Source organism: Taudactylus pleione, unplaced genomic scaffold, assembly GCF_031769625.1.
Source record: "Taudactylus pleione unplaced genomic scaffold, aTauple2 ptg001021l, whole genome shotgun sequence".
In the NCBI taxonomy this organism is placed as follows: Eukaryota; Metazoa; Chordata; class Amphibia; order Anura; family Myobatrachidae; genus Taudactylus; species Taudactylus pleione.
In genome coordinates this window covers 304,238-448,416 of record NW_028285422.1, presented here as the reverse complement: position 1 = coordinate 448,416, position 144,179 = coordinate 304,238, and the positions used below count along the sequence as shown (strand labels likewise).

Genomic DNA, 144,179 nt, shown 5'->3' with positions numbered 1-144,179 from the left:
ATAAACAGCATAATAAATCCATGTTGTGTAAAGGCTAAATTTTCAGCTAGTGAGATAATGGCATAGCTATCCTATTATTGCCAAATAAAATCAATGAGGCCTATGTTTACAGAGCTTTTTTGAAATGTTAACTATGTGGGTATCTTGACAACTTTTGGTTAATACTAGAATTATAGACTTTTGAATAAAGATATCTCATGTTCAATTTATGGTATAATAATTGTTGTCTAATCACCATGCCAAAGCTGATGAAATTTGTTAATTTGCTTTTTTTCGCTTTTTTTCTGGTAGACCATCTTAATCAATTGTATTGAAGTTTTGCTTGAAGTGACATCTGTAGCAGTGATATTTAAAGGAAAAGAAACAATTGTTTTATTTTTGGGGGGATACAACTGGGTAAACTTTTTCACTAATAAATACCATATAACAAAAAAAAAATCCCACTGTGTGTAACATTGTCTTAATAAACTTCCATTTTTTTTTTATTTTTCAAAAACAATTTTTTTATTTTATATACTCATAAGTGCAAACATATATGTATATGTATATCTATACAAACAGACAGATATATTACATAAATCCATATACACATATATACAGAACTGCAATCTGTGCAAACAAATACATTTCAAGTGCAACGTCAAACAAATACATTCTGTCTGTAGGAAAAAGCTAGTCAAAAATGACTGTTAAACATAAGCACAGAGACAAAATATATAATTCAAATAAAACCATAATAATAGAAAACAAAAACAAATTATATATGTATAAAGTAAAATAAAATAAACACATACACCCCTCTCCCCCTCCCCCCCGAGCCCTGGTGCAGCTTGTTCCCTTTCCATTGATCGGATACTCCTACACTGGAGGAAATATCATTGTTCCTCTACAGGAGACAAAAGAATCTTATCCCCTGACCCATAAATATAAGATTTAAAGACCTAAATATACAACATCACTCCAAATTACGAAGAAGTGACCAATTCGTAGTCTCAAATAATCTCATCATATGAGTTCTAACATCAGAATCCAGGGATTCGATATATATACCCCATTTAGCGTAAAAGAGAACCACCCCCTTCTCAACATCAGGTATAGTTGCTCTTCTATCAAAATAAAGTATTTGTAGCAATATGGTTTTAACTGCTTGAAGAGATGGTGCTGTGGAAACTGTCCAGTTACGGAGGATAGCTTTCTTCGCCACAGTTACCACTATCGTAAGAAAGGGCAATAATTCCAATTTACGACCTTGCAGGTCCCAATTTATAAAATTAGCGCATAATATAGCCAATGGGTCTTTCATAAGATGTAATGCGCATATCTTATTTATAAATACCATAATCTTATCCCAAAACTTTCTAATTTTCCCACATATTATGAAAGAAAGTAGCTTGTGAAAATTTACACTTCGGGCAGCAGCCTGACTCCTCCTCAACAACATGTTTCCTCTGACTCTGGGACATATATGCCCTATGAATGGTCCTAAAATGCACTTCCTGCCAAATAGCTGAATGGAGAATTCTTAAAGTCTTCTCAGTATGCTTTAATAAAACATTGGGGGAGTCTACTTGTGGTATTTCTGAGGACCAATGTTGGATGCAACTCTCCCATAGAGCCTCAGTTGTCGCAGGAAGCAAGTAGGGGTATAACAACCGTGTCTTGTAATACCCAGTATTGGATAACTTAAATAAGGGCCGTAAAATATCATTATCTTCCTCCCTCAACATAGGAGGGGGTAAAGATTGTATAAAATGACAAAGTTGCAGAAACATAAAAAAGTCTCTATTAGTAAGAAAAAATTTAGATTTCAAATCTTGAAAAGAATACATTTGGCCACCTGTATCAAACACATCACGAATGGCAGCGATACCCCTCACCCTCCTGACCAGGTATTCAGCGTATTGTAAGCCAGGAATAAACAGGATTATCCCAGAACGTATTATACTGAGATACAGTGTGGCGCCTGTGAAGCTTTCAGTTTATTTGTAACCAGACTAGGTAAGTGTCAAAAAATTGAATATTATTTCGCATCAATGGTGGGAGATGTGATTTGGGAGTATGAAGTAGAGCAGACAAAGAATAGGGAGAAGCTGTTTCTTCCTCCAGGGATTTATGGGTATATGTTTAACAACCTGTCAACCAATCACGTATATATCGAAAAAATACTGCATTGGTGAATGCAGAGACATGCGGAACAGCTAATCCACCATCAGGTTTACCCAAATACATCTTAGCTCTAGATATACGTGGTTTCCCACCCCTCCATAAGAACTTAAAAAATAGGAGAGTAATTTGAATAATATCGAAACGGGTTAATCGTATTGGCAACGTTTGTATAGGATAGGTCAGTTTAGGAAATATGACAGATTTCAACAATGCAACTCTTCCCAGGAGAGATAATGGAAGGTGTCACCAAATGTCCAATAGTTTAGTTATGTCAGCTATCACTGGGGTGAAATTAACCATATACAACTTAGAGATATTAGCCGGGATATAGATTCCAAGATATTTTATAGCTTGCTGAGCCAATTGAAAATTATCCAAGCATATAGCAGAAAGAGACAAAGGCGGGGACCCTGAATCATGCATATAAAGGACCTCCGATTTATGTAGATTAATCTTATACCCAGCAAAAGAACCAAATTGAGACAGTAATTCCAAAATAGCAGGAACAGAGTTTGTGAGATCTGACACAAACAAGAGCATGTCATCCGCAAAGAGACACACCTTCAAAATTACTTTTCCAATAGAAATCCCTCTAAATCCCTCATGCTGATGAAGGGCTATCGCAAGAGGCTCCAGGGCCAGTGCAAATAACAGGGGTGAGAGAGGACAACCTTGTCGAGTGCCTTTCTGAACTTTAAAAGGGGTAGACAAGTAAACATTTGTAGAAACCTGCGTAATTGGGTCACGATACAAAGTTTATAATATTGACACAAACTCATCAGGGAATCCAAATCTCTTCAATGTTTCAAGCAGGTGGTCCCAAGTGACAAGGTCAAAAGCCTTTTCGGCATCCATAGAAATTATAGCCTGAGACCTAGAACCACCTGAGAAACCAAGAGCTTGTACGGCTGCCAGCACTTTCCGAATATTAACTACCGAATGGTGACCCATGATAAATCCTGTCTGGTCATTGGAAACAATAGTAGGTAAAATGTATTTCAAACGATCCGACAAGATTTTAGTTAACAATTTGTAGTCGACATCCAGCAGTGATATTGGACGATATGATCCTGGATCCTCCGGATCTCGTTTGGGTTTGGGCAGAACTCTGACAACTGCAGAGTTAAAATATAAGGGTAATCTATGCTCTTTCAAGATGGAATTGAAGACCAAACACAATGTGTCACTCTTATTAGCTAATAATTTGTAGAATTCCCCGGAAAGACCGTCCGGCCCCGGGGCCTTAAGAGGCTTCAATCCCACAATAGTCTTAAGGATTTCTTCCTTAGTAATTAGGGCAAGCAAGGACTCAGCCTGTTCTTCAGAAATACGAGGAGTGGCAAATATCTGTCCAAAAAGTAGCTTTTTGGAGTTCATCAATAGGACCATGTGAGTAAAGAGAGGCATAGAAGTCTCTAAAAGCTTCATTTATATCTTTCCCTTTATAAATTAGAGTACCATCCGGCTTTTTCAAAGCAGAGACTACAGTGGAAGAGCGTGTGGTCCTCACTAAATGCCTATAAAATTGAAAATTAGTAGAGAAGGTATGTCGAATCGACTGTTATTCTAAATACTCAGTTGCAGGGATATCCAAATTACTTTACTTTATTATATAAGCATAGATGGATGGTATTATGCGATACAGATGATTTGTGCTTTATATACATGCTGGACCCTGTTTTCTGTCTCTCTATTAACTGCTGACTACCTCAGGACTAGTAATTCTCTCATTGTGGGTCCAATGCTTAATCAGTAAGACCCACAAAAGCAGAAACGAACATCTGAGAAAAATCACTATTATTCTGTTGTTTCTATGGGTAATCTGTTATTTATGGTCACTCACTCCTCATAGATGGACTCAGTTCCGGGTGAGGAGTAGCAGAATCACAAATTAACGGCTCCTATACCCTGACCATCCTTACACTTTATTTTCTTCTATATACAGTATAATGTAGATAAATTTATTGAAGTCCATGATATGTATTGGTGTTTTGAAAATTATAGAATTCACTGTGCAATATTTCGCCATTATTACAAAACAAAGGGAATATCTTTTTGTACGCTTTTCCTAAATCTTCAGTGCTTGTTTTTGAATGTATATAATAATCAGTTTAAATAGCATTGGAGTATATCTTTCCTTCCTGTTGAACTTTTCTTGTCGTTTTAATATTGCCTATTAAAAGTTAATTTTTAAATCCTTATACTACATAAATTGAGTGCTCACAAAACAGAGTTCTTTTCTATATTTCTTCCGTGTTATTCATACATTATAACTCTAGTGAGCACCACCGTTACCACATAAAACATCCACTATTGATAGAATATATGATAGGAATAGCGGTTTGTTACAACTATTCATAATATTTGGTCAGTGCGACGATCTTTCCCCTTCCCCTTTCCCTTAAGTATAGAGTCAACTGTTGTGCCAACACCTCTTCAAACTGAATCTTTGCCTGTATATAAGCGTCTTTGTTACTAGGGGATGGGGAGGATTTAAAATTTACATAAGCGGCAGTTAATCTTTCCTGGGATTGCAGATATAAAGCTGAAATATCTTTCCTAAATTTGGAAACATAAGAAATAATTTCTCCACGCAAAACAGACTTTGCAGTCTGCCAAAACAATAAAGGGTCAGAAACATGTTCCCGGTTATCATGAACATATTCCTGCCACTTCGCTTCTATCATATTCTGGAATTTTATGGAGGAAGAAAGGTATGATGGGATGCGCCACTGGCGACAAGATCCCACATCTACTGATGTTGCAATAGTGCACCATATAAGTGCATGATCAGATAAACATATAGGTGCAATCCCTGTATCTAATACTTTAGAAAATAAAAATTTGGTCGGCAAAATATAGTCGATACGGGACAAGGTACCGTGTGCTGCTGACAGGCACGTGAAGTCCCTATCAGTAGGATGATGCATCCTCCAACTATCCACTAAACCCAATTGAGAAATAAAAATTTGTAAACCTAATTTCGGAGGAGTGGGAATCCATTTAGGGTTATGAGATTTATCCATAGCAGGTAATACCGTTAAATTAAAATCCCCGGCCACCAATAACTGCGAATCAGTGAATGGGTATAGCTTTGCTAACAATCTCCGGAAGAAAACTTTAGAATAAACTGTGTGAGCATAAATGTTACAAAGCACCAGAGTCTCAGACAAAATAGATATATTGCTAATAACATATCGGCCTTCAGGGTCGACTATATTAGATTGAACCTGGGGAGATAAATCTTTCCTGACCAGTATCGCTACCCCTCTGGCCTTGGAGTTGTAAGACGCATGCACCACCAATGTAAAACATACATATTTCACATCTAATAGTGAGCAGAAATAGACCATACACTGCACCATGGCCCTCAACAAAACATAAAAAAAAATGAAAAATAAAAAAAACTAAGAAAAATAAAAACGGACAAAAAAGGAAAAAAGAAAATAAAAAACACAAAAACAGAAAACATGTAATTGAAAAAAAATAGAAGCATCGTCAACATCTAGTGGACATAGTTATAGAACATGACAAATATTAAGAACCAATAGACCAATATTAAATCGGAACAGCAAAACTATGTGAGAATACACTTCAAAAGAAGATAAAGGTTACAATCAATAATATATTCAAAACCAATATGTTAGATTCGTGTAATGTAAAAGGCATAATGCTGATAAGTAGAAGTATATATATAAGCATATACCTATACGTGGACAGACGTATCTGTGAAGGCAATCTAGGTACAGTGAGCCAAAAACGCTCAATTGTGGACTATACAAAGAAAAATGCCATCCAAATAAATGAGGGATCGAACGCCGACCAACCATTTAAAATAGTAGGCAATAAAAGCAAGGCATATACATTACAGAACAATATACTCAAGTATTTTGATCCATATCGGAGGACGGTGCGGCGCCTTCCTCTTCCTGAAGATAAGCCTGCGCATCAGTTACATTGGTGAAGTCTCTAGGACCTTGTGAAGTAAATACTCGTAGCCGAGCCGGATATAGAAGAGCAAATCCTTTACTAGCTTGAATAAGTTGAGAGCAAACCAGAGACATCTCTCTGCGAGCTCTAGAGATCTCTGCAGAGTAGTCCTGGAAAATAGAGACACGCTTGCCATCCCAGGCAAGAGGGCCCTTCTTTTTGGCTGTAGACCAAATGAGTTCCTTATGGCGAAAATTTAGACACTTGAAGATGACTGCACGTGGCCTGGTGTTATGAGAGTCACGAAAAGGGCCTAAACGATGTGCTTGTTCAATCTCCATATGCTGTAATTCTTCTGAAATGCCAAGGAGCTCAGGAAGGTCCGATAGTAGAAATTTAGCAATATCCGGGCCTCTGATAGATTCGCTCAGGCCTATCAGACGTAGATTATTACGTCGCGACCTATTTTCAAGATCGTTGACCTTCTAGAGCAACTGTTGCTGTGTGGTAGTAAGTGAGGACACTTGCTGTTTTAACTCCGCAATGTCGTGAAAATTAGCCCCGATACGATTTTCATTTTTAGAGATTTGATGGGACATAGAGGACAATTGAGATTTTATGTCCGCTACTGCGCCCATAAATTTGTCAGCTTGTGTTTGTAATAACGGTCCAACAGTTTCTTGAATGGCTCTGACCACCTCCGCATACGATAAAGGAACGGGGGATACCAGAGAGTCTGAAGCTGGAGGGGTGGCATTAGAGTCGTAGGAGCATTTTCAGTACGCTGCAAGTTGGAGTCCACACGTTTGGCTCCACTTTTACCCCGCTGATTTTTAGGAGCGGGTGTTGAAGCCACGTATTTGTCCATTTTTCTGAATAAAGTGTCAAAGGGCCAAAATCACAAACGAGGATCTTCAAATCTCTTTGGTCTTGCAATATATACTACGACCAATAGATGGCTTGTAATTCACATTATATCAAAGAACATATTCTTTATAATATTTAACCAAGTCCAGCAAAATTAGGATTCCTCGTGATTTAATATGAGGACTGCAATCACACAGGAGAAGATTCCAAAATTAGTGACCTGGCCAGCAGTGTCACCAGTATAGTAAGCTGACAGGTGAGGGTGATGGTGATGGTGCCTGTCAGAACAAAATAAATCACTCCAGCAGTGAAGCATGAACCACGGGTTTGGGGGGAGGCAAGATGGTGAAGCCTGTGTAGCAGGCTGAGTGAAAAATCAGGCAGGACAACAACTACAGCCACAGGAGATAGAAGGGAAGCAGCGCAGCCCAGCCCAGCCCAGCCCAGCAGAAGTCAGTGCCTGCTGAGCTGGATTCTCACCCTCCGGATGAGACAGCCCCAGGCTTATCAGAGCACCGTGCTCCCTCACATCCCCCCGCAGCAGGAGTCAGCCAGTCCCCACCAGGAGCACACGCAGCGTTTGAATCAGGCAGTAGAGAGCGGGACTCGGAGGAAGAAGTCTCCCGCGGGCAGGGCCGGCTCCAGGTGTTCCAGCACCCTGTGCGAGAAATGTTGGAGCCCCCCCCCCAATTTACATTTGAAGCTGAATCACCCCATTAGTAATGACTTCTGCACAAATGTTTGCTTGTTTTTATGACAGTGCTGAGCAAAGTTACTTGCCACAGAAAAATCTTGAATAGCCTCACACAAGAACTGGTTAAACTGTCCTATAACTTTCACATGAAACTGTGACCATCTGACGATAGCTATCTATAAAGGTGCATACTACAGTATATAGATGGCAGTACACATAAATAAAGTAAATAATACTTCATTAATTACCATGAAAAAATTTTTTTTAATCAATAATAAGTGGTGAAGAAACAAATACCTGCCTACTCTTTACCTAATCCTATTCCACTCAAATATACACAAACTCCTCATCCACACCGAGAGCTTGCTGCAACTATTTACACCTGGACAAACACTGAAAAACTGGAAATAGGATCTTTTCCAAAGACAATTATCTTAAGAAAAAAAAATATTTTATACTTGGACCTTTGGAATTATTTACTGACACACACAACACACATGCTTTGGTGAAAATAAAATGGTCACATACACACAGCTTGTATTAAAAAATGAGCTCCACATATTTATATTACATAGTACAGTATTTTTTAAATACATATCCTCAATACACAGGGAAGCTGGGAACTTGTAATTGACTAATCTCCCAGCCTGACCTGCATGGGACTGAGGGCCACTAGCTGGACCTCGTCTTGCAGAAGGCACCAGGGTGTAGGGGGGGCCCTAAAACACTGTATTGTATAGTGGATAGGACAGCCCTCTCTCATAGATATTGAAAAAGGGCAGCTAAAAAGCTGTAAAATGGCAGCTAAAGTATATTTGGATTCTTTTCCTCTAGTCCAGGGGTGGGGAACCTTTTTTCTGCTGAGGGCCATTTTGATATATATAACTTTATTCGCGGGCATGGTGCAGATGTCACACGGGGCGGGGCCACAATCTCTGATGATTACAGCAATGCCTGGAGTATCCTGAGGATGCTCTGAGGAGCTGTAAGGACAGCGGTGTGACCGTTTGAAGCGTCCTAAGGATGCTCCAGGCAGCACTGCTGCATAGATTTTGGCTGCAGGGTGCTATTCTAGGCACCCTGCTAGCCAGACGAGGCTAGCAGAAAAAAGCTCTGAGGGCCAGACCAAATGATTCCGGGGGCCTCATGCGGCCCCCGGGCCTGAGGTTCCCCATCCCTGATCTAGTCTAACAGGAGGCAATTTTGAAAAGATTTGAATTCACTGAAAGGTTATTACTACATCAAATCTGACTTTCTAGATGTATTAGTTACAGCCTGGTGTGCCTGCCAGTGCCAGCCCATGAGTATAAAAAACAGTGAAGTGTGTTGTGTGGAGTGCACAACACACTTTACCGTTTTTTTTACTCATGGGCAGGCACCGACAGGCAAGCTGTAGGTGGTGGGGTGCGGCACGCCAGCAGTGCACACTGCGTACACACACGCACACACAGCCTGCCTGCCAGTGCCAGCCCATGATGAGCGCATTCACTTACCGAGGCCGAGCGAGTCTTAACAGCCCTGCTGGAACCTCCCATTACCAAATGTCTAGTTTCGCCTATGAACATTGATGATAAGCCAGTTTTGTTAGAGCTTTTATTCTTTGGCCTGGAAGATGCTGAGTGTTAGCTCTTGTGTAAACAGGTCTAGTTGTTACTTGCTGTGGTAGAATCTATGTTTCAATGAAATGTCACTGATTTAAACGTGGCAGTTTTAGTAAGTAACTATGGACCTTATTCTCAGACGAATGCTGGAAAAGGCAGGCGGACCTCGTGGATATCTGCATACTATGCATGTGCCGTAAAATAAAATTGGTGACTGAGTATGTACAAGACCAGGCATAAGCACATGAATGGCGATTGCAAATGTGTACAGATATTGCTGGAGCGTTCTTTCAGTGAATTGGGTGTTTTTTCTGGGCGGTAACTGGGTAGCGACTATGTTAGCAGTAGCTTTCAATATTGACCAACTGCACAATGAAGTTCCCCTCCTTACTGCATTATTAGTGAAAGAGAATATATAATGTAATTCTATAAGTGGTTAGTTAATCTATCAATAACATTTTATAGCAAATTGCAATCACTCTCATTCATCTTAACACTTAGGGATGTAGGAATATTTTAGGGACACTGACTTCCATATTGCCAATACGTCCATACAGCTTCACATGCTGTCAACCCAACATGCCCTATAGCCTATATGCCAGAATATAATTAGTATGTCCAATATAGCCAGTATGCTTATTTAGCCTCACAAGGGGATGAGTCAATATCCCGACCACTGGAATCCCGAAGGTAAGTAGCGGTGTTAGGGGGAGTGTTAGAGTTAGGGGTTAGGCACTAGGGGGAGAGTTAGGGGTTAGGCACTAGGGGGAGGGTTAGTTTTAGGGTGCGGGGAGGGGAAGATTAGGTTTAGGCATCCCATCACCTCACTAGCCCCAGTTATCCAAGATGTGTTTATATATTATTACATAGTTGTATATGGGGACATATGAGGGTATAAAATATATCCTCATACAGCCATTTTCGCCCCTCATCCCCTTTACCCTATATTGCATAAGGTACTGCTCTTACTCCTATTCTGCTGTGGCTACAGCAAGTCAAATTGTGGTATAGACACAGCGCCTGCAGTATTGAATTGTATTACACCACTCTGTACCTCTTATTCCCTCTCTCCCCAGTTCCCCTTCTGCTTAATTTAGCGCAGAAAGCATGGGGACAGAGGAGGGAAGGTCTGTGGCAATTATTATACTTCTCTCAGCCAATATGCCAGCCTCAAAACACAATGATTCACACAGTACCATGTACTATTAATGGACTCTCCTTTAACCCTGAACTACATTCAACCTCACTGATGCAGGAAACAGCAGTATATTCCTGACTCCTATCAGAGTGTGGTACTGTGATGTATGTGGGAGAGATTCCTAGGTCTCTGCTTTCCCTATGGATCCAATTATCACATGGATGTCCAGTAGGACACCAATACACAAATGTAAGTTGGATACTGTTGGCCTTCTAAAAATGACAAGAGGAGAGAGGTGGGCAAGGCCTGAGCGTCCAAAATGGGAGGTTGTGGCTACTATACTAATACTGACCGTCTCCGTCCATCAGGCTCCGCTGCGCTCCGTGTCCACTCAGTGCTCAGGGCGCAGACTGGTGACATTGAGCCTCACGCAGTGGTCCCGGCCGGTGGCTGTCGGTCCGCCCGTGCTAGCACTTAAGCCAGTGTCCGCCGTCATCGCCCGCCAGAATCGGAGCTACGCGGGCAGGGATGGCGTGTGACGTCACACCCAGCCCGCCCAGTCCAATCTTGGAGGAGGGACTGGCAGCGGCTGGTGGTGTTATAGGGCGGCTGTGGCACCATGGGTGTGTCCAATGTGAAAGCGCAGCAGCGGGGTGGGTGGGCAGAGCCCGGCATGACAGCACACAGCAATGACAGGGCCGGCCAGGGAAAATGGCAGCAGAAAATCGGCGCGCCCACTGTAGGTGGTGCCCTTGTTCGGCCGCTCAGGTGGAACATGCCTAGAGCTGGCCCTGCCCGCGGGTAAGTGTGCAGCAGCAGGCCGCTCCGGCGGCGGGGAGAAATCAAGGCCGCGGCTTCAGCACGGCACGCAGGCCCCAGCGCCGGACACCACCAGCGGGGACCAGGAAACGATCCGGCTGCAGCGGGGATGTCCAGGAGCAGAAGCCCCACGAAGGCAAGGTAAGTAGGGGTGAGAAGGGGCCTCCAGTATTTAATAAGGCAGGAGCTCCTGAGCCTCGCGTCCTACCCGATCGGCAGCCAAGCCACGCCCCAAACTTCCATTTTTTTTAAAGTAAAAAGTATTTGGGTTTGATTGTATTAATAAGCTATTTATTGGGTTGTTAGTCTTATCCGGATATTGTTTGTATATATTTATTAAATGAGTAATGACGAGTAAAATCCTTAATGTGAGTTATGTGGTGCTGGACAGCTTTAAAACGTCCTTTATGAACATTTACTCACATTACAATGTAGTGAAAAAAATTGTTGTAGTCCAGGACAACTAAGCTACGGCACCTCTGCAAGTGTCCAAAAGACCACCCGGGTGCCCCTGTACACAGATTATAAATGCATGCTTTAGGTTTTTAAGGTGAGGCAAGAAACTTTGAATGTGGTAAGATGATGTGTTTAACTGGGTACACCCCTGATTTTTTATTTTTTTTTAGCTATATGTCAGTGAACGTAGGGCCTGATTCAGCCCTGCACGCAAGCGGGTGGATTGTGTGCCAGTGCGTGCATGAGCCTCGGAGCGAACGCATAAAGCACTTCCTCCTGCGCTCGCATCCAGAAGGGGCGGCAATGACACCCTAGCGCAAGGGTCTTGTCGCAAGCCCGATGAATGCGATGGTGTTGACCATGGCGACCATCACCTGACTGCTCGTTAAAGCTGTGGGTGGTCACCCACAGCTTAGCGAGCGACTAGGAGGCCAGCTTGAAAAAAAAAAAAAAAAAACCCTGATTCAGAGCGAGCGCTCTGTTGTAGGTCTTAAAGGCGTCATTTGTACCACGTCCACATCCTCTTCACCCTGTGATTCCAGAAGATCTGGTCTGAAGTATGGTCCGATATTTAAAAAAACACCTCCACTGGTTGTTGGTCCGACGTTTTCTATAGAAAAGAGACAAAATAACACTTTTTAAACAAATAATTCTGAACATTTATACAAACTACAACTATTTGCTATTATTTTAAAAATAAAAACAAAATCTATGGAGTGAAGTACTCTATTTTTAATGGTATTGAGTTTAGACCTAAAATGATTAAAAAATATTTAATCTATTGCCTAAAGGTTCCGAAGAGTCTTGCACACCTATGCACAAATCTTCTTGTGCATAGGTGTGCAAATCCTTTCTTCAAATCCAGGTCCTCTTCTTATTTCTTCAACAATCGAGACTTCTAATTAGGACAAGGGTAAAAATAATAAAAATTAGGCTATTAAAAGTTATAGAATAAATTACACAAAATATAACAATCAACACACTACTGTACTATGTATAATATGAATGAAGATCAACTGTGGAGGATCCTCCCGGAAGACTTTTACCCGTGAGCAATGTACAATAAACTTTTTTTTTTACAATTTGGAACTGCAGACAATTTTGACAAACTGTAACAAATCTTTCTATTTCAAATGTCATTCTAATTAAAGAATATTAATAACAAATCAACTTGGTGTTTTTAAGTGTGAAAATTTTACCCTCGATCCTTGTTTGAGTTCGGGGTGTTTGTTCCACAGATTGCACGACGCTCGCATGTCTTTCTTCTTCTGGACGCCTGGTAGGCCTGATCCTGGCGGTTTGATGTGCTTTGTGCCGAGAAATCCCCTTTGATGTTTTTCCAGCTGAAGTTTTTAGAAAAAAAAACAAAAACAAATAAAAATTGCTTATTACAAACAAATACCCAAAGCACAAATTCTTACTTTTTTCATTTGAGGTCCCTCTCGGCACGTCAGGAGCATTCAAACTTGTCCTCTGAACTATGGATACTGCTCCTCTGTCTTCAGTTCTTCCTCCAGTCTTTTGGATTCTTCTTTGAGGAATTGTCTCTATTTTTATTATATTAATTTTTGTTGTAAATATTGTCAAGGTAATGTAATAAACAATTAAAAAAAAAAAATGACAACTTACCGTCCACAGTAGAAGTACCGGAGTCACGGCTATCTATTAAGCCACTGACACCAGAAACCATTATTGGGTTCATCTGTATGCGAATCTTCTCCTCCCATGGCAGCCAATGAATGGAAAGTTCTGGTCCACCGCCAGTTCCTCTCTCGTGCTCTCTCTGCTTGTTCATCTTCTCCTTTGTTTGGCGTTTGCAGTCTCTGTACCTATAAAAAAAAATTATGAAGTCAGGTAAACATTTAGACCAAGATAAACAGGTAGACCAAGAAATCTAACATCTTAAGATTTTCCATGCGTCATGCAAAATTGATCCTTGACAATAAAAAAACTTTATTATATTCAAAAAAAATATATAAAACAATGTACTTTCTAATCAGCGTAAGACCAGTGATGGGTGTAAATTCCATTTTGTCCATGCAACAATCTGTAAATAAAAACTAAAACCATTTATCCTTTACGTTTACCTCTTCTTGCAAACTGCTCCATCACGTGTTTGGCCAGATGTTGCTGTAACCCTCGAGGCTATCTCATCCCAGACTGCCTTCTTCTCCCTTCCAGTGGTACTCTGTTCTCGTTGTCCGTAGATGTTCGCGTAGTGACGGTGGACTCCTTCAACGAGGGTGTTATTCTCCGATTCACTGAAGCAAATTTTTCTTTGTTTTTCCTGTTGTCTGCAAAGTATCTGCTGTCCGAGGCAAGAAGGAATTTTAAAATACAACATTTTATTTGGGTTTAACAACATTTTTTAAAACATACTTTAAAAATTTCAGATTAGTTTAGGTTAAAAAAAAAAAAAAAAACATGCATTTTGAATGGTACACAAGGAAAAAGTAATCATCTGAAAAGTGAAAACTGACAGGTGGGTTCAATCCTTTAAAACAAACAACATGGTTCCTTCGTTAAAAAAAAAAATCAGCTCACGTGGGAACTGTCAGTCACCGGAGCCAATCAGTGAGCGCACTACGGTCAGCGCGACCGCTAATTGCCTCACGAGACATGCAAGCTCTGTGCAGTCCCGTCAGCAGCCATTCGGGAGCTATCAGTATGTGTGGCAACACACATACTGATAGCCGGTACATGGATTGGGTAAGATCGTTCTTTTGTTTTAAAAATGCCATGGATTACTGCGGAGACCAGCGCCTGGATATAGGAGAGTATGAAATCTTTCTTGCCAGGCCAGTCATCACAGATTTCTACTGGACAAGGGGACCAAAACATCTGGTATAGGTAAGTATGTGTGAATGGGTAGGTGTGTGTTATAAAGTTATACTGGACACGGTGTGTGTGGTTTTTTTTTATAACTATTTATTTTACAGTGAAGTTACAGGTGCCGCATGTCTGCTGGTACTTGTAGTTCCACAAGTGCAAAATGGCAGGCATGCTTGCACTTGTAGTTCCGCTGTAAAGTACAATAGTATTACATTTCTTGGCACCCCCAAAAACCCCAATTCTCATTGCTCCAGGGGTATGGGGAAGAGCCCCGGGCTTCAGCGTAAGCCTGTGGTGCTCAGGAGAGGGGGACCCGACTCCCCCGAGATCACTGGCTTGCACTGACCATCTTGGGGTGCTAATGCTTTGGACCTGGAGCCCCAGGGATTGGGTCTCCGTGCTGTGGCATTACACCTCAGTCAGTTGGGTCTGGTGCTGGTCTTAAATATAGGGGTAACCCCACATCTTTTTTGCCCCCTATATTTAAAACCAGCACTAGTCCCTGCAGCCTGGTGTTGGTTTCTAAAATACGGTGGAACCCTACACATTTTGTTCCCCTTATTTTTAGAAACCTGAACTGGCTGGCAAGCCTGGGGCTGGTTTGGCTTCTGGTGGGGGGAGGGGGCCCTATGTAATTTTTTTTTTCACTTTTTTCCCGTTTTTTTACAGGTAGAAACAAAATGGGTAATTTAAAAAAAAATTCTGGGAAACACTGCAAAGATGTGTAGACATAAGGGATGACTATGGGTACCCCCATTTTTTTTTTCCTGAAGGATAGTCAGGGTCAGTAATAGCCGCCGGCAGGTGCATTTTTGCAGAATTTATAAAATTACCTTTAGGGACTTAAAAATATATTTACGCCCATTTTTATGTACCCCAAATTTGACGGTACCTCTTTTAAAAATGAAATAAAAAATATAAGTGCTCTTCTGCATCACTTCTTCAATGTCGGGAAAAATCCACCTGCCGCAATCTATTTAAAAAGCCGTCTTGTTCCCGTAGTGATTTGGACATCTTTAGGGGGGTCCTACAATTATTTCCCGAAAATTCCCTTTTTTTTCCCACAAACCAAATTCGCCGGGTCCCGTTTTTGCTGCTTTTAAATTGAATAAGGGGATAAAGCGGGCATGCGCCCGATACTTTATCCCAGGAAAAGTTCCGATGTGGAGCGAAAAGTCCAGCACTGACTTTTTGCTCCCATATTCAAGACCCCTCTATAATATGTGTTTTGGATTTTGCAGCCGAATTCAAATTTGCAGCCAAAAGTCCCTGCTGGACTTTTCCCTCCACATCGGAGCTTTTCCTGGGATAAAGTATTGGGCGCGTGCCCGCTTTATCACAGTATTCAATTTAAAACTTACAAAACGTGACCCGGTGAATTAGGATCAGCAATAAAAAACAAGATTTCTCTGGAATTAATTGTAGGACCCCCCTAAAACTGTAAAGACATGGGGGATCACAATGGGTACTCCTGTTTTTTCCTGCAAAAGAAAGTCGCCATTTTAAATTGCAGCGGCAGGTGTTTTTTTTCCCACAATGAAGAAGGGATGCAGAAGAGCACTTAGGTTATTTTTTTCGTTTTTTTAAGTGGTCCCTTCAAATTTGGCCTACATGAAAATGGGTACTAGCAAATTTTTATATCCCTAAAGTATTTTTTAAATAATTGTGCAAAAATTCACCTGCCGCTAATAACCTCTTCTAGAAAACTCCTGCCGCATATTTGCAGAATAGCCCTGAACCTATTTCCCTATTTTTAAAATCTGTTTTGACTATTATTTTTGCAACCCAAATTTAAAATGTAATTTTTGGGGGTGTCCTGATTTTTTATTTTTTTTTAAAGATTTTTAGACACAGTTCATTTTTAAATGTAATTGCCAGGGGTGCGCGCTATTTTTTTTTTAACACTGCACCTCTAAACCCCAATTCTGCACTTTTTTACGCCATGTAAAACATGGTGAAAGGTTATCCCCTTTTTTTTTTCAAAGACTTTTCAAACATGGAAAAAATCTTTGAAAATTTAATACAGGGATAATTGAAATAGGCAAAAATGCCGTCATTGGCGATAATTTATCCCCAATTCCGACTTTTCACTCAAAATAGAATACCCCTATTGTTTTGGTGTGAAAAACAACATTACCTGTGAAGGCTGATAGCCGAGGTCCTGTGATGACGTCGTCTCCACCGCACCACTCTCCCTCTGTCTTGACCCATCTTCCTGTTACGCCTGCCACTCGTCACCGGTGTCCGGAGTCTGATCAGAGGATGAGGCCGAGAGGGGTACTCGGTGTCTCTTCTCCGTTGGCATTTCTTATCTGTTCCTGAAAAGAAAATCAATTATTAATGTGTTTTTACAGCTCAAGGATTTAATATGCAAGTATATTTTCATATGATGCTCTTAGCCTAATGCCTGAAAAACAATTAAATACACCTATAAGGGTGTACAACTAAATTTATATTAGAATAAGTCAGTGTGCTATGGGCAAAATGTACTAAGTTATAAAATACAGGAAAAAAAATTTAAAAAACAGATTGCAGTGTTTAGTGCTAGTGATACTACGTCAAAAAATTATAAGCCCCACAATTGGATGCCTGAACTTTTGAAAATGACGTTACGCAAGAGCAACCTTTTTGTTTGGCCTTACAAAATAGGCAAGGCCCTTCTGTTTGAGACGCTGCCACCTAAGGATGGATCTGATCCCTGCCTTTTGCCGCTGCGCCCCAGAACCATCAGCGCTTGCACAAAAGAACACCATTGGCCAGTGGTGCTTAACCGTGGCACTCCAACAGTTGTGGAAGTACTTGTGGAAGTACTTATCCCAGAATGCACTGCTACATTTATGCAATAACAACATGCTATAACAGTGCAAGTGCATGCTGGTAAAAGTAGTTCCACAACATCTTCAGTACCAAGTTTAGCCAGCACTGGCATAAGGACTTTGCATTGTTACAACCATGAAAACCCCCATACTTGCCTACTTTTGAAAAAGCATTTCAGGGAGATTGTGAAAGCAGCACCTATGAGCACATGTTACAGTGGGCGTGTACTGCTACATCTGAGAGGCGTGTCCTAAACCTGACTTACATCCAAATGTAAACCCAGCCCAAAAGCAATTAGTAAGATCTATTTGTTGATGAAAACACACTAATACTTTTCAGAAATTCATAGGGATCATTGTCCCATTTGAATGTATATACAGTCAGGTGCATAAATATTGGGACATTGACAGAATTTTCATATTTTGGCCTCTATTCACCACCACAATGGCTTTGAAATGAAACAAACAAGATGTGCTTTAACTGTAGACTTTCAGATTTAATTTGAGGGTAATTACATCCAAATCAGGTGAACGGTGTAGGAATTACAATGGTTTCTATATGTGCCTCCCACTTTTTAAAGGGCCAAAAGTAATGGGACTATCAACTCAAAAGCTATTTCATGGACAGGTGTGGGCTATTCCCTCGTTATTTCATTATCAATTAAGCAGGTAAAAGGTCTGGAGTTGATTCTAGGTGTGACATTTGCATTTGGAATCATTTGCTGTCGACTCTCAATATGAGATCCAAAGAGCTGTCACTATCAGTGAAGCAAGCCATCGTTAGGCTGAAAAAGCAAAACAAACCCATCAGAGAGATAGCAAAAACATTAGGTGTGGCCAAATCAACTGTTTGGAACATTCTTAAAAAGAAAGAACGCACCGGAGAGCTCAGCAACACCAAAAGACCTGGAAGACCATGGAACACAACTGTGGAGGATGACAGAATAATTATTTCCCTGGTGAAGAAACACCCCTTCACAACAGTTGGCCAAATCAAGAACACTCTCCAAGAGGTAGGTGTGTATGTGTCAAAGTCAACAATCAAGAGAAGACTTCACAAGAGTGAATATAGAGGGTTCACCACAAGATGTAAACCATTGGTGAGCCTCAAAAACAGGAAGACCAGATTAGAGTTTGCCAAACAACATCTAAAAAAGCCATTACAGTTTTGGAACAACATCCTATGGACAGATGAGACAAAAGATCAACTTGTACCAGAGTGATGGAAAGAGAAGAGTATGGAGAAGGAAAGGAACTGCTCATGATCCAAAACATACCACCTCATCAGTGAAGCATGATGGTGGTAGTGTCATGGCGTGGGCATGTATGGCTGCCAATGGAACTGGTTCCCTTGTATTTATTGATGATGTGACTGCTGACAAAAGCAGCAGAATTAATTCTGAAGTGTTTTGGGCAATATTATATGCTCATATTCAGTCAAATGCTTCAGAACTCATTGGACGGTACTTCATAGTGCAGATGGACAATGACCCTGCAAAAGCAACCAAAGAGTTTTTTAAGGCCCAAAAGTGGAATGTTATGCAATGGCCAAGTCAATCCCCTGACCTGAATCTGATTGAGCATGCATTTCACTTGATGAAGACAAAACTGAAGGGAAAATGCCCCAAGAACAAGCAGGAACTGAAGACATTTGCAGTAGAGGCCTGGCAGAGCATCACCAGGGATGAAACCCAGCGTCTGGTGATGTCTCTGCGTTCCAGACTTCAGGCTGTAATTGCCTGCAAAGGATTTGCAACAAAGTATTAAAAAGTGAAAGTTAGATTTAGGATTGTTTCGTTTGTCCCATTACTTTTGGCCCCTTATAAAGTGGGAGGCACATATAGAAACCGTTGTAATTCCTACACCGTTCACCTGATTTTGATGTAATTACCCTCAAATTAAATCTGAAAGTCTGCAGTTAAAGAACATCTTGTTTGTTTCATTTCAAAGCCATTGTGGTGGTGAATAGAGGCCAAAACATGAAAATTCTGTCAATGTCCCAATATTTATGCACATGACTGTATATCTGTTTTTTTAATATAACAGCTTCATAATGGGGGTAAGGATGAAATGAGGGAGATTGCTAGACTCTTCAGGGAGACAGGGAGATTGCTACTATTTCATGGAGTCTCCCTGATAATGAGGGAGAGTTGGCAAGTATGCCCTAATCCCTGCAGCATCACATCTGGACAGGGATCCATTGAAAATTTATGGTACATATGTGCCAGAAAAAAGTATTGGTGCACCCCTCTATTTTCAAAGGGACATAATGCACCCAGAAAAAAGGAGAATGGCCACATGAGGAAGGGCCAGGAAAAAGATTGGAGAGGCTAGGAGATGCCGAGGATTAAATAAGAGGAAGCTACTAGTCTAGCTACGGCCCTGACGGTAACAAACCGCAGTAAGTATATGAATGGCAGCCCACATTTACCGCAACACTAAACTATTGTTAAGTTCACTCTACATGATCACATTTAATACAAAAAAAAAATGGAAAAAAATCTTTCACAATTAATCAGTGCTTTATAAACATTCTAGGTACTGAAAGTGTACATATGTTTTGAAGGAATATGGGATTATAGATGTACATCACTGCCTATGTGAGTGCATGGGGCATGTGACTGCTTGGTATTGCAGTGCATGTGCTTACAGGGGACAAGGCACTATAGGCTTACTAATTTGGCTATGAGTACATGTAGCATGGTTGATGTTAGTATACATGTGTTTACAAGGGACAAGGGCACTGTTGCTGTTCAATAAAAAGTATTGGAGTTCATGGGCCTGGATGGACTTACAAGCCAGAGGTCACTATTAATTAACAACATTGGTTGTGACAGTGCCAGGGTCAGGGTGCTATTAGTATGCATGACTTTACATAACAAGTCTTTAACCTATGGCCCTGCAACTGCTGTGGAACTGCACATCCTATCATGCCCTGCCGCCATTTTGAACATAACAGCACTAAAATTGTGGCAGGACATCCTGGGATCTGTAGTTCCACAGCAGCTGGAGGGCCATAGGTTAAAGACTCGTGCCTTACATGGTGGGGTGTGTGTTAAGAGGGGAGGGGGTGATTTTGTAATACTGCAAAAAGTATAAGGCTCAGGGTGTGGCTAAGGGTAGGGTCTCTAGGCTATAGGGACCGATTGCATATACCTGTGCAAATAGGAAAAAAAACAGATCTTTTTCTCCACGGGCTGGCTCCTCTGCTCCCAGTCGCTGTCTTCTCTCCTCTGGATCCTGGATTGCTGGTCACTGCTACTGCTGCTGTCTCTCTTGCTAACTTTGTTCACCAACAGGTGCCCTTGTCAGCAAGCCAAATTGATCAGGGACACTGCACTCTCCACACTGCAGGCTGATCAAAATGGTGGCTCACCAACAGCCAATCAGAGACTTATATAGCCGGGAGAAAAGGGCGCCAAGCCGCAGATAAGTTTCCGCCCCCCTTGCAAATCCGGGGTTAAGTTTCCGCCCACCGTCAAAAGTCCCTTCCTCCCGATACGCGGCATTGACCACTTTCCGCGTCTTTGGGCGTTTCGCCTATTCCAAATTGAATTAGGCCGAAACGGACCCGACGTAAAGTTTCCGCGACCCGCGATGACTGCGGAAACGGGATTCCGCCATCATCGGCGATAACGCGGCTCCAAATTGAATAAGGCTGTAAGTCTCAAGAGTCAAGACTTACCGTCCTTGTCGCCTTGAAGAATGCTCCTTTCTTCTGGCTTCTTCTCCTCCAGGTCGGGCTGGCACTGCTCCTCACGCATCACGGCTCCTCTTCCTTCCAGCAGCTTGGTGTGATGTCATGAAGTCACGCGCGCCGACAGCAAAGAGTAAAAAAAGAATTATTGAACTGGGGCAAACACAGGATTTTCTGGGGGGAAGGGGTTCTAAAATAAATAAATATATATATATATATATATATATATAAAACAATAGAAAAAGAACGCACTTACCAGGGCTTCTCTTCAGGTTACAAAAAAGTTAGCAACCTACTTTAATATTCATGGCATAATAAACTTGTCACAGAGTCGACGTTTCGACCACACAAACGCGGTCTTCATCAGGACACAAGCAGGTAAGGCACAGGACACACATGCACACCCTCCATCTCCACCACATTATATACCCTTAGCAATCAATGTAAGTCATGGCTCCACCCCCACCATCCCTCCGGGACCGGAAGTGACAATTGCGGGATGGAAACAGCCTAACAAGCATAAAACAGCTAACATACAATTGCCGGGCTCACCTCTACATTAATCAGACTCCCATTGAAGCAGGCACATTCAGACAGGGACTAAATAGACTGTGCTTATAGTCACATCCCTGTTGCAGGCCGCGCACTTCCGGTATGCATTCCAGCAATACCGGAAGTCATGCGTTCCATGTCACTTCCGGTTTTCGTGCTAATATGTCTGGAAACTAAGCTGTTGTTTCCAAGTTCCTACAGACTAATCTATATACAGTATCTATCTTACTTAAAGAGGCCAAACATTTTAGAATCTCATGTCATTCAGTCTTAAAGTTTTTAAAACGCGATTTAGCCCAGTAATTCCTTTTTAAGTCCTCTTATGGGGACTACATCCAGCAATCACAATTAATAATGTATAACCAAACATATATATCCACATATAAGCCTGTATGGCGATATTCCAAAGGTACAACCATGGCTTTAAGGAGGGTATAGCAACATTAATCACAAATATCAGACATAATACAAAAAACACATAACCTGGTAATTAAACCAATAATCACCACAAAAAACTAATGTAAGATAATCAAAAAACATAGTGAGTATCTGAGAGCAGACATGTTATAGTGTTATTCCCAAAAAATAGAAACACTTGAAAAACAATAGAAAAAGGTAATAGAAAAAAGTCCAAGTCAGAAGTGTTGGGCAGTAGTAGACAATATTTAGATGAAATGATTCAAATAATTATATTCATTAAGCCCCATTGGGGCCAATGTTCCCAATTTATGTATCCAAAATTATTCTTTTTTTTTTAAAAGTAGAAGGTCACGATCACCACTTGCAGGAGGCGGGATCCAGTCAATCATCATATACTTTAATGATGCCACTTGATGGCTTTTAAGCAAAAACAGGTTTATCCGTATTTTGTTTATCATGTGCCAATCTAATATCAGATCTGTGCTGGGCCATACGTTCGCGGAAAGATCTCACAGTTTTTCTGACATACATAAGGCTACATGGACAATATAGAATATAAATAATGTGATCCATTTGGCAGGATAGCCGATATTTAATGTTGATTCGTTTCCCACTGTGTGGATGTGGAAAAGATGTCCCAACTAATAAGGCTCTGCTCGTGGTGCAGCCCAGGAAACGGTAGCATCCATTTTTCTTAGACAGCCAACCCTCTTGTTGTTTCTTCAGGGTCATCCTATTGGTCCTATACAAAAGATCTTTCAAATTAGTTCCTCTCCGTACACTTAATAGAGGTGGCTTGGATCCAAGGCCCTTTAAAACTGGGTCTGTCTGTATGAGAGGCCAATGTTTCCTCACTGATTTTTGCACTGCACTTAGACAAGTGTGTGCCATCGTGGGCATTACAGGGATCCTTAGATCTTACGTCTTCATCTGTGGAGGCCAGTTTTCTTGCCTTGGTGAGGCATCTTTCAACTACTTTCTTAGCGTTGCCTCGTGCATAAAACCTTTGACAGATCTCAGTCCGCTGGGTCTCCATCAAGTTGGGTTCAGAGTTATTCCTGAAAACCCGCAAAAACTTTGATATCGGTAAATTATGCTTTAGTCCATCTGGATGATGACTGGTGGCTAGTAATGTGTTTTTGTCAGTAGGTTTTCTGTTTAACATATAGGCCAACTGACCTTATTTTTTAAAAATTGATACATCGAGGAAATTCATTCGTTTACCATCTATTGCACCTGTAAATCGTACAGGGCTATCAAGTGAATTTAAAGTGTCCATCATCATATTGAAAGACTGAATATTGCCCTGCCATACAACAAAAATATCATCAATATAACATCGATAATGTATAATATTATCCTGATAGTGAGACAAAATATGACGCCATTCGTATTGGTCCATATAAAGGTTTGCATAGGCTGGGGCCATATTAGACCCTGTTAAGGAAAATAAATGGATCCCAGCAATCCTATCCTGCAATATAATTTATTTGTTCTCATAGGCAATATATAAATGTGTTTGTGACATGCGTGACAAATAAGTTGGTCTTTCTTTGCTTTTGGTAAGCTTCATCACGCTATTTCATAAACCCTGCACCCTCTATCTCGAATACAGTAACAGATGGCTTTCGATAAGGATCACCACCCTGGAAGCCTACTTGGATTGGTCCAGCCATGGGTGGAGGGGTGCTGGAGTGTGTGTGTATATTGTAAGCTGTGTGAGTTGAGCAATGGAAGCAGTAGCAGCGGCCGCACATATGATAATTACCTGTAAGTGAACTGTGTCACTTAATTGTAATCATTGCTTCTGCAAGAAAACAAATACATATTTCGATTTGACAGCAGCTGTTTATGTTGTCTTTATTTTCCACAACAATTTGGTGCCGAAACCCGGACCTGAAAGCAACTGAAACGGAATCAGAACAGGAGCGGAGGACTGGAGACTAGACTGGAGCCATTCAAAAAGGTGAGAACATTTGTGTCTCTCTCTCTGCTCTCCCTCCTCCGATCCTGAACCCTCTGTTTCATTGTCGTGCGTACAGGTCCCAATCGCCTGAACAGCTGTGTTTTGTGTCCTAACATCCTTTGGATATGCATGTGTGAGTGTATGTGGATGTTGGCACATCGCCACATCAGCGTGAAAGAGGTCCTTTACGGCTGAGTGATTGCGCTGCCTCAAGACGCACCTCCACGGAGAGAGCATGGTGGTGGCAGGGTAGTAAAAAATAAGAGGACCCCACCGTCCTCGGACACGAATGTTTTCTGTTTTCTGAGTTTGTCAAGTAATACTGTCAATAACATTGTCTAACTGGCAGAGTGACAAAAAAAGGTCATAGGAGAATAAGTGTTGGTGAGAGTAGTGGTCTTTGCCGGTCTGCCTGTCTTGCTTGTCAGTACAGATCCCTGGGCAACCCCCCTCACCGGGGGCTCTCTCCTTGGAACAGGAGCGATTCGATCTCTGATCACCTCCTAACGTGCTGACAGCTCCGGGTACACTGGCTTTGCATTGCTTATCACTACACTGAAGGGCGTGTCCCGAAGCTGCAGTCTTGTGAGCTGAGTCTCTCATGAAGAATCATATTTCTGGTGTAGAAAACCCCTTACTTGCATGGTTTGACATAGATAACATTAGAGGGCAGATATTGTTTGGCATCTGTTCCTTGTTGGTTTTCATTTGGCTCTGTTGGAAAAGTTGTAGGGACCAAAAGTGGGGATTCGCTGTGTGGGACTTCCCCTAACAGCCAATAGCCATATAATATAGTGCTGTGGGAAAACTGAGAGAGGGGGTAAGAGCCTCCTCCACCATAGCCGGGCTATGGGAAACAGTCACAGCAGACGAGGATTTGGCCGATCACCAATTCAGAGTAATGGGCGTCCTGAATCTCCTCGTACCCCACAGGAGGATATGAATAAGAAATATGGCAAATGGGTCAGCCGGCATTTACCTAAGTGGGGCAGGCTGACTAGGGGGATGGATTGTGGCATCCTAAAAGAGGGAACCTTTGAGTTATCCCGCTGGGCAACTCTCTACAAAAATTATAAAACAAAATTAACAGAGCCAAATGAGCTGCCAGCATGGAGCAGGTGGATGGTAGAATCTTATAAGAAACAGCAAAAAGCCCATGGTACTTTTACATTAGAAACAAAAAAGGAGGGGTCAAATCAGCGAGGGGGGGAGGCACAGCCAGAACAGAATGAGGAAGAGGGAGAGGAAGTAGAACAACTAGCAGTATCTTTAGTAGAACCCACTGCAGTTAGTCTGGAGACCTCTCATTTAAGCACCCAGGGAACTCTAATACGTGAAGGGACAAAACCAAAGAAGCCCCCTAGTTTCAAGGCAATATACCCCACTGCAGACCTGACATCCATAATAAATCCTGGCACTCTACCACCACCTAGGTATGCGGAGTCCCAGGTCCAGGCTACTGCCCCTGAATATGCACCTCCTCACTCTACCCCCACCTCTTGGCAGAATATATCTGATCCAAGGGGAGGAAGGGTTTTGAGTGGAGTGGAGGGTGAGCTTCTCATCACTCCCAAAGTAACTCAAAATGAGATAGATGAGATGGCTGAGGAACATCGCTTGTCTCAAGCCTCAGCTTACCCGGTTAGAGAGCAATTTATCCCTGGTACAAATGGACAGGCAGATCGGAGAGTGACCCAACATGTCCCGTGGACACCTGGGGAGATGAAAGGATTTCTTTCATCTGTCCCTAAACCACGAAATAATCCATATGGGTTTGCAAATGAACTGCATAATATTGCAGTCAGTTACAATCCAACATGGAGAGATCTGCTACAGATAATAAAATCAGTAGCCGGACAGATCGACACTGCCGCTATTTGTACCAAACTCACCCTACCATCAGACCCATCAGAACAAGAGAACACTCCCCTTAGGGCATTAGAATATGTTACCCACATAAAGGGCAAGATTGGGGAAGTGTTTCACCCACACTCCTGGGTCCGGGTAACCAATATTCAACAAAAGGTTAAAGGAGCAGTGGAGGATTATTTTGAGAGATTTAGACAGGCAGTAGAAGAAGCAGGGGGGGATTTAGAGGAGCAAGGTATGGGAAAGATGCTGACTGCCACATTAGTCTCGGGACTTAATACAAGCTGGTTTCAGCCCATGCTGACTGGCGAGACAAATCAGTCCCGGCACTAATAAATGTAGCCAGCTCAATCCAGAGAAACATACAAGAAGTACAGGAGAAAAAGGCCCAGAAGGTGATGATAGTTGACACCTCCAGCAACCCCCAGAGGGGTAGGTTTAGAGGGAGGAATAATTGGGAGCCCAGAAGAAAGAAGTGCTACAATTGTGGAAAACAGGGCCACATTGCAAGGAACTGTCCAGCTCCAAAAAAAGGAGGGCAGGACAGCGCCTGACAGAGAGGGCTTCCAGTGTTACCAGTCATCTCTGAGAGTAGGGGGGTGATGCCTTTGTCCACTTGACCCTCCCTGAAATGCCTTTTTACTTGGTGGAGTGCCTGGTGGACAGCAGAGCAGCACGTAGCGTTCTCAAAAGATCTGAAGCCCCAAATTTTTAAATTTCAGGATTAATAGATGCTGTAGGACTGGAAGGTAACCCCATCACACTGAGGGAGACTGCAGAGACCCCTGTAAATATAGGCCCAGTCAGCACCTCCCTTTCCTTTGTTCTCAGTGACACTGTCCCTTGCAACTTGCTGGGAAGAGATGCACTGATGATTAAAGGCAACTATTCAATACATGGAGGATGGGCCTATTGTGACTACATCTGAGGGATCGGAGGACCAGAACACTCTGGAAAGTCTGGTCCCTCTGATGGCAGTTCAGCATCCTCCAGATCAGGAGATCTCTCCTGACCTGAGGGATGTACCCCAAGAGGTATGGGCTGTTAAGGGTTGACCGGTGGGCTTGATCAAGCAGGCAGACCCAGTGGTCATCAAGCTCAGACCCGTAGCTAAATTACGCAGGGTTCCTCAGTATCCCCTTAGTGCGAAGCAACTTAATGGTGTGAGAAATCAAATCAAAACCTTCGTGGACCAGGGGACCCTGGTCCCTATAAAATCCCCAGTCAACACACCCCTATATCCAGTAGCCAAGCCTGGAAAACCAGGCCAGTGCCGTGTATGCCAAGATCTGCGGGCAGTGAATAAGATTATTCAAGAGGATGCTCCGCTCGTCCCAAATCCTCACACTATTCTAGGAGAGATCACACCAGACGCCTCCTGGTTTAGTGTGATAGATTTGGTTGATGCTTTTTTCAGTGTACCTGTTTGCCTTCACCTTTGAGGGACAGCAGTATACTTGGACTCGGTTGCCACAGGGAATGGTCTCCTCACCGTCTAAATTTGGTCAGGTGATGAAACAAGTCCTGGATAGGTGGCAATCGCCAGCAGGGGTCACTATTGTATAATATGTTGATGACCTCCTGCTGACAGCCACCTCAAAGGAGCAGTGCATTAATGCAACCGCTTCTCTACTTTCCCACTTGAGTGTTGAAGGATGCAAAGCATCCTCTAGCAAGCTACAATTTTGTCAGGAAAAGGTAATTTTCCTAGGCCACTGTATTTCACAGGGCTCTAAACACATAACTGTGGACAGAGTCTCAGTAATACAGAAAGCGCCATACCCACAGAGTGCCAAACAAATCAGAGGTTTTTTGGGATTAGTTTCATATTGCAGACAATGGATACCAAACATGTCTCAAATCGCTGCCCCCCTATACGCTCTGACCACTCATGCTGGATGCATAGAGCTGTCTGAGGAAGGAAAACAGGCTGTGGACCAGTTGAAGGCGGCCATACTCAGTGCCCTCTCACTTGCACTCCCAAACTACACTAAGCCATTCAGCCTGTTCTGTCATGAACAGGAAGGACAGGCTTCGGGAGTACTTACTCAAAAATATGGAGGGAGACAGAAGCCAGTAGGGTACTTTAGTACCAAACTGGACTCAGTGATTTCAGCGGTCGCCGCATGTGTAAAGTCAGTCGCATCAGCAGCCCTGCTAGTTGAAAAGACTGCCAATATTGTCCTGGGGAATAGACTATTTCTTATGGTTCCCCATACTGTACAAGCAGTTCTCCACAGCCTAACCACCAGACACTCTCTGCTGCCAGATTGACCAAATATGAAATTTCTCTGCTTGCACCATCTAACATCACTGTACTTCGGTGCAATGTGTTAAACCCAGCTACCCTTTTACCACTCCATGACACGGGAAGTGGGCCGAGCCCAGAACATGATTGTGAGCAGGAGGTGGAACTCTTCTACACCCCTCCCGGTCCTGTTCTGGACGAGCCCATTCCGAATGCAGAAATGACCCTCTATGTAGACGGGTCCAGACTACAAAAGCCAGAGGGAGGGTTTGCTGCAGGTTTTGCTATAGCAGACGACACCTCTATTTTGTACTCTGGGCAGAATGTACACCAGGATCAAGTGCTTCAAAGTGCAGAATTGATCGCCCCAATCAAGGCATGTGAACTGGCGGAGGGAAAGACTGTAAACATATATACAGACTCCCGCTATGTATATGGAATTATACATGATTTTGGCTTTCTGTGGAAACATAGAGGCTTCCTGACATCCAGTGGGAAAGTTGTAAAACATGCAAATCTGATCCAGGACCTTTTAGAAAAGGTAACATTGCCTAAAGCTGTAGCAGTTATCAAGTGTCAAGCACATCAACGAGCAACTGATCCTATAACTATGAGTAACAGAAAAGCAGATGAAGGAGCCAGGCAGGCAGCCATAATGCTTCTCCAAGAATCCCCAAAAGATACAGAAAGTATGTCAATGGACACCCTAATAACCCTGCAAAATCAGGCAGGTCCCCAAACACTTGGCAAATGGAGGAGGGCCGGGTGCAAACAAATAAATTATGTTTGGAAACAAGGAGATGGTCGATTGTGTGCACCCACATCTCTGTATCCCATTCTAGCAAGCTTGTCTCATCTCCCCTCACATGTTTCCAAAGGGGGAATGATTGCTAGTGTCAATAAATTTTGGTTCGCACCGGGCTTTCCACAGTTTGCAACAGAGTGGTGTAAGAAATCTATGATTTGTGCTAAACACAATCCAGGCAAAATGACTAAGGTAGAAATGAAACACCTTGTAAAACCTGACTACCCGTTTCAAAGGTTGCATATAGACTACATTCAGCTACCAAAATGTGGGGTCTATGAATTTATATTAGTGTGCGTGGATATGTTCTCGTCATGGGTGGAGGCGTGGCCTGTTGCCAAGGCAACCGCCGTGGTAACAGCAAAGAAATTAATATCTGAAATCGTGTGCAAGTATGGACTACCTGAGACGGTAGAATCAGACAGAGGAACGCACTTTACATGACAGGTATTTGTGGAAATGTTAAAAGGGTTGCAAATTGAACAGCATCTTCACACTCCATATCGTTCTCAGGCGTCAGCCAAGGTTGAGAGAGCCAATGGCGTTTTAAAAAACAAAATAGCTAAGATATGTGAGCAAACAAAACTTACATGGTTACAAGCGTTACCGATAGCTCTTTTTGCTATTAGGCATACCCCAAAGGGATTACATGGACTTTCACCGTTTGAGATACTGTTTGGCAGGCCACCACCAACAGGCCTTTTCTTTCCACAAGAATTACATGGACAGTACGCCTCTCTTACTGATTATGTTGTTCAGCTTAACAAGCAACTGACTAACTTGCATGGAAAGGTGTTTTCTTCTTTACCAGATCCACAAGACACATCTGGAACCCACCACCTACAACCCGGAGACTGGTTGGTAATCAAAAGACACATGAGAAAACATCATGAACCCCGATTTGACGGCCCATTCCAGGTGCTACTGACCACAGCTACCTCAATCAAGGTAGAAGGGAAGCCTAACTGGGTACATGCTTCTCATTGTAAGAAAATTAACTTTCAGGTCAATGGCGCAGACCGGCTCCAAAGGGGTGAGGCCGCTCGGGGAAAAGGGGAGCAGATGGACTGCTAAGATGCGCTTGTTGTTCTGCCTGCTCGGTTGTGCTTTATATCCTTGCATGCAGGTGAAAGGAGAAAAACAAAAGAACTCTATATGGCTCCTGCATCAGCAGACGGCCAAGCAGCTGAACTCCACTAACTGTTGGATCTGTTCTCATGTTCCTGCCAACCATAAAGGAATCCCTTTGCTTGGTATCCCTATATCAATGAACGATCTTAACCTCACAGACTATAGCTATAATGTTGAATTAGATATAAATCACACTGCTCACAATGCTATCTCAGACCTAGGAATATACTTAGAAATTGCTGGTATAATCTCTCCACCCACTATGTGTATAGGGCCTATGTACGTTAACCATGTGGCCGAACTAAAAGGTCACCTAGTCAACTTGCCCAAGGTAAATGTTGGAGAAACTAATTGTAGGAATGCTACCTTAGTGTTTAATATGGAATACAAGGAAGCTACATGTGACAAGGTGGATGGGAACTGTAATAATCAATGTTGGTGTGCAACTATGAAAGCTCTTTGTGCCCCTAGGTGTGCCTGTCCTGACCAGAAGGATGAGGATGATGTGGAGTGTAGGACCCAAATGTACAAAAATATGGTATGGTTTCAGAGCTTGTTGGGAAACCATGGTAAGATAATTCCCAGGGTATTGAAGCAAGGGCTTTATTATATTTGTGGTAATAGAGCCTACTCCTGGCTTCCTATGGGGGCATGGGGTAACTGCACTATATGAAGAGTTGTACCAGCCATAAGGCAACGTGCAAATGTCTCTTTTCCCAATATAATAGAAACAGGCCCTAGGGAAACTCGATACAAGAGGGAATTGTTTATTACAGCAGATAAAGCCTGGATGTGGTTCCCTGCCTGGACAGGTTGGGGAATTGAATTAGCAAATAAATTGAATAAATATGCAAACATTATGGATGGGATGATTAATGAAACCACAAGTGCCATCCATGCTAGAAATGAAGAAATGGCCCAAATTAGGAAAGTGACCTTACAAAATAGAATGGGTCTTGATTACTTGTTAGCCATAGAGGGAGGAACTTGTGCTATCATAGGTGAGGAATGTTGCACTTGGATTGAGGATACACATGACCCCATAGAGGCGCACATGAATAAAGTAAAAGAATTACAGAAAAAAACTAGAGACATATCCAAGGAGGGATGGAATCCCTTCTCCTGGATGGGGACAATTGGTGTCTGGTTTAATAATATGTTGTCAGATCTGATAAAACCCATAGTGATAGTGATAGGATTGATTGTATTTCTTTTGATTGCTTGGAAAATTCTAATGTGCTATATTTTGCATTGCAGGAAAGGTGTGGATCCACTCATTTAATAGGAAGAATGATAACAGCCACAGAGATGACCGTCTGACGGCCTAGCCCAACTGCCCATATCTTCTGAAAGATCCCTCAGCTGTTGTAAAGATCTGGGTGGAAGACATCATCTCTGAAAGAGGGTCCCGCAGGTGCACTTTGTCAGTTTGGACACCGCCCAGAGGAAGTTTTCCCCCTTGCGAGTGAGTTCGACAAGTCAGTCATCTTGATTCCAGCTAATTCACCGAGTGGTCTCTGTGCCCTAGTGCACCTCCGGCTGCTGTTATAGTTCTTATTGATAGAGAGTGTTTGTGTGAGATTGCTTAATAAAGATGTGTGAATGCTGACCTGGATGGTGGCAAGGGCGGTACTTTAGCCAGAGGGTCCTTTTGCTCATACCCTGTCTCAATTGCACTTTGTCATCCTATAAGACCTGGGGGCATCAGAGTACTGGGTGGGCCTAATCCGCCTGGGAAAAGCGGCTGCTATAGGTGAAGACATTAACCTGCGGGTGCAATTGACTGCGGGGTATATGGCAACAGAGTCAGTGTAGTCCCAGTTGTCTAGGTGGTGTGGACTATCCCATCACCTTCCCTATCTCAGTAGTACTGCCATTGCTGCCATTTCAGGTGGTGTTTATATGTGTGATAATGAAATTATCAAAAGGGTGAGAATTGTTAAGGAAATAAATGGATCCCAGCAATCCTATCCTGCAATATCATTTGATTGTTCTCATAGGCAATATATAAATGTGTTTGTGACATGCGTGACAAATAAGTTGGTCTTTCTTTGCTTTTGGTAAGCTTCATCACGCTATTTCATAAACCCTGCACCCTCTATCTCAAATACAGTAACAGATGGCTTTCGATAAGGATCACCACCCTGGAAGCCTACTTGGATTGGTCCAGCCATGGGTGGAGGGGTGCTGGAGTGTGTGTGTATATTGTAAGCTGTGTGAGTTGAGCAATGGAAGCAGTAGCAGCGGCCGCACATATGATAATTACCTGTAAGTGAACTGTGTCACTTAATTGTAATCATTGCTTCTGCAAAAAAATAAATAAATATATATTTTGATTTAACAGCAGCTGTTTACGTTGACTTTATTTTCCACAACAACCCCATAGCCATCCCAGACTTCTGCATATAGTAATTATCCTCATAAAAAAAATGATTACATTCCAACACAGTTCTTAAAAGTGTGAGTAGAAATTCAATCGGTGGCCCAACGTATGGGCCAAGCAACAAGCTCTGGCGAACTGCCTCTACACCACCATTATGTGGGATGATGGTGTAGAGGGAGCAGACATCCATCGTGGCCAGGTAACATTCATCAGGGATACTGGATAATGCACCTATAGCTTCCAAGAAATGACTAGTGTCTCTGGTATATGTCTTAGAACTTGGAAACAACAGCTTAGTTTCCAGACATATTAGCATGGACACCGGAAGTGACATGACCGGGTGTATGGAACGCTTGACTTCCGGTATTGCTGGAATGCATACTGGAAGTGCGCGGCCTGCAACAGGGATGTGACTATAAGCACAGTCTATTTAGTCCTTGTCTGAATGTGCCTGCTTCAATGGGAGTCTGATTAATGTAGAGGTGAGCCCGGCAATTGTATGTTTACTGTTTTATGCTTGTTAGGCTGTTTCCATCCCGCAATTGTCACTTCCGGTCCCGGAGGGATGGTGGGGGTGGAGCCATGACTTACATTGATTGCTAAGGGTATATAATGTGGTGGAGATGGAGGGTGTGCATGTGTGTCCTGTGCCTTACCTGTTTGTGTCCTCATGAAGACCGTGTTTGTGTGGTGTCGAAACATCGATACTGTGACAAGTTTATTATGCCATGAATAATAAAGTAGGTTGCTAACTTTTTTGTAACCTGAAGAGAAGCCCTGGTGAGTGCGTTCTTTTTCTATTGTTACATTTTTTGATACCAGATGGATATCAGTGAATGGTCACCCTAGGCATTTTTTTGGGTCATTAGAAGTGAGTGCTGACCCTTTCTGGATATATATATATATATATATATATATATATATTTACACACACACACACACAAATATATATATATATATATATATATACACACCATGTATATAATATATATAACACACATATATACACATTAACCCATACATACATACACATATACACGCTAACACATATGCAGTATAAACACACTAACACATATATACACAGTAACATACATACCCAGGTTTGATATGAATAGCCAGCGGCTGAATAGCCTCCAGTTCAAATACTAATGCCAGAAGCCCAATCATCTACAATCCTGACTGGGCGGTAAGTACCCTAACCCTTCCCCTCTCCCCCCTAACCCTCCCTTTTTGGTGCCTAACCCTAAACCCCCATTCCCACAGCCCAAACCTCACCCTCCCCAGGGAAATGCCTATCCCTAACCCTCCTCCCCATAGCCTAACCCTCCCCGGGGGGGAGCATTTAAGCCTAACCCCCCCATCCCAGGCTAAGTATCATACTTACCCATATACTTATCTTCGGGTTGGTGGGGCTCAGAATGCTGATGTCAGTATAATGATGTCTTCAGAATATCGTCATCAGCATTATGCTGGGCACCGGGACTCCGGCGTCGGTATATCGACATCCGGGATCCTGTCTGCAGGCATATTAAACATATACCACATACACATATATACACACTAACATACATACACAGTAACACATACATACACACTACGTACACACTAACATACATAAATATACATACATACTAACATCCAAGAACAGTTTGGTGACAAACAATGCCTTCTCAGCATGATGGAGCACCTTGCCATAAGACAAAAGTGATAAACAAGTGACTCTGGGAACAAAACATCGACATTTTGAGTCCATGGCCAGGAAACTCCCCAGACCTTAATCCCATTGAGAACTTGTGGTCAATCCTCTAGAGGCGGGTGGACAAACAAAAACCCACGAATTCGGACAAACTCCAAGCATTGATTAGGCAAGAATGGGCGGCCATCAGTCAGTATGTGACCCAGAATTTGATTGACAGCATGCCAGGTCGAATTGCAGAGGTTTTGAAAAAGAAGGGTCAACACTGCAGATATTGACTCTTTGCATAAACTTAATGTAATTGTCAATAAAAGCCTATGATACTTATGAAATGCTTGTAATTTTACTTCAGCATACCATAGTAACATCTGACAAAAAGGTCTAAAAACACTAAGGGCTCTATTTACTACAATCCGCACATTGAATGCAGATTGTAGTGTGATAATAACGACTGAATTCGCATTGCGAATTCAAGCAATATCACAGGGATTTACTACAAATCCCTTGCAGGGACAGAGCTTGCAATAACACATCGCTTACACATACAAAAAAAAATACTTACCTTAAACCCCGCTCCTGTGACCGCCGCCGTCGGGTCTGCCAGGCTGCTCCTTGGAACTATGGCAGAGATGTCATGATGTCTCTCCCATAGTGCCTGTGGGGAGAGCCGGAAGCTGGAGTTCAGAAGAGAACTCCAGCCTCCGGTTAGCGTGGCGCTGCAAAGCAGCGGTTGGAGTCTCCCTGCGGCGCACCCGGTACACATGCACCCCCAGCCCCCCCCTAGTTGCGGCCCTGCCTTGGGGTGTAGGTGGTGGATGGAACCCGGGCACCACGCAGTTAAGCTTTTAGCTCCCAGGATGCACTGGGTCATCTCTCCCTATATAAACCTCGCCCCTGAGCCAGAGGCACCTCAGTTTTGTGACAAGCCAAAGGCCGGAGGAGGATAAGAGAGAAGGAAGCCTGGAACACACAAGAATCATACTCTCACAGAGAAGGAGATGGAAATTGGTGACCGGAACAAAGCTCATCTGCAGCCAGGTGCGTCAGGGTGGGTGCCCTGTGGACTTCAAAGAAAGAGTTAACAAAGGTAAGTTCTTACCATAACCCACATTTTCTTCTTCAGGGTCCATAGGCTCCACAGGGAGACCTTGGGGATGTCTCAAAGCAGTCCTTTTAAGGGTGGGGACACTCATGCACTGAGAGGAGAATCAGGTGCCCAAAGGAAGCATCCTGAGAGGCGAAGGTATCAAAGGCATAGAACCTTAGAAAGGTCTGGACAGAAGACCACGTGGCTGAACAGCCGAGGTGCCACAGCGAGCTGCCCACGAGGGACCCACAGACCGTGTAGAATGAGCAGTAGCAGAAGCCAGAACAGGAAGGCCCGCTTGAGTGTAAGCCTCTGAGATAGTCAGACAAAGCCATCTAGTCAATGTTTGTTTATTGGCTGGCCATCCCTTCTTATGAAATCCATATAGTATAAACAAGGAGTCTGATTTCCGAAGGGAACTGGTAGGGTCCACATAAATCCTGAGGGCACGGACCAAATCCAAAGAGGCCTCACCTGCCAAGAGGTCTGGAGATTGAGAAAATTATAGACCCGGACTTTCAATGTGGAAACTAGAAACAATCTTAGGAAGGAAACCAGGGTGAGTCCGAAGCACAGCCCTGTCCTGGGGAAATATCAGAAATGGGGAGTGACAGGAGAGCTCCCCTAAATCTGACCCTCTTCTGGCGGAAGCTATAGCCAGAAGAGAGAGAGTCTTTGCTGTTAACCACTTGAGTTCCACTGAATCCAGGGGTTCAAATGGAGGGCCCGAAGAACTATAGCCAAGTCCCAAGGAGCCACTGAGGAGACAAAGGGAGGCTGAATCCAGAGGACACCCTGAAGGAAGGTATGAATATCCTGTAAAGGAGCAATCCTTTGTTCAGTGAGGCTAGGCGGAGACCAAGGTCCAATCCTGCTTGAAGGAAGGCCAGAACAGATAATGGAAATCCGAAACACCTGTGGATCGTAACCTCTGGGATGACACCATTGAAAATATGTATGCCACACTCTGTGGTAGATCCGAACAGAGGCTGGCTTACACGCTTTGAGCATAGTGTTAACTACAGAGCTGAAGAATCCTTTAGATCTTAGGAGGGATGTCTCAAGAGCCACGCCGTCAAAGACAGATGACCCAGGTCCAGGTAAAGGCAAAGACCCTGAGACAACAGGTCAGGACGTTGAGGCAACAGCAACGGAATGTCGATGGAGAGACTTTGAAGATCTGAGTACCAATGACATCTGGGCCAAGCTGGAGCCCCCAGCAGAACAGTGCCTCTGTCTTGTTTGAATTTCAGAAGAACTCGAGGAAGAAGGGAGATTGGAGGGAATAGGTACGCAAACTGGAAGTTCTACTTTACTGACAGAGCATCTACCAAGACTGCCTCGGCATTTCTTGTTCTGGAACTGTACACTGGCAATTTGTGTTTGTGTCGGGAGGCCATGAGGTCCACCTTTGGAAGGCGCATTTGTCCACTCGGAGTTGAAACACCTCTTGGTGAAGAGACCATTCCCCGGGACGCACATCGTGAGACAGGCATCCACTGTCAGGATCACCTAGTCCGGAATCCAAAAGGGGCACCCCTTGGTTAGATGAGTTGTCTGTAGCCACCAAGACAGAGACAGATGCACCTCCGGAGAGAGCACCATCGTCTGAGCTTTTATCTGATGGGGTAATCAGTTCAGCCTCTACAGGGGTCTGGAATAAAACTAGGCATATTCCACCATGTCGAAGGTGGGCATCATGGATCCCAGAACCTGCATCGCCGATTGGATTGACACTCGGCGACTGTGGAGGCATCTGCATACTCACAGTTGTAGTGTGGAGATCTTGTCTGCTGTTAAAAAGATTCTCTGCTATTGAGAATCCAACAGGGCTCCCAGATGAAGCATCCTCTGAGAGGGAGTCAGGGAGGACTTTTTCCAATTGATTAACCACCCGTGTGTCTGAAGAACAACAATTGTCAGTTGCAAATAGTGGTGGAGCACTTCTGGAGAACCCGCTAATAGCAGTAGATCGTCCAAATATGGAAGCAGATGGACACCCTGTCCCCGCAGATGGGCCACCATGATAGCCATAACTTTGGTAAACACCCGAGGTGCTGTAGATAGGCCAAAAGGCAAAGCCCGAAACTGGAAGTGTTGCTGTTGTATAGCAAACCAGAGGCAACGCTGGTGAGAGGGCGCTATAGGTACATGTAGGTATGCGTCTTGAATATCCAGTGACACCATAAAATCCCCAGGTTCCATAGCCAGGATGATGAAGCGTAGGGTTTACATCCTGAACCGTGGCACCCTGAGGAATTTGTTCAGGGATTTGAGGATAGGCCGATGAGACCCATTCGGCTTTTGAACCAGAAAGAGTGTTGAATAATAACCCGTCCCTCGGTGAGATAGTGGGACTGGTACAATTACCCCTGCCTTCAGCAAGGACTGTATGGCATTCTGGATCTGTAAGGCCTTGTTCGTGTCTGAAAGAGGGCCTGTGCAGAAAACTGGTGAGGAGGTCTTCGAAGGAATGAGAGGGTGTACCCGAGAGAGACCACTTCTCTTACCCAAGCACCGGGCGAACTGAAGAAGTCGGCCTCCTACCCTTGGATCCCACAGAGTGAGGCCCATCCCGTCAGGTCTTGTACTCAGGCCTTTCTTGGGATTGGCAGCTTTCTTGGAAGCTGACTGTCTTGGGAAAGCCTGTCCTTTGGGCTTGCCTTGGTGATGAAAGGGCCGAAAGGAAGAGGTGCGAGTGTCAGGTCGCGACCTAGGATCGGCAGTTACTCACCACGGTGCCGGCTACCCCTGATCCCTCGGGTGGTCAGATGCCAGGTGCAGCAGCAGGTGACACGGAGAGCATTATTCTTAGTGCCATGTGGACAGCCGTGTGCCGCGCCTTGGTTACTGCGGTCACTGTCATGGAAGCGGCCATGACAGTTCATATCACCTGACTGCCCTTTTACCCAATGGTAGCATGGTGGTGGTTAGCTGACGCTGTCCACCTATGATCTGCTACCTTAGGGTATAAAGCCTGTCTCCGGATGGAAGGATGTTGCCTGTGCAATGTTGTCGCTATCCAGTGTTTACTGCTGCTACCTCGTTCCAGGTTCCCTCTTCGTGATATCTGTGTCTACAAATACCAACTCCTTCTGCAACAGAGCGTCATAAACATCTTGCTTGTGTGCTGACAAATACCAACTCCTTGTGCAACAGAGCGTCATAGCATCTTGCCTGTGTGCTGACAAGTGCCAACTCCTTGTGTAACAGTGCATTCTATAACATCGCGCTTGTGTGCGGAACCACTGCCACTTCTTTGTGCAGAAGTGCATCCTATAACATCTCGCCTGTGTGCCGAACAACTGCTAACTCCTTGTGCAACAGTTCATCCTGAACACCTCGCCTGTGTACTCTGCAAGTGTCTAGCCATTGTGCAACAGAGCATATTTCCATCTTTATCTGTGTACCTATCAAGTGCCCTCTTTGTGCGCAATTGTGCGTCTGGACAATACTCCGGAGTGTATTATCGGCAGCACCCCATGGTGCAACTCTGCGTCAAACCACCTTCCTCATTGGTGCAGTCTACTTCTACAGAAGTAGTTATCCAGGACCACAGTAGTAAGTTCCTGTGGGTACCATACACCTGATCAAAGGACCGCGACCTGCCAGCTGGGTGCAGCTAAATCCATATCCCGCTTGGAGGGGTCACTGGTGAACACCTCCCGGCTGGTTAGACTCCGCACCATTGGTCAGGTCTCGCCAATGTCTGGTATTCGTGAATGAGGAGATCTTACATACAGGCCCCACGCCTCAGATTCCTTCCTCAGCCCAGGACCTCAGCTTTCATCCCCTCAGTTGGGGATTCCACGCAGCCGCTTGTGACAGGGAGGTTTTGCAGAAGCAGATGCTGAAGGCAGAAACGCAGATTTAGAAGCTGCCAACGTGTCAACAATCTTGTTCAGGTCAGGGCCGAACAAGATTTCTCCATTGTAGCGTAAGCATTCTTTCTTATAATCAGTATCTGCCCTCCAAGAGTGCAGCCACAGGGTACGGCGAGCAGACACAGCTGCAGCTGAGACTCTGGAGGTCGGGAGACTGACATCGTGTAGCCTCCCCAATATATGCAGTCGCATCTCGAATGTTAACAACTAATGACACCTGATCCCTAAAACATTTGTTAATATTAAATGAACCTCTATATACCCCTGCCTGTACCTTCTAAAATCCTTCCTATAAACCTAAGCGTGACGCTAATTTGCGTACGCAGTCATACAGTAAATAGAGACTTCAGACTCAGAACATGTGGTTCCGAAGCACAAAGTATTATTCAAGTAAAAGTACAGTCAGTTACACGCTATGATCTGTGTACAATTTAGCGCAAAGGAATTATACAGACCCCAAGTACAGTTTACATACGCAGCGCCTCTGGACCAGATCCCGGCATTCAGAAAGAAAACTTCCATCTATCAGCATTCAGCAAGAAGACTAATGACCCAGTGTTTGAGCACACATGTTTATAGCCCCCCAGAATAGACAGGACAATAGAGAAGTTTCTTGCTTATGCCATTGGTTCCCAGGGGAGAAAGATATGTTACAGTGCATTTAACAGGCTAGTTCAAATAGACTCGCCCAGCCTCTAACAACTGAGGGTATTTTCCCTCCCGCCTCCCCATGCTGCATCCTAACAGTTGTTCCTAAAATATACACTTTGTTGCTTGTAGGCTCTGCGATCCATAACTCGAGAATGCATGATGCGATCTCCACACCGATAGTACCGGAATTCTGTAAAAAGAGTACGCATCAGTACAAGACCAAACACGACTTGTTTAGCATGTATAATACCTTAGTTATCAAATATCTTTATTTCTCAGCATTTAAACTAACTGAACCAACTTAAATCATACACTTTAAAGCTTATTAAACCTTATGTGTGAATATGTAATGTGTGAGTATTCGGGGTTTGATATAAAGACGTATTAATGTGTGTATGAAGATGGGTGCACTTTAGCAGTGTGACATGCTGAGCCAGATAGTTCCACATGCCCTCTGTCAGCAGGCCCCCACCTTTCCTGTGTTCAAAGGAAACTGTGTTATCATCTCAAGCTGTGAAGTTGGGGCCATCCTGTCTGTGTGTGGGGCTAAGACCTTTTTAGGATTCAGACAAATCCAATTGTGTAGATCAATGCCTGGATTATATTACAATTGCCACAACTATACTTTGTCTGCATCTAGGGATTCCCAATTTGTATGTAAAAATACCCATTGTCTATTCTATTTACTTTTACTCAGGAAGCTTGTTCTTCCAGTTGCCCTTGGTAGATTAACAAAAACATTACCATCTGGTCTTAGCTCCTGAGTTGAAACTTAAAGTGACGCTGGTCACAAAATGGCGTCTTGCAGATTCTTGTTTCTAAAATGGAGTCTAGCTGCCATTTGCAAGATGGCATCGCGCACGCTTCAATTTTAAACTGATCTTGTCTCAGCCAATAATCCAGTTTTGACACATTTTAGGGAAAAAAGTCCTCAAGGGCGTCGGCCCAGCTCTCTATAGCCCTGGCCCCCCATGAAATAGCCATGGATGGGCGGGCCTCAGCCCCTGAAAGAGAGTATATAGATTTCAGGCAAAGTTCCACCTTCCTATCAGTAGGATCCTTTAGGGAAGAAATGGAAGGCATTGGTAATGTAGCACTTTTAAATAAGCGCGCAACATGTGACTCCACCGCAGGGGGTGATTCCCATTTACAGTAGTACAATGAGCCTCAGGGAATGGGTAACATGAAGCCAAGCATCTTTGAAGATGATACCTCTTACACGGTGATAGCCAGGCTGCAGTCATGTGATCAACTAGCAGATCCGATAAAGGGAATTCCCTTTGTACGTTAAAACAGCGTGTTTGGACTGGAGAGCTGGCTCATCATCCTCTATAACTAAGACAGATCTGACAGCTCGCACCAGAGCATAAATATTAATTCTAGACAGTCTCCACTTCCTGAGGAGGGGAGTCAGGGTTAGAGACATCAGCAATCTCTCCGTCGCAGATGACAGCTCAGACTCTGAGAGCTGTGTGGACAGTGATGACACCACAGGACGCTTAGTTGGCTTAAGGGGTTTCTCACCCTGCAACATGATCTGAAGGGCAGTAGCGGTAGCCGTCAGGCTCTGCACTAAAGTAGAGTGAACGTCTACCCATGGTGGAGGCACAGGAGTAATCTGTATAGCTGGAATCTGTGGCAATCCATGTGAGGGAATAACAGACTGCTGTGATAACCCCATAAGGGGAAATACAGCTGGCACCGCTAATCGGTCCACAATGGATGCCAGGACCTGATAAAAGGAAACCCAAGGGGGCTCCTGTACAGGGGCTGGGACATTCATAGTGCCTGGTGGATTATAACACTTTACACTTAATCCATCATGTACCAAATCCTCTTCATTTAAACCTGCAGCACATAACTTGCAAGATAGCAGAATGGGCGCAGAAGTGTGATCAATATTGTCCTGTCAGACATGTCTGCAGAGCAAAATAGCACACAATATGGTACTGTGTGTTACAACCACAGGGCACTGAGACTACCTCTGATGAGGTCAGAAACAGAGGGGTTTTGGAAACTGTATGAGAATGGCGCGGTTGACAGACTATGTCTCCCAATTGCGGTCAAACCCAGGTTTAGCGTGACCTGCCCAGAGTCGCGGAGTCTAACCCACCTGGTGGTTTTCTCCAGTGACCCCTCCAAGCGAGATATGGTTTTCGCTGCACCAAGTGAGCAGGTCGCGGCCCTCTGGACCTGTACCTGGGAGTGACGGAAGACTATAACAATATAACTGACACAGGGAACACTGGGAAAAACACGGAGGAATGGATTGCACTGAAACACAGTAAACGAGATGCCACTTGAGGGCGTACTGGAAGAGTAGACAGGACTAGTATTGAACGCAGGGATGAAGTACACAAGGATGGGTATTTCGTACACAAGGTGCGGCTCTGGACACACTGACAGAAGACTTGGAGCTAAATACACAGGGATGTGTATTTAGTACACTAAAGTGCGGCTCCGGACGCACTGGCAGATGGCTAGATTTGTACACCGGGATGTGTATTTACTACACTAAGGTGCAGCTCCGGACGCACTGGCAGATGAAGAGATTTGTACACTGGAATGTGTATTTTGTACACTAAGGTGTGGCTCCGGACGCACTGGCAGATGACGAGATTTGTACACCGGAAAGTGTATTTTGTACACTAAGGTGTGGCTCCGGACGCACTGGCAGATGACGAGATTTGTACACCGGAAAGTGTATTTTGTACACTAAGGTGCGGCTCCTGACACACTGGTAGATGACGGAGATATGAACACAATGATGTAACTTGAGACACACAGGGTAAATTTAGTAGCTTGTATGGAGCACAGCGGTGTAGCTGGAGACACATAGGACGAACTCGTAGTGGACACCAGGTAGAATGCACAGAGATCACAAGGAAAGCACAGGTAACCAGGAACAGCGAGTGAAGGAATACAGCCTCTGGAACACGAGCCGGTTGTCACCAGAAATGACTATGAGCAGTCATACGGTGATGTTGAACAGCAACTTCCAGTTGCAGGAGTCAGACCCAGTGGCGTAATTATAAACTTTGCTCCCCCATGCCAAAAAAGTTCAAGGTGCCCCCCCCGCCCAAAAAACAACATATCCAAAGACTACGTTTAAGGTGTGCGGTTTCATGTTCATGATACAGTTAGGTGCCTTACACATTATGACACACTAAGTAATGCCACTTATAACACATTATGCCCACCGGAATGCCCCAATAGCACATTATGCCACACCGTAATACCCCTTACAACACATTATGCCACACAGCACTGCACCTTACACATGCCACACAGCAATGTCCTTATAACAAATTATGCCATGCCGTAATGCCTCTATTTCACATTATGCCACATAACACATTATGCCACACAGTAATGCCCCTTATACATTATTACCCTTATAACACATAATGCCACACAGTAATGCCCCTAATAGCACATTGTGCACACAGTAATGCCCATTACACTTTATGCCACACAATAATGCCCATTACATCCCACCCTGACAGATCTACTTCATCAACCCTCCTCTCCGCTCCTGCCAGTTTGTCACCTCAGCTCAAGACAGGTTGCACAGTTTATATGTCCATGTAGAACCAGATTATTGGGAACATAGTTTATAACCTATTAAATTAGTGCCCCTTATATAGTGCCCCCTGTAATAGTGCTTCTTATGCAATACCCCCTGTAGTAGTACCCATTATCCAGGGCCCCCTGTGTTTTGTGCCCTTTCAAGTAGTGCCCCCTGTAATTATGCCCCTTCAAGTAGTGTCCCTGTAGTTGTGCCCCCTGTAGTTGTACCCACATGCAGTGCCCCCTTTAGTGGTGTCCCTTAAAGTATTGCCCCTTGTAGTTGTGCCCACTGCCCCCTATAGTTGTGCCCCTTCGAGTAGTGCCCACTGCCCCCTGTAGTTGTGCCCCTCAATTAGTGCGCCCTGTAGCTGTTCCCCCTCTACTTACCTGACTCCATGCAGGCTGCAGCTGTCATCCGAGCTGTCTCTCCCGACTCCCGTGCTGACTGGATCAATTGATCAAGCAGACGTGGCCGATTAGGTTCCTCACATCATGACATCACCCGCGCAATGCATTACTGGGAACGCTGGCCTCTGAAGTGATCGGAGGCTTCCTTAGCCTATGATCACTTCAGAGGCCAGCGCTCACAGTTGCAGTGGTGTAACCACTGCCCCCGGCGCCTCCAAGCTACCCGGCGCGGGGGCTTGGGGGGCAGTAGTTACGCCACTGGTCAGACCTAACTACCTGTAGGCAGCTGGTCATTGGATCACGAGATCAGCTGGGAGACTAGCAAGGCTGCCATTGGAAGGAACTGGTCAGGTGAGATGAACCAACATGACTGCGCCCATGCTTGCTAACACAGGAATCCGGACGCACTCATGGAAGTCCTACCGGACCCTGGGGAGAATCCTCAGCCATAACCCACCACTATCACTGGAGTCTAAACGCCTCGGAGCCTAAAGACACCAGTTCAGCGGTGAGTAAAGGCCAATCCCAGGCTAGTAGGAAGGCAAACTACTGGACTTCCGTAAAGCTTGGGCAAGCTGCAGGAGCCCGGGCCGTCTCTACCATTGGGCTTTTTGGGCAGCTGCCCAAGGGCCCGAAGCTTCTAGGGCCCCACCAACCCGACCCCCTGCAGCAATTTTTTTAAAACAGAGCGGGTCCTTGAGGACGCGCTGTGTGTGTTCTGTGCAGGGCCTCCATCAGGGGGGGGGACTGCCAGGACAGAGGTCCCGGGACCGGACACAGGCAGAATCAGAGGGAGCCGCTCCTACCACTGCTGCCTGCCGGCCCGCACTAATAGGAGGAATGTGCCTGCTCCAACCTGGGAACCCCCCCACGGACCGATTACCCAATTCTCTTCAGTCGCTGATGCTGACCACAATGAAGGCGGAGCCAATGTGACAAGCCCCGCCCCTTACCTCCACGAATCTCAGCATTATGGAGGGGGCGGAGCCTAATCATGCGAGGTGCATCCTGCTGTTGTGTTGTTAGTAATAAGTATGTATTGTGTTTTAGCATGTGTATGTGTCTAGTGTCAGTGTGTATGTATGTGTTAGAGTGTAATTATGTGAATGAATGTTAGTGTGTATAACTATATATATATATATATATATATATATATATATATATATATATGTTAGTGTAGATGTGTATGTTAGTGTGTATATATGTGTATATGTTAGTGTATATATATATATATATATATATATATATATATATACATATATATATATAGTGTGTATATATCTGTATTTGTTAGTGTGTATATATGTGTATGTAGTGTGTATATATGTATGTATGTATGTGTTACTGTGTATATGTGTATGCATGTATGTATGTTTGTGTGTTTATACAGTATGTGTAATACGTTTAATATGCCGGCAGACAAAATCCCAGACTTGGATATACCGACGCCGGATTCCCGACGCCCGGCATAATGCTGATGACGATATCCTGAAGACCCCCACCATCCCGAAGTATGATACTTAGCCCGGAATGGGGGGGGTTAGGTTTAGATACCCCTGGGGAGAGATTAGGGTTAGGCACCCCCTGGGGAGGGTTAGGCTACGGGGAGGGGGGGTTAGGCACCCCCTGGGAGGGTTAGGGTGCAGGAAGGAGAGGTTAGGCACCACGAAGGGAGGGTTAGGGGGGAGAGGGGGAGGGTTAGGGTACTTACCGCCACTGTCGGGATTGTAGACGATTGGGCTTCTGGCATCAGTATTTGAATCGGAGGCTATTCAGCCGCTGGCTATTCATACTGAACCTGTGTATGTATGCTAGTGTGCATATATGTGTTAGTGTGTGTATACTGCATATGTGTTACATAGCGTGTAAATATGTGTATGTATGGGTTAATGTGTATATATGTGTGTTATACATATTATATACATGTTATATACTGTATATATTATATATACAGTACCAGTCAAAAGTTTGGACACACCTTCTCATTCAATAGTTTTTGTTTATTTAAAGTATTTTCAACATAGTAGATTAATACTGAAGACATCAAAACTATGAAAGAACACATATGGAATTATGTTGTAAACAAAGAAGTGTTAAACAAATCAAAATATGTTTTATATGGTCTATCTGTAGTCTTCTTCATGGAGGTTGCAGTACAGATGGGTAAGGTGGCATTCTTAACCAGACGTGTTACATGAGAATCCACTACTGGGGGAACTTCCCATTTAGTGCAATCAGTAGCTGGAAGAGGGTAAAAGGAACTTAAATGTTTTGGAATTTGAAACCTTTTACAGGGCATATTCCATGCTTCGCTCATGTGATCAGATGGCTGGTCAGAGTGAGGGAACTCTGGTAAAACTACATTTTGTTGTTTAAAAAAGTGGTTGTTTTTTTCTTAGGAGCATGTTCTTCCTCTTCTATTTGTAAAATAGATTTTACAGCTCTCACAAAAGCAGGTATATTTATTTTAGAGGGTGGCTCCTCATCTCCTGAGATGTAGTCAGTTAGAGGGGTCTGCATCTTCTGCTTCCCCAGATGATATATCAGAAGCAGATAACTGGGTGGACTGGGAAGATAACACAGCACGTTTAGCAGGTAAAGGCTTTTCCTTTAGCAGCATTTGCTGTAAAACCGTAGAGGTATTAGCCAAACTCTGTACTGAGGAAGACAGTACGCCTACCCATGGGGGAGGCAAAGGATTTGCAGGGGGTACCTGCTGTGGCCATCCCACAGGGGGGGATACCACAGAGACTGCTTAGTAGTCCGCAATCCTAGCCAGCACCTGAGAAAAGGCAGCCCAGGGTGGGTCATGAGGAGGAGACACCTGGGCTGAGGGGCTTGAGGCTGTGTAACAATTAGTACAAAGATCATCCTGAATGAGGTCCTCTGAGCAGGACTTACAAGACACCAGAGTAGGAGCATCAGCCTGCTTGTTATTCTTTCCTCTGCCAAACACAAGAATAATACAACACACAGTATGATACAGTGCAGTGAACACCCTGCAGTATGTGTAATATGGCACAGTGTAGTGTGCAACTGTGCTATATAGTATGTGATAGCCCTCACAAATATACAGGAGACATGAGGTACAATGAACCCCCTATACTTTAGTATGCCAAGGTATATTAGAATAAAGGGACAGTATAGAAAGTAGAGATCAGCGCTAGCACAAGTCACATACAAATTTAGAAAAGAATTAGAGTTATGGTAAAACTTACCTTTGTTAACTCTGTTTCTTTGAAGTCCATAGGGTCGACAGAGAGACCTTGGGGTGTAGGTGGACTTGGAGGACTGGACACCAAACAGTTAAAGCTTTTATGGTCCTTCCCCCTGATACTCCACCCCTGAGGCAAATCAGTTAACAATCCCAAAGCAGGAGGAAGAAAGGAGAGAAGAAAGACTGGTACACACAAAAATCACACTGTCACATACAAGGAGACGGGAAACCGGTGACCGGAAAACATAACCCATAGAAGCTAGGTGTGTCAGGGCGGGTGACCTGTGGACTTCGAAGAAAGTTAACAAAGGTAAGTTTTACCATAACTCATTTTCTTCTTCAGGGTCCATGGGGCTCCACAGGAAGACGTTGGGGATGTCCCAAAGCAGTTATTTAATGGTGGGGATGCTCCTGAGCTGAGAGGAGAATCCGGTGTCCAAATGAAGCATCCTAGGATCAAATGTATCAAAAGCATAGAACCTAAGAAAGGTGTGGACAGAAGACCACGTGGCCGCCTTACAAAGCTGTTCAGCTGAGCCACCCCGGCGAGCTGCCCACGAGGGACTCACAGAGCGAGTGGAATGAGCAGTGACAGTAGCTGCGTGTAGGCCTGTGAGACAGTCATGCGAAGCCATCTGGCCAATGTTTGTTTATTGGCTGGCCATCCCTTCTTGTGAAATCCATAGAGCACAAATAGGGAGTATGTTTTCCGAAGAGAAATGGTACGATCCACGTATATCCTAAGAGCACGGACCACATCCAAGGAGGTCTCACCTGTCGAGAAGTCTGGTGATTAGAAAGTCGGGACTATAATTTCTTCATTAATATGGAAACGATTCACCACTTTGGGAAGGAACCCAGGGGGAGTCCAAAGAACAGCCCTGTCCTGATGGAAGATTAGAAATGGGAAGAGACCAAATCTGACACCCTTTGGGCAGATGCCATAGCCAGAAGAAAAGGTCTTCGCTGTGAGCCACTTGAGATCCACAGATTCCAAGGGTTCAAACGGAGTGCCCTGCAGAGCCTGGAGAACCACTGACAAATCCGACGGAGCCATTGGAGGCACCAAGGGAGGTTGTATATGGAGGACACCCTGCAGGAAGGTGTGGATATCTGGCAGCAAAGCAATTCCATGCTGGAACCAAATTGACAGAGCAGAGAGATCCACTTTCAGCGAGTTAATGTGAAGTCCAAGGTCCAATCCAGCTTGGAGGAAGGCCAGGACTCTAGAAACCCCAATCACCTGAGGGTCATAGCATCTGGTATCACACCACTGGAAGTATGTATGCTACATACCGGCTTATGAGCTCTGAGCATAGTCTGGACCACAGAGCGAGAAAACCATTTTGACCTTAGGAGGGATGTCTCAAGAGTCACACCGTCAAAGACAGGATGACCCAGGTCTGGGTGAAGACAGTGACCTTGAGACAACAGGTTCGGTCGTTGAGGCAGCAGGAACGAGGCATCTATGGAGAGCATCCGAAGATCTGAGTACCAATGTTGTCTAAGCCAGGCTGGGGCCACCAGCAGGACAGTGTCTCAGTCTTGCTTGAACTTCTGAAGGACTCGAGGAAGAAGGGAGATTGGAGGAAATAGGTACACCAGATAGAAAGTCCACTTTACTGACAAGGCATCTACGAAGGGTGCTTCAGCATCCCTTGTTCTGGACCTGTACACCGGCAGTTTGTGATTGTGTTGGAAGGCCATGAGGTCCACCTCTGGTAGGCCCCATCTGATCACTAGGAGTTGAAAGACTTCTGGCTGGAGAGACCATTCCCCAGCATGCACGTCGCGACGGCTGAGGAAGTCCGCTTCCCAATTGAGAACTCCCGGAATGAACACTGCGGAGATGGCCGGGAGGTGACCTTCGGCCCATGTGAGAATGCGTGACACTTCTGCCATTGCTGGCCCGACTTCGAGTGCCTCCCTGGTGATTGATGTAGGCCACTGCTGTGGCGTTGTCGGACTGCACTTGTACAGGTTTTCCCTGAAGGATATCCTGAGCCAGAGTGAGGTCCCTGTAGATAGCTCGGAGTTCCAATACATTGATTGGCAGGGTCGACTCGACAGACGACCCTGGAAGGTGTGCTGACTGGTCACTGCACCCCAGCCCCAGAGGCTGGTGTCCATTGTAAGGAGTACACAGTCATGTATCCAAAAGGGGTGACCCTTGGTTAGGTGCGACGTCTAACCACCACGAGAGGGAGCGGCGAACCTCCGGAGAGAGAACCATAGTCTGAGATTCAATCCGATGGGGCAACCCGTTCCACCTGGAGAGAATTAACTGTTGCAGGGGCCTGGAGTGGAACTGAGCGTTCAACACCATGTCGAAGGTGGATACCATGGATCCCCGAATCTGCATTGCTGAGTGGACTGACACTCGGCAACTGTGGAGGAATCTACGCACACATAGTTGAAGTGTGGAGTGCTTGACTGCGGTCAGGAAACTTCTCTGATCCTGAGAATCTAAACAAGAGCTCCCAGATGGAGCATCCTTTGTTAAGGGTTCAGGGAGGTCTTCTTCCAGTTGATTAACCAGCCGTCCTTTTGTAGGAAGGCAATGGTTGAAGATGGCGTTGAAGAACTTCTGGGGAACTTGCTAAGAGCAAGAGGTTGTCCAGGTATGGCAGAAGCCTGACTCCCTGACCACACAGATGGGCCGATATGTTAGCCATAATCTTGGTAAATACCCGTGGAGCTGTAGAAAGCCCAAAGGGCAGAGCCTGAAATTGTAAATGTGGCTGTAGGATAGCAAACCGGAAATATCGCTAATGAGAGGGCGCTATAGGTACGTGTAGGTAAGCGTCCTGAATATCCAGAGATACCATAAAGTCCCCAGGCTCCATAGCTAGGACAATAAAGTGTAGGGTTTCCATTTGGAACATGGGCACCCTAATGAACTTGTTCACAGATTTGAGGTTGAGGATAGGCCGATGAGACCCATTTGGCTTCTGAATGTCAGGTTGCGGCCTAGGATCGGCCGTTACTCACCTCAGCGCCGGCTTCCCCTGATCTCTAGAGCTGTCAGACACCAGGAGCGTAAGCAGGTGACACGCTGATTATACCTAGGGTCTGCTAAGACATCCATGTGCTCGCTCAGTTATGTGGTTTCTGCGGTTGCAGTCATGGATGCAGCCTTGAGAGTCTATTTTTACCTGACTAACCCTTTACCCAATGGTAGCATCGGTTGCTGTCAGCTGACAGGGTCTTCCAATGGACTGCTACCTTAGGGTATATAACTGGGCTCTGGACAACAGAAAGTTGCCTGTACAACGTCGTTACTTCCAGTGTCAGCTTGCTGTTCCAAGCTCTGCTCTCTCTAGTGACGTGTTCCACGATGTGTACTCAGAAAATGTTCTGCGTACAATCTATTCAGTCGTCTCCTATACTAACTTTGCGTCTAAAGCCGCAGCGTGTACTTCGTACATTCATCAAGTTCCATCTCATACCATTCTTCTTCGACAGTGCTGCGTCTAAAGCCACAGCGTGTGCACTTAGTGCATTCATCAAGTACCATCTCGCGATACAAATATCCTGTGCCAGTTCTGCGTCTGAAGCCGCAGTGAGCGTATTTAAGTACCATCTCATTACATCACCTTCCAGTACCAGCTCTGTGTCTGAAAACCATTTAGTGTGTATAGTATACATCACTTTATTCAAAACCTCCAATACCTATCCCCTATGTTGCCCTGTCATTTGTTCCCACTTGTGCCGGATACCTGACCAAAGGCCTTCCTCCTGGGTGCAGCTTAAGCCCAAATCCCACTTGGAAGGGTCACTGGTGAATACCTCCCAGTAATTTAGACTCCGTGCCTTTGGTCAGGTCTTGCCAAAATCCGGTGCTAGTGGATGAGGAAAACACTAATCCAGGTCTCTCGCTCCTGTTCCCTCCTCAAGCTGGATCCACGTCTTTCAACTCTGTGGCAGAGAAACACCCTAGCCTGATCACGGCACTGAACCATAAATAGGGTAGAACTATTACTCCCGCTTGTAGCAAGGACTGAATGGCTTTCTGGAGGAGCAAGGCCTTGTTCAGGTATGATGGCGGGCCTGTGTAGAAACATTGGTGAAAATGAGAGGGCGTACCTGTGAGACCACTTCGCTTACTCAAGCATCTGTGGTGGTTTGATGCCAACACTGGGCAAACTGAAGTCGGCCTCCTACTCTGGAGTCTCCCAGGGGGGAGGCCTGTCCTCAGATTTTGAAGCAGGACATCTGGTTGCCCAGGTCCGCTTGGCCCTGGGCTTTACAGCCCTAGTGGAAGCAGATTGCCTAGGAAAGGACTGACCCTAAAGGTGCCCACACACATACTAATGTACTCACGATCCGACGATGTGTCCAATTTCCCTTGAAACTCTCCCCGGCAGCTCTGAACACTATATGCATACGATATGCTGTCCAATCTTCATCCGATCTCCTGCAGCCAGAGTTTTTAACAGTGCATTTGTGTCTAGATTGTCAGATGTGCCGTACTGCGCGGCAGATCTGACAATGCGATGTGCGACCTGTGGGGACTCACGATTTGAGCACTTTTTACCCAATCTGTCATTACAATGTGTCAGAATCGGCCAGATCGGTAAAAAGAAAAATCGCTATGTGTGTGTGGGCACCTTTAGTCTTCCCTTGGGGATGAGAGGAGCTGAAGGACATTGTCCGAGGATTTGCAGTAGTTGCTGATGGCAGAAAAGCAGTTTTAGATGCCGCCATGTAGCTATGATCTTGTCTAACTCTGGGCCAAACAGGATTTCTCCATTGTAAGGTAATGCTTTTAAGGCCTTCTTAGAGTCTCTATCCACATTCTATGACCGCAGCCAAAGAATGCGGTGGGAGGACACTGACATGGTCGATGCTCTAGAGGCCAGGAGACTAGCATGCAAAGTCGCTTCTCCAACATATGAAGTTGCATTTCTTATGTGAGCTATATAGGACATTTGATCCAGAGAGGCCTCTGAGGGGTAAGACTCTAGGACAGTGGTAGTCAACCCTGGTCCTCAAGAGCTACCAATGGTGCATGTTTTGCAGGTCTCCTCACCGAATCACGTGTTATAAATAGCTCCACCTGTGTATCTTTTCAAATGTGTTAGTTAGTAATGAATACACCTGTGCACCTGCTAGGTGGTCTGGAAAACATGAACTGTTGGTAGCTCACGAGGACCGAGGTTGTCTACTCCTGCTCTAGGACATCTGCCCAGCTCTCAATTGCTTTAGCCACCCAGGCAATAGCCATGGTCAGGCAAGCAATAGCTCCTGACAGAGTACACAGATTTAAGGCCAGACTCCATCTTTCTATCCATAGGGTCCTTCATTGAGGAGGCTGTAGGGATAGGTAATGTAGAGCTTTTAATCAATAGCGTAACATTAGAATCCACTGCTGGGGGAGGCTTCCCATCTTGCACAATGAGCTTTAGTAAAAAAGAACAACAAGAGGTCAGGCGTTTTTGGAGCTGAAACCTCTTAACAGGTGTCTACCAAGCCGCTGCCATGTGTTCAGCTTGTTGATCATAGAGAGGAAATTCTGCTGAAGCCACTTTTTGTTGTTTAAATAGTTGGTGCTTTGATTTGGGGCAGGCTCATTATCTTCTATTTGTAGGATATATTTGAAAGCACGCACCAAAGCAGGTATATTAATTTTAGACTGAATCTCTTCCTCCCCCGCAAGGGAACCCAACACAGGATGCTTAGTAGTCTTACTGGGGGATCTGATTGGCCTGGTGGGGTATAACATGTAGCCCATCCTGTATTAAATCCACCTCATTTAAGCCTGCAGCACATACTTTGCATGAGCGCAGTATGGGTGCAGCAGCTGGTTTGCTACTCTTGCCTTTGCTAGACATAGCTGCAGAGTAGTATAGCACACAATATGGCACTGAGTAATATGCAACCACCAGGTATGTGACAGTATTCTCCAAATACAAGTGGGTATGCAGTACAGTGATCCTGCCTATGCTTGTATAAGTTGCTGGAGAGCACAACAGAGTATGGCACAGTGAAGTGACCAACTGTATGTGACAGCCTTCACAAATACAAGAAATGTGAGGTACAGAGAGCCCTGAATACACCTGTATGTTAGGGTAATAGTGAGAGAAAAGGGAAAGGCATAAGCTGATAGCATACAGAAAATATACAGACAGAGCTAGCATAAGTCACATACAATGCAGAAAACAGTGCAACTGCAAAAGGACACTACAATCAACTACTCAGACCTTAAGTCTAGTAAACTATTGCACCACACAACCTGGCTCCAAGGAGAGGTATGTAGGGGAACCGGACCCAGCGTTTCCCAGAGAGCTGTGGTTGAGCTTGTAGAAGATGGCTGCCAGAGACCTGAGGGGTCAGGGCCAGAGGAGAGCAGCAGCTCAGAGAGGCTAGACCTCAGAGGAATGGCGCCCTGAGCTGCGGAAGAGGCCGCTGTAACAGGGAAGTCTGACCTTCCCAGGCTGATTTTTAACCACCGGGACGCTGGATTCCAGCTCCATATGTACCCTGGTGGCCTAGTGGATCACGCGGATGGAGCTAGTGTTCACGCTCGGCACCTTCGACCTGTCCCGAGACCGGAGATGAGACTGCCCAGCCATGGGCTGCCGCGAGCGGTAACCCACCTTACCTTCCCCTAGAGTCCGGGCTGCAGTCTGGGGTCCTCCCACGGGGCCGGCTAGCAAGGTCACCAGGGTGCCTGCCGAAAGTAGTGGAGACAGTCTAATGGTGCACGCTCAGTAAATTAAAATAAATAAAATAACTCATAAAATAAAGCTTTGGGCTACCTAGGGCAGCCAACTGTTAAAGGTGAACAGACTCCTGCCGGACACCAACAAAACTGAGTTGCCTCAGGCATTAACTGTTTGGTGTCCGGTCCTCCAAGACCCACCTACACCCCAAGGTCTCCCCGTGGAGCCCTATGAACCCCTGAAGAAAAAAACCACTATATATCTGCAATTGCCACTACAATCAACTACACAGACCACAGTGGCTGGCAGGATATAGCGTTTTATAACCTGGCCCGTGGGAGAAGTATACAGGGAGACTGGACCCAGTGTTCCCGGAGACCTATGAAGCAGAAAATGGCTGCCGCGCATCTGAGGATGAGGGAGGCGCAGCTCAGGGAACAGCTAGACCACCTGTGGAATGGCACCCTGAGCTGGAGGAGGGGCTGCAGGGAGAGCACCTTCTCATGTGGACGTTAAGCACTGGGTCCCCTGGCCTATAAATAAGCCCTGCTGCAGTATATTAATGCCCCAGTGGTTTAGTGGAGACGTGGGCGCACCAGTGTCCACAGAGACCGGAGGCTAGACTCCGTAAAGATACGGGGGTTCGCCTTACCCGTCCCCTGGATTCGGGGCTTCAATCTGGGGTTTGGGTATCCCAGCTAGCTAGATCCCTTTTGAACCCCACTGGGAGTACCTAGCCGGGCCTTGGTGTCACGGCGCCGCGGAGGGGTGATGGAGCAGCAGCGCAGACATCCACAGGACAGTCGTTTGCTGCTGCTAAGTAGTCAAAACACTAGAAATAAAAATAAACCATAAAAATAAGCTTGAGCTGCTGGAAGCGGCCCCACTGTTAAAAATGGTGACCCAGCTCCTGCCAGACACCAATGATAGAGTTGCCATCAGGCTGTGGGCAGGGTATAGGGGGAAGTACCGGAGCTTCCTGGGATTGAAAAGCTTTGCTGTTGGGGTCTGGCTCCCCAGGTCCCATCTACACCCTATTGTCTTCCCTGTGGAGCCCTATGGACCCTGAAGAAGAAAGTGTTTTGTCGCAAAGACTTGTGTATGAATGGCTTGTGAAGTTCAAAGAAGGTCACACATCTCAGCCATTAAGAAGGAACCGGAAGCCCGTCCACGGCCGATAACATTGAGAATGCACGTGAACGGATTCGGTTGGATAGAAGAGCGACAGTGGATTATGATGCAAATCATTTGCAAATCAGCCATGGCTCTGCCTATGCAATAATCCACAACAGACTTTTGTTTGAAGACAGCGGTGCATTCATGGCTCGCAGCTCAGCCTAAAACATTTTCAATGAGGGAATACGAAAGCTTGTTGACAGATGGACAAAGTATTGAACAGCAGGGAGATTTACAAATATAATGCATTTGTCTTTGATGAAAGTTGATAAAAAAAAAAAAAAAAATTCTACAGCCATAGTGCAGATCATTTTTGACTCACCCTTGTATTTCCCACCACTGGACAGGTTCCATTGTAATATGATAATAAAGTTTTATTCACTTCACCTGTCAGTGATCTAATGTTATGAGAGAGATTTTACACAAAATCAATGAGGAGACTTGGAAACAATGAAGACCCCTCATTTTTTTTTCTTATATATAATGCACTCAGGGCCTGATTCACTACCGATCACAACTGTGATTACGTACGCAATCAGTCAATTGTTGTGTACTGCGCGTGCACGAACCGGCCACTGCAATATCGCAGTGACTATGCAGACCCATCGCAGAGTGATTGCCAGGAAGTGCCGTTTGTGGGTGGTGATGGTTGTGTGAACAGAGGCGTGCCAGTGCGTTTCAATGCCGTTGCATGGGCGTGCATAAATCATCCACTGCGATGGCCTACGCAGCCTGAGGCCTGATCACGTTAGCAATTTCTGAAGGTCAGAGCTTGTGCAAGTGTACATTAGGCTATGATGGTACCGATGGTTTTGCAGTCTTGATAAACATTATGGATATGTGTAAAGTGGGTGTCCTTATGTTATGCAGCAACAGCATTGTGTTCGCAAAGGATTAGCATACTATCGCAGTTAGACTGCGTGCATAATCGCTATTGCAGTTGCGATCGGTAGTGAATCAGGCCCTCAGTGCGATCACTGCATGCTACAGCACACTGTTGTTTCATTTTAAGTATGTGTGGTTCTAACACTTTGCAGCTGAGCTGCCTTTGCTCCTATACTTTTCTACATCCCAATAACAGTATTTACATCTGACCAGGAAGACATTTGTCAAACTGCTTTTTTTTTTGTATATTTTTTTGAAAGGTGCCATAATGAAAGTCACGGAGATCTTCTGTACAACCCAGTCTACTGCTAATGTTTAGACTAGACGTTCCCAAATGCAGTACTCAAGGCACCGCAACAGTTCAGGTTTGAGAAACATCCATGGTTGAGCAGTTGGTTAAATCTGACTGACTGAGGTACTAAGTCACTTGTGGTCAAGCATGGATATCCTTAAAACCTGGACTGTTAGGGTGCTTTAACAACAGAGTTTGGGAACCTCTGGTTTAGACTATGGAGATTGCATGGCTATACGTATATGCTTTATTTTATGAACCAGCCATGTAGTGTATGATACTGTACAGGTGTATCCTCACATCTTTCCTACAGTTGCACCAAACAGTCCATCTTTGTCTGCCAGGTCGGAAGTCTTCTGCCCAAAAAGGAGTCTTAGGGGTATATTTACTAAAGTGAAAGAGTTTTTAGAAATAGAGAGGTTGTCCATAGCAACCAACCAGATTCTACTTAACATTTAAACTAGCACCTTATAGAAGATAATAGCTATAAACTGATTGGTTTGCTATGGGCAACATCTTTACTTCTAAAAATGCTCACTTTAGTAAATATACCATCTTAGTCTCAATGTGATGTGACTAGGACGCAGCAGGAGATTGTGCCGATTAGTTTGATATGTGACACTTGTATATCTGTGAGCGCCAGTCTCTGAATCTGTTTTTCAGAAATGCTATGATGCTGTGGCCACAGCTCTTTTCCCACACTAAGGACCTCATTCAGAGTCGGTCGTACGCATCCGATGTTTCCAAACCACGCATGTGTACGGTTAGTTGTATGCAAGTGCGTACGAGACCTTGCGATCCAAAATGCTGTCGATAGTACAGCTTACGAGCAGGAAGTGGCTTCCGAGAGTTGATTGACATGAAAGGCAGTTTGTGGGTGTTTACGGGTGGGGGGTGTCTAAAAACGCAGGCGTTCCTCACCGTTTTCAGGGCGCACATAAATTTACTGCTACGACCGACATAGAAGGCCGGAAGTAGTAAAACGTCACTCTGCGAGCAGGTTAGAGGCCTGGTTGATCGTACAGCTTGAGGTTGGGTATGTGCTCTCTCAAGCCCCAGAGTACAATTGATACTATCGAATGTCACTGATGTTATGTTTGATGTTTCTATGTTGAGCCACACAATGCAAGCAGCTAATAATAGTTTGTTGTAGCTAATAACACTGCTCTTTTGCATGTAATTGATTCAGCTGCATTTGCATTAACAAATAAGAATAAATATAATTCATGGGGATGGCTTATCCTATGCGTTTTTTTGGTAAATTATTGGTGTAATTTGCACACAACACAAGCAGCCGCAACCATCAAAGGAAAATTAACATACAGCGACTGACTCGATCGCTAACTGCTATCACTTGTTAGCTAGAGGAGGTGCTTTGTTCAAGTATGGGTGTCACTTTGGTTGCGATCGCCCGGCCGTGCGATTGTATTTTTTTTCTGATTCTCGATCGTTAGGCATACGAACGAGCGGCCGCTTACGACAGACTCTGAATGAGGTCCTAAGTTCCATGGTGCTTTGTATACAGGCTCGGTCGCAGAGATTGCAAATGTCGCATATCAAATTAATCTGCACAACCTCTTGGAAAGTCTTAAGCTGGGTACACACTATACACAGCACGACATCGCTGGCGAAGGAACCCTGCATGCACCAGCTGCATATACCATTGCTTATGTTGGGTCCAACCGGGGGAGGGGGTGGATGGGGTCAACCGCATTGCATCATTAGAGCTCTGCAGCAGCACAGACGGGGGATATCCCTAGTGACCCGTGGGAGTGTGCATATCATGGGTGCACACTAGACAATGTACCCGAGCTGTTGCTCAGATCCGCGGGATCAGAAGACTTATCGTCTAGTGTGTACCCAGCAATAGCCTCATCACATTGCACTGAAAAAGACTGGCGCTAGCATAGGCGCACGGGACAGACTGCTCATTCGCACTGTACTGCCAAGAGGAGTAGTCTGTTTTAATTAGTAGCCCCAGCTTCATGGTTATTTATAAGTGGATAATCCAAGTAATAAAAATACCTATAGGACGTTTAACTTCTTCAAACAAATGTTGATCATTTGGGATATATGTATTCAGCTTATTTCCAAATTACAGCACCTATGTATGTTTTATGTGTGATGGGGAGGAAAAAATAGCCCAACATGTATTACACAAAATCTTTAATTTAAAATTGAAGTTCTATAAAAGTAAAGCAATTGTATTAAAATTAAAATGAAGTTAATAAAAAAAAACAAAAAAAAAAAACAAACACAGTAAATCTTCTCCAGCTATTGGTGGCCAAACTTGTATGATGTATTTTGTAAAACAATAAAAAAATTTTTTTACCATACAGCAGCACATGTATTTTAGTAGTTGTGCTAAACTGCTCTCCAGTCTAATCTTTTAAACAGAAAATGATAAGAAAAAAAAAAAAATACAAAATAAAAAACACAGACACATGGTGGTATCCGTCACTGCTTTAGTACACCAACATTAGTAATATATTGGCCAAAGTTTTGCTGACACCTTATTACCCTCACTTTTGGGCTTGAATTTTTAGGGAAAGAATGCTGGACAAAATGCCTATCGGTCAGGTCGTGCCATGCCTGGCCGAGACTGGAGCATCATGGGACGGGAAGGTGGGCGCATCATTGGAGGTCCAGGCATCATCTGCATGTGAGCTCCCATAGGTGGTCTCATACCTATATATATAAAAAAAAAATTATTAGGTAAAAACAAAGCCAACAGTCCTAATGCTTATCACACGCATTTAAAGCCTAATGACCGTAAATCAGTAAAAAAAAAAAAATAGAGTTATGGTAAACTTACCTAGATAACTCCTTTTCTTCAAGGTCCATAGGGTTCACAGGGATATTGTGGTTGGAAGACCAGGAACCAAACAGTTAAAGCTTTGGATCCCAGAATGCCCTCGGTCTTCCTTCATATATACCTCACCCCTAGCCATAGGACTTTAGTTTAGTTAACAAGCCTCAAGGAAAGAGAAGGAAGAACATTCGTTCACCAAAAACACTCTTACAGAAGATGAGGGAAAACTGTGACCGAAAGAAAGTCACGCAATGAAGCCAGGTGCGTCAGGGTGGGTGCCCTGTGGACCTTGAAGAAAAGGAGTTATCTAGGCAAGTCTACCATAACTCTCTTCTTTGGGGTCCATAGTGATCCACTGGGCTACCATGGGGATATCCTAAAGCAGTTCTCTTAGGGTGGAGTTCTCCTGAGCAGAAAGGAGAACTCGCCGCCCAAAGGAAGCATTTTGAGGCGCAAAAGTATCAAAGGGATAGAACCTAAGAAAAAAGTGTGGACAGAAGACCACATGGCAGCCATGCATAATTGTTTAGCAGAGGCACCAAGAGTGAATGCCCATGATGGCCCTACAGACAGAGTAGAATGCGCTGTCACCGTGCCTGGGACGGGAAGATCAGCCTGTGTATACACCAAGTCGATAATCATGTGCAGCCATCTCACCAGAGTCTGTTTACTAACTGCCCATTGTAGTTTGTGAAAACCATAATACAAAAAGGGAATCTGATTTTCTAACAGAACTCGTACGCTCCACATAAATATGGAGAGCACGAACTACATCCAGGGAGGCTTCACCTACAGAAATGTCTGGAGCCTGAAAAGCTGGAACCACAATTTCTTCATTAACATGAAAATGACACTACCTTAGGAAGGTAACCCTTCCTTGTATGAAGAACAGCTTTATCCTTGTGAAAAAATAAAAAATGGGGAGCGACAAGAGAGCGCTGCCAAATCCGAGACTCTGTGAGCAGAAGAGATAGCTAGAAGAAAAATTGTCTTTGCTGTCAACCACTACAGAGTCTAAAAGGTTCAAATGGGGACAATTGTAACCCCTTTAGAACCAAAGACCAATCCCAAGGTGCTACCGGTGGAACAAAGGGAGACTGAACTCACAGAACTCCTTGGAAAGAAATTCTAACATCTGGTAATGAAGCATTCTTCCGGAACCAGACTGACAGTGCAGAAAATTGCACTCTCAAAGTGGCCAGGCGAGCATTTACAGCACCTAGTATTCCCAGGTGTTCTCCCATCCAAGTAACATACAGGCCCAACACGTCACAGCCTCCAAGATCAGAAGAGATCTGGCATATCCAGTGTGGTGTGGCTATAGGTGAATCCTGGGAACACCATTGACCAAAAGAATGCCAGCCTCTGTAATAGATGCAGGCAGAAGCAGGCTTCCGTGCCCCAACATCATTTGAATGACAGAATTGGAAAACCTTTTGCTCTCAGGAAGGAATATTCAAGCGCCAAAACCAGACAAGGTAAGTCCAGATGTCGGCAAGGACCCTGCGTTAGCAGATCCCTCTATAAAAGGAAGAGGATAGGACTGTCTATGGACAGATTATGTAGGTCGGTGAACTAATGACATCTCTGCAAGCCCGAGCCACCAGTATTACCGTTCCGCATGACAGGACGAAGACTTTTGGAGGATGGCCTATTGTCAAGAACGGCAGCAAAGAAGCCACTTCTCTTCAGGAAAAACATCAGGGTCAGACTGATATTCTGCAAAAGGTACAGGCATTGGACTGCTGAGAACTGGGGTAAAGTTATTTTCTCTGATGAATCCTCCCAATTGTTTGGGGCATCTGGAAAAATGCTTGTCCGGAGAAGGAAAGGTGAGCGCTACCATCAGTCCTGTGTCATGCCAACAGTAAAGCCTCCAGAGACCATTCATGTGTGGGGGGTTGCTTCTCAGCCAAGGGAGTGGAATCACTCACATTTTGCCTAAGAACACAGCCATGAATAAAGAATGGTACCAAAACATCCTCCAAGAGAAACTTCTTCCAACCATCCAAGAACAGTTTGGTGACGAACAATGCCTTTTCCAGCATGATGGAGCACCTTGCCATAAGGCAAAAGTGATAACTACCGTATATACTCGAGTATAAGTCGACCCGAATATAAGCCGAGGTACCTAATTTTACCACGAAAAACTGGGAAAAAACTTATTGACTCGAGTATAAGCCTAGGGTGGGAAATGCAGTAGCTACTGGTAGTAATCCCCCCCTGGTACTGTCCCCAGTAGTAATCCCCCCCTGGTAGTGCCCCCAGTAGTAATCCCCCCCTGGTAGTGCCCCCAGTAGTAATATCCCCCCCTGGTAGTGCCCCCAGTAGTAATATCCCCCCCTGGTAGTGCCCCCAGTAGCAATATCCCCCCCTGGTAGTGCCCCCAGTATTAATCCCCCCCCTGGTAGTGCCCCCAGTAGCAATATCCCCCCCTGGTAGTGCCCCCAGTATTAACCCCCCCCTGGTTGTGCCCCCAGTAGCAACATCCCCCCCTGGTAGTGCTCCCAGTATTAATCCCCCCCCCTGGTAGTGCCCCCAGTAGCAATATCCCCCCCTGGTAGTGCCCCCAGTATTAACCCCCCTCCCTGTAGTGCCCCCAGTAGCAACATCCCCCCCCTGGTAGTTCCCCCAGTATTCCCCCCCTCCCTGGTAGTGTCCCCAGTAGCAACATCCCCCCCCTGGTAGTTCCCCCATTATTAATCCCCCCCCTCTGGTAGTGCCCCCAGTAGAGATATACCCCCCTGTAGTAGCCCCCCCAGTAGAAAGAAATGTAAAAAAAAACCCACACTTACCTGTAACCCCGCTCCTGGTCCCGACGCTGCTACAGGCTCCTCCGCCGCTTTGCATAATGGGAGAGACGTCGTCATGACGACGTCTCTCCCATTACCCACTGCGGGAGCCGGAAGATGGCTCCCGCAGTGGGAGCAGCAGTAGCCGCTGAGAGTCTGACAGACTCTCAGCGGCTGCTGATTATACCAAACACATAGCTGCCGGCTCCGGCGGCTGTGTGTTTAGCAGTGTGTAGTGCTGACCGAACTCCGTCCGGTCAGCGCTACACACGCGGTGCAGGCTGTGTCACAGTGACACAGTCTGCACCGCGGCCCGCATGGTACGCTACTCAGCAGCGTACCATGCGGGCATGACTCGAGTATAAGCCGAGGGGGTGCTTTTTCAGCACAAAAAATGTGCTGAAAAACTCGGCTTATACTCGAGTATATACGGTAAGTGGCTCGGGAAACAAAACATAGAAAATTTGGGTCCATGGCCAGGAAACTCCCCAGACCTTATCCCAGTGGTTCCCAAGCTTTTTTGAATCACGGCGTCCTCGTGTATCAGCATTGTTTTCATGGCACCCCTAAGCTAAAAGTTTGTTATTGTGAAATTCAGAAAAAATTTAGTGAAGTAGTAAAGTGAAGTAAATTGTGCTTAGCTGTCATCCTTATGTTTGGTTATATAGTGGTGGACAGGTCTGTGCTTCTGTTTGTGCACATATTTACTTTAGATTGACCACAAAGAATTTGATTTGGTGCTGGACCACCAACATGAGTCCCGAGGTACCCCAGGATGCCGCGGCACAAAGTTTGGGAACCACTCCCTTATCCCATTGAGAACTTGTGGTCAATCCTCAAGAGGTGGGTGGACAAATAAAAACCCACAAATTCTGACAAACTAAAAAGGCATTGATTAGGCAAGAATGTGCGGCCAGTCAGTCAGTATGTGGCCCAGGATTGACAGCATGCCAGGGTGAATTGCAGAGGTCTTGAAAATGAAGGGTCAACACTACAAATATTGACTCTTTGTATAAACTTAAATGTACAGTAATTGCCAATAAAAGCGTTTGACACTTATGAAATGCTTGTAATATTACTTCAGTATACCATAGTAACATCTGACAAAAAGGTCTAAAAACACTGAAGTAGCAAACTTTGTGAGAACCAATACTTGTGTCATTCTCAAAACTTGAGACCATGGCTGTAAGAAACTCTGCATGACTTTATAGTACAAACAACTAGAAGCTTGACATCACAATTGGTGCCTAAAAATGTAGTTGTAACCCACTATTCCTGCTACATATGCTCCTGTACAATAAAGGTGGCTTTGGAAGTCACATTGCTTCTACGCGTCACTAAAAAAAATATTTTATTCCATTTTAGCAATCAGTCTAAACTCTGTTGGCAACCTTTAGAAAAAAAAATAAAAAATTCAAGTGACACCAACCATCACATTGGTACGTGTTTAAGAGAGTAGTGGAAAACACACTTCAAGCAGTAGACACAAGACAACATCTGGCTGGATGCCCTGAATCTGTTGGGAACAAGGGAGTGATTCAGTTCTGCCCAATAGCCACGATGTGCCATTATGGAATGACATCGCACCCATCAATATCACAAGTTTTATCTTGCACCCCCCCACCACCCTTCCCCCCAGGAGAGAACTAGCGATGTACTGCCCACATTAAATGGCTGGGATGTGCGCAGCACGCTGCAATGAATTAACCTCTAAAAGAGAGATGTTAAGTTATAATTCAAACTTGCCAATGTTGGGCAGTGATTAATCCCCATATAGTGAAAACAAGGAATAGTCCTTGTTCCAACAAAGCAAATTCTAGACTAATGCTGGGTACACACCAACAGCTATTGCCTGCTCCATTGAACGGGCGATATATCTTTAGCACATCAGCAAGTGTGTACAGACATATCGCATCTGCCCTGCTGCACAGCCAATGCCGATATAACGGCATGTCTGCCTGTGTGTACGGGCAACCCGCCAACCGCCCTTACACTTGCTGCAGGGACCTGCCAGTTACTAATATCGCAACTGGACGAGCAATTTTAAATACCTGCCCAGTTGTGATGTGACACAGACACAATGGCTTAACGATTGGCAAGCGTGTATGCACTTACCAAACGTTAGATAGGTCGGCCAAAAGGCCGACCCGTCAGCCAGGCGTGTACTCAGCTTTATACTATTAACCAATAGGATGGGAGCACACTAATGCCATTGAGCAAACCAAGTACATTTCAATTTAGTAACTCCGAAAGCTTAGAATGCTTAAATTGTTCGGTGCAGATGAATGCACTGGTACTTTTGCAGGTTACAAATAGTGTGTAAAAATCAGCTCACCATGTCCGACTGGCATCATCCCAGGTGGAGGTCCCATCATTGGCATCATTGGGGGGCCAGCCATTGGAGGTGCAGGCATCATACCAGGACGTGGGGGGCCACCTATAAAGATAATGGAATATACAATGCAATATAATTTATATATTTTTAGGCTCACAAAACACAATGCCAGTTCCCATAAACAAGAAAAAGAATACCTACCTAGGCTGGGTGGTGGTGGGATCATGGCACTTCCAGCTGGTGGAGCTGCAAAAGGTGTTGGTGGTATCTTTCCTTGCTGAAATGCAGCAGCTGAAAGACAATGATGATTTTAGTGAAGCAAGTCAATGAAAGAAAAAACGGACGTTCGAGCGATCGATGAACTTTGTTATACAAGTTGAGTCTCCCATATCCAAAATGCTTGGGGGACCAGGGGTATTTTGGATAACGGAATATTCGTATATCAAATATCTTGGTAATGGGATCCAAATATATACACACACAATGCATTTATGTTTATATTCCCCCTATACACACACACCTGCAGGTAATTTTGTTAAAAATTTCAATAATTTTGAGGCTCAAGCAAAGTTTGCGTACATACATGAAATTAATTTATGTTTCATATGCACCTTATACACAGCCTGAAGTTAATTTTATATATTTTTAATAATTTGTGCCTTAGACAAAGTTTGTATACATTGAACCATCAAAAATAAAAAAGGTTTCTTTATCTCAGTCATGCCAAAATAATTCTGTATTTCGGGAAATTCCGTATCTCGGAATATTTGGATACGGGGAGACTCAACCTGTACCATGTAGAGACTGATGCGCATTATCCAGTTTCTCCTGAAAAATGTATGTAATCCCTGTTTACTGATATAAAATTTCAGTTTTTCCTTTTTATTTTACCGTTCCCATTTCATTTATGTGAAAAACGATTCTTTAATTTTCAAACTACAGCAATTGGTAGAGAAACTACCCAAATCCCGGCACTAAATAACAAGAGATATGGTAAGAACTTACCTTTGTTATCTCTGTTTCTACGAAGTCCATAGGGTCCACAGGGTTGACCTTGGGGTTATAGCTGGATCAGGATCCATGGGCACCACACAGTTAAGCTTTTATCTCCCAGGATGCACTTGGGTCCTCCCCTATACCCCGCCCCCGAGCCACAGGCACGTCAATTGGTAAGCAGCCTAGGCCGGAGGAGAATATGGAACAGAGAGAAGGAAGACTGGAACACACAAGAAACCATACTCACAGAAATGGGAGACGGAAAACCGGTGACCAGCCACACAGCCCATTTGAAGCCAGGTGCGTCAGGGCGGGCGCCCTGTGGACCCTATGGACTTCGTAGAAACAGAGATAACAAAAGTAAGTTCTTACCATATCTCTTGTTTTCTACTTCAGGGTCCATAGGGGGTCCACAGGGTTGACCTTGGGGATGGCCCAAAGCAGTTCAACTAAGGCCGGGGACGCTCCTGTGCTGAAAGGAGCACCCGGCGCCCAAAGGATGCATCTTCAGAGGCGAAGGTGTCAAACGCATAGAAACTCAAAAACGTTTGAATTGAAGACCAAGTGGCCACCTTACACAGCTGAACAGCAGAGGCACCACGTCTAGCAGCCCAAGAGTGACCCACAGAACGAGTGGAATGAGCCTTAACAGAGGCTGGCACAGGTAAACCCTCCTGTGCAGAAGCCTCACAAATAACGGAACGAAGCCAACGGGCTAACGTTTGTTTGTTGGCAGGCCAACCCCTCTTGTGAAAACCAAAGAGGATAAACAAGGAATCAGACTTCCTAACTGAAGCCGTCCGGTCCACATAAATTCTAAGCGCCCGGACCACATCTAAGAAAGTCTCACCAGCTGAAAGGTCAGGGGACTGAAAAGCTGGCACAACAAGTTCCTGATTAATGTGGAACTTCGAAACCACTTTGGGCAAAAACTCAGGACGAGTGTGGAGCACCGCTCTGTCCTGGTGAAAAATCAGGAAAGGAGGGCGACAGGAAAGCGCCCCCAATTCAGACACCCTCCTGGCCGAAGCAATTGCCAGGAGAAAAACAGTCTTAAATGTCAGCCACTTGAGCTCCACCGACTTAAGAGGCTCAAACGGAGGACCCTGCAGGACCCGTAGAACCACCGCCAAGTCCCAAGGAGCCACAGGAGGCACAAAGGGAGGCTGGATCCTGAGAACACCTTGGAAAAAGGTGTGAACATCCGGCAGTATTGCAATCCGCCGTTGAAACCACACGGACAGGGCGGACACATGAACCTTCAGGGATGCAAGGCGTAAGCCGAGGTCCAATCCTGATTGAAGAAATTCCAAGATCCTAGAAACTCGGAACACCTGAGGATCATAATGTCTGGACTCACACCACTGAAAGTAAGTGTGCCACACCCTGTGATAAATCCGTGCTGAAGCAGGCTTGCGTGCCCTGAGCATGGTACCAATAACCGAACTGGAGAAGCCCCGAGACCTCAAGACGGCTGTCTCAAGAGCCACGCCGTCAAAGACAGCCGACCCAGATCCGGGTAAAGGCAGGGCCCCTGAGACAACAGGTCCCGACGCTGAGGAAGAAGGTACGGAGCGTCGATGGAGAGGCTCCTGAGATCGGAGTACCAAGGACGTCTGGGCCACGCCGGAGCTACCAGCACGAGCGTGCTGCCGTCCTGCTTGAATTTCCGCAGAACCCGAGGAAGTAGGGATATCGGAGGAAACAGATACGCCAGGTGAAACGTCCATTTCACCGACAGTGCGTCCACCAGACTTGCGCCTGCGTTTCTTGTCCTTGACCCGTAAACGGGCAACTTGTGATTGTGATGGGAGGCCATCAAGTCCAGCTCCGGCAGTCCCCACCTGTCCACGAATAGCTGAAACACCTCTGGGTGAAGCGACCATTCCCGGGGATGTACGTCGTGACGGCTGAGGAAGTCCGCTTCCCAATTGAGGACTCCGGGGATGAAGACCGCCGAGATCGCTGGAATGTGACACTCCGCCCAAGTCAGGATGGGAGACACCTCCGACATCGCTGCCCGACTGAGAGTTCCTCCTTGGTGGTTGATATACGCCACCGTGGTGGCGTTGTCGGACTGCACCTGTACCGTCCTTCCGTGAAGAGCGGGACCGGACGACTGCAGGGCCCTGTATGCTGCCCGCAGTTCCAGGATGTTGATGGGGAGAAGTGCTTCTTCCGCAGACCAACGACCCTGGAGAGACAATGAACCGGTCGCTGCCCCCCAACCCCGGAGACTGGCATCTGTCGTGAGCAGGACCCAGTCCGGGATCCAAAAGGGGCGCCCCTCGACCAGATGAGCTGTCTGAAGCCACCAAGTCAAAGATTGCCGAACCTCCGGAGACAACACCAGCACCTGAGAGCGGATCCGGTGAGGTAACCCGTTCCATTCCGATAGAATCAGCCCCTGCAGGGGCCGGGAATGGAACTGGGCAAATTCCACCATATCGAATGTCGACACCATGGACCCCAGAACTCTCATAGCCGAATGGACCGACAGGCGGCGACTGCTCAGGCAACTGCGTATCCGCAGCTGTAGGGAGGCGTCCTTCTCCGGAGTCAGAAAAATCCTTTGCTGACGCGAATCCAGCAGGGCTCCCAAATGAACCATCCGCTGAGATGGAATCAGGGAGGACTTTTTTCAAGTTATCAACCACCCGTGTGCTTGCAGGCAAGCGATCGTCAGGTGGAGATGTTGAAGCAGTACCTCTGGGGAGCTCGCTAGCAACAGGAGGTCGTCCAGATACGGCAGCAGCCGTACATTCTGGTTCCGAAGATGTGTGGCCATGACCGCCATAATCTTCATGAACACCCTAGGTGCAGTGGAGAGACCAAAGGGTAGCGCTCGGAACTGATAGTGGTGTTGAAGGATAGCGAACCTCAGATACCGCTGGTGCGAAGGTGCTATCGGAACATGGAGGTAGGCGTCCTGGATATCCAGGGACACCATGTAATCCCCCGGTTCCATCGCCAGAATGATGGTACGTAACGTTTCCATCCTGAACTTGGGAACTCTGAGGAATTTGTTCAGAGACTTCAAGTTGAGAATAGGGCGATGAGAACCATTGGGTTTCTGCACCAGAAACAGACGAATAATACCCCGTCCCTCGTTGTGATTGAGGAACGGGAACAACGACCCCTGCTTTCAGCAAGGACTCTATAGCCTCCTGAATCTGTAACGCCTTGGTCTTGTCCTGAGAAGGACTGGTGCAGAAAAACTGGTGGGGTGGTCTGTGCCGAAAAGACAGGGCGTACCCCTGGGAGACCACTTCTCGAACCCAGGCATCCGTGGTGGTATTGTGCCAGCACTGGGTAAATAGAAGAAGTCGGCCTCCCACTCTGAGGTCCCCCAGAGGGAGGCCCGTCCCATCAGGCCGCAGGTTTATCTTCCTGCTTGGAAGAAGGGCGCCGAGCACTCCAGGCTTGCTTCTTGGGTTTAGAGGCAGTCTTACTCGCAGACTGTCTCGGGAAGGACTGACCTTTTGCCTTACCCTGAACCCGAAAGGAATGAAAAGCCGAACTCCGAACCTTAGCAGGCAGTGCCGCCGAAGGGAGGAAAGCCGACTTGGATTTAGCCAGGGTATCCACTATTGTATCCGCAATAGACACCAGCACTTGAGAAAACATCGCCCACGGTGGTTCCTGCGTCACCGAAGGTCTGGATGGGCCAGGAGCCACCTGGCACCGACTACACAGGCCATCCTGTGACAAATCCTCCCTATCCACTCCTGCAGAACAGCGTCCGCAGGAGGCCAACGCCGGAGCCACTGAGCGCTCAACCTCCTCGTCTGACATGACAGAATATATTATATATCTGGCAACAGGGCAGAAGTAAACGCACTCACCGGTGTGTTGAACAAAAGCCCACAATATGGCACTGTGTCGCACACAACTGTATGTGACGAACCTCACAAATACGTGATCTATATAAGTGAGGTCAGTAGAAACACCCTTCCCCCACACACCTGTAGGGCTTGTATGAGAAGTAAAGGGACAGGTATAAGCTGACAGTAAGCGGAAAATAAGCACAGACAGGCAGCACTAGCAAAAGTCACATACCATGCAGAGAAGACATACTCACTGCACCTTTCCACTACAATCAACCTCCCAGATTCAGTGTCTGGGAGGGCTATAGTGCTGTGTACACTGTCCTTAAATCAGGGGAGAGGTACACAGGGGGACCGGTCCGCGTGCTCCCTGAGATCTGCGCTGCCATTGTGAGAAAATGGCCCCCAGAGACCTCAGAGGAGGAGTGGCCGAAGAGACTGCAGCTCAGCGACGCCAGACTGCGTGCTGAAAGGCGCGCTGAGCTGAGGGGAGTAGCCTCTGAACAGGGAAGGCTTCCTCCCCTGGCTGGCCATAACTCCAGGGATGCTGGCTTCCCGCTTGCCTGTTATCCCTGGTGGTCTAGTGGTCCCACGGGTTATGGGGGGGCCCGCCGCCACTGCCAGCAGCCTCCGGTCTGTCCCCAGGACCGGAGGCTAAAGGACTGCATCTGAAGGCATTCCGCGCGCCGCCGCTAGCCAGCGACGCGCGGCTTAACTGAATCCCCGGCGACTCCGGCAGCAGTCCTGAGAGGTAGAGTACGGACTCTGTCCTCCCGCCGCGACCCCCAGATCAGTACTGGCGTCGCGGCGCCAGTCGGGGGATCAGTGCGGCAGCGTGGGCATCTGTATAGACAGCCCTTCGCTGCCGTCTGTAGGAAAAAAAAGAGATAAAATAAATCTAAAATAAAAAGCTTCTGGGGGCTGCTCTTGCAGCCCCCTGCGCGGGACCGACTCCGGCCGGGCACCAACTTACACTGAGGTGCCTGTGGCTCGGGGGCGGGGTATTGGGGAGGACCCAAGTGCATCCTGGGAGCTAAAAGCTTAACTGTGTGGTGCCCATGGATCCTGATCCAGCTATAACCCCCGGGTCAACCCTGTGGACCCCCTATGGACCCTGAAGTAGAAATCAGTGTTTTAGATAAGGCATTCAGCAGACCAGCAGCATGCGTGAAGCTGGCAAGCTTAAAAAATACACAAAATATAAAAAGGAAAAAAAAAAAAAAAAAAAAGAACAGCGCTTCGTTATAGCCTATTAAGAATATGAGAGAATAAGTTGTTCTACAAGTATACTTTATAAAAATAGAAAAAAAAATTTGACAATCCAATAGCACAATAATTTGATACATTCAATATACAAATAAAATATGTGGTATATTCATAACTGTCAGCAATATATGTTGTTACTAGAAACTAAACACATGCAATAAAAGGGAATCAGTATGAATTACCGCCGGATGCAAGTCCAGCGGTTCAAATCTCGACAGCGGCTGGCAGATATGGTAAGTATTAACTAACCTAACCTCCCCCCCTAACCCTCCTTAGGGGTGCCTAACCCTAACCTTCCCCCCAGTGCCTAACCCTAATCCCCCCCTCTAAGTGCCTAAACCCAAGTCCCCCAGGGAGGTGCCTAACCCTAATTCCTCCCCAGGGTGCCTAACCCTCCCTTCCCCTAGCCTAAACCTAACCTTCCGGGGGGGTGCCTAACCCTAAATCCCCCCCGGGAGCCCTAAACCTAGAGACTTTCAAGACTCCTGGGTGTGGACATAGTCGGGATCTGACATTTACGGGGATCACCCGGAATTCAAGCCAGCATTGGCATTATTAAATACAAATCTACCTACCAGTATCTGTGCTGGGACGTCAGCACAGACACAAAAATACTTTTTTTTTTTTTTTTTATAACTATACTACTAGGGGCTGCTACAAAATAACTTTCAATCAACCATAACCGCCTCATTTTTATTTTTTACTTTTTTCTAAAAAGCTGTCTGGTTTACACATTCTATATCTTATAGCATGTGGTTAGTTTCTAGTAAACATATATTGCTGACAGTTATGAATGTACCACATTTTATTTGTATATTGAAAGCATGAAAAATTATTGTGCTATTGGATTGTGTAAATTTTTTCTATTTAATATAAAGTATACTTTTAGAATAACTTATTCTCAGTCATTCTTAATAGGGTATAACTAAGCGCTGTGTATTTCTTTTTCCTTTCATTTCAAACTAGTCCAATTCCTGGTAAGAGTCGGCTTTGCATGACAATAAATAAAGCACAGGGACAGACAATTAAATCGGCAGGAGTTAACCTAAGTGGAGACTGTCTCATGGACAACTTTGTGGCCCTTTTGAGCGTCATGTCAAAACAAAATCTTTTCATGTTGAAGTCAGGAGGGAAAAAAAAAAAAAAAAAAAAAAAAAGACTACTGCTCCTCCCTCTGGAGGTGTGTGTGGGGGGGGGGGGGTTGTCAGCGCACAGTGAATGGCCTACTCTTTCTAGGTTAACCATTTTTATATACCTGTCGCTCACAGTTTAAACCCACACAGTGCCCATTATTCATGTACTCTAAGTCAGGGGTGGGGAACCTTTTTTCTGCTGAGGGCCATTTTGATATATAGAACATTCGCAGGCCTGGTGCAGGCCACGTTCACTCTGCATGACATCACATGGGGTCGCAATCGCCGGTGATTAGAGCAATCCCCAGGATGCTCTGGAGAGCTGTAAGGGCAGCAATGTGACAGTCTGAAGCATCTTAAGGATGCTCCAGGCTGCACAGATTCTAGCTGCAGATAGCCATTCTACGCACCCTGCTAGCCAGATGAGGCTAGCAGAAAAAAAGCTCAGAGGGCCAGACCAAATGATTCCAAGGGTCTTATACGGCCCCCGGGCAGGAGGTTCCCCATCCCTGCTCTAAGTTATGAAAGCATGTTCTACATCGTATTTTTCCCTATATGTTGATTATGTATCATTAGGCAAGTTAGGATATATTTTCAATGCTCTTTAGCTAGCCACACTTGTATTGTACCTCTTTACGTACAATGTGCCATATTTTGTACACTGTTTATGTTTTGTAGTGGGGTACTTATGAGGGGGTCCAGCACGATGCCAGAAGATGCTACCTCTCACACCTTTGTCATGTTTACAGCTCTTTTGGGTGTGTGGGCTGGACCCCCTCAGCCGCTCCAACTTCTATAATCTTAACAACCCTTATGGTAGTTTCCAATTTATTATGGACATATCACTTATTTTGTTTTCTTATTTTATATTTAACAATATTTTACAATGTAACATTGGTTGTTTGCTCTTTCCTCATTGTTTTGTGATTCTCTTCTTGGCTGTTCTTTTTCTGTGATCTGTTCTGTTACCGTCTATCAGTCCTTTCTCTCTTGAATATCTATTTCCCCACCACACTAAGAGGAAGCCTCTGCTCTTAGCTACTTCTCCTCTCATTCCCTTCACTATTTTATTTATTTATTTTTTTACCCTCATTAACCTTGTTGTTATCCATGACTATCTAATGAGTCTATAAAAAAAAAAAATGTCTGGAGGTGTTTTAGGCTTTACTTATCCACCTCCTTGGACATTAGAGTCCTAACTTCTGAGTTCATCCTCCTAATATCCCTTCCAAACCTTATCCATGAACTTTCCACTTATGGACAGCTTTCCGGTTATAAAATCAATCATGACAAGTCTGAAGCGCTGCCCTTTCACATCGCAAAGTGATGATTTATTACAATTAAACTTCCTTCACCTGGAGGAAGGTTTCTTTGAAATATCTTTGAATCCACCTAACCTAAGTCCTACAACAGCCTCTACAAAAGCCAATTTCCCTCCCCTCTTTAAGTCTATTGAACAGGACATTTCCAGATGGTACAAATATTTTATCTCCTGGACAGGCCGCATTAATGCAATTAAGATGAACGTCCTCTCTAAACTGTTATACCTCTTCCAAACCCTTCCTGTTGCGGTCCCTGTTCGAGTGCTAGCTTCACTACAATCCTCCTTCAGCAGGTTTATCTGGAATTCTCGGAAGCCACGTTTACGCAGGAAAATACTCTTTAAGGAGGTCCCCAGATGGAGGTCTGGGCCTGCCGTCCATCTCCAAATACTCTCAGGCCACTTGTCTTAGCCAATTGGTGGCGTGGCATTCCCCAAAGGGTACTAAATGGTGGGTAGACCTAAATGGAGAGCTGAGTAGGGTGGACTTAATTTCATATCAGCCATGGCTTCTTCACAAGCATAGATCTTACTCAGTAATATTGGTCCCTTCGATCACTCCAACTGTCTGTCTCGGAGTCTCTTACCACAAAATTTGATCTTTGCACCTTTCCTTCTCCCCAAACACACTTATGGTACCATCCATTATTCTCTCCGGGCCAATTCCCTCGCATGGCTTCTGTTTGGGCTGCAGCTGGCATTACTCGTTACCAGCATATGTCCGGCACATTTGCTCCTCAATCCTTTGCAGAAATCCAGGAAAGACATTCCCATACCTAGCTCCTGCTTTTTCCAATATCTCCAAATTTGGAGCTTTGTCGACTCCTCTTTCCTCGGCTTCCCCTAGGGATCTTATCCCAATGGAACGTTTATGCATCTACCGCCCCTTGCACAGAAGCACTATTTCCCAAATGTACCACTCTATTTTAACTCTAGTTTCTCCGCCCTTAGCCCCTCATGAACTTTCTTGGGAAGTTGACCTCAGATTTTCTTTGGGTGAGGACACTTGGGAGGCAGTTCGGTCTAATATTGCAAAATGTTCAATTAGCGTTTCCATTAAAATAAACTTGTACAAGGTGTATACCTAGCGTTCCCGCAAGGCTGTTTTAGTGGGACGGCAGCACTCTGCCCCATTTCTGGAGGGCAGAAAGCACCCTGCCCTCCAGTGTGGCGCCCCGCTGAGACAGCCTGCGGGTTCTGTCTCCACCCACAGGTCACAGTGTTCCACGGGTGGTCAAAACTGTGGCGCAGCGATCACTGCCGGTGAATGGATGGCGGGCGCATGCGCCCGGCATCCGTTCACTGACCGCAGAGCTTGGGTGCTGCCCGGCCTGTCTATAAGTGCCGGGCACGCCCCCAGAAGTGACGAAAAAGGGACACGTCATAAAAACATGCCCCCTTTGGCCACACCCCCTATTCGAGTGCGCGCAGAAGGGCCCTAGCTCTAGGTCCGATGCCCTGTCTTCTGCCAGATCTAGAGTGAACACTATATACTAGTTGTATCTTGTTCCTGAACGCCTGCATCAAAGAATCCCTAATGTATCAAGGTTGTGCTGGCACCAATGTGGCCAGGTTGGTACCCTTTTTCACATTTGGTGGACCTGCCCACAGATACCATATCCCAGTAGGGTGCTTAGTTCGGTCATAACGTCGACTCCGCCCGCACATCTTCCTCTCCCCGTGTGCCCCGGTCCGCCAGTTACCAAAACAGGCCAACAAGCTACTGCTCCATATCACTTGTGTGGCTAAATACCAAATTGCTAGGGCTTGGAAGCAACCCTCGTCTCTCGTCAAGAATTACTAAACACGATTTGGTACGCATCTAAGATGGAATATATAACGAGCCTTCAAAACAACATGGTGGATAGGTTTCATGTACTGTGGAAACCTTGGTATGACCTGCAAAACGTCTCTCTCCCTGGTCTGCTATGACCAGAATTACTGGCCCTCTAACGCCAACCCCTTCTCCCACATATTCTTTTATCTCTTGTAGATTCCATACCAGCTCCACTCAACCTCCCCCCTCTTTTCTTTCTTAATTCAATCTCTATTTATTTAATTTACAGATTCTTATATAGCGCAGCATATTCCATTGCGCTTTACAATTGGAAACAAATAGAACAAAATTGGGTAATAACAGACAAATATATAGGTAGGAAGGCCCTGCTCGCAAGCTTACAATCTTCTCCAGCCAGAAAGCACAGTTTCTTGGTGGGCTGCATGATCCAGTCACACCACATCTCTACTATTGATTCTTCTATTACATTCTACCCCACACACTTTTTTTTCCATTTGTCTATTTTTTTTCCCTTTTCCTTTTCTCTTTAATTCGTTTTATACTGTTCGCGCTCAGTTCTATTTCTTTACTCTATCTGCTTACAAAAACCCTCCTGACACCTTCCTATCAAGTCATCTTGAAATGGTATTGCTCATTATAGATGGGGCTCCTGGATCAGGGGAGATGTTTCTCCCCAGTGTTCTTGCATCAGTTTCACAGGACCCTTTCTTTACTCTCATCCTTTTTGCCATTTATAAAACCACAGAGGCGAGGTTACAGCAACCTACAGCATCACAGACATCTCCTGATCTATTACATGCCTGTGCCCACCACAAAGAACCAGTATATAGACCTGAGATAGTCACACTCCTCACAATCCAAATGACCATGCTGAAAGATTGCCTAGCCCTGATCATTTATACACAGTAACAAGGTCTCCTCAAAACATTACTTTTTGCTACTTCTCAAAAGTCTACTGATAGTTAGGTGCCCAAAACGGTATCCGGATAGAAAGTAGACATGCAATAGGACGACACTTTTTTAATGGGTTTTCAACATTTTTAAAGTTAGGATTAGGGTTAAATTACAAAAAGTGTGTCGACCTTTTAACTGTTATCTTTCAAACCACACCTCTCAAAACTATACCCCATATAGCAAATGTGGTTTGACTAGTAACTTCTACAGCAGCAATAATATGTTTGCATTACTGAGACTATCCACCATTATTAAATACTCATGAATTTTATTAGCCTTTGCCTGGTATGAGCATTTACGGTCATCTGGCATTCCTAAATATCCCACCATTGCAAACAACTCTATCTTACGTAAGTATGAGGAAGACTCCCCATGGCCTTGTTACATAACTTTACATTATACGTCGGGCTTCATCTGTCACTGCACATGCCAGCTTAGAATTGTTTTAATTCATATGTGACAAAATATTATACACTTTTATTAACACTAAATTGATTACAGCAGGAGTGGTAAAAAAAACAACACACCAATAAACAAAACCTGCGGGCCGCACGAGGTCTGCCAAGCAATTTAATCCAGCCCACAAATGCCTTCCATAGGGGCTTCATATGACCACTTCCTCTACACAACATGGTTAGGTCACAGTCAGAGCATTCACTGGTGAAGGATGGAGGAAGAACATTTGTTGTCCCACGGTTCCATCTCTCTCTGCATGGGCTCCCATGTAAAAGCTAAGTGTGTGTGTTGGATACTGATGGGTATGTTTACATTATAAAGAGGCCGATTTCATATAAGGTGTATATAACCTAAGTGACCCCCCACATAAAGCAGTTGTCCAAACCTGGATTAGAGAGCAGTCTGTAAATATCGGCAATCCAAAGAAATCGGATACTAAATCTAGGTGACATACTTACCACTACCCAATATCTACAGTTTCCCTGGCTGCTGCCTTTGGAACCATCTCTCATTCTTAGTGCTCACACTGGGTCCAGCACCGGGTCTAGAAAGTAGCACTCCTGCGTGTGCCAGGATGGGGGGGGCTGCCCCCAAGCTCGCCTTTCTCTGTGAATAGATGTCGGGCGAATGCGCATGGCATCTATTCACCGGTGGTGATCGCTGCCCTGCAAATTTTCCAACCATGTTTTGGTGGGGCGCTGCCACAGGGGAAGGGCGCATTCTGCCTTTTGGAAAACAGACAGGGTGCAACGCCACGTTAAAACAGCCTAGCGGGAATGCTAATTCTGCTCTTACATTCGTCCCTTCACATGTGCACGGCATCTGCTCACCAGCCGTGATCGCAAAACAGCAATTTATCGCACACGCAGGACACTGCGGCCCGCAGGTTGTTTCAGCAAGGCGCCACAATAAAGACAGGGTACATTTTCATTTTTAAAATTGGGCAGGGCGCGATGCCCTGCTAAAACAGTCTAGCAGGAACACTAATGAATGTTAAAGTCAAAATAGACCAAACACACATATTGCATCCTGTCATGGTATATGCTTCAGCAATGCTGGCTAATGTGTTTAGTTGTTAGTGTTCAGCAATTAGTTACTCCCCATTTAACCATAATGCATTACAATCCATCTTTGAACATGTTGCTAAATTATTCAGCTAAGGAACAAGTCTAAAATAATAACCAGCCATGTAATACAGGGGTAACACACAAGCTTTCCAAAGAGAAAAAGAAATAAAAAAAAAAAACAGCACCAAATTGCACATTACCACATGAGATAACCACCATACTTGCCTACTTTTGAAAAAGCATTTCAGGAAGATTGTGAAAGCAGCACCTATGAGCGTGGTGGTAAAGTGGATGTGTACTGCTACATCTGAGAGGTGTTTTACAACCAAATGTAATTGCACCCAAAAGCAGTTAGTAAAATCTATTTGTTGATGAAAATACACTGATACATTACAGAAAATGCACTTAGCCATAGGGATCATTGCGCATTATAACAAATGCATGGAAATGGTACTGCCATTTCACGGAGTCTCCCTGACAATGAGGGAGTGTTGGCAAGTATGGATTACACCTAGTAGTGTGGACATATATATGCCAAATGAAAATTGTCAAAATAAAAAAAATATATACTTTAGCTAAATTCCATCATCTAACAAGAATCCTGAATCGACTTTTACAACTGGTAAGACTTTGGTGAACTTCCAACAATATAGGCAAGAATTAGAACATTGTTGCCCAATATCTTCAAAAGAAAAAAAAAAAAAAAAAAAGAACAATTTAAAAATATGCTATGGAGAAAATATAGCTACAAGTGTGGAATTCATTACCCAGTGCTCATTGCATGCGAGAGGGGGAAAAGGGCGTTGCCTACCAGTTGCCAGTCAAGAATGCAGTGTTCACATACCACCAGAGCAGTAAAGAGGGCCAGTGCCGCAGAGAGAGGAATCCGGCAAGTTCAATGGCCGCAAACTGGCCAGCTCCAAAAGTTTGCAGGGAGAGACCGCAGTTGCCCAGTGATGAAGAACCCCACCCACTGACAGTAATGGTATGCGCTCAGTGGGAGGGCAGGTGGCAGCCCGGCACAGGGCGCACTGTGGCCCTGATTCTCACATCTTTAGAAACGCCTGCAGCCTTTGTCTAAATCTTGAAACTTCTTTTTTGACTTACTTCGACTGGTACTGTATGCCTCAACTGAGATAATATGGCCCTCTACCATTTATAGAACTGTAGATTATTATTTTTATAAAGCACTACAAGAGTTCTGTATAGCATCATACATAGGGGAAAATTAAAAGCAGGGTTGGATCGATCATCCATCAGAACTTTAAAGTTCCCCACAAGGAGGTAGGAGAGGTCTCAGGAGAAAAACTGGTGGAGCACAACAGACATTATAAAAGGAAATGGGAGATTGGACCATGGGGATAATAGCAATGCAAAAATACTTAGGACGGAGGCGCGGACTGAGTGGACCTCAAAAGGAGTAGAGAGGGTTTAGTGGGAACGACCCAAAAAGGGAAAGGCGGTGTTAGTCAGATATTCAAGTCTCTGTCATAGTGAGAAGATAGAGGTGAAGAGGTCATGGATAGGTGTCACTTTATTGCAGACTAATCTGGTATTCCAGTGTGCATTTCAGACATTTGGGGGTGGGGAGTTGAGGTGAGGAGAGAAGGACAAATCATGAAATGGAGGTAGAGGAAGAGTATAGGGGACGCAGGGCAGTGGAGGAAAGGGAGATATTAGACTGAAGAGAGACAAGTGTAGTGTGAGTTCTCAGGGAGCAAGAAGTAATACAGTGGCAAAATAACAGACGATATAGTGGTAAACTGAAATAAGCAGACAGTAGATGTCTCCGAGATGTCTAGCTCTCACAATCAGGGATCAGTGTAAATTTAAGCACTCTAAAAATTATCCTATACAAAATACACAGAGACGAGGAACATCACTGGCACTTTGAAATACATGGGAAAACAAACAAATGCTTACTGGTGAACAGAATTTACACATTTTTATGTCACTTAAGTGCACTTACCCATAAACAATGCAAGAGCACACACAGCTAGCGAATGTACTTTATAAAATTACATTACCATTTCCAAGTCAGAAAACTGATCCTGGCAACACTAGCAAAACTGGTTTTTGAATGTTGTATGTAGATACACCTTTTGTTTTAAGTTGGGCTATTAGGTTTAGTATTAAATAAAAACAACTTACTGGTCTTATCAATTAGACTTTGGGCTTGCTCTTCCATCCATTTCTGATAGTAATCTTTAACATTTTCCTTATGTTTCCTGCCACTACAGTGAGTCTTTCGGACTGATGGCTAGAAAAGAATGGTTTATTACAATACCTACTTCAAATTTGAGAAACATTTTAGCATATTTAGGGGTTGATTCAATTGTATATAGCTCCCGTCTAAAGTGACTGGTCATGGGGAGTGTATTCACATGCCCAAATACATGGTATTAGCTGCGTTAAGCGGCTTCTCCTGTGCCAAGTGCCAGGCGCACTGCCAGTGCTAGTGGCCAGCCCTACTTTACACTGGCAGTGAATGATGGTCCAACATATGTATTATCCAGAACACACCCAGTGGGCCCCAATAGCTAAGGAGCTGCAACTTACCTACAACAGCGCAGCTCCTTTCTGCATTGCTCAGGCGGTTACCTTACCCAAGGGCATGGGAGACAAACGACTAAAACAGGGTGGGAGGAGGCAGGATAGCACTCCACTAGTCACACCAGGCACATTCACTGCTCCCACTCCAGGACTCCCCAGTCCCAAACTTGAGCTTGTTGAGGCACCACAAATATCACATTTTATGTAATCTGCTCCACACGGACTACAGAAATATTACTGAACGATTGCTCAACATGAACTTAATCCAGGGCTTGACAAAACCCGGGGCCAGGTCGCCATGGTGACCATATTTGGCTGCCTGGCGACCACATTTTCAGCAACCCCCTGCCTCCCAGTGGTGTATCTACTGCCCCTGCAGCCCCCGTGGTGTCTTGGGTGCTGCGCTGAACAAGGGCGGCGCCGGCGTCAAAGACGTGTGGGGAGAGAGGCAACCGCGCTGACTGCTGTACCTGCACCGGAGACTGGACTGAAACTGGAGTCACTGTCAGGCGGACAGGGGGCACCGTGATACAGGGCTGGCTGGGCAGCGGCTGCTCCTCCTGGCTGTGTGTCTGAAAGTGCAGTGCTGAGGACCGCGGTCGGCCTGCGGGGACATGGGAGCCGGTGGTCGGTGATACAGGGCTGGGCACGGCTGGTCCTGGCTGTGTCACACTGTGTCACTGTCAAGACAGTCATCATCCTGATTCCTGAGGTGAGGACCGCGGGCAGCCTGCGGGGGCATGGGGGCCGGCAGCGAATGATACAGTAGTTATGGGTTTTTTGGTGTGTAAGGGGCACTGCATGAGGGGGGTGGCTGCCACAGGTGGCAATGCAGAGGGGGGGGTGGCCGCTATTGGGGCACTGTACAGTCGCTACTAGGGGTAATGCATAGTGGGGACTACTACTGGGGTCACTGTATATGGGGACAACTTCTGGGGGCACTACATAGGGGGACCACTACTGGGGCACTGTATAAGGGGGGGGTTCTACTAGGGCACTGTATAAGGGGGTGCGCTACTAGCGGCAATGCATAGTGAGGACTACTACTGGGGGCACTGTATAAGGGGGGACTACTACTGGGGGCAATGCATAGGGGGGACTTTATAAGGGGCATAGTTAATGGGGCACTGCATAGGGTTACCCAAAGCATATTCTTGCACCTGGGCCCACCGCTCTAGTTCAGCCACTGCTGGCAGTGGCTTTGCTTGTCCGGGGTGGTCTTTCTGTGGGTTGGTAGCTTGGAGAGGGGGGTTAGCTGCTCAGTAATGGGACTGTGGAAGGGTGCTTTACCTGGGGTACCCCGTTAGTGGTGTGGCCATGGGGGTTGGTTGCCCGGGTCTGGCTCCTAGATTTTAGAAATACTTGTCAAGCCCTGACTTAATCAGATAAACCAGACGTAATTCAGAAAGAAGCCGCCAGCGCTGTTGCTGTGTGACGGCGCCAGGAGCAGCGGGGGGGGAGCACGTCATGTAGGATTGGAAAACTCGGGGTACTTACCGAGTCATGCGTGAGGTAGGTGTCACAGTAATCACAGTAAAACCTGTAAACGAAACACAGCGGTTATTGAATAAAAGTATAATAATAGCGGCTACAGCTTCTGAATCAATAACCCTTTCTCGCAGCACAGGTGCCGCACACCCTCATCTATATACTAAATAGCGATCGCTCCATAATTCCTCTCATCTGCCAGCTCTACTCACTTGGGCATGGTGGTGGTGTGGAGTGGACGCCGCGGAATCAGCTTTGTCTAAGCCGGAAACGACACACCTCTCACAGCCCGCCGGTGTAGAAGGCGACAGGAAGTTGCGTCACAGCACGCTAACGCTGGTGAGCCTCCATCTTAGTTATGGGCAACTCAGGTCACACGTTACGTCAATACGCACAGCCGCGTCCCCTTGTTTTACACCGCATCGTTGAGTGCTACGCAGCTTCATGTCACAGCGCTGGGAGGAACGTGCCGGTCTCTGACACAGTCACTGGGGCTGCTGGGGGCGGGGTCACGTGTGATATGCTGCTGCTGCTGCTGCTTTCGGTGAGCTTAGTGACGTCATGACGTGTATGGCGCTCAGGAAGCGGGGAGGCCCCGAGCGGGCAGCTGCGGAGCCGTAGACCGGGGCCCTACAGTTACGGGCCCGGTGACCGAAAGACGCGTGGAAAAAAAATACAAAACCTGCATAATAAGGACTCAGGTCAGAGGTCACCGACCTCAGGGTCAAAGGTCACAGGCAGACCTGCAGTAGGGGGAGGAGGAGGCCCATCATCATCACCGGGCTCTCGGGTGGCAGCCAGAGGTCAGGCGGCCAGTGCTGGGGAGGGGAGCCGGGCGGAGCAGACCGCGAGTGGGGCAGCGAGTGTCCGCCTGGGCGGTAGTTCTCCGGCAGGTAGATGTCCCTGACGCCTCAGTGTCCGGAGTGAGACGGGGATCGGGACACCCGAGGCGGGGACCGCACTCCGGGGTTCTGGCCTGACCGGGTGACCGCCCGCCGCGCTGCCATGGAGGGCATGGACGTGGATCTGGACCAGGAGCTGATGCAGAAGTTCAGCTGCCTGGGCACCACAGATAAGGACGTCCTCATCTCCGAGTTCCAGCGCCTGCTGGGCTTCCAGCTCAACCCCGCCGGCTGCGCTTTCTTCTTGGACATGACAAACTGGTGAGTGCTGGGGAGAAAAGCACAGAGCAGGGTGTCCTGGCAGCAGCATGCCCCGTTACACGTTACATTGAATTACAACCCCCCCCACTCCACACCCCCGGCTATTACTGCTATGAGATTTACTCTAATTGCTGAAATTTGCCTGGAAAAGTAATGTCTATCAAGGGAATGCCAAAGTGAAAGTAAACATAGAAAACTTGTTCCTCCCATGAGCCTTGAGGTGTAGCATTTACATAACTGTTAGTGTTATAACTCTTTGCTGCACTTTGTAGTAAATATTTGACCCAAATTAATCCATGATCCCACATACTATTTGTTACACTGGGAGATTTGTAAATTTTGTAACTTGAAGATGATTTTTCCACGATAGTGTCCTATTGCTCAGTTGTTCATTTGCTAAATTAGTCTGAGTTGTAGCATTAAATCCACCCAGTAAAAGATTATAGATGTGTAATGCTGCCCATCCATTAGCAGACCATAGAAACGACAGCACGATTACGACATTGTCGCGGGCGCGCACATCGCTGGTCGTTTCCGACTTTAAAGTGCCTGATTTGCCGCCGACTTGCAAACAATTGCACTATAACGACGTCGTTAGTGTGCGATTGCCTGTCAAAATCGCCTAGTGGATGGGCAGCATTACAGTTCTGAATGATTATTCACCGTTGTATGTAAATGAACAATAATCATTCAATGATTGAAAATGGGAGAAATAAATGCTAAGAATCCTTTGATTATCAAACGTGTCCCATCATATAGACCGTTGCTCTGCTGCTTTTATTCATTGAAGCTAAGATCCCGCTCATCGTTTAGTGGGCCTGATTCAGACCCGCTCGCAAGCGGGTCGATGTTGGGACAGTGCGCATGCGCACGACGGACCCGGCTCCGTCGTGCGCATGCGCGAGACCCGGATAGCGACAGGCAAGCCGTCGCTAATGGTCTCGCTACAAAGGGGACGTGCTGTCGATGGCGAGTGACAGCACGCCCCCTTTAGTGAGCGTGACGGGGGCGTGGCTGGCCAGACGGAGGCGTTCCCATGGGAACGCCTACCGTCTGGGGCCGGCCCCACTGACATCACAAGTGATGTCAGTGGGAGTGCTTTTGGCTCTGATAGAGCCAAAAGCACTCCAGAGCTTGCGGCAGACGAGACCCTACCATAAGGGTCTCGTCGCAAGCCCGATGGTCGCGATGGTCTTGACCATCGCGACCATCTTTTTGGCCGCTTGCTATAGCTGTGGGTGGTCACCCACAGCTATGCGAGCGGCCAGGAGGCCGCTCTAAAATTCAGAGGGACGGCCCTGATTCAGAGCGAGTGCTCTGTCAGAGCGTCTGGCTCTGAATCAGGGCCAGTGTGTGGAGAAGGGCAAAACCATTACATCACACGACGGTGACTGTTTCACCTACAACACCGTGCAGGCTGGTTCAGCGGGGCACCGCCATAATGGTAGGGCGCGTTTTACAGTTTTAAAATCAGGCAGGGTGTGGTGCCCTGCTAAAACAGCCTAGCGGGAATACTAGGACATGATTAACAATCCACTAGTTCTCACGATAGCTTATCATTGTTCTCCCCACGCTATATTTCTCGGGTACTCTGTCTGGCATAATTTCCCTGCCACTCAGCTCTGTGACGTGGCCATAATTAGTTCTGCACCAATGTTTCATATAGAACTTACTAGTCATGTCACAGTTCAGCTCAATGCTTGGAGCCGTCCCTGCCGGAAGGAAGATGCCACCCCCCCCTCCTTAGGACATCTCAATCAGGACATGGCTATAACCCGTCTGAACAAGTGGTGTAACACTACATCCGCATGCATGCCAGTTTGTGAAGCGCTTAAGAAGTAAACTGCCTCCGACACCCACATCCCACTCCTTGGAGACACCTCTCTATCGCTGGGCATAGCTGCTGTGAATGGGATATATAGCCATGAGAAGTAACCCCACACATGAATGGTCTGAGGATGCTTTACTGTTGGCATGACACAGGACTGATGGTAACGCTCACCTTTCATTCTCCGGAGAAGGGGATTCGTTAGAGAAAATAACTTTACCCCACTCCTAAGCAGTCCAATCCCTGTACTTTTTGAAGAATACAGTCTGTCCCTGATGTTTTTCCTGGAGAGAAGTGGCTTTTTTGCTGCCCTTCTTGACACCAGGCCATCCTTCGTCCTGTGTCATGCCAACAGTAAAGCAACCTGGCCATTAATGTGTGGGGTTGCTTCTCAGCCAAGGGAGTGGGATCACTCACAATTTTGCCTAAGAACACAGCCATGAATAAAGAATGGTACCAAAACATCCTCCAAGAGCAACTTCTCCCAACCATCCAAGAACAGTTTGGTGACGAACAATGCCTTTTCAGCATGATGGAGCACCTTGCCATAAGACAAAAGTGATAAACAAGTGACTCTGGGAACAAAACATCAAAATTTTGGGTCCATGGCCAGGAAACTGCCCAGACCTTAATCCCATTGAGAACTTTGTGGTCAATCCTCAAGAGGCGGGTGGACAAACAAAAACCCACAAATTCTGACTAACTCCAAGCATTGATTAGGCAAGAACGGTCAGTATGTGGCCCCGAAGTTGATTGACAGCATGCCAGGGCGAATTGCAGAGGTCTTGAAAAAGAAAGGTCAACACTGCAAATATTGACTCTGTGCATAATTTTAATGTAATTTTCAATAAAAACCTTTGACACTTATGAAATGCTTGTAATTTTACGTCAGTATACCATAGTGACATCTGACAAACAGGTCTAACAACACTGAAGCAGCAAACTTTGTGAAAATCAATACTTGTCATTCTCAAAACTTTTGGCCATGGCTGTACAGTACTTTCCAAGTTGGGGCTAATGTCCTGGCTCATGTCCCCCAGGATAGGGTTTGTCCCAATCTAGACAGCTGAAAGGTGTGCAGTGTCTTTGTACATCTCATAAAACCTTAAAATTAATTATTAACAGTTATATAGCGCTCACATATTCCGCAACACTTTACAGAGAATATTTCTATGCAGGTTGAGTCTCCCATATCCAAAATGCTTGGGACCAAGGGTATTTTGAATATTGGAATATTCCGTAGTTTGGAATAATTGCATAACCTATTGAAATGTCTTAAGAATAGGGCCCAAATCTAAACACAGAATGCATTTGTTTTATATACACCTTAAACACACAGCCTGCAAGTAATTTTATACAATATTTTCAATAATTTTCTGGCGCAAACAAAGTGTGTGTACATACATGAAATTCATTTATATGTCATAAACACCCTATACACACAGCCTGTAGGTAGTTTTATCCAAAGTTTGTGCACTTTGAACCATCAAAAAGCAAAGGTTTCACTATCTCAGTCATGCTAAAAATATTCCTTATTTTGGAATATTTGGATATTGGAGACTCAACCTGTATTTCTGAACTCACACATATATTAGGGTTAATATTTGTCAGGAGCTAATTAACCTACCAGTATATTTTTGGATTGTGGGAGGGTACCCACACAAGCCTAGGGAGCTTATACAAATTACACATTCTTAGGGCTCTGGTGGGAATCATACCTAAGACCTCAATTTTAAAATGTACTGCTGGAACATTACCAGCTGTGCTACCAATTTTAGCTAAGCACAGCACTTATTTTTTTCATCTGTTACAGGACAAACACAAATATTAGGGTATTTTATATTTCAGGTTTAATGTTCCTGAGGGCTTTTTCACACATGCCGGTTTTTCCCGGGTGGCAAAAAGCCGCCCCGTTTTTAGCCGGGTGTGAAATCTAGTAAATGTGGGGAGTTGGCGGGTCCTTTCACACAGCAGTCCAACAGCCGAAAATATCTACTGTGCAGGACGGTGCTGTCCCTGCATGCCAGTAGTGGGAAGGAAACAATGTTTCCTTTCACACACGCTGGCTTCTGCTGGCCGGGCTTGTGCAGCTGCGGCTGCCCATGCCCATGCCCGAAAGGAAAAAAAAAACCCTCACATAAAAAGTGGCTCAAAGCCGCTGCTTATGAAAAACACTAAGTGCCTGAAAAAAGCCGGCTGGCTTCCGCCCGGTTCTTGCCTGGCCGGCCAAAACCGGCATGTGTGAAATTGGCCTTCGAGTCAACCTAAAACTAATTCCTCACTATCACTTCTAGGAACTGACACCTTATTGATGGACTGTATTTTAAAATATTGAGTTTCATTTAGACATGTTTTGTCTGTTCTTGTCCTTGCTGTTTTTAATTTTGGAAAGAGATAGTGGAGGGGTTATTCAAATAATAGTTGTTGATTGAGTCCTCTATTACACAATGTTATTGATAGTCTGTGGTTTTCTTTCACTGGTATTTTTTTTTTTTTACCAGGAATCTACAAGCAGCAATTGGAGCATATTATGACTTTGAAAGTCCAAATGTCAACATCCCTTGCATGTCATTTGTAGAAGATGTAACTATTGGGGAGGGAGAGTCAGTACCACCAGATACACAGTTTACGAAAACCTGGAGGGTCCAAAACACAGGTAATGTACTAATATTATGTTTCAAAGCAATAATACTCTATTACTGCTGTTTTACTTTAATATCAAAATATTTCCCGTACCTAACTTTTCAGTTTTTGAATAATCCCAAATGAGCAGATTATATGCCCAAATATATTTGGTGTCAAGGTGTGGACAGACTGTAAATTCATTTTGCTGTGCAGTTTTCAGTTGTAATTAGTGTTGTGCCAAACACATCAAGCTTGAAGAGGAGATAAGGAAGAAATGGAGATTAATAAATGACTACAGTTAGTTGTTTGGGCAGCATCATTTTAATTGTTTCACAACTTTGCTCTTTGTGATGCCAATATTTAAAATATTAAAATCAGTCAATAATTAATAGCAATAAACCCTTTTATAGTTTGTTTCTTGTTGGAAAGTGAAACTGTATTGAAACTTGTATAAGGTCTGAAGCTTTATTACTTCTGAGGAGCAGTAATTGCATAGTATAACAAGCAATTAAATCAGCATTAAGTCATAGTAGAGAAGTTGGTTAATTGAATGAGAGCTACTACTACATGCTACTAGCTTGTACTGAAGTAAGTGTGGTTTTATGCAATTCTATGTTATCGCAGTGGCATGTAGTTTCTCTTTAATTTTTAATACATACATATATTTTTTTAGTTTGATAGTTTTTATTGGAATTAACACAAATAAATTAAAAAGCATAGCGTAAAGTCAAGGTAGCCAAGCAAAGATTTAAAGAAACACAATTCTCAAACTGATTTAAGCATACACCGTTATGTATCCCTTGAACATAGTAATATCATGAGTTTTTAAATATAAGTTGTGCCAGAAGTAGCAGCTTAGTTGTGAGCAATGTAGGCCATAAAAGTATGTAAAAGAAGAATTTGTCTCCTGAGAGGATGCTACTATAGCTCCCAAGGCAGTGTGCATGACGTTCACCGAGTGACAAGCCCCTACAAAGCCATTCAGTGACCAAAAAAGAGATTTGGGATATTGTATTTGTAGTTTACTCAAATGATTTTTTCAGCGAAAATATAGTCTGAGTGTAACCTGCGTGACCATGAGATGGTTCCTTTGGCAAATCTAGATTGTTTTTTGCCTGGGCCCACAGAAATGTTTCCAGAGGTTGAGGAGCCCATTTATATGTATACATTAATCAAAGTGTCCTTCCTAAACAAAGTATTCTTAATCATGGCAAGATTCTTTTTATTTTTTTGTTTTGAGTGTAGTCACGCCAAAGTTTTATATCATACCACTGATACAGCCTAGGCAAAAGATGTAGAGAAGAGAGTACAACATAAGCAGATGGAGAAAAGGAGGGAGGAGTAGAGTGATGACCAGAGACAAGGTTAACTGCAACAGACTCTTTCACCACTATGGGCGGTATTCAATTAGAGGCGAAGTGGCCGTTTTCGCTGTCGTTGGCGAATCGACTGGCCAATATATCGGCAGCGGACGGCCAATTTCACCAATGACGGCGAAAAAATGGCTGTTTTTCGCCTAAAAACTGGAAAAAAAATTATCTCCAGCTGAAAAAAATTGGCGAAATCCCTATTTTTGGGTCAAAATTTAGGGATTTCTTACAGAACCCTTTGGACAGCTGCCCTAATGATACTTTAGCGAAAAAAATTAAAATTGTAAGTTGCGTACTTTGTCAAAAAAACGACCGCTGAAATTTCGGTAAATTTTTTGTGTTCTGTGAAAAATGCGTTTAACGTATTGGGTCTGGTATTTCGGATTGCCATAAGCATGTGCCAAGTGTTTTAAACATCGCACGTGGCTGGCGCAGGGTGTTTTCTTTTAAAACCTCTCAAAAAACGCCTGGGCCAGCGATGTGTGATGTTTAAAACACTTGGCGCATCCTTATGGCCCTCTGAAATACCAGACCCAATACATTAAACGTGTTTTTCGCGGGGAAAAAAAAGTGACCGTAATTTCAGCGGTCGTTTTTCGCCAAAGTATGCAATTTCCTAATTTTTTTTCCGCTAAAGTATCGTTAGGGGGCTGTCCAAAGGGTTCTGTAAGAAATCCCCACATTTTTACCCTCTACTTGAATCCGGCCTTAAGGTGGAAATGTTACTTGTAATTTGGGTAACTGTGCTGCAGTTACCACTTCCCTGCATGTGTAACAATGCATGGAAGTGATGAGAATGACGGGGGCTATACTTAGATAGGATGACAATATGGTTTGGCATAAAGCTGCCGGTGTCTTTGGGAAGTTTTGAACAGCACATGCGCAGCTTCACTGTAAGCGCCGGACAGATGCCAAAAAAGGGAGAGTGCCATTTGCTGGAGAGGTGCGCTAACACTCTCCCTTTTCTGCAAAAGTTTTTTTCATACATGCTGTCTGTAATTCGCCCTGCTTCACCTTGATAATGGGCGAAGCAGGGCCATGCATTTTAGGATCGTTATTGCCCAGTTTTATAAATCTCCCCCTATGTGAGCAGCATGTATGTGTTCAACCACTGTGTCTTGTTTTCCCTCCTCTCAGTCTCTGCAATCATGCATTTGCCCCACAACTTTCTCCTGAGATTGCTTCTGATTTTGATCTGTGCCCTGCCTTTTCTCTGATGACCACCCATCCTGTCTTCCTCTGTCCAGCTGATCACATTTGAAATTCCCTAAAAACCAGATTTATTTTATTTTCGCTATTATTTATCAGCCATCTGAAAGGTCCACTATATTAGAATAAATGTTACCTTTTTCTAATAGATATAGAATTTGATGTTGTGTATTGTAAGGTGCCCCTTTCCTGGGTAGTTCTAAATTCAACAGATCAGTCACCTATAATTAAGCATAAGGCTCGCTGCATTGTGTAACGGGTTCATTAGTGATAATGAATAGGCCCATATGAGGTTTTGCCGCTTCTGAGTAGACAGGAGGGCAAGCCTTGAGTGATTTGTTTATTCTTCCATTATTAATGGCAATTGCCTCTCCCTTCTCCCAAAATATATATATTTATATATATTTTAACAAAGAAAATGCAAATGGTGATATCTAGACATGTCAGAAGACCAGGCTGGTGGAAGAGAGTAATGCATGCATTGTGAGGGGCGAGGTTATTGGCAAATGTTTCGTAGATAATTACACTTGCAGAATTATATTTTTTATAGGAGAATTGGTGAAATTACATCTGTGAAAATGGGGATTCACGTGGAAGTAGATTCATTTCTGTAATTCAATACAGAAGAGAATAAAACCATAGCCTGTTTGTTGCTTTCCCTCTATCGCTATATTTGTTTTAAGGTGCCAACACACTGGAAGATTTAAGGTACGATTTGCATGAAAACGATGCATCGGAATGATACATCATTTATAAACGTGCAAATCGTGCAGCTTCCAGGAACGCGGGTCGTTTGTCGGATCTTCAGATCTTACCTACTGCAGGTAAGATCTGGCAATCTCCTTAACGATGCACTGGAAATCATTAAGGGCGCACGATAGGTCGTTGGTCACCTTGCACAGTTTAGCAATATATCGTCTGTCCAGGAGTGTCGGTAAATTGCCCGGGGAGTTCAAGGGACATCGTTGACGACATTGCATCTTTTGCGAGTCGTCCAGTGTGTGGGCGCCTTTTACATCTAGTTACATGTTGCCTTATAAGGGTGCAGTAGTGTTGACTATTTATACTGATTCGTCTCGTTTTCTCTTTCCAGGATCAGAGGCATGGCCACCTGGGGTGTGTCTGCGGTATGTTGGAGGGGATCAGTTTGGCCATGTGAATATGGTATTAGTGCGCTCGCTAGACACCCAAGAGATGACCGATGTCAGTGTGCCAATGTGCAGTCCTAATCAACCTGGCATGTACCAGGGCCAATGGAGAATGTGTACTGCTACTGGCCTGTATTTTGGAGGTGAATATCTTCCTTTTTTATCTTCACCTGATAATTATCCTGGTTACTTCATAAATAATTATTTATTTGGGTTAAAAAAAATCAAATCATATTAAATACCCACAGTCAGTTATTCCAGGAGGAGGGACAAATTCTTTCCTGACTCCATATTGGCAATCTGCTTGCTCCCTGTATCCTTTCTATATAAACCATGAAAGTATTATCCCACTTAAGCATTATTCTTAGGTAGACATAAAGCAAATTATTCTAGATTACTTTTTAAATTTAGTTTCCTTTCTGTCCAAAGATGTCCATTCTGTTAGTAGATGACCAAAATGGTACCGCTCATTGCAAAAAAGCCTTAGTAGTGAGTCTATCTCTCTTTTAGTACAAGTTGTTGAATTGGCTGAAGATGCTGCAGATTGCATTGTGTTATGCCATGTATGTGATATTCTGGTATTCCTTGACACTTCTCCATCATGGGGACACTCAAAAAAAAAAGTCACATTAGAGGTTTATGCATAACCTCCTCCATTTTAACTTCATGTGCCTTGTTACACTTGGTCCACTTGTATAAGACAGTCTTGTACAGACACTATTGTGTTATCTGCAAGCAGAAGTTCCTTCTTAGTGCTGCCTCTGGGTTGATTGCAAGCTTCTAGTTAAATAGTCATTTTACCCGGAAGCTGAAGACAGGTGGTACAACCCACAGCTAATTGATTCTCCACCTCTGACTTGAATGTATTACCATGGGCAGCCCATCTGTGATGGCCACCTCAGAAGGTGGTTCTGTTATCATGCCAGCTCTGCTGCAGACAGTACATGAGATATGTGTTGAAAATAACTTGCAATTGCTAAGTAGCCTGATGCTGCTTTTTTTGGTCTTTTTCTTTATTTGCACACATATTACTACCTCTGTGATGCCAGTGATCGTTAAGGATTTGGATAGGTGAAATGTCTCCCTTTTTAAAAAAGTTTTAAAAACATTTGTCAAATATATTTTGGTTACAGAAAGGAAAATATCACATTAAAGCTGTGGCTCCCAAAGTTTTTTTTTTTTTTTTTGAATCATGGTGCCCTAGAGTATCAGCATTTTTCTACGTCACCCCTAGACCAAAAGTTTCTTATTGTGAAATTCAGGAAAAAATATAAAATTTAAATACATTTTGTTATGTGGTGGTGTACAGGGTTGCACTTCTGCTTGTGCACATATTTATGATTGGCAGCCACTAGCATTGGTTTTACCTATAACATTGACCATATATAATATGATCTGATCCTGGTCCACCAACCTATGGCACCTTTGCATGTGCCTCGCGGAACCCAGTTTGGGAACCACTGTATTAAAGGAATTCCCACATTTTGTTGTACTTCATTATGCTGGTTTATTTGTTAGCAATTATTGTACTATCCTTCTATCTCCTCTTATATTGTTTAATTTCTTTCCCATCAGATGTGATTTGGGTTATTCTCAGCGTGGAGGCTGGTGGCCTCTTAGGTGTCACTCAGCAACTATCTTCCTTTGAGACGGAGTTCAACACTCAGCCTCATCGCAATCTTGGTGGAGACTACAACCCCTTTGCATCACCTCAGAAGAGTCGTTCTCCAGAAGGGGAAAATATGGGGACCTGGGAACCTGAAAGAGAGACTCCTGAAAGAGAACAGAATGGACTATCTCAGACCTCTGTAAATATATGTGCAACGGATCATCCAGCCAGCCATTCTGTAGCAACTTATAGAGAGGTGAGGTGCAGTGGAGAATGTAAAAAATAGGCAACAAGCTTACAAAGGTTTGGAGAGTAAGAAATGGATGGAAAGAATCTGTAATTGTTTGGAGCAGGAAATATTAAGTGAGTGTATGTCAGCAGTTGTCAGCTTTGTTGCAGGTAAAGACTGAATTAAACCATAGCTGACACACAGACTGTACTGCATTTACTTCTACATACTGTGTGTGGTTAGGTGTATATTTACAGTTTTGACATTTTTGGCCTTATTGCTTCACTCCATTCAGGCAGTAGAGTTGATTTTTGCAGTGGTAATTAATACAGCTAACCAAGTATTGACCCATGTGTCAGTGCTGCCATGGAATGCTTCATCTATATGAAATGATCAAGTAAACCTAATTTGCTTATGTTCCCAAGTGTTCATTCTGGACATATAACTTACACGACAGCCCTTTCGGTCAGTGCCTTACCTGCTGAGAATTCTGAGCATTACAGTCATGTTTTATCCAGTGAGCCAATTAACTCCCCTTTCATGTGAGCTGCATTTTCTGCTTCTGCAGTGGAGTTGCTGCTATGTGTATTGTCACCAGAGGATAGTTCTTTCATTGTTTTAGTGAGGCTGATTCTGGCAATGAAAGCACACAACACAGGCATCCATTTTGTGGGCTCAGCTAATATTCATGACAATGTAGCCTATGCATTAGTTAGGAACCAATATCTCCTAATCCTAAATCAGCCAACAATTATGTCAGTGATTTTGAGGTAAATTTACAAACTGCATATTGATCCAGGCCACTTTAACATTTCTATGGTTACAAGTGATTTTTATTTTCAGCCTCTATAAAGTTACAGGATCGCTAATGCACTTTGCTATGCGGGAGAGGCTGTTTGAGCTTCAAAAACTGGCTCCTCAACCCAGTGAACCTAGCAATACATGATAATTAGCTGTTTACAGCCATGGAGCGCTGCTTGCAGGTGGTGTTGGTCTTGTACCTCAGGCCGAGCTGTAGCTGGTAGATCCGGGAGTAGAGTGAAATAAGCAGTTGGAGACATGAAGTGACAATGGGTGTGATAAATAATGTGAGTAGTGGATTTATCAGTTTTAAAGTTGATAAATTGTTGTTCATGTATGTTCTAACAGAGAGGAAAAAAAAGTGTCACAATCAAAGCAGAACTAAATATATACAGTGCATCCAGAAAGTATACACAATGTTTCACTTTTTCTACATTTTGTTATGTTACAGCCTTATTCCAAAATGGAATAAATTCATTTTTGTCCTCAAAATTTTACACACAATACCCCATAATGACAATGTGTAAAAAGGTTTTTTGCAAATTTAATTAAAAAAAAAAACCCCAAAAACTAAGAAATCACATGGACATAAGTATTCAAAGCCTTTGCTTAATACTTTGTTGATGCACCTTTACAATTACAGCCTCAAGCCTTTTTGAATATGCCACAAGCTTGGCACACCTATCTTTCGGCAGTTTCGCCCATTCCTCTTTGCAGCACCTCTCAAGCTCCATCAGGTTGGATGGGAAGCACAGCCATTTTCAGATCTCTCCAGAGATATTCAATTGGATTCAAGTCTGGGCTCTAGCTGGGCCACTCAAGGACATTCACAGAGTTGTCCTGAAGCCACTCCTTTGATATCATGGCTTTGTGCATAGGGTCGTTGTCCTGCTGAAAGATGAACCGTCGCCCCAGTCTGAGGTCAAGAGCGCTGTGGAGCAGATTTTCATCCAGGATGTCTCTGTACATTGCTGCATTCATCTTTACCACTATCCTGACTAGTCTCCCAGTTCCTGCTGCTGAAAAATATCCCCACAGCATGATGCTGCCACCACCATGCTTCACTGTAGGGATGGTATTGGCCTGGTGACGAGCGGTGCCTGGTTTCCTCCAAACATAACGCCTGGCATTCACGCCAAAGAGTACAATCTTTGTTTCTCGTGGTCTGAGAGTCCTTCAGGTGCATTTTGGCAAACTCCAGGCGGGCTGCCATGTGCTTTTTTACTAAGGAGTGGCTTCCATCTGGCCACTCTACCATACAGGCCTGATTGGTGGATTGCTGCAGAGATGGTTGTCTTTCTGGAAGGTTCTCCTTGCTCCACAGAGGAATGCTGTAGCTCTGACAGAGTGGCCATCGGGTTCTTGGTCACCTCCCTGACTAGGGCCCTTCTCCCACGATCGCTCAGTTTAGACGGCCGGCCAACTCTAGGAAGAGTCCTGGTGGTTCCGAACTTCTTCCATTTGGTGGCCACTGTGCTCATTGGGACCTTCAAAGCAGCAGATATTTTTCTGTACCCTTCCCCAGATTTGTGCCTTGAGACAATCCTGTTTCGGAGGTCTACAGACAATTTCTTGGACTTCATGCTTGGTTTGTGCTCTGACATGCACTGTCAAGTGTGGCACCTTATATAGACGGGTGTATGCCTTTCAAAATCATGTCCAATCAACTGAATTTACCATAGGTGGACTCCAATTAAGCTGTAGGAACATCTCAAGGATGATCAGTGGAAACAGGATGCACCTAAGCTCAATTTTGAGCTTCATGGCAAAGGCCATGAATACTTATGTACATGTGATTTCTTAGTTGTTTTTGTTTTTATTAAATTTGCAAAAATTTCAAACTTTTTACACGTTGCCATTATGGGGTATAGTGTTTAGAATTTTGAGGACAAAAATTTATTTATTCCATTTTGTAATAAGGCTGTAACATAACAAAATGTGAAAAAAAGTGAAGCGTTGTGAATACTTTCCAGTTGCACTGCAGGGGTTAATGAACTGATATGTGCCACTCCAACTGTTAATGGAGATCTACAATTTCTCTACATAATGTCTGTCCAATGCAATGTTCGTATAAAGCAAAGTTAGTTTACCATGTGTTATCAGAGACATAGGTTCCCCCTCCCCTCCCCTCCAACATTTGAGAGAGGCACCAGCAGTGCAGCAACTAGGGTGCAGGATGCCCTGGGGTAATAGCCGCCACCGCCGCAATCTCGATTTGCCAGGTACCCACTGTTAGCGGTGCTCCTGGGTCCTTCTCTCGACTCTGGAGCTCAGCCTCCCAGCAAACATAAGAGGGATAGAGGAGCTCTGAGTAATGGCCCGCCTCTTTCCCACCAAAAACAGGAAACACGCTAGCAGCTGAACCATCACTGAACTGGAGTGGCCAATGGGCAGGTGAGTAGAGCCTGTGGGCGGCACTGGCAGTGGTGGCAGGCTGGGTTGAGGTGTGGAGGAGGGGCTTTGTGTGAGGGATTCTTTGTTATGGGCTGTTAGTTGTTGCTGTGGCAGATGTCAGAGCTGAGGTACGTGACATGGAGCACCCGGCGCCATAGACGTGAGGGTCAGAGGCGCACATTTCACTAGGGATGGGGGGAGGCCAGAGCTAGTACCAGGTCTTAGTCCTTATGTCAGAGTTCCCTGTCAGTACTCTCACGGGGATCTCGTGTCATCATGTAGGTGGTGTGGCGGTTTACTCCAGCTGTAACTTAGAGTGCGATTTAGGGGTCAAAATTTTATCTCCCCCCAAACCTAAAAACGTTAAAGTGCATCTGATTAGAGAAATAAATCAGGCTGAATGAATAGTTCCATCCACCTAGTATAGTGTTGATTACTCTAAACGCTAGCTGTTCCTCCTAATGTACAGTGTGTATGATATGTCTGGTCCTTACTGGTGAGGTGTAGTTCAACAGAGCGTGATCCTCCAGCATTAGTCGGTGTCCTCCTGCACACTCATCAGGACTACTTATGGTCACTAACGGGAACGTGGCTCGCTGGTTTGGGTTTTCTGCTCTGATCTTAAACCCAGTGTCCGTCCAAAGTTTGTATGAAGCAGAGTTAGTAAGTTTTCCATATGATATCGAAGATAGATATACAGTAAATCGTGCTGATTGAATAGTTCTGTCCACGGAGTATAGTGTTGATTACATTAGCGGGAAGCAGCTAGCTTTTAGATTAGTGTGTGTATGAAATGTCTGGTCCTTACCGGTGAGGTGTTCAACAGAGTTCGGTCCTCCTTCAGAGTCTTGTCTATTCCACTTGTTCTCCTGGAGGTCGGTCAGTAACAGGAATATCGGCCGCTGGTTTGAGTTTTTCGTTCCGATCTTAAACCCAATGTCTGTCTTGCAGCAATTTCCCGACGAAGTCCATAGTAGCAGTGGGAACGCCTTGGAAAGAGCACTTTTTACTACATTCATATATTGAAACTTTGAACTAAGCATACAGAGCTTTGAATTTAAACAACCAGGAAGACTTCACCATTTGTGTGAACGATTGCCGGAAGCTACTAAGCACTGATACAGTGACGTGGAATGGTTTTTGTAGTTTTAGAGATGGGTAAGGTTTACATTGTATAAATATGGATGTACAGCGTGTAAAAAGGCATTGGTCAAGGAGTGGGAACATAAAAATCTAATTATAGTATGTGGTACTAAAAAGCCTTTCACTCCTCAGTTCATCTGTACCCAGTCATAACGTACACACATCTGCAATCACAAAAACTCAAATAACCACTATACCCTGAAACCAGTGTGTTCCCACAGTACCCCAGCACTCCCTTTACCCAAATCCATCACTTCTGTTTGCACTTCCATAAACCGTCCTTTACCCTTTTATCTTAATAGTGCAGGCCTGGCCAACCTGTGACTCTCCAGCTGTTGTGAAACTACAAGTTCCAGCATGCTTTACCAGCTGATCACTGGGAGGGTATTCTGGGACTTGTAGTTTCACAACAGCTGGAGAGCCACAGATTAGCCAGGCCTTATCTAATGTGTCTGAGAACCGAATATAACATGCTCAGTATCTGAAATAATGAGTCCAGCTGGCAGGCCCAATTCATGGATCAGCATTAGCTGTTAATGAGTGGACTGCCAGCCTACTTATTTTGTCTGCTAGGTGGGAGGACTTGCATGAAACTGCCAAACAAGGACGAGGAGTTAATCCTGAACTACATTGTACGGTGTGAGACACATTTGATTAACAATGCCCTATATCCAGCCTTTATGTAGTCAATGTCGACATTGTTGAAATAGGGTCATTCCATGTCAAGTGGACCAGGGGCCCCCATTTGACCATCTCCGATTTTGATGATATTTTGTATGAAGGTTGGTATATATGTAGAACTAACTTTTTGGTAAAGTTTCAGTTCACAGTATGCAATAGTAGTGGAGTTGTGGCCTCGACTCTGCGGTGCACAATCAGCAATGTTAAAGTAATTAGTGTTCATTCTAGCTCCGGAGCTAGAGAGGGCACGATCTTGCGCGCGCCGAAGGCGGCGTGGTCATTGAAAAGGAGGCGTGTCTATAAGACGCGTCCCCATTTCGTCACTCTTGGGGGCGTGCCCGGCACTTACGGACACACCGGGCAGCCCCCAAGCCCTGCAGACAGTGAGAATAGATGCCGGGCGCATGCGCCCGGCGTCTATTCTCCAGCGGTGACCGGGTCACCGCACATTTCTTCACCCGCGGGACACTGCGACCCGCGGGTGAAGACTGCTCCCGCAGGCTGTTAGGGCAGGGCGCTTTTTGCCCTCCTTCTGGAGGGCAGGGCGCTTCTTGCCTTCCAGAAGGAGGGCAGGGCGCCGCGCCCCGCTAAAACAGCCTAGCGGGAACGCTAAGTAATTGCTGTGGCAGATCTATAAGAGCAAAAGTTATGAAAGTGCACATTCTTATACACTTTTTGATGCGTATATTTAAAATTGCTGCCTCAAGGCTTACAAAAAAGTACTTTTCTTCTACAGGGTCCATAGGTCTCCACAGGGAGAGAATGGGGTGTAGGTGGTACTTGGAGGACTGGACACCAACAGCAAAGCTTTTTCCTGTCCCGGGATTCTCCGGTCCTTCCCCCTATACCCCGCCCACAGCCTGAGGAAAACTGTTTTTTTGGTGTCCGGCCAGGAGCTGGACCACCGTTAGAACCGTGGGGCTGCTATTGAGCAGCCCAAGCTTTATCTTTATGATTTTATTTTATTTTTCATGAAGTGCAGCAGCGCTAGACAGTCCTCTTGACGTCTGCACTGCTGCCCCATCACCCGTCCGCGGCGCCGTAACACCAGCATTCGGCTAGGGATTCTCGGTAGGGGACCTAGCTAGCAGGGCTTCTCGGACCCCAGGCTGCAGCCAGGACTCAAGGGACAGGTAAGGCGGATCCCCGCGTCTATGCGCCGTCTTGCCTCCGGTCTCAAGAGACAGACCGGAGGTGCTGATGTGGACAACTGTTCGTCCGGGACTCCACTAGACCGCCAGGGCATAACCTATACTGGCGCAGGGCAGAGATTAAGGCCAGAGTCAACATAGGGGAGAAGGTGCTCTCCCTGCGCCCCTCTCCCGGCTCAGGGCGCCCCTGAGCTGCTCCGCCCTCACCCTTCGTCCCCTCTAAGACTCACGACAGACATTTTCTGCATTTAGGTATGCGGGATTGCTGGGTCCAGTCTTTCTCTATACCTCTCCCAAAGGCCAGGTTATACAGTACTATTTGCTGCCAGCCACTGTGGTCTGTGTAGTTCAGTTTAGTGCCCACTGCAGTTATATTGTATACTCTGCATTCTATGTGACTTGAGATAGTGCTGCTGTCTGTTTATTTTTCTCAAACTGTTACCTTTCCCTTTCTTTCATTCTAACCCTGGAATACTGAGGTATAGGGGGTTTATTGTACCTCACATCAACCTATATTTGTGAAGGCTATCACATACTGTATATCTGTGTTGCGCACTACACTGTGCCATATTGTACATTTATCTGGGTTGCTCACTACACTGTGCCAGATTGTGTGCTACAATCATCCTTGCAACTATGTCTGGCATAGGCAAGAATAACAAGCAGCCTGCTGCTCACACTCTTGTGTCTTGCCAAGTCATGTTTAGCAGTGTTGACCCTTCTCCCAACCATCCAAGAACAGTTTGGTGATGAACAATGCCTTTTCCAGCATGATGGAGCACCTTGCCATAAGGCAAAAGTGATAACTAAGTGGCTCGGGGAACAAAACATCGAAATGTTGTTTCCGTGGCCAGGAAACTCCCCAGACCTTAATCCCATTGAGAACTTGTGGTCAATCCTCAAGAGGCGGGTGGACAAACAAAAACCCACAAATTCTGACAAACTCCAAGCATTGTTTAGGCAAGAATGGGCTGCCATCATTCAGTCAGTATGTGGCCCCAGAAGTTGATTGACAGCATGCCAGGGCGAATTGCAGAGGACTTGAAAAAGAATGGTCAACATTGCAAATATTTACTCTTTGCATAAACTTAATGTAATTGTCAATAAAAGCCTTTGACACTTATGAAATGCTTGTAATTTTACTTTAGTATACCATAGTAACATCTGACAAAAAGTCTAAAAACACTGCAAACGGCAAACTTTGTGTCATTCTTAAAACTTTTGGCCATGGCTGTATGTGCATCTTGTTATACGGCACCTGGCCCCTCAGCCCCGACATCTTCTCAGAAACCCCCCGGGCTTCCTTTTCACAGGTGTTGGCAAAAATTGTGAACCACAGCAGCTACTCCCTGCAAATCCTTTGCCTCCCCATAGATAGACGTGCTTTCTACCTCATTGCAGAGTCTAGCAGCTACCTCCCACAGCCTTTCAACAAATGCTGCAATAGGAGAGACCCTTACCTTGTAAACCTACTAAGCGTGCTGTGTTGTCATCCCAGTCCACCCAGCTATAAGATTCTGAGTTTTCTGGGGAGGCAGAAAACGCAGACCTCTCTCACTCTGACCCCCCCTCGGAAGAAGAGGAGCCCCCTCTAAATTGAACATACCTGCACTTGTAAGAGCTGTAAAATCTATTCTTCAAATAGAAGAGACAGAACCCACTCCTAGGGCAACAGAGACACTATTTAAGCGACTGAAGATAGTTTTTCCATAGTTTCCTAACTCGGATCAGCTATCTGATCATATGTGTGAAGCATGGTATATACCTAGTAGAAAGTTTCAGCTGCCTAAATACTTGATTTCCTTTTTACCCTCTTCCAGCTACTGATTGCACTAAATCGGAAGTCCCCCCCCTGCAGTGGATTCCCACATTGCACGCCTAGTTAAGAACGCTAACATGCCTATCCACACTGCAACCTCCTTAAAGGAGACTACGGATAGAAGGATGGAAGCTTGCCTGAAGTCTATATACTCTCTTACAGGAGCTATTACTCGTCCTGCCAGGGCTACGGGCTGGGTGGCAAAAGCCATTGAGAGTTGGGCAGAGTTGGAGTTGCTTTGGATACTTTTCCTTCTAGCTTCCAAGGCATCTGCTACTTCCGTGCTAGCCCGCCTTATTATTTGGCTTCGCTCATGGAAAGCCGATTCGGACTCTAAAAAGGCTTTCTGAGTCTCTGCCTTATTCTGGGGAGATCCTTTTTGCCCAGAATGGGCCAAGATTGTGACTACCTTGGCAGCTTCCAAGACGGCATTCCTGCCCTCTGTACTACGAAGCTTCGGATGCCGTCAATTCATCCCCAAGGAAAAGCTAAAGGTCAGTCCTTTCCACGGCAGTCGGCATCCACAAAGGTCTCCAAGCCTAGGACCAAACAGTCCTGGGCTACTAGACGTCACCTACCAGATCTGAGGGCAAGCCTTCAGCCTGACTGGGCGGGCCTCTCCCTGGGACCTCCCATGGTGGGAGGCTGACTTCTTCAGTTCGCCCAGTTCTGGTGTCAGCCCACCTCAGACGCCTGGGTAAGAGAAGCGGTCTCCCACGGATACTCCATCTCAATCCTGAGGCGGCCCCCCCAGAAGTTCTTTTGCACAGCAAAGCCCTGCTCCTCCAGAAGGCCATTCAGTCTTTACTACTCTCGGGGGTAATAATTCCGGTCCCCTCATCAGAGAGGGAAGGGCTATTAGTTTATCCTTTTCTTGGTTCAAAAGCCCTACTGGTCTCATCAGCCTAACCTCAAGTCTCTGAACATATTTATCAGGGTGCCCAGGTTTTGTATGGAAACCCAACGCTCTATTGTCCTGGCTATGGAGCCTGGAGACTTTATGGTGTCTCTGGACATTCAGGACGCTTACCTACATGTACCTATAGTGCCTTCTCATCAGCAGTATCTTCGGTTTGCTGTACTACAGCAACATTACCAATTTCAACCACTGCCCTTTTGGCTTTACCAAGATTATGGCAGCCTGTCTTCATCGTCGGGGGATCAGACTGCTCCCATACTTGGACGATCTCTTGCTCTTCGCAAGCTCCCCAATAATTCTTCACCGCCATCTACAAGCAACCATTGCTCTTCTACAAGCGCACGGTTGGCTGATAAACTGGGGAAAAAGTCTTCCCTGACCCCTTCTCGAAGAATGGTACATCTGGGAGCCTTCCTGGATGCTCAGGCACAGAGCCTAGCCTCTCTGAAGGTGCACGTCTCTGCTCTGTCCATCTGTTTCCAGGGCAGAATTGCTCCTCTACCGATGTTCACACCTTCCTGCAAGGTGTTCTACGTATACAACCTCCCTTGTCCCTCCTGTGGCCTTGTGGGATTTGTCAGTGGTTCTCCACGCACTTCAGAAACCTCCATTCGAACCCCTGGATTCAGTAGATGTCAAATGGCACACTGTGCTTCTTCTGGCTATAGCATCTGCCCGTAGGGTATCTGATTTAGGGGCGCTTTCCTGTTGCTCCCCATTTCTAATCTTTCATTCAGACAGGGCTGTTCTTCGAAAGCGCCCTGGCTTCCTTCCCAAGGTGGTCTCTCGTTTCCACCTCAATGAGGAAATTGTGGTTCCGGCATTTCAGTCACCAGACTTCTCGGCAGTGAGGCCTCTTTGGATCTGGTCAGTGCTCAGAAGATCTACGTGGACCGTACTTGTTCCATCAGGAAATCTGTTTCCCTCTTCATCCTATATGGATTCCATAAGAAGGGATGGCCAGCTAACAAACAGACTCTGGCCAGATGGCTTTGCATGACTATTCTCAGGCTTGCACGCAGACTGGCCTTCCTGTGCCGGCTACAGTCTCTGCTCATTCTACTTGCTCTGTGGGTCCCTCGTGGGCAGCCCGCCATTGTGTGTCTGCTGAACTATGCAAAGTGTCCACGTGGTCTTCTGTCCATACCTTTCTTAGGTTCTATGCGATATTTGCCTCAGGATGCTTCCTTCGGGAGCCGGGTTCTCCTCTCAGCTCAGGAGCGTCCCTGTCCTTAAACAACTGCTTTGGGACATCTCCATTGTCTCCCTGTGGAGCCCTATGGTCTCGGAAAAAGAAAAGGAGAGTTATGGTAAAACTTACCCTTGTTAACTCTTTCTTCGAAGTCCATAGGGTCCACAGGGCACCCGCCCTGACGCACCTGGTTTCTATGGGTTTCTTCTCTTGGTCACTTGTTTCCTTCTCTGTGTGAGAGTGTGATTCTTCTGTGTACCAGTCTTCCTTCTCTCCTATCCTGCTCCTGCCCTCAGGCTGTTGGCGGGGTAATAGGGGAAGGACCAGAGCACCCTGGGACAGAAAAAAGCTTTGCTGTTGGTCTTTGGTGTCCGGTCCTCCGAGTACCACCTACACATTGTCTCCCTGTGGACCCTATGCACTTCGAAGAAAGAGAGTTAACCAGGGTAAGTTTTACCATAACACTCCTTTTTTGACAGTATGAGGCCAAAATTCTATTGTCTAAAAATTTTTCTGGAATTCAGCTGCCCATATCTCCAAAGGAAAACATTATTTTAGTATGACATTAGTATAGCTAACTATCCAAGTGGACACCATTACAATCATAAAATAAGACTTTAAAGTTACTTAGGCCCTGTAATAATGTCATCTAAATTGCTTTCACAATTCACTCATTCACTCATTAAATATTCCACCATCTTTGAAGTCCTGTAGCAAAAAAAAGAAGCAAAACCAATTTTCTTGAAACAACACTCATTAAAAAGAGCAGACTTTAAACTACGACATATATTTTTTCTGGATATCACTTGTGTATTGCCTGTAAGTGCTGGTTATATTTTCTGCCACCTCCTAAATAATAACACATTATATATATATATATATATATATAACAGGCTTAATCCACGGCACTCAGCTTTCTGGGGTGCCCTTGGCATGTGACCACACCATCTCCATAAAAAATACTGGCCAGATGGGAATGACCGTGAAGCGGTTGTCAGCTTAACAAATTATTGCAGTATTTTGGAACCAACATTCCCTATGTTCAAAGGAGTTGCAGTTTGAAAAGCATGTGAGTGCCGAGTATGTGTGTGTGTGTGTGTGTGTGTGTATGTATGTATGTGTGTGTATGTATATATATATATATATATATATATGTCAACACTTATAGCACACAGTCTGTAAGTGTTATATTAAATGCCTTATGTGTGCACCGGCTATGTCGCTGAGTATGAGGCCTCCCGCACATCGTCGGCAACATCATCTGCGGATGTTATCGTCATCGGGGGGCATGCTAATGAACACAGCATTGCCCCGCCGTCGCTCCTGGCATCGGCAAGTGTGTATGCCGGGTCCCGTCGTGAACAAAAACGTGCTGGGTACACATCATTTAGTGTGTATCCAGCATTAGTCTGTTAGGGAGGACAACATGCTCCTGCACAGAAATCATGTGACTACAAAACTATACCTGAATTTGTTGGCGTTTTTGGCAATCTTATGATCTATATAAAGAATTTTAGGATGATTTTCAAGCCCAAGATTTGCTTGATGTTCAACCATTAGAAGATTTGGTGTCTGGATTTGAAATGCTTCAGATAAGTCTCTCTCTAATTATTATCTTTGTCATTTTTATGTTATGCTGTGAGATGGTTACAGGTAAAGTAGCTTCAACATTTAAAGTCGCATATCCACTAGTAGACATGGAAACGACAGCACGATTTTGAGATTGTAATCGTGCTGTTGTTTCCCTGTCTAGTGATGTGCCTAGACTGAACGTTCACTCTAGGCACATCCATTATCCCAGCACATGCTGAACCTGACGGTATCGTCAGGTTGACCAGCGTGTACGGGCGATGTCGGAAGTGACCAGCGGGCACGTGCATCGCTGGTTGTTTCTGACCAAAACATGCCCGATGCATGCGCGATTTGCAAGCGATTGCACGATAACGACGTCGTGCAATCGCTTGTTAACATCGCTTTGTGGAATCTTAATTCATTTTCCATGGACCCACCATAATTGTTTCTTTTGAAGAGTTTCAGCTTGCAATTTTTCAAGACTTAACACCCATTCTACAAGTATTACAATCTGAGAGACATTACCAAGACTTGTGGGAAAATTAGAGAAAATACAAATGTTTCCCTTTTAGCCCAATGGTCTCTCATGATGTGAGACCACTGACAGCAAGGACCCCAGATAATACATTAATTTGTTTATCAGGCTGAATCTTTCCTTGCCATCACCACCTTCATTTCAGAGGCCTTCAGATTCTGATTGTTACGTTTGTGACAAACTGTTGCCACAGTGTACCACAAAAAAAATATTGGCAGTCTCTACGCAATGTAAGATTCAGAATGTCTCTCCCTTAAGTCTCTCAAGCTTCAAGTAGCCCTGTTATTTTTAGCCTAAATGGAAATGTCATTTTTCTCTTTATAAAGGGACCTATCCATTAGCAGATTTTTTTCTGAAAGATGAAAGACAAAAGATATCTATTGAAAATTCCGGTGGCTGTGCTGAACGATATCTTATCATGTACATGACAGGTTTTTGCAAAAGACGAATGATATCAAATGACTTCATTCTGGGAGTCGTTTACCGCATATAAACTGCCAGTTATTTCTAATATCTGGCAGCGATATGCGATAATTGACCAACATGTCGGAGAGACTAAAGATAAAATTTATCGGCTGCGGGAGTGCGCATCTGTCATCGTTCAGGGCCTATCCATTAGCAGATAAATAGAAAGACTGAACGATATATCGTTCAGTCGTTTCAGTTTATCTGCTAATGGATAGGCCCCTTAAGTTATGTTATATTAATATTTGTGTACGGCAGAGTTTCCCGAACGTGTTTCTCAAGGCTCCCCAACAGTTTAGGTTTAGAGGTATCCATGGTTGAGCACCTCAGTCAATTTATTTTAACCACCTGTGCTCAACCATGGATACCTCTAAACCCTGAACTGCTGGGGAGCACTTACGGACTTGCCGGGCAGACCCCAAGCGCAGCAATCACTGTGAATGAATGCCGGGCGCATGCGTCCCGCATCCATTCACCGGCGGTGACCGCTGCTCTGCTGTATCCCTACTCGCGGTGGGACACCCGCGGCGAGGACAGAACTCGCAAGCTATTTCAGTGGGCCGCCGCGCTGGAGGACAGGGTTCTTTCTGCCCTTCAGAAATAGGGCAGGGCGCGGCGCCCCGCTGAAACAGCCTAGCGGGAACGCTATATACATTTCTAAAAGGTACATCTAGGTAAAAGCATCTATTCTATAATAAGGCAAGTGTGCGCCCTACCCCCTCCCTCCCGTCACAGCTCTCACTGGCTGTCCAGACTCCACAGCCTCTTCTCTCCCCACCTAACCGCCCTGTATATCCCCAGATCACAAATTAGCATTGTAACACTTTTTTTTCTTTTATTATTATATCCCAAACTAGTGAGATTCCCCCCGCCACCTTTAACGACTCATAAGCATTCTATCTTAGCATAGCAACCATTGTCTTTGTGATGCATGGTACAGATGTGTCGCACCAAACAGCCCCTCGCGACGCGCCAGATTTTGGGCTACACTGCCACTCCGAGCATCTTTCTGCCTCAAATTTTGCGTATTCTTCACATAAATAAAAATAACTGGAAGTGACAATTACTTTTCTAGATTATGCTGTTCAATTTAATGTGCAACATTTGTACATCTGTGTGCAAATGAGTCTGAATCCATATATGAAGTGCAGCGGTCACAGCTTTTTCTCTTACCAGTTCCATTGTGCTTCATCTGTGACTTTGTACGTGTTTATAACTAATTCCTGTTCGGTTAAAGTCTCAGCGCAGCGTCTCTAGTACTTTGCGCTCAATTTTATTAGGTGCAAGTTGGGCCCTGTGTGTTTGTTTTTATTTTTGAAAAGAGGAGAATATCTTTTATTTTAAGGTAAAAATGTCAGAACACCGTGCAGAACCCCTGGTACACCCCTCCCCAATGAATAGTCATGCACTTGGAGGAGTTTAAATAGCACAATTTGGCCAATGTCAGTTTTCAGGTGAATTTCTCTGAAAAGCTCAATAATGTGTTAAATGATGTGGGACAGGTATGTGGAGGTGTTGTACTGATGGGAGACGGGTTTTTTTTTTCAACTTGCTGATTTATTTATAGTTTTTACAAACTTGTATAAAAACACTGAGAAATAACTATACATTTTCTGTTCCCCAAAATGCTGGAAAGTCTTTAGTTTGATGGAAAAATACTTGCTTGCTGTCATTTACAATTTTAATTAATAGCTGAAAAATATCAGCCATTTGACACCTTTTAAAAAAACCTCCAGTACTTTTCTTATGGTCACTAACAGCCTTCTATATTGTCCTGCTATCTCAGTTGTACGTTTTTTGGGGTCTTGGATGGTATTCCCACTTTTTCATTTACTTCTCCCAGGTCGCATTTTCTAGAAAAGTCGAACACCCATGCTGGGATTACTGCAAATTGCCATTTCTAATTGGATTTTGCATATCTCAGATATGCGCATTCGTGCAATATGTCAGTCTTGTGAAACAAATTTGCTAACTCGCACTTAATAGGTTTGAACCCTTTAAGTGATTCGCTATGTCTGCGACTTGAAAAAGATGCAAAATGGAAAGAAAAAGATTGTACTCTACACCTTTAAGAGCAGCTGGATGCCTCATACTGTATGGTGTATTGACACTAAGATTATGAGGACACATCTGTATGTGTGGGGTGAAAAAAAATGGACGTCCGAGCACGTTCTTTGCTTTGAGTTCCCTCCCCGTGGCCAGGTGCCCGGCTGGGCTAATTGGATGCAGGTGGACATACCTGGGTGATCGGCAATAGTGAGTGGTGATTGGCTGACTAGTTTGTTAAGGTGGAATAGTGATTGTATTTAAAGGAGCTCTGGTGGTCAGTTTAGTATGCTCTTGGTCAGCATGCTGGATGGATGACACACGGTGACTTGTTTTGATAAAGCCCCAGTGGGGTCGAAACATCGATTGAACACACTGTCTTGGTGAGATGCATTATCTATATTAAAAGCATCTTTTTTTCATCTAAATGTGGTGAGTGCCCTCTTTGACTTAAAAGTCTAAGCATGGATATATATATTTTACATTTTGTTAAAAAAAAAAACTATATAAAGTTTAAATAATGTGATAATTAAAAAAAAAATCTTACATTTTGGGGACATTTTTGAAAAGAATGGTTTTATAGTTAAAAAAAAATTATAAACTGTGTTAGTGGAGGTGACGGGGATGGTGGTGCAATGAAGCGAGGTGGACAGAGCCATGATAGAGCAGGGGCTGGAGCCAGACAGTGGAGGACAGGATGGGGCAGAGTGGGGGCACTCATTCACAAGACCTCTTATTGTGTAAATTTATTTAACTGTTACATATATGTACAATCAATAGTGGTACCTTGGTACAGATTATTTTCCCCCATATTTGCCTAAGCACTTGTTCCAACGATACACCAAGGCATCTATCCCGTTGTAGAAGAAATCAGTGTCAAGCGCTTGAAGAACATGACGGCTTGCTGAACTTCACCGTCTGTTGCGAATTGCCTTTCACCCAGATGTTTCTTCAATGGCCTAAAGCAAGGGTGGGGAACTTTTTTTCTGGCGAGGGCCATTTTGATATCTATAACATTATTTGTGGGCCCGGTGCAGGCCACGCTCCCTCACTGTGACGTCACATGGAGCGGGGCCACAATTGCCAGTGATTACAGCAATACCCCGAGCATCCTGAGGATGCCTTGGGGAGCTATAAGGGCAGCGGTGTGACGTCTGAAGCGTCCTAAGGACACTCCAGGCGGCACAGCTGCATAGATTCTGGCTGCAGGGTGCCATTCTAGGCACCCTGCTAACCAGATGAGGCTGGCAGAAAAAAAAGCTCTGAGGGCCAGACCAAATTATTCCGCGGGCCTTATACGGCCCCCGGGCCTGAGTTTCCCCATCCCTGGCCTAGAGGTGGAAATCACTCAGAGCCAGGTCAGGGCTGTAGGGAGGATGGTCCAGTACCTCCCAATAGTAGCGCTGTAACAACTCACGCGTGCGGTTGGCTGAGTGTAGCCTGGCGTTATCGTGCAGCAACTGTTCATTGTGACATGACATTACCGTACAACTAGACAAGGTGGCGATTGAATTTCAGCTGCTGATGTGCCCTTTAGACACAGAATTCTGATCACACTATGCACTTCAATGTTTGACCGTATTTACTCCAGCCCCGCCATCTTACAACTGATGTTGGGACAGTAGGACTGATATGAGGTGCAGGAAATCAAATGAAATAGAGAACATTACACATATGAGAGGTCTTGTTACCTTACTTGTTGAACCACCCTTCCTGTATGTTTAAAAATAATTAAAAATCACATTACAGCAGAGGTTCCCAATCACGGTCCTCAAGGCTCCCCAACAGTTCAGGTTTTAGAGATATCCATGGTTGAGCACAGGTGATTTAATTTAATACCTTTAATCAATTTGATTTAACCACCTGTACTCAACCATGGATATCTCTAAAACCTGAACTGTTGGGGAGCCTTGAGGACTGCTTTTGGGAACCTCTGCATTAGACATTTTCTGTACCCCCAAAATAACGTTGAGGCTTTAATTTGGTAGAAAATAAAATACGAGATTACTGTAAGTTTTCCACTGTTAATAAAATAAATTCAACTATTTACACATTTTAAGATCCTAAAATACTTTGCTTATGGTCACGAATAGCCTTTATACTGTTATCCAATCATATTTGACACTTTTTGGGGGGTTAAGGGTAATTTCTCCACTTTTTTTTTCAATGCCCTTCCTCCAAGTTACCCACTGTAGAATTTCCGCGTGACATTGCCCTGAGTATTGCAAATAGGCGATAAGAACTAGTAGGAGCGCACTTGCTTAGAATAACCTGCAAAGTGCACAGTAATGTAACCCATAGCTTGTGAGGACACGTACGTTAATGCAGATTTCCAATTGAATAGGAGAAAGCTGCAGGTTTTTGACCCGCTGTAATGTGCGTTAACAGAAGCAGCAAAAATCAACCAAAGCGCTTAAATAACACTGGTAATATCTGTAGCTGCAGCAGTTAAGAATAAGGGGAAATTGCAACCCCACATAAGAATATATATATGGGCAAAAACTGTGCTAATATACAGACAGGTATAAAATAGGTTAATTTATTACAACCAAAAATCAATAAAAATATATTGGAATTATATAAATAATGAATGGTGGATAGGTTAATAAATATTGACTTAACCACAAATATCTACGGTAATATATGTAATATCAAACATATATAAATTAATAATGAAAAATAAATACATACATAATTAATAACATACATATGACAATAAGAACCACATAATCCACAATAAAAGTAGCTAAATTAATTTGCTGATGCAAAAACTGGTATGGATAGTTTAGTATATGAAATAGTTAGTCTACATTGTGTGAAGTAGATTCAGTTGCATCAAATAACAGTGTTAATCACACTAGTTGGTTAGTAGCGTTATATTGCAACGTTGTAACTGCAAGCCTGCAATTTAGGTGTCCGCAGTAATATGCTGTCTGGGATTTGTATTTGAAGAGATAGTTCATAGATTGAGAAGTTCAGAGTTTCACCCTGTCTGGTGCACAGCAATGAAAAAAAAGGGGTAATAATACTGACCAGCCTCAAAATCTCAGGCGGCTGCTGATGTATATAGCATAACTCTCTATCCGGCCGTATGGTGGAGATGATAGCCGGAGAAGGAAACCGCCTCCATGTCTCGCAGTGGAAAGGTATCAGGTGGTATGGCTCTCTGTCCGGCTAGACAATAATGATAGCCTGCCGGTGACCAGGGCCGGGGGTGAGCAGGAAGGTGTAGGTGGATAAGTAGCCACGGCTTATCAAATTCTCTGCACCAAACACTTGTCGGATCTCCCCACACCGAAATCAGGGCTGCGAGTACTGGCACACTTTGCAGGAGCTCGTTACAGGGCAAGATGCATTCAATGAATACGGGCAGCTATGCGTTTCATCCCGACTCGGGACTTTTTCAAGCTCAAAATTAAATTATCATCATTGTCTAGCCGGACAGAGAGCCATACCACCTGATACCTTTCCACTGCGAGACACGGAGGCTGTTTCCTTCTCCGGCTATCATCTCCACCATACGGCCGGATAGAGAGTTATGCTATATACATCAGCAGCCGCCTGAGATTTTGAGGCTGGTCAGTATTCTTACCCCATTTTTTTCATTGCTGTGCACCAGACAGGGTGAAACTCTGAACTTCTCAATCTATGAACTATCTCTTCAAATACAAATCCCAGACAGCATATTACTGCGGACACCTAAATTGCAGGCTTGCAGTTACAACGTTGCAATATAACGCTACTAACCAACTAGTGTGATTAACACTGTTATTTGATGCAACTGAATCTACTTCACACAATGACTGTTATTTAACTATTTCATATACTAAACTATCCATACCAGTTTTTGCATCAGCAAATTAATTTAGCTACTTTTATTGTGGATTATGTGGTTCTTATGGTCATATGTATGTTATTAATTATGTATGTATTTATTTTTCATTATTAATTTATATATGTTTGATATTACATATACTACTGTAGATATTTGTGGTTAATTCAATATTTATTAACCTATCCACCATTCATTATTTATATAATTCCAATATATTTTTATTGATTTTTGGTTCTAAAAAATTTACCTATTTTATACCTGTCTGTATATTAGCGCAGTTTTTGCCCATATACGTTAACAGAAGCAGCGGCTAATTGAATTGTTATTTTTTTGACTTCTTATTGTTGCTATCTTGAAGATAGAAGGGAGCTTGCAGTAGCATAAGTGAAAAGTTCTACATTTCTTTCCGATAATTGTGGCTGTCCTGTTTCAAGCTAAGCAAAAATAAACCCATTTTACAAGCAGCCAGAAGAGGGAGTAAAGTGCCAGGGTAATGTAATAGTAACCAGGCTGATTGCTTAGCATTCTTATCATGGTATTCGGTGTTTGCTGCCATTGGGTAGGAGAGCATTACACTAATCTACTACAGGTTACAAAAGAAAAAATACGTTTCACATATCAGTCTGTAAAAATTATTTATTGACTTGCACCAGCCTAGGAAGTTTTTGAAGTACTGTGAAAGATCAATTACAAAGTAGCTGTGACCCAGTGCCTTTTATCAGGAACCAATGTAAAGCTGGCCACACACTAGACCAACTTACATCCAACCAGCCAACTTGTTGATTGGTTGGAATGAAAATCTGGTAACGTATGGGAGTAAATAATGATCAGCAATTTGCTCCTAAATGCCAGAAAACAGATGAAAATGGTAATTCAAACAAGTTTGTTAAATGTTTGATCTAAACTATTTGTTCAAACAACAGTTTTGGTCCATTTTCCAGTGTTTGGGAGCAAATTGCTGATTGTATTCCTTACCAGATTTTCATTCCAACCAATCAACTAGTTGGCTGGTTGGACAGATAATCTTTAGATGTGTGGCCAGCTTAAGGCTATTTGGGAGCGGAATCTTCCTTTTGTGTTGTCCCATTTGGAAACAAAAAGAAAACCGTAGTGTGTATTGTTTGGAGTATTGATGGTTGTCAGGTTTTTTTTAGTTCATATTTTGAGCAAAACATTTAAGCTTGCAGCCCGCTGTCCAAAGAACCCCAATTTTCTGCAAGTCCAACACTTTCACTTAGAATTATAAACATGGCAATTGCTATTACCATAGAATTAAACTTTATATACTTCCTGGTTTGAAGCTCACCTGGGTGCAGGAGAAAATGTGATAAAATAAATAAAATGCTGCTTTATATATATATAATGTGTGTATATATAATATATGTTCTAGTGTCAAGAGAGGGGTATAAGGTTTTTTGATAGCCATTCCTATTCATTTGCTAAAGATAACGCTGACTGACAAATTAATGTCTTATGCCGGCCCTACACCTACACGATGAGTGCCGATGCGACTCACCGTGCCGTTCTCCCTTCAACTCCCTGGCAGTCGCTGCCGTACGTTTTTGTGCTAATTTCACACACGATCCATCGTACGATCACGCGTCACTATACGACTGATCGTGGTGCTATTGCCCTAAATTTAAATAGAGGGCTGTGCTTCACTAGGGGGTTGCTAGGATTGACTGGGGGATATAAATACCCCCTCCGCTCGCTGTTTGCAGTGGGCGTTGGCAGGAAATTGTCAATCAAATGACGCCACTCGCACTTTCTGATGCAAGATGCATCGCATGCTGAAATAAATGGGATGATTAGCATACGGACTCAACTGATAAGATGGACTGCACATCTGATCACACAATACGTTTTGCCGGCTGCGGTAGCGCGCATCGTATCCTACCTAAAAAAAACAAACAAACAAAAAAAAAACGCATAATCGGCCCGAAATCGCATAGGTGTATGGCCAGCTTGAGGCTTAATAAATATCAACATTATTGATATCAATAATTAAACATCACCCCATCTTGCATGGTCGGGTTGCACTATTCTTCGTCTTACTTTTTTGGGGGTAATCATGGATGACACGAAAACCAGCGGTGGTGAAGATGGATGGGTGACGTTACACCTAATGCCATGAGTGTAATTACCATCAATATCTTGACCACCAACAATGCTCCAAAACAGTGTACACTACTGTTTGTTCTTTGTAATTATTGATTTCCGATGTCAGAGTTGGGGATCCCGACGATCAGAATCCCGACGCCAGCATCCCGATGGCTGGAGGGAAGTATACCTAAGCTTACCCTCTACCCTAACCCTCCCTCCTTGATTCTTAAGCCTAACCCTCCTCTCTTAGTGCCTAACCCTCCCCCTAGTGCCTATCCCCAACCCCACTACTTACTTTTGGGATTCCGGCAGTCGGGATGCCGGCGCTGGTATTCCAATAAGTGTTGAAATTCCAGCGACTGCATTGTGACCAGGCTGAATCCCCGCTGTCAGGATATTAAATGTATCCCGGGACAACACAAAGTTTTCCAATATACATCAGATAGCCGAAGTTCTGTCATTTCAACATTTTGACTGGAACTTCGGAGTTACTATTCTTTTGGCCTTAATAGGAGCACGTGTAGAGGAGGTGGCTGCTAAGCACAGGTTTTCCCTCCACTAATAGATGGTGGTGACAAGAATCTCTGTCAATCCATTGTGTGTCTGTGTGAACAGTATTTTTGTTTTGTTTTTAACAAAAAACTTGTATATTTAAGTAGTAATGTAGGCGGGCACTTTACATTAGGGGATACATTATCCAATATATCAATCTACTTATGGGAAATTGTATCTGATCTTTTATTTAACTTTGTAAAGTGAAATAACTAGTTTATACCAGATTCTCGGACTATCATACTTTTTCCTAAATTTAGTGTCTTTCTCATCATAGCTGCATACAAAGTCACTTATGGGGTAAATGTAATAGGTTGCGGCTTTAAGACATCGGCGAGGCCCGTGCGAGACTGCCCGATGTTTTAAAATAGCAGTCTTTTATTATACAAAACCAGGTTGATTTTGCCTATTAAAAGACTGCTACTTTAAAACATCGGGCAGTCTCGCACTGGCCTCGCCGATGTCTTTAAAGCCGTAGCCTATTTCATTTACCCCATAGTGTACTAGGCTCTTAAGAATTTTGTCGCAAAAGAATTGGTATAAATTCACAGCTAGAGCACAACAATGCATGGTGGGGCTCATATCAGTCCTCCGTCTTTTGCCTTTTTACACAATTTAGTGTCTGAGTTGCTCACAGAAGCTGCATGCAATGCCGGTGTCCAGGGTACCCTTCTATTTTCCTTTTCTACTTCAGGGTCCATAGGGTATCCACAGGATACCTTGGGGTATAGGTGTGACGTCAGTCGCAGGGCACCAAAGAGTTAAGCTTTCAGCCTCCCAGGATGCACTAGGTCCCCCTCCTATACCCCGCCCCCGAGCCAAGGCACCTCAGTTTAGTTTGGTGCCCGGCCGGAGTCGGGTGCACCTGTTGGAGTGGGGGCTAGAAGAGCCCCTGAAGCTTATTCTTCATGCAGCTGTGGCTGCACAACTGGATGAACAGCATGGACAGTCAGTCCTGACGTCCATGCTGTCTTCCCTACACCCCGCCGGTACCAGAACGCCGGTACTGATCCGGGGATGCTGGTGGGCGTCTGGGGTCACAGCTAGCGGTGACCCCAGATGCTCCGGACCATGGCCGGATTCAAGGGGGACAGAGGTAAGCAGCGGGGTCCCGCGGTGGGTCCCCGCTGATCACATGGTCCTAAGTCCCCAGGCAGGGGGCTCCCTGGGGACTGGCTGCAGCGTGGAGCCAGGCGACCAACCTGCGCTTCCACTACCCCCTGGGACAGCGGACCGCAGCAGAGCGGTAGCGCTGCGGCGTCCCAGGGGTTAAATGCATGCCAGGGGAGCGCGCCTTCCCTGTCTCACAGCCGGCGCCTCCCCCGCTGCACACAGCCCTCTCTGCATGCTGCCGACTGGTCCTGTGGCAGCGCTCCTCCCCCAGGCCAGCCTCCTCTCTGCTCCTCGGCGGCCATCTTCTCCAGAACGCATGGTGAACGCTGCTGGAAGCGCTGGAAGGAAGCATCGTGGTCTGGGTCCCCCCGCATACCTCTCCTCCGCTGTGGTCAGGTCTGTGTATGCAGCGCTGTGTCCTACCAGGCCCTGTGTCTGTGTAGTTGAGTGATCAGCGCTGTTAGTGCAGGAATTGTTATTTTTCTGCATTGTATGTGACTGTGCTAGCGCTGCTGCCTGTAATCTTTTCTCTCTAAACTGTCAGCTTTATTACTGTCCCTGTTCTTTCTGCTAAAGCCCTTGCGGTGCGGTGCTGCAGGGTGGTCTCTCGCCTATTTAATACTTAATTGGTGAGAGAGGTCACATACGTGGTGCCATCATGTCTGAAAGTGATTTTCCCCTCCGGCTACAGTGTACCACGTGCAAAGTACCGTTAGCGGAGGGGGAGGGTAGCGCGGAGGGCCTTTGCCGGCAGTGTTTGTCCATGGCGCGGCCTATTACGGTTACAGCACCGGTACAGGAGCCGCCCTGGGCTTGTTTCGCTCAGGCGTTAACAGCTTTAGTGGGCCAGTTAGCTCCGCAGCCCGCGTTTACTCCGATGGGTTTGTCCCAGCAGTCTGTGGTGTCGTCACCCATGCAGGGGTTCCCACGACAATTGGTGGTACCCCACAGTCTCCCTATTTCCCCGCTCCCGGGTTCTCAGGAGCCAGCGTGGGTTAACTCCCTGACGAGTTCTGTACAGCACTTGTCGGATGTGTTGCAAGGGGAGTCTGTGATGCGGTCTCATAAAAGGCCGGTGGCGTCTCTGTCCGCTCCTTATGAGGATGACGAAGGGACGTCTGATGATGGGGAGATTCTAGATCCTTACGATCAGGAACCTCTCCATACTAAGGACGCTGATGCTAAGTCCAAAGTATATATTCCTGGACTTATTCGGGCGGTCCGCACAGCCTTGGTGATTGAGGACGAAGTTCCCCCAGCGGCTAAATCTAAGTATGCCTTTTTCAAAGATGTGAAGGGCGATGCCACAGTCTTTCCTCTTTCGGGTCAGTTGGTGGACCATTTAGAGGAGGCGTGGAAACAACCTGGCAAAAGATACCAGCCGCAGAGACGCCTGGCGGTGGCTTATCCGTTCGCGGATAATTATTTTGCGAAGTGGGAATCCCCTCCACAGGTGGATTCTCACGTGACCCGTCTTGTCCGTAGTGCCACATTGCCGATGCCATCCATGTCCTCCCTTAAGGATGCTACGGACCGCAAGGTAGAAATCTGCCTGAAGTCCGCTTATTCCCTTGCAGGGGGGGCAGCACGGCCGGCTATGGCCATTTGCTGGGTTGCCAGAGCGATGGAGCGCTGGGCGGATTCATTAGAGGCTTCTTTTGAATCCGACTGTCCGGCCGATCAGGCGGAGTTGATTGGCAATCTCCGTGATTCGGCCACCTACATCAACGAGGCGGCTCTAGACATTAGTACTCTGGTGTCTAGAATTTCTTCAGCAGCGGTAGCTGCTCGTCGCACCTTGTGGCTGCGATCCTGGAAGGCGGACGCAGATTCCAAGAAAGGTCTGGAAGCGTTGCCGTTTACCGGAGAAGTTCTCTTCGGTCCGGATCTGGATAAGATTGTGGCCACGCTGGCGGCAGCCAAATCTGCCTGTCTCCCGTCGGCCGCTGCTCCTTCTGGTTCGGGACCATCGTCCTTTCGGTCATCTAGGGCCCAGGGCAGGCCCAAACCACAGTCGTTTCCTCGACAGGCTGGCCCTAAGAAATCGGTCAAGCCCCGGAAGCAGGCATGGAGTACCAGACGTCCGGCCCCCAAGCCAGATGGCAAGCCTGCGGCCTGACGGTCCGGGCCTCCCTTTGGGGGATCCCAGGGTGGGAGGCCGCCTGCTACAGTTCGCCCAGTGTTGGTCGACTACTACGACAGACACTTGGGTTCTGGAGGTGGTTTCCCACGGATACGCCCTCTCCTTCCGGCACAGACCCCCGGCTCGCTTCTTCACCACGGGTCTCCCATCAGACCGGAACAAGGCTACGGAGCTGCGGAAGGTATTGCACACTATGCTCCAGGCTGGAGTTATAGTGGCGGTTCCATTCTCCCAGAGGGGCCAGGGTTTCTATTCAAATCTATTTTTGGTACAGAAACCCAATGGGTCATATCGTCCGATTCTCAACCTCAAAGCACTCAACAAGTCTTTGCGGGTCCCGAAGTTTCGGATGGAGACCCTACGGTCCATCATTCTGGCGCTGGAACCTGGGGACTACTTGGTGTCATTGGACATACAGGACGCTTACCTGCATGTCCCTATTCTTTGGCGCCATCAACAGTTCCTCAGGTTTGCAATCAGCAGCGACCACTTCCAGTTTCGGGCGTTACCTTTTGGCCTGGCAACAGCACCACGTGTTTTCACCAAGGTGATGGCGGTCATGGCGGCTTCTCTGCGGCTGCAGGGAGTCCGCATGTTGCCGTATTTGGACGACCTGTTATTGGTGGCAGGATCTCCAGAGCTCCTGTTACGCCACTTGGACCTGACCATTGCACTGCTGCAACGGCACGGCTGGCTAATCAACTGGCAGAAGTCCACTCTAATCCCGTCTCGGAGGATTCTGCATCTTGGAGCCTTATTGGACTCGGGACAGCAAAGGATCTTCGTGACGGAGGACAAGATCTCTGCTTTACAGTCAAGGGTGCGCAGTTGTCTGCACAGCCGCCGGGTGTCCTTACACTCGGCGATGAGGTTACTGGGCTCCATGGTGTCGGTGTTCGACATGGTGGAATACGCCCAGTTTCACTCCAGACCTCTGCAGCACCTGATCCTGTCCAAGTGGAACGGGCTGACTCAGTCTCTGAAGTCCCAGACGATTGTGCTCACCCAGGAGGTTCGCCTGTCCCTTACGTGGTGGTTACAGACGACCCACCTCAACAAGGGACGTCCGTTCTGGGTTCCAAATTGGGTCCTGTTGACAACGGACGCCAGTCTTCGGGGCTGGGGAGCAGTTTCGGGTCCACACTTGTTCCAGGGCAGGTGGACGCCGACAGAAGCGGAGCTTCCAATAAATATCTTGGAACTCCGTGCGGTCTTCAATGCTCTCCAGCAGGCACAGCGGTTTCTCCAGGGTCGCCCGGTGCAGGTCCAGTCGGACAACGCTACCACCGTGGCCTACATAAACAGGCAAGGAGGAACTCGCAGTCGGGCGGCTCTCGTAGAGGTCTCTCGGATCCTGGTTTGGGCGGAGCGCAATCTTCCGGCCATATCAGCGGTTTTCATCCCGGGAGTGCTCAATTGGGAGGCGGACTTTCTAAGTCGCCAGGACGTTCATCCGGGGGAATGGTCCCTGCACCCGGACGTTTTTCAACTACTGGTGGACAGGTGGGGTCTTCCAGAAATCGACCTCATGGCGTCCCGGCACAACAACAAGTTGCCGGTGTACGGGTCTCGCACAAGAGACGAAGGGGCGTCTCTGGTGGATGCTCTGTCCGTCCGGTGGACGTTCCGGTTCGCATACCTGTTCCCTCCGGTCTCCCTTCTTCCACGGGTAATCCGGAAATTCAAACAGGACGGAGGGACGCTCCTGTTGATAGCTCCCGCGTGGCCCAGACGGCACTGGTTCTCAGACCTTCAGGGTCTGTCCGTGGACATTCCTCTGCGGTTGCCGCTACGACCGGACCTTCTGTCTCAGGGTCCTTGCCTTCACCCGGACCTAACTCGGCTGTCTTTGACGGCGTGGCTGTTGAGACGGCCATGCTGAGGTCCCGGGGGTTTTCCAGCTCTGTGGTGCGTACCATGTTACGAGCTCGGAAACCGTCTTCCGCGAGGATATACCATCGCGTGTGGCATACGTTCTTCCAGTGGTGTCGACCGAGAGGTTATGCACCGCGGGAGTTTCGTCTGTCTCGGATTCTCGCCTTCCTGCAAGCGGGACTAGATCATGGGCTTCGCCTTGCTTCTTTGAAGGTACAGGTTTCGGCCCTATCTGTCTGGTTTCACCGTAGGATTGCTACAATCCCGGATGTGCGCACCTTTATGCAGGGTGTTCTCCGCATTCAGCCGCCCTTTGTTCCACCTGTGGCGCCTTGGGATTTGGCTGTGGTCCTGAGGGCTCTCCAAGGACCGCCGTTTGAACCACTGGGCTCAGTGGATCTTAAATGGCTAACAGCTAAGACTGTTTTCCTTCTGGCCATTGCTTCGGCCAGACGTGTTTCTGAGTTAGGGGCTCTTTCTTGTAGACCCCCTTTCTTGGTTTTTTATGGGAACAGGGCAGTGCTCCGCACTCGGCCCGAGTTTCTTCCCAAAGTTGTTTCCCAGTTTCATATTAACGAGGAAATAGTTGTTCCGGCCTTTAACTCACCGGGTCTTTCCGTGGGTGAGGCCTCTTTGGATGTTGTGCGGGCCTTAAGGACTTATGTTGACCGCACTTCTTCGTTTAGGAAGTCGGACGCTTTGTTTGTCCTCTTTGGCTTCCGTAAAAAGGGTTGGCCTGCTTCAAAGCAAACTTTGGCAGCCTGGATCCGTATGGCTATTTCTGAAGCTTATCTTCATGAAGGCCTACCGGTCCCTCCTTCTCTGAAGGCTCATTCCACTAGGTCTGTGGGTCCTTCGTGGGCAGCTCGACGTGGTGCCTCGGCAGTTCAGATCTGCAAGGCTGCTACGTGGTCTTCTGTCCATACCTTCGTGAGGTATTACAGGTTTGACACCTTCGCCTCTCAGGATGCTTCCTTCGGGCGGCGGATTCTCCTTTCTGCACAGGAGCGTCCCCACCCTTAAAGGATACTGCTTTGGGACATCCCCAAGGTATCCTGTGGATACCCTATGGACCCTGAAGTAGAAAATATGAGATATGGTAAGAACTTACCCTTGTTATCTCTATTTCTACGAAGTCCATAGGGTTCCACAGGACTCCCGCCCTGTCGCACCTGTGCTGCAGATGGGCTTTGCTCTGGTCACCGGTTTTCCGTCTCCCTCTGGTGAGAATGTGATTCTTGTATGTGTCCAGATCTTTGTTCTCTCTCTTCCTTCTCCTCCTCCGGCCTATGGCTTGGTAACTAACTGAGGTGCCTTGGCTCGGGGGCGGGGTATAGGAGGGGGACCTAGTGCATCCTGGGAGGCTGAAAGCTTAACTCTTTGGTGCCCTGCGACTGACGTCACACCTATACCCCAAGGTATCCTGTGGAACCCTATGGACTTCGTAGAAATAGAGATAACAAGGGTAAGTTCTTACCATATCTCATATTTTTTTGCATTAGCAATGTGACTGAGGCGGGCCATACACGGGGCGATTTGAAAGTGTACGACACCTTGGTACGTTTTTCAAATTCAGCCCGATGCATCGCATGCTGCTGTGAATGGTAAACGATGCATCTTACAAGATGCGTCGTTTACCTATTTAACAGCATGATGGATCGCAGATCTTATGCTTTTTTCCATAAGATCTACGATGCCAATGTACGATGGCGGGGACGCGCATCGCTGTCGTACAGTATGCCAAAACACACACGATATGCACGATTGATCATTGCGATCGGTCGAAATCGTGCATATCGTGTGTAAAATCGCCCCATGTATGGGCCTCCTAAGAGGGGAAGGCAATTAGCTGCGGTAATTTACCGCTGTCTAATTGATCTCCCGGGACTATTCAGTTAGCCCCAAAGGCAGGCTGCAGTTAACAGGGATTTTTTTTTCAAGCCTGAGAAGGCTTGAAAAGAAATCCAGGATAAATAGCCTGTTTTTGGGTGCCGCGACCATGCAGTGCCTTGCAAAAGTATTCACCCAACCCACGCCTTGACTTTTTACCTTTTTTGTTACATTACAACCTGTCATTTATTTTTTTAATCTGAATTTTATGTGATGGATCTGCACAAAATAGACTAATTTGGTGAAGTTAAATGAGAAAACTATATATAAAAAAGAATGTTTATAAATAAAATTCTCAAAATTGGCATGTGCATATGTGATCACCCCCTTTGCTATGAAGCCCCTCAAAAGTTCTGGTGCAACCAATTACCTTCAGAAGTCACATAATTAGTGAAATGAAGTCCACCTGTGTGAAATCTAAGTGTCACGTGATCTGTCAGTATAAACACACCTTTTCTGAAAGACCCCAGAGGTTGCAACACCACTAAGCAAGAGGCATCGCACCATGAGGATCAAGGAGCTCTCCAAACAATTCAGGGACAAAGAAGTACAATTCTGGGTTGGGTTATAAAAAAAAAAAAAAAAAACTATATTCGTTAACGATATCGTTCAATCGTTGAAAAAATTTGTTCACTTTCTGAGTTAAAACGATGAACGATTATCGTTCATGTGCGTTCACGTTTGTAGTTTGTAGTTCAGTCAGACTGACCAACTCAACGATTTTCAGTAAGGGAATATGCAAAAATCGTTTGTAGTTCAAAAAAATCGTTCATTACATTTAGTAAATGAACAATTTTAGTAAACTATTTTCCTTGATTTTTCCCTTGAAAAAAATGAACGAAAATCGTTTACTAAAATCGTTCATTTACTAAATCGTTGTGTGTGTATGCACCTTAAGTGATAAAAATAAGAAGACACGATTTGAGTTTGCCAAAAGGCATAAGGGTGACTCCCCAAATGTATGGAGGAAGGTGCTCTGGTCAGATGAGACTAAAATGTAACTTTTCGGCCACCAAGGAAAACGCTATGTCTGGCGCAAACCCAGCACATCCCATCACTTCAAGAACACCATCTCCACAGTGAAACGTGGTGGCAGCATCATGCTGTGGGGATGTTTTTCAGCAGCAGGGACTGGGAAACTGATTTGAGTCGAGGGAAAGATGGATGGTGCTAAATACAGGGATATTCTTGAGCAAAACCTTTTTGCCTGTGATTTGAGACTGGGACGGAGGTTCACCTTCCAGCAGAACAATGACCCAAAGCATACTGCTAAAGCAACACTCGAGTGGTTTAAGGGGAAACATTTAAATGTGTTGGAATGGCCTAGTCAAAGCCCAGATCTAAATCCAATTGAGAATTTGTGGTCAGACTTGAAGATTGCTGTTCCCAAGCGTAAACCATCCAACATGAAGGAGCTAGATCAGTTTTGCCTTGAGGAATGGGCAAGCTCATAGAGACTTATCCAAAGTGACTTGCAGCTGTAATTGATGCAAAAGGTGGCTCGACAAAGTACTGACTTTAGGGGGGTGAATAGTTATGCACGCTGAAGTTTTCTGGTAAGTTGTCCTAAATGTTGTTTGATTCACAATATAAAAAAAAACACAACTTCACAGTTGTAGGCAGGTTCTGCGAATGAAATGATGCACACCTTCAAACAATCCATTTTAATTCCAGGTTGTGAGGCAACAAAACACGAAAAATGCAAAGGGGGGTGAACACTTTTGCAAGGCACTGTAGGTCCTGGAGCTTATCCCAGATTCCATGTGTTAATGTTCTTTAACAGTTAATTTACTGGGCGAGAAAAAGGGGCTCTAATTGACGTTAAAGCTCAAAGCTACCACCTTTTTTCACACTCACTAGATTATCAGGGCTGATTGAATGCACACCCAAAACGCATATTTTGTGAAAGTCTGTCTTTAGATGCATGGCATGGCTAGTCACAAAGTCTGTGGTTTATCAAATGGGGGTGTAAAGTGCGATTTGAAGATTAGTGTATTTGTACACATCTGTATCTGCTGATAAGATTTAGATGATGACCTAGTAGAAACATGCAGCCCCTCTCAGCGCTCCAGGTCCCAAAGACTCTGCTAGCACCTGACATCTCTTTTTGCCAAAAATGCGTCTTAGTTGCAATGTCATGCGACTAGGACGCACCAGGAGACTGTGCTAATTGATTTGATATGCAAAACTTGTATATCCTGGTATAACCTTGTTTCTGAATATGTACAGTATACAAAGTTCTACAATGCAGTGGGTGCAGATTTTTTCCACGCCAAGTTCATTTGTGCTTCATATAGACTCATTTGCACACAGATATACAAGAGTTGCATATCAGATTAATCAGTGTAGTCTCCTGGTGCATCCTAGTGGCATCGCATTGCGACGAAGAGGCATGTTTCATAAAAAAAATAAAAAAAAAAGACACCTGACACTAGCAGAGTTGCATGGGACCTGGGGGCTTACTCAAGCCAGGCATCTTGTGCTGTGTGGCATATTGAGGCTAGATGTATGAGGACACATCTGTACAGTACAGTTTACCTTATCAGCGCCGTAGCAGGACGGCAGTGCGCTCTGTGCTGCACTGCTGCCCCTCTCGCTCACCCCCCGCCCCCTCCTGACCCGTAAGCGCATACCTTTTCGAGCGACCGTCGGGTGGAGGGTGGGGAATTCTTTAGCGTTGCTCTCCTCTGCCGCGTAACACTCCAGGAGGTCTCTTCCTGCAGACCTCTGGAGCCCGGCCAGTGATCTTCCAGACTTCCGCCCTGTGCGGAGACACCGGCCGCACCACCCTCCCTACGGCCCTGTACCTTTTATAATATTTAAATGGAAGCTCTGCATTTTAATAGTTAAGAAATTTGTTTGCGTCTGCAATAAAAATTCTACCTTTTATGTTTGTTTGTTTTTCCATTTTCTGACCTCCTACAGTGAAACTTAAAAACTAAAGACTGATAATTAATACTATTAAGATAATTTTGTTAACACACTGTTAATCACAAGGTGTTTAATTGTTCAGGGCATTATTTATGGGGTCTGTTATATGCCTTGCATAGATTAGGTTTACTGATTAGTCCTTGTCACTATATCCCATGGCAAGCATACACTTCAGCATAACCACACTAAAGGTTGGAAATTAATGGGATGTTTTGTGAAATAGATCACTGGATATTAGTGTATACCAGTAATACTCTTTTTTCATGTAGTTGTATATACAGATTCTTATAAAAATATTGAAATCCTTGACCAATACTATCATTTTACTGAGTAACAAATCCTACATTGAAAGTTTATCTGTGTTTTTTTATTTTTTGTTTGGTCAAAAGCCTGAATCATTGGACATCTTACAAAAACACTGACATTCACTTTTTTTTTTGTTCCTGAGCCACTTCAGTGTTGGACTTTGTGTTGGTCGTAAGGGTTTTTTATTTTTTTTGCAGTTTTCTTGAATTATTTTCTGTACTTTGTGGCAAACTTTTATTTTAACAAGATAATGCACTTGCTGATTAGATGGAGCCCACATCAAATGCTACCACCACCATGTTCCATTGCATCACCTTGTTCCATACAGCCTTTCCTACACTCATTGCTTTTGATCTTTGTCCAAAAAGATTAATCTTGGTCTCATCTGACCACAAAATCTTTTCCCACTTTTCAGCTCGGTCACCCTCATACTTTTTGACAAACCCATAAAATTAAAAATGTAAAAAACATGTCCAGAGTTGGTTTTGCGCCACCCTATCTTGTAGTGGAGTATTCCATAGACAGAAAAATCTTACGGTTTCACATGTCCCATTAAGGCTTCTTAGACATCTGAAATTTCACAAAACCTACTGAATTTCTGCCACAAACTAAAAAAAGCAATGAAATTCTGATAATTAAGGCTGACTCCTTAATGGACGTGTTCCTTGAGCAATACAGATATGGTATGCCATCACACCCTGGGGTTAACTGCAGATTCAGCACTCTCACAGAGTGAGATTGCTGTCGCTCACAAACTGGTGGCGCTGCTAATTCACAGAATTGTCTGCTCATTGGAATACACACATGCAGTCTGTGCAACTGAGGTCTGTGCAGTTATGTGGCACACACATCCCACTCAGTGCCCACAATCTTCCCTTTTCGTTTACCACAACCATCCCACTGGGATCCAACATCCTTCTCACTCCATACATCCATCTCATTCAGAATACACATTCAACTCCCTAATTTCTAAAACTATTATACTCTGTCTATGTATGTACACTATCTTCGCCTCCATGCTGCTATAACTTCCCCAATCCCTACAACTGTGTCTCCTAACTGTGCTAGTTCTTTATTCCCTCATCCGCACAAATGTCTTTCCCCATCCGCCCCGCCATGTCTTCCTGCATCCGTGCCACTCTGTACCCCCGTTCACGTCGCTCTGTTCTCCAAAACCGTGCCACTCTTGTCTCCCCTGCATGCGCACCACTGTTTTCCATGCATCTGCATCACTTTGTCCCCACTATCCGCACCACTGTTTTCCACCCATCTGCATCACTTTGGCTCCTTTCCATCAGTGCTGCTTAATGTTCCCCTTCCACACCGCTCTGTCTCTTTCCCCATCTACTCCATTCTTATACCATCTGTGCAGCTCTATGTTCTGCTCAGACATCAGTTGCATAGACTGCGTGTGTGTATTCCAATGAGCACACAATTCTGTAAATTAGCAGCCCCACCACTTTGTGAATAACAGTAATCTCACTCTGAGAGTGCTGAATCTGCAGTTAACCACAAGGTGTGATGGCATACCATATCTGTATTGCGCAAGGAACACGTCCATTAAGGCGTCAGCCTTAATGATCGGAATTTCATTGCTTTTTTTAGTTTGACAGAAATTCAGTAAGTTTTGTGAAATTTCAGATGTCTAAGAACCCTTAATGGGACATGTGAAACTGTAAGGAATTTCATTGCTTTTTTTTATCATTTATTAACCATCACTGTTTTGGCGAGCAAACTGGGCCACCTGCAGGGCAGAAGAACAACAAATCGGTACACTAGCACAGGTGAAGGAGCGGACAGCACACAGGAGGTGTTTTGGGGGTGGAGATGGAGAGACTGCTGCGTGGGCAAGGCTGCATGTGTGTGGGGCAGTGGCAGCAGCAGGGTTGTGGAGCAGTGGCAGCAACAGGGCTGTGCACGGAAGCATCAGCAGGCAACAGAGAGACCTCCCCCCCCCCCAGGTCCCGGCCACAGCAAACGCTGGCTTTTTTCCCCCCCTGTTCCGGCCCCCGCTACCACCCGCAGAGGACAGCCATCTTGGTGCACCCAAGTGAAACTCCAGTGAGTACACCTGCTGGAGGCTCCTACTAAGGCTCTGCAAGGAATTGAATCTTCCTATTTCTATAATGGCGCAATTTTGATGTAATAGTTCCAAAATTTTTACTTTCTCAATTACCTAAACCCCAAAAAGCCCTACCCTGCAACAATAGCTACCGAATAAAACAAACCCCAAGTCTAAATTCGCCCCCTACCGAGTTATGCCTTCGCAAAAATCCCCCATAGAGAACAGCAGAAAAGTGGTCCTAACTGATAGTGTCAGAAAAACTGACAGCTGGAATTTTACATTATTCCCAAATCCTCATTTTTTTTTTTTGCCCTGAAATTTGGCAGGCAGCACCGAGCGACTGTTCTACCCACCCATGCCAAATTTCCGCTCAGTACTTCCTATAACTTTTGAGGTGTAGCCCCTTAAACACCATGCCCCCCCCTCCGGAATTCTCTATGGAGATTTCCGTTTTTTCTGATTCAGCCTTAATACAATGGCTCATGAGCTGGTTAGCTGATGCACCTTTATTCTAGTCTCAGAAATATAGAGCCTTCAAAGTGATTGTTGGTTTCTTAGTGGCTTTTATCATTAGTCTTCTCTATGCATACTCAGCGTTTTGAGAGACAATCTTTATTGGGCAGTGTGTGAACAGTATGATGCGTAGATACTGCTTTCAGAGTATTGCATCAGCAGTGCCCACTGGGACAGTCAACACTTCGGTATTGTTTTGTGCAAATTCTTATTGTTTGCATTACTTTATCAATTGCTACTGTAGGGTGCAATTTAGTCTTCATTTTCCCTGCTAAATATAGCAAGGGAAGAACTGCGCTCTAAAGGCTATGCTGGGACATCAGTATTCAACACATTATATTGTAAACAACAATTTAATAATATAAGGCTAAATAGCCATATTCATATAAATAGAGATTACGACATAAACATAAATACATACAATAGATTTGATCAGACTCTTAAAAATTAGAAGCAATAAACACAGTTAACTGTAATTGAACAGTCTAGGATAGACTTATATTAATAGGTTGTAACACTAATAAACTAATAATAGTGGTACTAATGACCCTGGAGATCCTTGATAAAACAATAAAGTAAGAATTTCGCATAGATACAATGTAAACAAATGATGGTATAGCCGACTCTGTGAAAAGTCTCGTATATAAACTCAATGCAAGGAGTATATCAAAAATACAACTGACATCCCTTCTCCTAAATGTACCTTGTCAGTATCTTAAAGCTGCATGTGATGGCAGCTAATTTGAAACTCACTTGCAATTGGGATGTCGGCAATCAGCCCCCTCCGAAGCGCACAACTGTGTCCCTGTAAACAGATCAACAGCCGGAAGACTGTGTAGCTGGAGCCGTAGGCGACGGGAGTAGCTTGCGTATAATGAGCCAGGTATGTATCATCAGCGATGCGTGATGCCGACTAACAGCTTTCTCCGGAATAAGCAGAATTGCCTCAAGTCGGCTGGTCAGTGGCCGGGGCACTGCAAGATGGAGACTGTGGACGATGGTGTTCACCTGTATGTAATGCGCCAGGTGATAACCATCTCAATGCGGTGGTGGCACAAACAATAAACAGAAAGGTGAATGTCCCTCCGGCTCTGGATTTCAACCAGGTGATAGCCATCTCAGTGCAATAGCAGCACAGGCAGGAAATGGGGAGGTGAGCGTCCCTACGGCTCAGAATAACAGGTTCAATCTCAGCTCCTTTAGGCAGTAGAAGTCCCGATGGACCGGAGGTTGGTCAGGGCAACAGCCGCCAGCTTGTTTGTATAAAGGGAGTGCAAATGGACGCTGAATGTAGGTAGGATCTCCAGGCTCCTATAAGGGAACGGCAATGCGTTTCGGCTACTACTGTAGCCTTTTTCAAGCCAAAATGTTCCCCATTATCCATTATTTGGTATAAATAACCCTAGGATAAGGTTGATTGGTTGGTCAATTACTTCAATTTGGTTAAGTTTAACCCATAGTGACTCATTATGAGTTTTATTCAGCAGGTTTGTAATTAATTCAAAAGGATCTCATACTGCAATCACTAACTGCTATAAAAAGCTCAGGTAAAGCTTATCCATTAGACCACAAACCAACTAATAAACAATACTATTACACCAATAATTAATATAAACAGAACAATGTTGATACAGTATTAAAAAATATAAATAAAAAATAAGATAATTATAAATAAAATAATAATATATAACTAATTATAGTTGTTGGTCTGATGTCCCAGCATAAATATGACTTAAACAACCCGGGTAATACTTATAAAAATATTACAGATACAAGTGGAAGAACAGAATAATAAGATGTTAATGAAAATTAATGATGTAATATTATCATTAATAATAATAACAATATTGTAAATTAATGCTATCAATATTAAAAACTATTGCCAACAGTAATGACAAAATTAACAAAAATTAATTAAATAAATATATAATAGCATGTTACCACCACTAATTACATCAACAGCAATACCATTAGTATTAGTGATAACATAAAATAATATTGTAGTACCAAATATAATAAATACATGATAGGGTAAAAATGTATGGAAATAAATTATTATTTAATCAATTATTTATTGGAAAGATAAATCCTAATACGAATGATGAATATAGATAACTAGGGAATATATCTCAAAATAATTAATAAGGAGAGAGGACAAAGAAAAGGTCCTTTATAGGGTACCAAAAATAAGTGATTGGTGAGGGATATGGCCACCAACCCAACCTAACCATGAAGGGAGCAGTCGAAATCTATTTCATATCTCAACCCTATACATTCATCAGAATATCACACATGGTGAGCCTAAACTGTATTGATGTTACATCCATAGTATATCCTCTAGTCAGCTTAGACCTATATAGGTGTGTGTGTGTGTGTGTGTGTGTGTGTGTGTGTGTGTGTGTGTATATATATATATATATATATATATATATATATAAAGAAAAAATATATTGCAAGATGGATAAATAGGACAAGAAGTATCCCATTTATACACATGCATAGATGAGTCTAACTCCATTTTAGCAATAATATATAGCATATTTAGTATAGTACCATAAATAGAAAATGAAATAAATAATGAACTGAAACACAAAAAAACACCCAAAAAAGTAGAGAAGAATGAAAACAAAGAACACATGGGGATGGGGGATAGGCTATAGCCGCTTAGTTGACCGGACAGTACATAAGAAGCGGCGACAGTCTAATCCGCACCCGCATATACTCTAATCATAAAATTCAAGTGCTTCGTTAAGGCCATCCGGAGAAACTGTTTGAAGTCTGAAAATCTACTTGGATTCAGCTTCGCATAATCTTTTAAATCTATCGCCACCCCTGTTAGTAATGCCTATGTGTTCTATCCCCTTGACCTTAAGACAGGCTGGGTTATTCTGATGGACCTCAGAAAAATGTCTGGAGACACTATATGTCGCCAGACCTTTGAGGACATTAAGTCTATGTTCGCGAAAACGTTCTTTAAGGGTCCTGGTTGTCTGGCCCACATATTGTAAAGAACAAGCACAACTGAGTGTATATACAATGTAGCTAGATTCACAATTGATATGACTGGTAATATCAAATTTATTATCTGGTGTGGCTGATATAATTTGTTTGTTTTTATTAATATATTTGCACGTAAGGCATCTCGTACGATTACAGGGAAAGCATCCATTTGGTCTCGACGGAAGCCAAGTATTGGTTTTCATATTCTCTTTATCATTTCTGGCACAAGTACTTGGAGCCAAGAAACTTTTTAAATTCCTATTCTTTTTGAAGATGACAGTGGGTTTAGGAGCAATATTAGATGAAAGAACTGAGTCACATAACGTTTTGTAGTTCTTGTTAATAATTGACTTAATTTTTTTGGATTTATTATTAAATTGAGATCTAAAAACAAAAGGAGCATCTCTCTTCATAGATTTAGTAGTCGTTTCTGAGGATAGAGAGATATCGACTATATTGTCCAAGGTACCAGTTGGTTCAATAGTATTGCTGACATAAGGAACAATCTCATTCAACTTAGACTTATAAGTCATTTCTGCATGAGTTTTAGCACTCTCCACTAATTCAAGGGGATAACCTCTCATCAAAAAGTTTTCTTTTAATTTGTCGGCATGCAGATGAAAATCCTCATCTCTCGTGCAATTGCGCCTGACCCTCCCCATTTGGCTCTTTGGAATATTATCAATCCATGGATGGTAATGTCCACTCTGGTAATGGAGATATGAACTCGAGTCCACGGGTCTAGTATAGAGAGTCGAGATGATTTTGTCATCTGCAACCGACAACGTAACATCTAGAAAATCAATAGAAATGTGACTAAAGTGCGAAGTAAATTAAAAGTATTAGTATTCAAAAAAGTAGTGAAATTAGTGGCAGAAAGAATATCCCCAACCCAAATAAAAAATAAACCATCTATGTAACGGCCATAGAACACCAGACTTGCTCCGGCTAATCCATCCCAGATGTATTTATCCTCAAATATATATTGGCAAAGCTCGGAGCGAATCTGGTGCCCATGGCCGTTCCATGAATCTGTAAATAGTGGGTGGAGTCAAAAATAAAATTATGTGTTAAAATAAAACGAATACAATTCACCAAAAAATCTCGTTGATCATAGGAAATGGTATCATCTTTGTTGAACATTTCTCCTACTTCCAAGATCCCAGCCTCATGTGGGATATTGGTATAAAGGACCTGGATGTCAAGGGTAAGGAAAGCATACCCCGGGCGCCAGGTGATAGTGCTTAATTTACTTAATAGATCCGAAGTGTCTCGGATATGTGACCTCTGGGTATCCACATACTTTTGCAAAAAATGGTCAACAAAAAATGATAAATTAGAAGTGAGTGAGTTAATCCCTGAAATAATAAAGCTAGCCTCTCACCATGTGACAAATTCCTCTTGCCGAGGTCTCTAGTCAGATTAGAATTAGATAAAGTTTGAAAATCTTTAAGAGTGTTTTTATAAAATAATTGTATATTAGAGCTTTTATGACTGAGTGGGAAAAAATTAGATTTATTTTTAAATTTGGTTCTATCTATAGAGCTGAGAGAGTCTTCATTTTCCCTGCTGCCCTTTTAGATTCACAACCTTGTGTGTGATCCCCTTACTTGTGCACAGAATGGTTATGTAATGCCGGCTGTCGGGATGCCTCCTGTCAGAATGCCGACAGCGGCATCCCCATGGTTGGTATCCCAACAGGGGCTGGGTAAGTATACAGACCTTTCCCACCCCCCCAACCCTTCCTTTTTGTAGCCTAACCCTCCCTGTTAGTGCTTAAACCTAACCATCCCCCCTTCGTGCCTATAACTTACCCCCCCCCCCAAAAAAATAAAAACCTAACCCCGCTACGCTCCCTAACCCTATTGAAACTGCTAACGCTGAGGGTGCCCCGGACTTACCTCGTTCGCGGCTGGCGTTCCAGCGTCTGGCTTAAGATAGGCGTCGGTATTTCGACGCCTATCTTAAGTCCCTTGTCGGGATTCCGCTGTCTGTATTGAGACCGGCGGCATCGCGGCCGTCGGTCTCATAACTACACCCCCTTGTGCACAGATCAGGAAAGGAAATGCAGCAGTTATTTAATAGTTGACCAGTGGAAGCCCATTGCAGTGCACTTGTTCTCATTTGGCAATTGTTTTGCTGGAATTGGTATGAAATACCGTCGGCCACATGGCCGGCAGTTCGATTCCCGTCAGCGGCAGCCCGACAGAAGCAGAGTGCGACGCAGCGGAAGCCCGACAGCGCTGGAAATCCCGATCGTGGATAGGTAAGTTTCCACTAACCTAACCCACCTAACCCTAACCCTCCTTAGGGGTGCCTAACCCTAACTTTCCCCCCAAGTGCCTAACCCTAATCCCCCCTTCCCCGCTGCCTAAACCTAAGTCCCCCGGGGGAGTGCCTAACCCTAAGTTCCCCCCTGGGGGTGCCTAACCCTAACCCTCCCTCCCCCTAGCCTAACCCTCCCGGGGGGGTGCCTAACCCTAAGTCCCCCCCCGGGAGCCCTAAACCTAACCCTCCCCCCCGCAGCTGTCCGCTCGCGGCGCCCGGCATCACTACGATCGTGATGCCGCGCGCCGGTCTCCCGGCGTCGGGGAAATGCAGGCATCTACATCTAGACGCCCGGCATTTCACCCTTGCCGGGATAAGACAGTCGGGAAGCCGGCTGCCGGTATTTAGGCAGTCGGCTTCCCGATTGCCTCCCGTTTTGCTTCCAGGCATAAAAAATGTTTTTGTAACCTAAAACAAAGTTGTGTTAAACATTTTATTTTGAGGTCCATTTTTAGAACAGAGGTTCCCAAAGTCATCAAGGCACCCGAACGGTCCAGGTCTTAAGGATAATCATGCTTGGGCACAGGTGACTTCATTAGTGCCTCAGTCTTTTGATTTAATCATCTTTGCTCAACCATGGATATCCTTAAAACCTGGACCGTTAGGGTACATTGAGGACCGAGTTTGGGAACCACTGGTTTCAAAATAAAAAGCAAAATTTTAATGTATGAATTTCATAAGAAGGCCCAAATAATTTCACAAGTGACTTTAGATCTGTAGAAATATTGGCTAGCAACACTTTAATTTAGTCTTTAGTATGTTCTAACCATTGTTTTTGTTTTGTTGCAGAGTGTGCACGGGCCTTACCCCTTTGGAGAGTCCTAAAAGAAGCTTTATTTTTCTCCAATGCCTTGTGTCCTTTTCCTACTCCTTGAAATAGGACATCTTCTGCAAGATACCTATTGAAGATGATTTGGGGACAGTGGTGTTAGTTACCCTGTGAATTATATTCTGGGTGCTGCCTTCCTTTCTCCTTCTGAAGAGGGTTTTTTTTTTGTGCACAATCTTTAGACACCAAGAACAAATCAAATGGGAGAAGAAAGGATTCCTATATATTCAGGTGTAGGAGACCAGCGTGTTTTATTTAAAACCATGGTTTACAAATGTTTCATGTAAGTTGGCAAATAATTTGCTCCAACAGTTCTATTCTTACACACATTTAGCGACAAGCCTGTCCGTGCATAAGAAGCACTGACAGGTTTCCTAAAATGCCAGATTGTAATTACTGGTAATGGCCTTTTAATTAATGAAACGTTTCAAATCAGTGACAGTGATTTTTCAGAAGAAAACTGTATTGAAATTGTAGTTCTTTTGGGGGAGAGGGGGTTGCAAATCCCCACTCACAAGGTGTATTCTACAGAAATCCAGAACAGAATTTGAGTATGTTCCAGCCTTACATTTGTAATCTAATAGGTGTCCTGTTACTGCACTCTAGAAGATTAGATCAGATTTGTACATGGGAGTTGCCATAGAACACAGAGCTCACTACACGCTCCTTACTTCATGTGCAGAGAACATCTTAGGATGCAATCCAGGCTCTCTACAGTTCACAGCAGTTTAGTTACACCATATACGTTTAAATTAATGACAAATCAAAACATGTTATGTAGTATTGCTTAAAAAGTATTCAAATATTTCCCAAAAACATGATTTTTGTTATTGTAGGTTACAGTCTCCATTTTTTTCAATGATTTTGAAGTTACTTGGATGTCAAGAAATATAGTGATATTTTTTTTTTTTTATTTAAAAGGAAGGAACGTAGGGAATAGATGTTGCTTTAGGTCTACAGAGTGCTCTAAAGAGATTAATGAACACTCATATCAGACATCAGTTAACTCATCCATACTCTCCACAATTAGTTTTACACTGAATGAAGACTCATCCTGAATTATTTGCTTTCATTATAGTGAGTTATAACATTACATTGTATATATTTGATATCACTGTTGTAGGATACAATATTCGCTCTCCCTATGACTGTCACCTAGTCAGGGCCCTTTGTGGGCAATTTGCTGTCAAAACACAAATTATCACTGAGCGTACTTGCTGCTTGACCCACTTATCTTACTCGAGTACTTCTAATTGTGCTGTTTTTCCTCCTACTTCCCCCTCAAAAAAAAACAAAAACAACTTCCACATAACTATTAGTACACCTGTAAAATACCCGTTAACATAGTAAAAACTATTTAGCCAGCAAAATCAAAGCTGGATTCCCGCAAGAACAGTATAAATTCCCTCTAAGTATGTTTCATTTATATTCTCCTTTGTGCACAAGTGGGATTATAAGTACCTCCATGATTTTAAGAGATCAATTTACTGACCAGGAACAGATACTCCTGTAGTGTTGAGCTGCTTCGAGACCTGAGTTTGGGATTTCTTATTTAAGATTATATTGTAGGCACACGCTTTCAAGCCCTGTCTCCTAAAAGGAAATAAAATATTCAAATGATAATAATATTATACAGATATAATTTTCGCATAAAAAGCTACTTGTTTCTTGTATTTTTTTATGGTGTGAGCGTTCAGTAGGTAGGTAGGTTGCGTGCTCGGGGTCAGACATGCATGAGACGAGTGTGTAGAGTGCTTGAGGAATTTCGTTTTTTGGGAGGGGGGGGTTGGAAGGGATGGGGTGAAATGCTTGGAAAATTCAAAAACATGACAAAAATCTGAAAAAAATAGGATTTTTTTCCTTACTGTTTAAAGAATATTTCTATCAATAAATTAACGTGGAAAAAATGATTTGTGTGTTCAATTACACATTTTAGATACTGACTTCTAGAACTCTTATAAGACTTTCTACTTGAACATAAAGCATTCTCAGTAACGTATTTTGGTATTTATTTTCCATTTCATTTTTGCACATTGCTTCATGAGGGAGTTCTGTAGGTCTTATGCCAGAATAAAATATTAAAATTTAATGTAGGTGAAGGTGAACTAATTTGTGACATGGTGGGTTTACCTTTACATACTTTGGGAGCTTTATTTATTGGGTGGTATCCCCAGTTGTAAGAGAACAGTTGTTATTATCAACAAACTCCTTTAGTGGCAGTTAGAACTGTATACTTCTGACTGGTGTATGCATATGCTGCAGCACCTCTTTGGGTCATTCAGACATTTTCTTTGGATCCAGACTGCTGGGTAGCAGGCAAAACATTGACTGAGGTTGCTGGACTTGTCAGTCAAGGGAAAAATTAGAGAGAGAACTCCTCTCTATAGGTAACCAAATACATAACAAGAATTCAGTGTCTCCAAGTATTTGCCTGTAAGTGAATGACAAATTTGCTGCAGGTGTCACTGGAGCTCAAGTTATGGTTTAGATGCAGAGTAATACTTGAAGAATAAGGATGGAAATTTCATGAGCTCCCGTCTCACAGATGCTGGAAACTAATTGTAAAGTAATGCTTGTTTGAGAAAGGGAGTGGAGAGGGGAAGGTAACCCATAGTTAAGTGCCTGCTGAAGGTCTGGAACAGGAATTTAAGCCAGCCAGAGGGAACCATAAACTGAATATATTCAGAAGTATACAAGATATATCTATCTACAGTATGTGTGTGTGCATATATATAATATATATATAATGCACTAATCCACGGCACTCACCATTCCTAGTTTTGGGGTGCAACATGGTACGTGACCACATTGTTTAAATAGAAATCACAGGGGCTTTGCACTCACCATAATAAGTTATAACTAATAATAATAATAATAAACAGTGGGGTTTTGGTTCATGAATTGATCAATGCATTTAAGCTTGCAGCCCATTAGTTATTATGGTGAGTGCAGAGCCCCTGTGATCTCTATTTAAACAATGTGGTCACATACCATGTTGCACCCCAAAACTAGGAATGGTGAGTGCCGTGGATTAGTGCTTTTTGTTTATTATGATTAATTTTTATAATTAATCATTTTTGTGATCACATTTTCTCATGCACCCCTATTAACTAGTTATCTAACTTGTGTCAGCTGTTTTCCTAGGTGCTTTGCAACAGGTGTGCTTGGTAACTGTCTCACATTTAAAAGCAAAGTTGCTGTGAGCTTTAAACCTTGATAGCATATCTTGATAGCATATCCTGAGTTTAACACTAATGTGATGGCTATGTCCATGTTATAATTCTGAGCAATAGAGTAGGGACTTGCAGTAAAGTGGGGTCCCCTGATGATGGGCTGCAAGCTTAAATGCATTGATCAATTCATGAACCAAAACCCCACTGTTTATTATTATTATTAGTTATTATGATGAGTGCAGAGCCCCTGTGATTTATTTATATATATATATATATATATATATATATATATATATATAATTTATATGTATGTATTATTATTATGCTTGAACATTTAAAGTTACCTCTATCATAAAATTGTGTGTTTTGAATCTGAAAGTTCCTAAGACCAGGGGTGTGTATTGATAGACAGTATATAGGCACCAGAAGGTAGAAAGTTAATGGTCGACAGGGTCAAAAGGCCGACATTGACTTATGTTGACAGTCAAAAGGTCGACATGCAATTGGTCGGCACAAAAAAGGTTGACTCATTTTTCTTTGTTATTTTAATCCTAACCCTTCCCCTAGTACCTGGCCCTAACCGTCCCCTTCCACAGCCTAACCCTCTACCAAGTGCCTAATCCTAACCCGAAAACCATGTGTCAACCACTTGCATGTTAACCTTTTGACCGTGTTAACCACTGTCTACCTTCTGGTGACTATCTAGTTACTGCCTATCTACCATCCGGATATCTAAAACCAGTTACTCAGCCATTAAATCCAAAGGATGATATAAAATAAATCCATTTTCTGAATTCTTGATTTTCTTACTCTCTGTATTGCTTGAGTCTAGCACTGGCTTAGTACATCTTTAGTAAATGAGATGTTGCACTCCATAGTAAGCAAGTATTTTTCGTAGCCACTTTTAATAAGATTTGATTAAGAGTATCAGAAGTAATACATTATATGAGGATAGCAGACATCCAGAATGCCAACATCATTTCTTCAATTTGCATAAGTATGAGCAGCTCGGTCATTCACAGTTTGAGAGCTGAATGTAATATCTTAAAGTTTGGCAAAAGGTTTTTTAGGCGATTTTGCAATGGAATTTAAAGTGGCTATTTGTTTTTTTTTTTAAAGGCAATACCAATCTAGTTTTGTCTTTAATTTTTTTTTTTTTTAAATTGCCACAAAATCTGCACGTTTGGAAAATTATAAGCGATTACATTTCACCCTGCATATCCTGGAGCAGATGGCAGACAATAGAATTGGTCTCCAAATATTTACGACTTATTTCATGTTTTATATTCAAACATCATCTTCTTTTTCCACAAAATGTATAATAAACTTTTTACCTAGAAGAGAAGTAAGATTTCTAACTCTGCATATTTCATTTACATTGAAGGACATACAACAAATTATGTATAATGCATTTTCTTTATTAGCCAATAGCTGCAAGAAAGAAATTGCATTAGTGGATTCTATTATAATTTTTTATTATTTTATTAACTTGATGTCCACATCTTATAGTCACTGACTCAGGGCTCCACAAATCCCGGTCGCCATGGCAACAAAGATTTTAGTCCTGGCAACCGAGTTTTCCAAGACTCTTCCCCCGGCCGTTGCAGGGAAGCTCCATTTGCCGGGCACAGCCCTGAGCTCCGGCGTCCGGCTCCCCCCACGGGCACTATGGGACAGACGTCATGACGACTCTCCCATAGTAACGTGGACCGGCGGATGCCGGAGCTCACTCCTGAGCTCCAGTGTCCTGCTTCCCCCACGGGCACTATGAGAGAGACGTCATGACGTCTCTCCCATAGTTCCGAAGAGCATCGGTCGGCAGTGGACGCAGGATTGGGGCTTAGGTAAGTATTCTGGTTTTTTTGTGTGTGTGTGTGTGTGGCACTATTACAGGGGGCTTACTACTGGGGGCACTATTAAAGGGGGCTTACTAGTAGGTTGAGGGGCACTGAAAGGGCATGTGTGGTGGTCTATACAAGCTTTCATATATTTTGGTAATGGACGATGGTCTGGCTCCTAAACTTTTAAGATGGCTCCTAGATTTTACAAAAATTTGTCGAGCCCTGCACTAACTGGTATAATTCATTTTAAACATTTGGGACAAATGTACTACTGATCAGGTTTTAGACCTGATTATAATTATATTGCAATAAGAAATTAAAGATTGTCTGGATTTACCAAAGATTCAATCCAACACCAGGAGCTCCTTTAAGTGCCAGCGATGTGTAAAAGTAAAGTGGTCGTGTCAGTTTTGGGACTCCTGACTGTGAACGAGGACTGCCAGGGAGAGATCCGGAGTGTAATGTAGCCCATAGGTTACAAAGGCAAACATCAGCTGATGTTACCTGCTGGAGCCAATCAAGCACTAGTCCAGATAGTGGGATTTTAGGCTGAGAATGTTCCAAAGCCTTGCTTGTCTACTGATGAATATTATAGTAGATACAAAGCACATGAAAATGTTATGTTAAGCATTTGGGGGTTTATTTGCCATGAAAGTAGGAGTAGATAGTTTCACTCTCTTTCCTATCTCTGACTCATACACTACAAAAGACTGCGACACACCAATAGCTGTTACTTGAATCCGCTTTTCATGGCTCATTAGCAAGCCCATTTACATTCTATTTTACTATCATGTGGGGTTGGTGGAGGGTTAGGGCTAGGCACTGGGGCGGGGAAATTAGGTTCAGGAATTGGTGAGGGAAGGTTAGGGTACCTACCGACAGGTGTCTGTATCCTATAACCGTTGGGATTTGGTTCATAGGCATCCACAGGTATACCATGGGGAATATTATGGTTGGAAGACCAGGCACCAAACAGTTATAAAACCTTTGACTCCCAGAAAGCCCCAGGTCCTCCTCCATATATACCCCGCCCCTAGCCATAGGACTTCAGTTTGTTCGTTTGGTGTGGCAGTATTCAGATGCACCTTTGTAACGGGACTGCTCAGGCAGTCCTGAGCTTTCATTTTATGATTTATTTTATTGTTTTCTTGAGTTGGCAGTACTAGGCGTCTGTATTTATAAGCACGGGCTGCGACTCCATCTACCTCCGCCGGGCCGCAACATCAGTAATTGTGCTGGTGATTTCTATGGGTCATGGCTGAGCTTAGCTAGCAACAATGCTGCAACCTGGACTGCACTGGATACTCGGAGATGTCAGGTAAGGCGATTCTTCGCTTGCGGGGAATTGCGCGTGGCAGTCCTTGCTTCTGGTGTAGAGATGCACCGGAAGCCGTTGCTGTAAGTACTAGGGATTGGGATTGTCCGTGTCCTTATTACACCAGCCGGGGCCTTATCGTCTGATGCTGGGGATAGGCAGCAGACGCATTTCTGCAGCCACGAGGCCAGCGTACCCGGTTGGTTAATTCAGCTTAGGGGAGGCAGGCGCTCCCCCGACTCAGACGCAGTCCTGATAGGTTTCACACGTCTGGGTTTCTCCGCCTACCCTCCACGTGTATGAGACGCTCACGGTCCACGGAGTGCACCTGGTTGTTGGTCTCAGGAGGGTCTGGGTCAGTCTCCCTATATACCTCTCCCTTGGTTAAGGTATACGGTGCTCTATATCCTACTATTGCTTTGCGTTGCTGTAGTTGATTTTGAGCTCATTGTAATTATATTACATATGCATTGTATGTGACTGTTTGCCAGCTGCTGACTGACTGATTTTGTTCTATCTGTCAATTATAACGGTCACTGTTATTTATTTCTGAGTGCTTTGCATTCATTTAGAATTTGTGAAGGCTGTCACATTACTTTGCGATTGTTGCCTTTATTTTAAACATGTCTAAAGATAAAGGGAAACAAGAGGGGGAGCCAACTGTGCTGGTCTCATGTAAATCATGTACAGCATATGTGTCCTCACAGGACATAAAGGTATTAGTGAAGGTGGTCCCATTGCATTGTTACCTTTTATACGTATATATGCTAAGCGTAAAGGGAAACAGGAGTTCAGACAGTTATAAATATCACTTATTGCTCTATTTGACCCTCAACTACCAGGATGTTTAGGGGTTAAATTGTACTTCACATAACCATCAGTGTTATTTCTTTCTGAGTGCTTCACATTCATTAGATTTGTGAAGACTGTCACATAAACTTTGCGGTTGTTGCCATTACTTTGAATGTCAAAAGATAAAGGGAAACAGGAGGGGGAGCCACCTGTGTTGGGTTTATGTAAATAATTTTCAGCATGTGTGTCCTCACAGGACATAAAGGAGGGTTTGTGTGCTGTCTGTTTTAAAGAACCACCTCACCAGTCCGGTTTACCTGTTGTTGGACAAGAGCCATCTTGGGTTGCTTCTTTTTTCCCAGGTTATGATGCAGGTGGTGGATCGTTTGGCTACTCCAACGATACCTCCTTGGATGGGGTGTCCACATATGTTTTCACCTCATGGTAATTCCTCTATAAAGGATGTTGATAGCCATTCTAGTCAGAGTATGGCGCCAGCTTATGTTGATAACAGACCGGTAGTGACTAAACAACCTACTCGTAAGTTGTCTTTATCAGTCAGTTCAACATATGGATTCAGACGCATCATCAGAGGAGTCTGATGATACACAGGATTCTTCTCCAGGGACAACTCCTGCAGAGGAGGATCATCCATCTACTGGGGATGTTAGATCAGCCCTAGATATTCAGGATGATGAACCAACTCATAGTAAGAAGCCTGTAATGTTTACTTTAAACACCACCAAAAGGTGGTCAAAACTGTATTTCCCGAGTCTGAACAGCTCACTGAGCAGGAGGCATGGGAAAACCCTAATAAGCGATTTTAAGTTGATAAGAGAATAAAATCATTGTATTGTTCCCAACTTCGGTATACGCTGAGTGGGAGGTACCTCCTACTGTTGATGCTCATGTAACGCATCTAATCAGAAAGGCTACATTGCCTATTCCATCAACTTTTCTGAAAGCTTCCGCAGATAAAATGATTGAATCGTGTCTTAAGACAATTTTTTTCATCACCTGGAGCGGTTACCCGGAGCCTGGGTAGCTAAAGCAGTTGAAGAACGGATTAGGGCATTGGAAAATTTCCTACCGAATGCTACCAGAGAACAGATGATGAATATCTCCCATTTACAGGATGCATCTTATCTGGGAGGAGCTGCAGTGGATGCTGGGATTTTAGCTTCTAAGGCATCAGCAGCGTCCATAGTGGCACGTAGAGCCCTGTGGTTAAGGTCTTGAAAAGCTGATTCAGCATCAAAGTGGGCACTGGAAGTCTTACCTTTTCATGGAAATGTACTCTTTGGACCAGAGCTGAATAGTATAATCTCTACTGTGGCGGCTTCAAAATCAGCAGGTCTGCCATCTACGTCATATAATAGAACTAAGCAGGTTTCTTTTCAGTCTTTTTGTCCTCAGTGGAAAACCAAAAGACAGACTTCCTCCAAGCCGAATAGTTTTCGTAAGTCAAAGCGACAAAAGAAGGGATCTGGCCAGACAACAAGCCCTCGGCCAGATGGCACAGGCCTCTTAGGGGATCCCAGGGTAGGGGGCTGACAGTTTGCGGATTGTTGGCATTAAACTACAACAGATTCCTGGGTAGAAAGGCACAACTGGATCATTAATTGGAAGAAATCATCACTTTCTCCAACACAGCAGATGGGAGCATTGCTAGATTCTTAGGCACAAAGGGTGTTTCTGCCATAGGACAAGATTGTGGCATTATCAATGCAGATACGCAAGCTGATACGCAGGCAAAGAATATCCATTCTGTCAGCAATGCAGATACTGGGATCAATGGTGTCGACCTTCGATATGGTGGGTTATGATCAGTTCCATTCCAGGCCTCTGCAAAGGTTGATTATCTCCAGGTAGAATGGACAGTATCATTCAATACAGCCCCAGATGATATTTCTCACCTCAAAGGTTCATCATTCCCTCTTGTGGTGGTTAAAATTGGGTGCACCTCACCACGGACGCCAGTCTGTGCAGATGGGGGGCAATGACAGGTCATCACACGTTTCAGTGGAGATGGGCAGATCAGGAAAGTCATCTGCCAATAAACATTCTGGAACTGCGAGCAGTATACAAAGCACTTGTCAGGGCACAGGACCTGCTTCAAGGCAGGCCTGTCCAGAACCAGTCCGACAACGCGACGACAGTGACCTACCTCAATCAAAGAGGCACAAGAAGTCATGCAGCAATGAAAGTGACAAAAGTTCTCATTTGGGCAGTCATCTTCCGCCCATCTCGGCAATATTGATTCCAGCAATACTCAGTTGGGAAACAGACTTCCTAAGTCGCCAGGACATACACGCTGGAGTGTGGTCTCTCTATCCAGGAGTGTTTCAGCTCCTGGTAAACAAATGGGGACTACCAGAGATAGATCTCATGGCGTCACGTCACAACCACAAGGTACCCAGGTACAAGTCCAGAGACCTATCAGCAGCCTTCGTGGACACAATGGCAGTAAGATGGGACTTCAGGTTGGCGTATCTTTCACCCACAGCTTAGCGAGCGGCCGGGAGGCCGGACAGAAAAACGCCCTTCAGACCTGCGAGCAGCAAGCGGGTCTGAATCAGGGCCTAAGTTACAGACATCCACCTATGAGGCATGCCCTATGGATCATAATCTAGGCTACACACTACGCCAACGGCCCATTTAAGCGACAAACCCACAGACCGAGCCGACAATTTTGGTAAGCGTCCACACTTAGATTGAGCATTCCATTGGTGTTTGGCAGACATCACAACTGGGTGTGCATTTAAATTTACCTGAACAGTTGTGATGTCAGTGTCGACGTTTCCTGCCGGCAAGTGTATGTGTCGCTAGGTGGATGTGCACAATGTATCTGCAAGATATAGTGCATCTGTCATGCTGCACAGCAGACACGATATATCTTGTGTGTACACTCGAGAAAACAAACTTAATATATAGTTTGTGGGCTGTACTATCAACATATTGCATAGTGTGTACCCAGCATTACTGTGGTTCTGCCTTTGTGCACACTCCGAGTGCTGGAGATCTGTCTCTGTTGGGATTCCGAGCACCCAGTTTTGATGGTTTGCAGAGGCGCTAATTCAGTCAGCCTGTGACGCCTCTCTCTTGCCGCCCATACACTCCTAGTGCTGGAGATCCATCTCCGTTTGTATAAACACTGTTCCCTTTTTCCTATATAACAAGACCTCCAAACAAAGTAGGTGATGTCTGGCAAGAAGTAGTGACACAGAAGCAGGTATCTCTGATGCGTTTCACTTCCGCATATGGAAGCTTTATCAAAGAGTATGGATCTTTGATAAAGCCAGGCGCTCGGAATCCCAACGGAGACAGATCTCCAGCACTCGGAGTGTGTAAGCGGCTAGAGAGAGGCGGTCACAGGTTGACTTTATTGGAGCCTCCACAAACCATCAAAGCTGGAGCCTTCTAAACACATGTGCGGGCTGATTGGAAATTTCTACATAAAAATTATTTTACATCAAAGGACTGTCAACGCGAGTATCCCCTGCTATTATTAATATTGGAGAGATTTATTCCGTGGGACTGTAAAAAGGACCTCCTTATAGTTACAAGTCTGGTGAGAACTAAGTGATTTAAAATTAATACATAATTGTGGCACTATGGACTTGATGCTGGGTCCAATTATAGATATATAAGGGTCCGAATAGTGGTCTATCTGTATGCATATTTTATGTATGATTATTTGTTTTATATGTATATTGTTATTTGATATTATTATTATTTGTTTTGATATAAAGTATATTGTGTACAAATATTGGCGTCTTGGTTTAAATTCTGCCCTGTCAATGTAATTTAATTGTGTTCGAACCAATTATAAGATTAGCGCACCACCATTTGGTTATTTTTAATGTGTTGTGGAACCCTTATATGGAAACTAGTGAATTCACTAAACAAACTTTGCTAACGGCAATGTGTTAGTAATTGATGAACTGACTAACAACAATCCTATATTTTACTGAATTGAAGTTATTCAATGTGTAAATTATATTTCCTGAATTAATATATATTTTACACATTGAATAACTATACTAACTTACCGCCTACATATAGCTAATTATATTTTACTAACCAGCAACTGTCTCATCCCATCTACTCTTTATTTTCTGCTTGCGCGCTCCCTTTTTAATCCTCTTGTTCAGTTCTTCTCTTTACTGTTTTTCTGCTGCTTATCTCCAATATTGTCATGTTTATTACTCCCTCTCTTCACTGTTGCTTAATACATAGGGGGAGTTTTATCAAAGCTTGATGAAAGATAAAATGGAGAGAGATAAAGTACCAACCAATCGGTGTCTAACTGTAATTTTACAGGCTGTGTTTGAAAAATTAAAGTTAGATGCCGATTGGTTGGTACTATTGGCCTCATTCAGAGGCGGTCGGAGGATGCAAGCGGTCGCTCAGAAACTGGGCGGCCACTTGCATCCTGACCACCCGCCTCTGTTGCGGTCGTTAGGCTGTGGGTTAACACCCACAGCTCTAACGACCGCTCCGGTGATGGTCACGATGGTCAGAGAGCATCGCGACCATCGGGGCTTACGACGAGACCCTAGGGTAGGGTCTCCCTTGTCGTAAGCCCCGGAGAGCTTCTGGCTCTGTCAGAGCCGGAAGCTCTCCACTGACATCACTAGTGGGGCCGCCCCCAAACGGTAGGCGCTCCCATGGGCTGCCACCCCCCCGGCACGCCTTCCAAACGGGGCGAGCTGTCAATCAACATCGACAGCTCGCCCCTTTGGATCGAGACCCGCTACGACCGGCGCTGTCGGTCGTAGCTGGTCTCACGCATGCGCACGACGGTGCCGGCGCCGTCGTACGCATGCTCTGTGGGGGGCCATCGACCCGGTCCGAGCGCATCTCTCCAAGCTTTGATAAATCTCCCCCATAGTCCTATTTTCACCTCCCACTTAAACTTATGTTCTCTCCTTTTGGTTTCTTTTCAACTCACTTC

General features: G+C 44.7%; 2 protein-coding genes and 1 pseudogene across 3 annotated transcripts; 2 read left to right on the top strand and 1 right to left on the bottom strand.

The window, feature by feature from the left end:
* Positions 1-23,727: 23,727 nt before the first annotated feature.
* On the top strand, positions 23,728-33,111 carry LOC148454234 (uncharacterized; annotated as a pseudogene). The gene is made up of 3 exons (XR_015874824.1): positions 23,728-23,758; positions 23,892-23,954; positions 29,669-33,111. The product of XR_015874824.1 is annotated as an uncharacterized LOC148454234 (transcript).
* Positions 33,112-58,109: 24,998 nt separating this feature from the next.
* On the bottom strand, positions 58,110-81,049 carry SNRPC (small nuclear ribonucleoprotein polypeptide C). Its single transcript, XM_088461156.1, has 6 exons — positions 80,932-81,049; positions 80,729-80,771; positions 78,830-78,938; positions 64,062-64,151; positions 63,861-63,962; positions 58,110-58,609 (listed from the first exon to the last, which is right to left on the bottom strand). The coding sequence occupies exons 1-6, from the start codon at positions 80,937-80,939 to the stop codon at positions 58,491-58,493; spliced, it is 471 nt and encodes a 156-aa protein (XP_088317282.1). The 5' UTR covers positions 80,940-81,049; the 3' UTR covers positions 58,110-58,490.
* A 104-nt stretch (positions 81,050-81,153) lies between these two features.
* ILRUN (inflammation and lipid regulator with UBA-like and NBR1-like domains) lies at positions 81,154-133,996 on the top strand. The gene is made up of 5 exons (XM_088461157.1): positions 81,154-81,882; positions 86,212-86,366; positions 90,008-90,205; positions 91,638-91,927; positions 132,062-133,996. The coding sequence occupies exons 1-5, from the start codon at positions 81,725-81,727 to the stop codon at positions 132,095-132,097; spliced, it is 837 nt and encodes a 278-aa protein (XP_088317283.1). The 5' UTR covers positions 81,154-81,724; the 3' UTR covers positions 132,098-133,996.
* The last annotated feature ends 10,183 nt before the right edge of the window (positions 133,997-144,179 follow it).

Coding starts and splice junctions, on each gene's coding strand:
- SNRPC (XM_088461156.1), bottom strand. Junction 78,939..80,728: donor CCTACCTCACGCATGACTCG/GTAAGTACCCCG, acceptor ATTCTTTTCTAG/CCATCAGTCCGAAAGACTCA. Junction 64,152..78,829: donor AAGTCTAATTGATAAGACCA/GTAAGTTGTTTT, acceptor ATTGTCTTTCAG/CTGCTGCATTTCAGCAAGGA.
- ILRUN (XM_088461157.1), top strand. CDS start 81,725: ATGGAGGGCATGGACGTGGATCTGGACCAGGAGCTGATGCAGAAGTTC. Junction 90,206..91,637: donor TACTGGCCTGTATTTTGGAG/GTGAATATCTTC, acceptor CTTTCCCATCAG/ATGTGATTTGGGTTATTCTC. Junction 91,928..132,061: donor CTGTAGCAACTTATAGAGAG/GTGAGGTGCAGT, acceptor GTTTTGTTGCAG/AGTGTGCACGGGCCTTACCC.